Source organism: Rhyacophila brunnea, unplaced genomic scaffold (genome assembly GCF_057557595.1).
Source record: "Rhyacophila brunnea isolate RB1 unplaced genomic scaffold, BYU_Rbru_1.0 scaffold_18, whole genome shotgun sequence".
In the NCBI taxonomy this organism is placed as follows: Eukaryota; Metazoa; Arthropoda; class Insecta; order Trichoptera; family Rhyacophilidae; genus Rhyacophila; species Rhyacophila brunnea.
The window spans coordinates 8363330-8491632 of record NW_028232837.1 but is presented as its reverse complement, the minus strand read 5'-3'; the positions used below and the strand labels follow the sequence as shown (position 1 = coordinate 8491632).

Below are 128303 nucleotides of genomic sequence, written 5' to 3'. Positions count from 1 at the left end.
TTGGATCCATAAGACATAATATTGTGTCTAGAATGAAAAGTGTAGGTACGTCAGTGCATCGTATCTTCCAGGTACAATTGTACGTATTACATTTAGTTGCAGCACAGTTCACCGTGAGGTGTCATACCGGAAAGAAATGGTCATATAGAATTGAGATCAAAAAATGTCACGCTGCTTGTGGTTACAGTAATGTTTCAATTTTATCAGATTCGAGTCGATGCAGTGCGATACGTGTGAGGTGACCTCATTGTTGTTCTGGTGATTTCGGCAGATTTTGCTAACTGACAATGTTCGTTTAAAGGTTTAAAATGTGCTACGAGATGGGAGCATCAGTCTGATAACATTTTAAACACCAAGAAAAAACAACATTACACACTTTTCCCCGTAGCGGTAGCTTACTGTGACGTCACGTGATAGTACGCTACGTGCATCATAATGTAATTGAAAGATTACAAGCACCTACTTACTAATCTACTTTTGAATTATACAGAAGTTTAAATAAATATCTGCGATATGATTGCATTTCTAATTTACTTACCTACCTATTTTCTTCTGTCTTTCTCTTGTATTTTGGCGGTTTTTATTAGGTTTTTAAAAAAAAAATATTTAGACATGAATTTGATCTAAATACTATACGACCATCTATTTCCGATACAATATCTCACTGTGAACTGAGATACGGCCAACTGTAGACGTACAGATCTCCGGACACGTTTCTTCGTTACCCGAACACTAGATGTTTCTTGATATGACCTATTTCCAGTATCAACGATAATCGGGTTGGTAATAAAATGATTAATAAATTTAGCCAGCTGCCGGATGTGAAGTCATGACATACTGATTGATAAAGGTAATTATTTTGCATGATCTGATCTTGATCACTTCGGATTTTATCTTACAGAATTACAATGTAAAATTATGGAAAAGATCCTAATGATATTCATATAAATTATTCTTATGAGAGTAAAAAAGATAATATTAACAGAGAAAATATGTATTCTACTTAAAAGTACAGATAGCAAATTGATAATATTAAAATTAGGTGCTTTAGTACTTTTTTTTAATTTAAGTGTTTTCCTCGTAGTAAGTTCTATTCAAAGAAAATTTAATTTATTTATGTAGAAAATTCCATGCGCCGAGCTGAACGTACACTTCTTGTAATAGTGGAAATGTAAAGAAAATTGTATTACGTAATTGAAAACTCAGACGCTCTGTAAAAGACGGAACTTGCATTGTTGGAAAAGCAATTTAAAAATATAATAATATATTCAAGTCACATTAACAAAGTTTTATTTCTAGCGTTTCTAACATTTTTGTATAAGTAGATACTTATTTGTTAAACATACATAATTCTGAAAACACGCATGAGAAAATATAGCCAATAGAAATTTTTTCGAAAAAAGTAAGACATCCTTGGCACATAGGCAATATTATTTTTAATTTAACTTTCGTAAGTAAATCTGTATATTATTATGTTAAATATTATACAACTCAGAAGAAAATAATTACAAGATAAAAAGAACTTTTTGTATACAACGTTTTTAAATTCTGTTTAACCATATAAACTTGGCTTGACTAGCTTAAATGATCAAAAACAAATTGTACTTGACATGTCATATTAATTTCTATAGTAACGCACGTATATATTAATAATTTAGTTGCTCCCCTAGCAACCAATAATGGTGTCGAAATAACTTTTCATACAAAACAGAATGAACTGAAAATGAATTCAATTCTACTTAAAGATGGCTAAAAGTATTAAAAAATGCATTGGCATCGTGTTCTGATATATTCTAAAAGTTTAAAATGTCTAGCTAGTCGGAAAGTTAGTTAAAAGTCGATTGCAAGATTTGTACCGGACAAAGAACCACCGGAGAAATAAGCATACGAGCTAAGAAAAACGTTGTAATTAGTGCGATACTTATGCAATGCTTCGTCTTCAAATGAGTTTCAAGATGACCCTGTTGCCCCCCAAAACACTCAAATTGCTCTCCGGTGGGATGTACGCTTAAATATAAGCTTATAGGAAACCTCAAAAGGACTCCAGATAATGGAGCCATATTTAAGAATACTCCGTACTAACGACAATACCCATAATGCATTTCTGATAAGCTAAAATAAAATCCTAAAATAAAGGACTCCCAAGTCCCACGTCATGTATTAACTCACAGTAAGTTTACGTTATTAATTTTTATAAATGCAAAAAAATCCCAGACTAAAAAATATTAGGAATATCAAAAACGTATCTAATAGAAAAATCCTAGAAAAAAGGTTGGACTGATTAGGTTTCTAATTCCTATCTTTCACTAGTTGTGTGAGTGATATTATCTTTTAAGCTAGTACATATCCATTTACGAGCCATCTGAATTAATCCTAACAACTATGTAATTAAGGTAATGTAAGGTGTTTCAAATTACATTAACTCAGGCACTAAGGTAAGTATACAACGTTTATATCAGTTGTAATAAACGTAATATTTTTTTTTTTTGTTATTATATACGCCAACAAAATTAAATATATAAATATTATCCTGGCGATTATTTCGTTAGTCAAGCGTATAAGTTTTCACAATAGTACCTGAGTATTTTTTACAACATTTTTATAAGGTCGTATTATTGTTTGTCCGGTGGATGTTTGTCCAGTACAAATCTTGCAATCGATTTTTAACTAACTTCCCGACTAGCTAAACATTTGAAAATTTTAGAATATACGCCCACGATGGCCGCGTGGCTTAAACGCCGGCCTATAGAGTCGAGGGTTCCAGGTTCGAATCCTGGGTCTGGCAAGTATACATATTGTTTTTCAATTTGTGTATGAGTCAGAGTATGGACCTAATAGGTTAAGCAAGTGGCTGACATCCATTTTTCGTAAAAATAAAATCTGTTCTTGGTCGAAAAAAGAAGAATATATTATCAGAACACGATGCCAATGCATTATTTTAATATTTTTAGCCATTTTTAAGCAGAATTGGATTCATTTTCATTTAATTCTGTTTTGAATGGAAAGTAATTCCAGAAAAATCCGTAAAAAGTAAAAGACTATTATTGGTAGCTAAGGGGGTGGTCCTAGCAACTAAATTATTAATATATACGTGCGTTACTATGAAAATCAAAATGAAATGTCAAAATGACATTTCAGTATTCCATATTATTTGTCTGTTTGTTTGTTTTTTATTTACTTCATATCAAGTACAAATTTGAGCATAATAATTCAGAAAAACTCAGACGCTCTGTAAATGCGGAACTTGCATTGTTGGAAAAGCAATTTAAAAATATAATAATATATTCAAGTCACATTAACAAAGTTTTATTTCTAGCGTTTCTAACATTTATGTATAAGTAGATACTTATTTATTAAACATACATAATTCTGAAAACACGCATGAGAAAATATAGCCAATAGAAAAAATCTTTTTCGAAAAAAGTAAGACACCCTTGGCACATAGGCAATACTATTTTTAATTTAACTTTCGTAAGTAAATCTGTATATTATTATGTTAAATATTATACAACTCAGAAGAAAATAATTACAAGATAAAAAGAAGTTTGTTTGTTTTTTATTTACTTCATATAAAGTACAAATTTGAGCATATTGAGCATAATAATTCAACAGAAAATTTAAAAATGTTGTATATAAAAAGTTATTTTTATCTTGTAACTATTACCCTGTTTAGTTGGTATTATTGAAGACGGCTTCGTTCTATAAAAAAACATTGTAGCCTGGAGGATTCGGAAATGTCTCAAGTATTGAATTTAATCTGCATACTCTTTCAAATGAAATTCGACAATTACTCGAAACCTCTTAAACTGATTTAATTTAAATCGTTCGTGAGAGGTTTGAAAAGTACTTATGTTTTTTTTTTGTGACACATTTTGGTGTGTTAATAGTGTTAGAAATGGTTAAATCAATTATGCACACAATTTACTTTGGTATCTAATTTATTCGTTAACTACTTCACAAATTTAGCAAGTAGTTACATATTTGAATGTAGATAATGATGAAAGCGAGTCGGGACTTGAACTGTACGTATGAAGACAGCGAAAGAAGTGATTTAAGATGGCGGTACTGCGGAACGTTTTTTAATTTAATGCGTAGGCGTGTGACGGTTGCCATCGCTGCGGTGTTATGACTGACATATAAAGAATACTCCCGACTCGCTACATTTTAATATGATCAAATACGTTGAAGAAATCTTCGGTATTAACATATTATTTTATATAAAAGATTGATTTATAAGAAGAATGGTATGTGATCTGGGTTTTAATAATAAACGCAAAATTGTTCACCGTCACTACGATTATTAAAATAAAATGAGTTACGCCACTAAAACTGCCATTGACGAGACACTTATTATACAGAAAGCGGTAGATTTGACTATGATCGAAAGTTTAATCGTTATACTAACGGTCGTTAGATGTTCGTCCCTACCGTGGCGAACAAATCGTTATTCTTAGCTTTAAGCTTCCATAATGAAATTGTCGAGCTTTTATGTGAAACAGATAAGTAAATTGGATTTGTTCCATCAGGTTAGAGAAACTGAGTATAACGATATTACAGTTCGAGTTAAGTAAATATTATTACAGTATAACAATAATATAATATCGCGAATTGTAATATTATTGTACTACAGCAGTGGTACCCAAACTGTAAGCCACCGGTAGCTAGCGTACGATATAACATGATTGACACAATATCTCAGTTAATCATATTTATTATTATTTATTTAAGTTTAAAAAAATGTAGACATAAGAAACTGGTTCTAGTCATACAAGTTAAATTAAAATAAATACTCTTATTTAATTAATGTATGTATAGCACACATTACCTTAATAGGAGAGAAAAAACATAAACAATATTATACAATCAAATAAAAACTCAAACTAAAAATACAAAGCACATTTAAGCAAAAATAAAAGCACTTTAGGTCGTCAGGATTGGACCTACGAGATTCAAGAGAGTAAAAAGCGAGCATCCCTTGTAGAAAAGCAGATTGAAAAGCATATCGAAAGGAAAATAGTTAGATATCTCAAAATAAAGACATGGAAGAAATTTCTTCTAGACGCGCTCTAATACAGGGGGGGGGGGGGGGCAAACTTTTTGGATGGAGGGCCAAATTCAAGAATTCAAAATGAGCGGCGGGCCGCAAGTAAAATACCATTTTTAGATGATATACACTATTTATTACTACGAAAAATAAACATTACAAAAAAATAATGGTAAGAATGAAACTGTTGTACATTTTTTTTAAATTCAGGTGTTAATTTTGTAGTTGATATTCTCAAAACCGCTTGTAAATGGGCATCGGGGGGTATTTGATCGTAAAGAATTTTTATTGAGGTTCATGATCGAAAATGTTTGTTCACATATATAGGTTGATCCAAAAATAACGAACATTTTTCCTACATAATATTTAAGTTGGTCGAATTTCACGACGATGCAATTATTCTCTTAAATCAGTGCCACACTGCAGATCAATAATCTCAAGTTGTCGGTACACTATCAATATCTATTGAAAATGGATCGCGTACTATTGTTAAACTTGTCTCAATTTTTTGGAAGTCACCAAATCTTTGTGAAAAATCGTCATTCAGAGCGTTAATAATTGTACCATATTCTTCAAATTTATATTCTGGCATATTCAGCAACTTCAAAGTTGGAAAGTGGTCCACGTTGTTATTCGATATTTGTCGAAGTAATAACTTTGGTTTTAATTGAAATCCATTCAAACTTTTTACCATATCATGGGCATATTTTTTTTACTTGCAACGCAGAGTTAAAAATATTTAAATGTGTCACGATGTCGACGTAGAAAATAGTGGTTGCATAGTGTGAGACGAGACGCAAGGAAGACGTACTGAGATAATACATTTACGAAACAACAAATTCTTCAAATTTTAATCTATTGTTAATACTTTTTTAAAAATTATAAAAAGTTATCCGTAATCAGAAGTACAGTTAATGATGGCGGGCCGCAAAAAAATACTCGGCGGGCCGCAGTTTGCCCCTCTATGCTCTAATATAAGCTTGTTGGAAACTTCATAAGGATTCAAGATAATGTTATAGCTTTAGACAGTTGTAGTAAAGCGTCAAATTATTTTCGTTCATTCGTTTAAAATTTAGCCAACGTCACATTTTTCAATTTATTTTATTTTGTTAACTGTCAATATTTCATGGTGGAACTGCATTGTATTGTTGTTTTTAATTTAATAAAACGCAGTTTTTTTTGTAGTGCTTATTCTACTTTTAATCAATAGATGAGGTCCGGTTTCGTCCGCCTCAGAGGGATTGATTCAGTTGAAAATGTCCCTCTGAGAGGGACGAAACCGGTCCTAATCTATTGATTAAAAGTGGAATAAGTATTACAAAAAAATTGCGTTTTGTCACATTTCTCTTCGGTTTTAATTAATTTAATAATAATAAACCATAAAACTATAAAGAGGCCCATTTTTTGATTTATTAAATAGCGTTTAGCACCAATATTGGTTGGACATTAGAGAGTAATTGGACAAAACGCTGACATTATTAATAATTACACATTTTTATGTAAGTAAGTACGTATCCTTCATTTTAATAGTGTTATACTGTCATTGTTAACATAATATCTAATTTGGTGGAAAAACATCGTGATATTTAAAATAAAATACAATATTATGTATAAATTGTTTCTTCTCCTCTTCATATCTCTCTCCATATTAATTAGGTATGGTTGCAATATTGAAGCTCGATTTGATATAAATAAAAAAAATTTCAAGTTAAACACATTTATCTCTATATATATAAAAATCTCGTGTCACGATGTTTGTGGTCGCACTCCTCCGAAATGGCTTCACCGATTTTTATGATTTTTTTTATGTATATTTGTTAGATATGAGAATAGGTCAACAAGTATATTTCATACCGGTAGGTGATTAGGGTATCTCTATCCAGAAAAAATTTTCTTTTATTTTTTTGACAATTTTTTTTTGTATTTTTTTTTATTATTTGGCATCAAAAAATACCTATAACCCCAAATTTTCATCCTTCTATCCCCATCCTCCCATTTTTTATTCGCGATTTTATTATTTTTGTATGAACAAATTTAACCGTCGTTCGTATTTCAAACAGAACGAAATTATTTATGTTGTTGAATGACAGATGGCGCTATGTCCGAGAAGAATTCAAGAGAAGCGTCATTTTGACATTTCATTTGGCATATCACAACGCAGTGCGTGCAAAATTTTGTACGATTTATTTTAGTTATCTATTTTTGTGTGCGTGTATTACAGTGCACAATGCCAGCAAGACGCAAGGGAGGCCATTTGGGCCGTCGAACGAATAAAGCAACAAACATGCAAAATAGTAGAGCAAAAAGAACGACAATTGGAACGGAGCCAAGCGCGCCGGTTCGTAGTTAACACACGCAGAGAAAATGACCGACAACGCCAACAAGTACATCGAGCATTTACACCCGCTTTGTTCCTTCGTCTCGCATTTGAGTACGAGCCAGATATTTAATATTCCGCTCATCTGAAAGTGCTGATTGGTGCTATGGACAAAGAATGTCCCCATTGTCATGCGCTCAAATTCAAACATGAGTCAGCCGGGATGTGTTGCGCATCAGGAAAAGTGCAACTACCAGAAACCAGAACCATTGAACGGCTTGCTCATCGGCACGGTTCCAGATTCAAACCATGCTTCCAAATGACTTCGTTCGAAGCAACAGAAATAGTTCACAATACTGCGGCAATGGTCAACAATTCCATTCAACATTCAAAATCAAAAGCCAAGTGTACCACAAAGTAAGCTCATTGCTGCCAATGCCAAACGAACCACATAACTTTTTACAAATCTACTTCATGGGCGGTGAGGACATCAATCGTGTGGATGCACGTTGCGGCTACAAAGTGCATCGTCGGCAAACTGGACGCCCTATTGAATGAGCACAATGAATTATTGAAATTCTTCAAAGCACACATGCACGAATTGCAAAGTGACAATCACGCTATTGTCATCAATCCTGATAAAACACCAGTTGGAGAGCACGTGCGTCGATTCAATGCGCCTGTTGGTGATGACATTGCTGGAATCATAGTTGACGACCGCACATCGACGCGAGAAATCGTGATTCGAAGAAGAAACAATAATCAGGAGTTCATCGCTGACACACACCGTTCACACCACGCTCTCCAATATCCGCTAATTTTCTGGAAGGGACACGACGGATATTGCATAAACATTAAACAACGAGATCCTGTCACAGGTAATTCATTCATTATGAACATCATTACTCATTTTGAATTGAGAAAATGAATGGTTGGTGTTTTTTTGTTTTTATCGACGGTCATCGTCTACAGCGCTCCATTCCTCTTTCTGTCATAGATCCCATCCCCACACACTTACGATACATTCGTTATTTTTTATTTAACAACCAAAATATTCACTAGAAATAATTTATATGGCAGAACAACGTTTGCCGGGTCAGCTAGTATTTTTATAAAAATCGACGTTTTTTAAAATAAATATAAAAAATATTAAAACTATGAATTAGTCAAAATTCTCTCCATTAATAAATTAAATGGTAATCATACAGATGGCTATCAAATAATATACAACAATAAGATGGGATCCTTTAACAAATTCACATTTTATAGTATTTTTTTAAAATTGTAAATTTATCTTTGACTTTAAATAAAAAAATATTTTTCTTTTTAATGTTTTCAGATACATATTTATTAATTAATCATTTGAAATTGTAAATTATCCACAAATTATAAGTTTTGTATTTTTCCGCTAAGTAGCTCTGGTAGGTAAAGACATCGCCTTAATTTATTAAAGCCATCTCCAGAACGAGACTACTGTCAACATAAATCACTTAATTATCGTGGAATTATAAAAAAAACTTTGTTTTAAATGGAGTTTTATAAATGTAAATGCTGTTATAATTAATAATATAGTAGGTACTGTAATAGCTGTTTTACACGATTCAAAAAGAGTTGTAATGAAAATTAATGGTAGTTTTACTGCAGAAAACAACTCGAAACAAGAAAGAATAGATAAACAAAATTAGTGGACAGGTTGTTGCTGTTGAGGCCCCGTAAATTTGCGGCACCACAGGTAAATCCGAGCGAGACCCCTGACCAATCCACTTCGCTTAACATTCCCCCACGCGATGTCAAAGGTAAAATGGTCGATTAAATGACAGAGCGCGTGCGCACTCCTGCAAAACAGAATCTCCCAATATTATTTTCATATCCGTCACCCAATTTTACATTTATGAGTCGCAAGTCCGACCCCTGATTTAAAATTTCAGGCATGTTCAATAATAGAGACATTGCATATTTGAAAACGTGTTTTTATTAAATTCAAATTTGGAATTCCAGTAAAAGTTTAGTATGCCTAGTGTCCTGTTAAACTTAAAGGGGACATGCTCAGCTTAGCCACTGGGAAATGCCAATAGAAATGGCGTATTTCAAAAAAATACTACCTTATTCTTAGGTCAATATTTATTATAAAGCAAACATTGTTCGTAGAATGTTTATCACATTTAAATGGTCAAAAACATAGCTTATAATGAGTATCTTTAGAATTATCTTAAATGTGTAAATCTTGCCCATTTTTTGAATAATGAAATTCTTGTCAAATTTGGGATCACAGAGATTATCAATATAATTTTTTATCGTAAATATTTCACTATAATAATGTCGAGATAAATTTTACTAATGGTTTTATAAATGCTTTTAAAAATTAATAAATATAAAAAAATTTAACACCACTTCACATGGACGTACTGAAATATGACTATATTCTAAAACATTAGAGCAAGAGGTTTAAAAGAATACTATTTTATGTAATAAAAATACTTTATGTACCAAATGTTTAAAATAAATATAAAGGATAATAAGGCTTCAAAATTATGTAAATAAATTATCTACAACGTTTAAGGAATGTCCAGGATCATGCTTTGAAAATAGCATAAAAGCTCCATTTTGACGTACGCTGAGCATGTGGGCCGTTAACAGATTTGCCTACTACAGCGTTCTCACGTGGTGACCTTTATTGAATCATACTCATTTATGTCAATACAAGACTTTATAGGTCTTGGCCTCCATCAAAAAAATCCTCCATCCTGGACCATCCAACACCGACAGTCTCCACTTTCGTTGACCGAGCCTTTCGAGAATTTCGTCCATCTTCTCTTGCTATCAGGGGTTGCTTACATACCCCGCCTTGCTGGTATATCCTCCGAAATTCTATGCACGTGGCTGATCCAGCGAAGTCTCTGAATTTTTATATGTACAGCTCCTCATGATAGCTTGACCTCCAAATGCCACTATCTTGAACATCCCCAAAGATTGTTCTCAAAACTCTCCTCTCAAAGATATCCATATTTCTCTCTTCCTGTTTGCTGAGTGCCCAGCATTCTGATCCATATGTTAATATTGGGTGAAGGAGAGTTTTATATAAAAGGTTGTTTTGGTTTTTCTTGAAAGTGTATTGTTCTTCAGAAACATTTAGAGACCAAAATAGTACCTGTTGGCGAGGGTGATCCTGCGATTTATTTCATCACTTGTGTTATTAGTGTTTGTTTAATATATTATTTTTATTAAAACTACCACGGACCATGCGGCCCAATCAGAGGTCAAGGTATAATGAGGAGCTGTAGTGCCTAAAAGATAACGTGACATATGGAAATGCAGAGACTGCGCTGGATCAGCCACGTGCATATAATGTTGAAGTATATATCAGCAAGGAACGCAACTCCTGAAGGCAAGAGAAGACCTGGAGAGCTGAAATTGAAATGGCTGGACTGCGCCACAGGATATTTAAGAATGGTCGGTTAAACTAACTGGAGAGTGTCGGGGCTGCATCGTCCTGGACGGAGGAAGGATGCATGAATATATTTGTACATAAATATATATATTTTTTTTCAAATAGTAATATCTATTTCCTTCAATATGTTTTTGAATCAAGATCATTAATCTAGTTTTTCATATTGTGCCATCTCTATTAAGAGGTCGCCACCATCATGGTGATCTATACTATATACTATATAGTCCACTACCCTTAATAGTCCGATAAAGTTGCACTCGTAATAAGAGTATCGTTTACTTTTGCTACGTACATTGTTAATCTTTCTTTTGGATAACTAATCGAGGCAGTTATGGGTTCTCGGTCCTTTTAATTCATTTAAGGACAACACTAGTGGTTACCCTGACAGTCAAACAAGTTTTATATGTAATAAATTAGAAAAAAAAAAACTATTAGTTATGTTTACTTTTATACTAGGATGTATATATGATGTGGCACGAAGCGGAGATAGTAATTTACCTTTTTACTTACGCGCGTGTGTGTATTTGTACAAAATTAAACTAATTAACTATTTCTTTTATTCAAACGAATAATTCACAAGATTTAAGAATATATCATTCTGATTTATTGAACATTATATAATTTAGAAAAACACTATATTACTATACTACACTTAATAGCCAATAGCTTAAATATTGTCGTCATTAGTATGTCTTCCGTAGCATAATGGTTGAATGCGACGAGTTTGGGGCGTTTACCCGTTGGAAATGCCGGGTTCGATTCCCGACCGGTTGGCTTACTTTTTTCAAAAAAAAATTGGTTGTGATATACTCTCTCAGTTAGTGTTTTTCTAAATTATATAATGTTCAAAATTAAACTAGATAACCCAGAATAATTTTAAGTGAACATAGCCAAAGATTAATAAAATTTTCACTTATGATTAAAAGTAAAGCTGTTTTACAAATTGAAATTTAAAAATTTATACCCATGTGGGACGGGACTATGGGATTAACGAGTTTTTTGTACTCAGGGAAAACTTCAGGTATACAGTAATCAAAAAATAATATTACTCTACGTGCTTTGTGGTGAATCATTGAGAAAAATAGCTATTTAAATATATGTGAACTGTTTCAGTTTGCTTTTGAATAAATAATAGTGTACATACATCGTAATTTATTTGTTTGTTATTGGTTTTTTTTCTTTTAACCTTCAAATACACATATTTTCTAAATTAAACAATGATCATACGAATGTGAGTTAGGAATATTTTTTTTAATGTATTGTAAATTATATAAAAAACAAGATTGATTACGAGAAAAAATGATAATAAAAACAACCTAAGTTAGATTAAGTTTGTATAATCACAGTATTATCGATCACGATCGCCGAGCGGTTTATAATGTTGTGGGTCTCAGTTTCGAATCCTGGGTCTGGTAAATTTACATATTGTATTTCAAGTTGTGTTAGAAGTCAAAGTATGGACCTAATAAGGTTGTAAATTTCTCGTAAAAACAAAATCTCATATACAAAATATACAAACCTCCACTCTGTAGAGGCTCGTATGATCCTCTTAGGATCGGACATGGTCAAAAGAAAAAAAAAAGAATTATCATCCTCCATCACCAGTCACTGAAACACGTGACCTAGGTATCATTTTTGATCAGAAACTATATTAAAAATAATATATTTTTATTACTTCTTCCTAAGATAATGAATGCTTGGTTTTTATCATGTGGTGCTCTAGTGACTTTAATAACATATCGATGTTCATTGTAACATTGAAAACTCGTATCTGATATTCAATACTTTTGACAGGGGGGTAGTTAAAATGTAATACTGCAAAAATAATTTAGTTCATTTTTAATGTCAGATACGAGGTGTCAATGTTAGAACATCGATATTAAAAATAAATTATACTCTTATACACTTTTCTTGTGCACCCAATTTTTGAAAATATTTCTACAATATGGACCATATTGTAGAAATATAAATTCACATCCAAACTATTGAAAGTGTCAACGTAAATTTCTAAATTTTATTAATTTTCAACTTGATATTCCAGCGTAATCTATAGTAATAACTTGTTGGAAACAATTAATCTGTTCAAATTAAAATCAAGACAGCAAATAGCTGACCTTTTAGTTATGTTTAGAATCGTAAATTCAATTTTAGACTGCTACGAATTATTGAGTATGATCCAGTTTCATGTCCCTACCAGGGAGACAAAAAATTGCGTCCCTTTTCACAATATTTTTATAAAATCAAAATTCTCTGTTTATTCTTCAATATCAAGGATTCATTCTCTATCTAATAGTTTTCATATTGACATCAAGCATTGCAGTAAATGATTTTTTTCTTTTGTGACACAACCTCTTTTCATAATATAATATACTGCTTTTTTAATGTCAGTTTGTACCCAGGGTATGGACTTAAAGGTTGAGCAAGTGGCTAACATCCATTTCTCGTAACATCAAATATTTGTTAATAAAACCTTCACATTATGGATGCCTATATAATCATATTACATTTTAACATGGTAAAAAAGTTGTTATCTACGCGAACGTTGACATATTTTTTTTACTTCGAAGCGTTTCTTCTAATTCAATTTACGAGAAACTAGGCATGTAAACGATGTACGTAATTGACATAAAAACTTTACGAGAAAGGCCAATTATTGTGTGTAGTTATACTGAAAGAAGTCATCATGTCTAGCCACAGTTATCACGTTTAACGAGTTTTTTCAGTATTCTTCATAATTATTATTAATTTAAATAGTCAAACCTTACAAAAAAATGTCTATTTCTCTGTTCTAGGTAACAGTGGCAAAGGGTGGAGGTAGGCTATTAAGATTCAACATAAACACTGACAACTAAACATTGTCAGTCATACTTATTTGTTTTCATTGAACTAATAATACAATTTGAAGATGATGCTGGTTAGTTTTTAAAATTTAATTAAACCCTGCCTAAACCAAACCATAATACTTGAGGCATGCGATGGGTGATCTGACAAAAATAGTGCACACTTTTTCAGTAATACTTATTTGTTTATGTTGAATTAAAAATACATGCATTACAGATGTTTGGTGGTTACAGGTGGTTTTTTTTTAATAATTCATTATATTACTTCTATTTATAAAATATTTTTTGAATATTATCTATTATGGCTTGGATTAGGCAGGGTTTTATTGAATTTGAAAAACTAACAAACACTATCTACACATTATGGTCTCAGTTCAATGAAAACAAAATGTATGACTGACAAAAGTTTAGTATGCACTATTTATGTCGGATCTTAACAGCCTACCTCCACCTTTCGCCAATACTGGATAATTACGATAAAGGAAAGGATACAGTTGGATAACATTTGTCATCGTTAAGCCATGATTTATTCTGGATCGGAACCGTTTCCTCGTGTCAAGCCTATCAGGCACCATTAGCGAGGAGTGCAAGATTAGTAAATGCGCTCCCTAAAGACATAGACATTTTCAGTGATGCACTTTGCATTTTGTTTTTGAAACTTCATTTTTCTGTGTAAAATTGTATGTTTTTTGTTTCTAAAATTTTATTTTTCTGTATTTAATTGTACTTACGTATGTTTTGATTTAATTTGTTTTTCTGTTATTATTATATTCTGTATTATAATATTTGTTATAATGTAAATATCATGCTGTGTACGTCTTGAACTTAGATTTGTTATGTCCACAATGTTTTGTATTCTTAAATACACAAATAAATAAACGAACGTGGGAGAATTCTGACTCGCTGGAGTAACTAAGTGATAAATGCCCCGAACCTCTCTCTCCCATTGGTCTCAAAACTACCGAGTGTAAGAAAGAATGAAAGAGGATTATTGGAAGGGCTCAATTTAGGACGAGAATTATGATAGTGTCTAAGAAGAAAAATAAGAATTTAAAAGTAAAACTTATTTTGTAGCATAAAATCAGACGAATGAAAAAAATGTGAGATAAAAATTGGTCACGTAATATCAAAATGTATCAAGGTGGCATAATATACTAGGAGGTATTTGATTCAAGGGCAAACGAACATAAAAAGAATAAAGACAAATTTGAAATAAGTATAGAACATTCCAAACAAATGAAACGACTTTAACTGTCAAATTAATTGTGTAAATCTTTTTTGGGTACACAAAAAAACGATTTACTAAGGCAAACACATACTTACAAACATAATTTAAAAACACTTCAAATATTATATGTATACCTATTATAAAAAAATCAATTTGAAAAAATAATACGACCCAGCGGGACATGAACTCACATCCACTGGATTCGCACCAAGGTGCATTATAAATTGAACAATATGCGTTATATCTAATAACGATGAAATTAACTTGTAATTTTTACACTTCTGAAGCGCTTTACAAATTGCGTTAATTTTGGCAGTCGTATTACCATGGCCGAGCGTTTACGCGTCAAGCCTATAATGTCGTAGGTTCCTGCCTGTAATCCCAATTCTACTAATTTCGCATGTTGTTTTTTCAATGTATATTTGGATCCAGAGTAAGTAATAGGTTGAGCAAGTGGCTAACATCCATTTCTCGTAAAAAACAAAAATATGTTAATACAACTTCCGTTCTGTGGATGCCCATAGGATCATCTTAGGATCGGACATGGTTAAAAATATATATGTGAGGTGTTTTAAAATTATGTGTGTTGAATAACAAATGTTACATTCAAAAATCTTGTGAATTATTCGTAAAATAAAAAAATAATTATAATTTGGTTAATTTCTCTTTCATGAAAATTATTAAGTTTTACTTCAGCCGAGCGTGAAGGCCACGCACATTTTTTATTTACCATGATAGTTTTACTACAACCTTAAACCTCTTTTTTATGTTATTTTATACGTCGATTACACTGAATTAATATTTTGAGCTTTCATATTATACCACTCGATAAAATTAGAATTGAAAAATGTTACAGACATACACATCTCTATGACAACGATTTACACTTTGCTATGACGTGCTCGAAGTGAATGGAAAATACTATTTATAACATATATATAACACGCAAAAGTATCCAATAGTCCTTTCACCTTCACCAAAGTGTAAAGGTCATAGGAAAACTTTTTAAATATTTAACAGCGAATGATTCTGTATTGTTAAAGTTATATATCTTGTCATACACTTATTGGGGTGTAAAATAAAAAGGAATAGTTATTTATATTCTAAATTTAAAACTGTTCTTATTTTGATTTTTTGAATTTTTTTGGCGTAACGGTCGTAGAGGGAAGCTTGCGTAGGCAGGCCTCTACGGCACGCCTGCGCGGCGAAGCTTCTTCGCGAAGGCTTTCATTCTGGGCGCATGACGTCACGGCGCTGAATCGATAGCGCCGCCACTCTGTCGAAACTAGAAACAGGCTGGCCTCAAAAGCCTTTGCTTCGTCCGAGGTCCTGAATTTCAGCTTACATCACGTATTGTGATTTTTCGTAAATTTGGTAAACATCTACGCTTTTTCAGCGTGTAATAATACAAAACAAATAAAACTTACGACTAATCATTCAATAATACCAACATAAAAACACATAAAAGTGTTGTTTAAAATAACGTGTTTGACGTATCAATTATTTCATTCCGTACTATGGCTGATATTTGAAAATCAGGTCTGTGTTTTCATGAAAATAATGTTAATTTAACAATAACCATTAAATTAAAAAATATATATGTGGCAGATATTAAAGCTGTTAAATCAATGCATCTAATGACCTAAATTATCGACTGTGAAGTGGAAAAGTAAGGCGATTTGAATCAATGTATCAGAAGTAAGTATTGATATTACTTATAACACAATTTGTAGAGACGTTTTCGTGTTATGTAACTTCGTTTTGACGTATTCGTTAGCAATAAACACCAAATCTAAACAAAATAAGTAATATTTAAATTAACAAATGATTTTTTTCGTTGAAAAAAGATTAAGTTATATCAATGATCTATTATAATGTGAAATTTTAGCATGTTGTGTTTATATGTGATTATTGATGCAGATTTTTGATTGTAAATTTGCTTTCTCGATTTATATATGAGATAATTTTTTGCTAAAATGATTTAAAATGATAACATATAATTACTGTCCTTCGTATATAATTGGGGCAATAACAAGGTTACTAAAATATTTAAATATGGAAAATTTGATATTATATTATCTTTTTAATGAAGGAAATGGTTGATAATATAATATATTTTATGTGTACCAAGTCAAAATGATTAACATTAAGTTTTATTAAAAGTAGTAAAATTCCTGTATTCCTAACTGATTAATCTCAAAGTTAAAAACTGATTTAACAATTCGTATGTTATAATAATATATTATACAAGATAAAGACAATATGATTTACCAGGTTTTAAATTTACTAGTAATTACTTTTAAGGAGAATCTTTTTGTTTTAAAAAAGGTTCTACAATTAAGGTTGGTTGAAAAGTTCATATACGAGAAAGATGTCTAGCAATCAATGTCTAGATTTTGGGGAAGGTATTTAAAAGTATACGTTATGGTAAATTTGAATGCGTCAGTATGTAATATTGCTATCGACCAGCGGCGAAGGGTGGAGGTAGGCTGTTAAGATCCGACATAAATAAATAGTGCACACAAAATTTTGTCATTTGTTTTTATTTAACTAAGAAAACAAACGGCAGATGGTGTTGGTATGTTTTTTTTTAAATTCATTAAGCCCTGCCTAAATCAAACCACAATAGATACAAATTATTCTCCTATCTATAAAATGATGTATGATTTAATGGAATAGTTTTAGATATTTTATTGATATACGAATATTTTTTGACTATATGCAATAATAGCTTGGTTAACGCAGGGTTGAATTGAGTTTTAAAAACTAGCCAACACCTATCTAAGAATTATAGTCTTAGTTCAATGAAAACAAAATAAATATGTGTGAGTGACAAAATTTAGTGTGCACTATTTATGTCGGATCTTAACAGCCTACCTCCACCCTTCGCTACTGGTATCGACAGAGGGTTCTTGGTGGAATTTGAATTAAAATTCTATATTGATATATCTCATTAGTTGACATCATTAAATTTCCAATGCGCTGCCATTGTTTTCCCAGTATTGACAATTTTACATCTATTGTATATTATTATCTAATGATCTATTATTCTGCCCTTCTACGGAAGAAGGCAGTAACTCGCAAAATTTGTGAAATTGAGTTATGAATGCCATCCGTTAGGTAATTTTGAAAGCAATGTATTCTATTCACTTTAAAATCAGTATTATCACTAAAATACCGTTAAAATTCTTAGTGAAAAAATAGACATCTTCTAAAATAATACATTTTTTTTAGCAAAAATGCAGTAATTGCACCTATCCATTGCAGTTACTGCTTGTTTATTATTACTTTGTTTGTATTTCGACATCCTACAAATAAAAATTACCACCGTTTTTATTAATGCACAGTACTTAATTTTGAGAAAAACACATTATGTCATTTATCTCGAAAGTGTGTGAGAGTCAGTTACTGCCTTTTTCCTTAGAAGGGCAGTATTGGGGTTTTGACGATTTATAGCATATTGATTGTATTATTAGTGATGAGGTAAGTTTTTTTTTTAAATACTTTGACTATTCATGAACTTAATTTGTATTGTGATCCTTGATTTAATAGGTAGGTGATAAAGTTTTTACCTACCTCAGGACTCAAACTTGGGGCCGTTGCTGTTGACGATTTTTATCAACGACATAATAATAATAATAATGTAATAAAATGCTATGTTTTTGTTGTTCGTTGATGACTTGAAACTCTTTTTGGAAGTTGTCACCTTGGACGATTGTCGTCAGCTCTAACGTGATATAAATAATACTCGTATATTGGATTGGGGAAGGCATAACAAACTAAAATTCAATATTGATAAATCGTCACTGTTCTGGCAGAAGACACTAATTCGAAAAAATGACATATCGAGTTAGTTATACCAAAATGTTCCTTATTTCAAACTTTACCGTCTGGAAACCATCTTAATAAATAAACAGTCTTTATTTTAAAGTCATCATTTTTACGATTACTTAATAAACTTACATGATAGACCATTTTAAACATTTTAACAACTTCAAAGTCAAATTACTCAAAACTAGTATTCTCCAGTTAGTGTGTTCTGCCAGAACAGAGACGAAATGCAATCTTTTGTCATTTACCAGAGCTTCAAAAGTGTTGTTTTTCCAATACTCGATGCATGGCAGAGTTCTATCACGATAATCATATCTCATATGTAAGGGACCTTGCCATTACGTTTGAGAGTAAACTGACCTTTATTAGCCATATAGTTACCATTTGTAACAAGGTGATCAAGAGCGTACATAAGTGAAACGGCAAATAATTTTCAACAGTATGTGGAACGAAATTTGGGCCGCGTAGCCATTCGGAGAAGAATAGTCGACCTGTTCGCATGTCAATTTCTTTTGTGATGAAGTCGGATGTATATATTCTTAAATCGTGTAAAGATTACTTAAAAACGTTCTGCATGTACTTGAAAAAGAAAACATGCCAATGAATATACTATTATTATTACGAATATAATAATAAACATAACATAAAAAGGACGCATGTTGAATTTTTATGACAAATTATATTTCGTTCGGTTCGCGTCATTTGCACCCGTGACCCACAATCCGCGCATCGCCTAGTCACGATCTTTTTAGACCATGCCTCAGCTGAGGTATAGCCTTAAGATTTTGGGCTTCGTCATGCGTACGTCCCGGATCTTTTCGGATGTTACGGTATTAAAACTTTTATTTGATTCTTTAGTTCGAAGCAGGCTTGATACTGGGTTTATTGTTTGTGCACCGCATCAGTTGAAGTATGGCCTTATGGTCGAGAGGGTTTAGAAGAAATTCTTGAGACTCCTTTACTTGAGGTTGTATGGATACTATCCGTGGCTTTATCCAACTGATTTTCTCTTAGGTATGCTTACATACTGCAGTCTGCAATTTAGAAGAGATTTTTATTTAGCTACGTATTTTTTTCGACTTATACGAGATAGATGAGAACTCTGCCATTTTGTGCAGTGTTGACCTGTGTGTCCCTGATAACTATCTTAGTAATTAATAGGGAGCATCAGTTGTTTATTCTTCCAAGGTGCAGAACCAACCTACCACTGGTAATGCTAATTGGAAGTACGATAACAATTTTCAACCAAATTGCCTCGAGTGTTGATATATTCCACTTGCGTGAGGGTGAGTTTAAGTGGACGCTATTTTATAAATTCTTAAAATAGGGTCTTCTTAGCACACTCGGTGTACTTTTTTGAACTTATATATATTATGTTTAATTGTATTTTCACTGCTTTTGTATGTTCATATTATATTTCTCTTTTTATATTTTTATTTTTATCCCTATTATTACTTTTGTTTTCTGTCCTTCTTTATAATAATGTTTCATGTCATGTTGTGAACGTCTTAAAATTTTAATTTGTAAGGTCCACAATATGTAAAAATAAATTGAATTGAATTGAATTAATTTATTATCTACGTGAGAATTTACTGTATTCGTTGTCAATGTGTTACCTTTTGGTGAGTGTGCATAGTACCTGAAGATGCTGAAAGGCGAAACCCGGGTCGCAAAAAACGATTCAAATGTAATAGTATAAAACTTAAATCCATTAGATTTTGATAGCATTTTGTTATAAAGCATGTTTTGCATGTTCACAGAAAATTTCAAACTCCTAAACCTATAAAATATAAATGCGTTATCGTTCTTCACACAAAACACCCAACTACCTAGATGTGCCAAATTTCCAATATCCTAAATGGAACAATTCAGCTCTTTATATGAACTTTCTTTGTATATAAAAGGGAAGCTAAAATAGTGTATTAATTCATAGTATAGCTTATTTGTAAAAAAATTCAAGTGTGTTTTTGGAATTGTTAAATTCCGCTCGACAGTTAAATTATTATGTTATTTCTCCTTCCTGAACAATTTGCCCAAATGAAGTCGATGTTCCAACCACGTAAAGCATCTCCTAGTGATTACTTCATTCACCGAGGACTGCAGTATCAGCTCACGAGTGTTTAAAATGGAGTCGTACCTCTATACCCATACATATATCTACGCAAATGTAATTATATTCCTAATAATTCATGACAAACCGGATCTGCGCTCCGGCCTGCTCCGGTTCATTTTGAGCACTGTTAACTATGCTTCAGCTTTAAATCTTTACATGTAACTTGAAAGTAGCCCATATTGGCATAACAGAACCACACTGTAATAAAAAGCAAGTAAAGGGCTTAAAATAACTAAATATAGCCACATCTTGGCATTCATGATTATTATTCTTGAATTACAAACCCTTAGACACACCAATTGTTAATGCAGTCGTTGGAAATATTATTAATGTATTATTTTTTTTAAATTTATTCATTTTTTGTTGTTATTTTTATTTCATATTGTATCAGTTTGCATATCACATACAACCATAATAATTAAATCGATCCATGAACACTTTTAAGTTAGTAAGCTTTGAAAGCTCTACGAAAATATCCATATAACTATTAATTTGTGTTCAAAAAAAATATTTTTACATTCTTTTGGTTAATTCACTTCCTGTAACCGGTCATAAATATGAAATCAATGTTTTGTTGACCTCTATACGTGAGGTAGGTACTAAATTATAAAATTGTGACAAACAAACGAATATTATTTTTATCACATCCTATCGCAACTCAGTTTCTGATTTACCTTATGAAAAATATGTTTTTAAGTTGATTTTTTGGATATGACAAATGAATGTCGTTTATTGCCCATATTCGGTTTCGGTAACAAAATCTCATTGGCTGATAACCACGCCATACTAATTAGTCGATACCTCATTGGCTGCATATCGTTATATAATTACAAGATAAAAAGAACTTTTTATATACAACGTTTTTAAATTTTCTGTTGAATGCTCAATATGCAAAACTTGTACTTGATATGAAGTAAATAAAAAACAAACAAACAAAGAAATATAGAATACTGAAATGTAATTTTGACATTTCATTTTGATTTCCATAGTAACGCACGTATATATTAATAATTTAGTTGCTAGGACCACCCCCTTAGCAACCAATAATAGTGGATTGGATTACGGATTTCTTCCGAAATAACTTTTCATACAAAAGAGAATTAGCTGAAAATGAATTCAATTCTACTTAAAGATGGCTAAAAGTCTTAAAATAATGCATTGGCCTCGTGTTTTGATATATTCTAAAAGTTTCAAATGTCTAGCTAGTCGGGAAGTTATTTAAAAATCGATTGCAAGGTTTGTACTGGACAAACAACCACCGGAAAAACAAGAATACGAGCTAATAAAAACGTTATTAAATACCACTACGCCGACCAATGAATAGCTTCGTATGCGTTTTGAACTGATAGAAATTGTGTACGCATCAAATCTATGTGAATTAAAGGCCGATCCTAAATCAATGGCGTGGTGAGTACTGAGTCCGGATGAATATGAAGGAAGGAGAGGAGAGGAGAAATCGCCAGAGTGTAGGGGTGGACTATTTTATTAGATTAAAATACATTGACGAGCTTTTTGGAAATAGTTGCTTTTAGAAAATGGTGTATAAATATTATACTAAAAAATTCGAGCGAACTTATTGAAGTATATTTAAACCATTAAAATAACTGTAAATTGAGATAGCAGGTCTTTAACGAACATATTGTATTTTATAACGTATATTTTGTAATTGAAGGTTTATCTTAAGATTTAATACATGCTCAGCGTAGGTAAAAATGGAGCTTTTATGGTATTTTCAGAGCAGAACCCTGGACATTCCTTAAACGTTGTAGATAATCTATGTATAGATATAATTTTGAAGCCTTATTATCCTTTATATTTATTTTAAACATTTGATGACTGCATAAAGTATTTTTTATTACATAAAATAGTATTCTTATAAACCTCTTGCTCTAATATTTTAGAATATAGTTTATATGTATTATTATTAGGCGCTTAAATATGAAAGTAAATTAACATTTTAGAACGTAACTTATCAGTAAATAAGAGAATTGTATTAAAATTGCATTTTTTGTATTCTCTCGATATATGTCTCTAGTAGCACTACAATAACAGCACTGTAGTAGGCAGTATATTTTAAACCGGTGAGGGTTCAAACAGTGGCTGGTTTAGAGATTTGTAAGCCCGAAGCGCAGACTGATTTTGACAATAACAAATACAATAAAAATCATAAATTATAACTACTATGACACCTAGTAAAAATAATTCAAAATAGATTTCTCTCGTCGCTATCCAATTATTATTGAAGATGGCAGTGATGGTACATAATATTACTATTAGTAGTTTATATTTTATTTACATGTACGCAACTGTTCTTGTGGTTATGTTATAAGTTTTTTTTATGTTGGTTGCTGATTTGGTTATGCTTTGGTATACCTACTAAAATTTTGATAAAAATGCAACTTTTAAAAATTAAACATAATTTAATAATTGTATACTTGGTTCGAACTGTTTCCAGGCCCCCTTTTAAATCTTCTGACGAATTTATCTATGTATGGAAAAAGTATCATTTTAAAAACCTCACAAAGATACATATTATGAGAAAAAATTGGACTCAGTGGGACTCGAACGCAGATGTTTTAATTTCTAGATGAGTGATCTTGCATTTAAGCTATCGAAAGCGATCGGTTTAAACGTAGTTATTAGAAATAAGGCGTTGTTATAAGGTTTTTCAAAATTATGTGTTTTTTATTTTAAAGAGTCTAATTTTTATTCAGAATTGAATAATTAAATAAAAATGAAGTTATGTATATTAACATCTCAATATTATTTTAACAAAAACTGTAATTTTAATACCAATGTTTTTTTTTGTGTTACAGTTATTGCAGTGACATCTCTCGTACGGTATCCAAAGCCATAGGGGTGGAACATAAGCCTATGAATGTCTGGAATTCAGAACCCCCATGTGTGGGCTAGGATTTAGGACCAGGAACAGTCCGTCTCAAAAAACGTCACTCAGGTGGGGCGATTGCTGTATGTAAATCATCAACCGGAAGTCATACAAAAAGGAAAACGACTTCAAACCCAGATCAAGCCTGGCTCGATTACATTTGACATTGACGTAGAAAACTGGAAGTGAGAATAAGTGGTATTCTTTGAAAAATAATACAATAATAGTGTCACTGAAAATATATAAAAAAAATGACAATATATAATTAAAGATTCGAACGGCTATACATAAAATAATAATTATAATAAAAAGTATTCCTTATATATAAGAGGTGCTTACATTATAGACTTGATTTGTTTAAAAAAAAAGTCAATTCATCGTAAAATATATTATCGTGTGTTAATAAAATTAAAAAAAAAGTTTATTTTTAATAATAAAAAAATTAAAAAACTTTTTTTAATATTATCAAAAAATTTTATTGCCAAATTTGGTCGCGTAATTTTATTATACTTTGAAAGTACTGAATATTTAAAAAAAACATGATCAATTAAAAATTGGCGTCTTATTGACTATAAGATATATATTTTTTTGATTGTTAGATTTATATATTTAGAATTATCCACTGTTATAGTAAACGCAAATAATTATATGTGATAGAACATACATATCATCTTAAAAGTATATAATATTAAAACACTATTTAATATTTAATTATTAATAATAAAAAAGTTGTGAAAACTAACATATCATTGTTAATTAATTAAAAAAAAATATAGATTTAAAAAATAAATGTGGTATTTATAAATTGTTAAATTAAGTGTTGAAAGTAATTTTTAAAACGACTTGTTAATTTTAAATCAACCATGATTTAACAATAAGAAATAAATTTTATCGTGACAATTAAATTCGCCTGAAGGCAGAACGAGAGATCGTCACATTTTAAAGGGTTTGTATGAACATAGTTTTCTTTTTAGATAATAATTTTATAGTATCATTATTACCCAGGATTGACCTACTGCTGGATGGCGGCCTCCCCTAGCTCCCTCCACTCTGTTCAGTCCCTAGTTATTTTCTCCACCGAATTTTATGAGTTCATCTATCCAGCGGATTTTAGGGCGTCTCTTACCTCGAGTTGGTCATATCCGGAAATTTGTACGTAAACAGTTCACCGCAGGACACTTATTCGTGCGCCGCAGTACGTGAAACATGAGTTCGTGTAACATTTAATCAAATGGCGAGCTATTCGTTGAACATTTCACCGTGGAGTGTATTTGTACGCTACTACATGTGGCGCTAGTTTGCTGTTCCAATAAGATTCAATACGAATTTTATGAGATGTCTTTACTAGGTTAGGTTAGGTTGGGTTAGGTTAGGGTTAATCTAATTGGAACAGTACTGTTTGCAAACTATCGCTGCATTTTGTAAGATACGTACAAATGTATTCCACGATGCAATGTTCAACGAAGAACTCGTCATTTGATAAAATGTTATACGAACTCATGTTTCACGTACTGCGGCGCACGAATAAGTGTCCCACGATGAACTGCATACGTACAACTTACATGTAACCCTTGTTGGTCGTCTACATTCAATAGAAGATGGCACGAAATCAAGAATGTTCTAGACCACATAACACATAAGTAACTAGTTTTGTAGGCGCAACGAGGATGTGGTAAATCAATAATCTATATATATAAAAGAAAGTCGGGTTAGTTACACCATTTATAACTCGAGAACGGCTGGACCAATTTTTACGATCTTTAATTTGTTGGATTTGTCTAAGCCCCGAATAGCAGAATAACTATTAAAACATCGGAAAAATTCACGGAAAAGAAAATTATGAATAAAATAAATTTTCTCATACATTTTGACATTTTGAACAATGAATCTCGCGCATTCGAAAATAAAAGAAAATCACAAAAAAAATTAAATCCATATACAACGATACATGACAGAAAGAATAAACAAAAAACTCTCATTCGGTTGAACCAAGCCGAACTGCGATCGGAGGAGTATATTCATTTACGCGATGCAATCAGCACCGTAGGAGATGCAGCTAATGTTGGTCGATTGACTATTCTATCGGCGATGTACATTGGCAGCCCACGTCATATGCATGAATATGCGCAAGATGCAATGACATGTGTTCGTCATTACGGTCGTCCAGATCTATTCATCACCTTTACATGAAATCCGAAATGAATAGAAATTGTTCAATTGCTACTCCCCGGACAAACATCAAGTGATCGGCACGACAACACCGCACGTGTCTTCAAACAAAAAATCCTGTCGCTGATGAACTACATTGTTAAGCATCGCGTCTTTGAAGAAACTCGATGCTGGATGTATTCGATTGAATGACAAAAACGAAGCTTGCCGCATGCACACATTCTTATTTGGTTAGTCGAAAGAATTCGACCAGACCAAAAAGATGACATCATATGTGCCGAGATTCCTGATCCCGAAACCGATCCAGACCTGCATGATGTTGTAATTACTTACATGATTCATGGACAGTGTGGCGCCATCAACCCCCAATCACCGTGCATGGTCGACGGCAAGTGTTCCAAGCGTTATCCATGAAGTTTAACGGCGGAGACTATCACTGCATATGATAACGGTAGAAACGTCACAACGAAAATGAAGTAAAACGATATCGTGGTCGACAACACTTGGATTGTTCCGTATTCGCCACTTTTTTCCAAAACATTCAAGGGGCATTGCAACGTGGAGTTTTGCAATTCAGTGAAGTCCATCAAATACATCTGCAAATATGTCACCAAAGGCAGCGATATTGTAGGTTTTGGCGTTCAAACTCCCAATACCAACGATGAAATCACGCACTATCAAATTGGTCGATATGTGAGCTGCAATGAAGCAATTTGGCGTATTCTCTCATTCCCCATTCATGAACGTCATCCCACTGCTGTACATTTGGCGGTGCATCTGGAGAATGGTCAACAAGTTTATTTCAACGCATCGAATGTTGCTCAACGTGCTGTAATATCTCCAGCGCCAACATTGACCAGTTTCTTTTCGATTTGCCAAAGCGATCCGTTTGCACGAACGTTGTTCTACTCTAAGATGCCACGTTATTACACTTGGAACGCTTCATCGAAGAAATTTCAACGTCGAAAGCAAGGCGATGCGGTTCCTGATCATCTGAATGTGCATTCTACTGATGCTCTTGGTCGCATTTACACAGTTCATCCGAAGAATGGCGAATGATTCTACTTGCGGTTGTTGCTGGTAAATGTTCGTGGGCCGACATCATTTGAATCACTTCGAACTGTCAATGGTGTAGTGTGCCCAAAATTTCGTGCTGCATGTCAAAAGCTCAATTTGCTTGAAAATGATACTCATTGGGACATGACAATCGCTAAAGCATTTGTTTCTGCATCTCCAAGTCAGATACGCACATTTTTTGCTATCATTATTTCGACATGCTTCCCATCGAATCCACCTGAACTGTAGAACAACTACAAGGATGACATGTCAGAAGACATTTTACATCGAATTCGTGTCATTTCAGGGAATCCTGATCTCGAGGTGAATAAGGAGATATATAACCAGGTTTTCCTTTTGATCGAAGACATGTGTTAACTCATGTGCGGCAGTTTGTTAGTCAAGTTAGGAATGCCAATGCCACATCGTGGAGTGAATTACGCTTTCAATCTAGAATTGGAACGTGAACGTGAAAATGATCGAGATGCATTGAACTAATTAGTTCGAACGAATGTACCAATGTTGAACCCCCAACAGAAGGTAGTGCACGATACGTTAATGAAGGCAATTGGTGATGGAAATGGTGGCTTATTTTTCCTTGATGCGCTCAGTGGAACTGGGAAGACATTCCTCATGTCATTAATTTTGGCCACTGTTCGTGCAAGATCCGAAATTGCTGTAGCAGTTGCTTCTTCCGGGATAGCGGCCACGTTGCTAAAAGGATGCCGAACGGCTCATTCAGCGTTGAAATTGCCGTTAAACCTTCAAACGACTGAAAAACCGATATGCAATATTGCGAAACATTCAGCAATGGCCAAAGTTTTGGTAGCAAGTAAAATCTTCACCTGGGATGAATGTAGAATGGCCCACAAACGCGCATTGTGAGAGATGTTTTGGAGGCGCAATGATTCTACTATCTGGCGATTTCACTACCAGACCAAACACTACCAGTCATTTCAAGATCGACCGCTGCCGATGAAATAAATGCTTACCTCAAATCATTGACTCTGTGGTGCTATGTGAAGAACCTTCAGCTGACGACAAACATGCGAGTTACATTGCTAAACGATCCATCTGCCGAAGATTTCTCTAAGCAATTTCTCACTATCGGTAACGGCCGTGTTCCTGTCGACGAATCGAACGGATTGATTTCGTTTCCGCTGAATTTTTGCAATTTCGTGTCAACAATAAGTTGAGTGAACGAGCAATTCTTGCGGCAAAGAACAAAGATGTGGATCACTTAAACTTCACAACTCAAAATCAAATCGTTGGTCAACTGCATTCTTTCAAATCTATCGACTGTGTAAGTGCTCAGCCGTAGTAATTTGGCGGGCGTGGTGCGGCGGCGTCTTGCGAAACTCAAACGTATAGCCATGTGTATTATGCCCGAAAAAAGACACTGTCTACGAACATTTTACACACGGTTATACGTTTGAGATTCGCAAGATGCCGGCGCGCTACCCACGCGCGACCACTACGTTCGTACAAACGAAGACGAAGCAACCAACTAGCCAACTGAATTTTTAAACTCATTGGATCTTCCTGGCTTGCCACCGCACAATTTACAACTGAAGGTTGGCTCGGTAGTCATCATGCTTCGAAATCTGAACCAACCAAAACTATGTAATCCAATTCATTTTGGTTTGATTTTTGCAAATTTATTGAACTTAATTCATTTTAACTTAATAAAAAAATGAATTTAATTCAGCTAATAAGTTAACACAAGATTATTGATTCTGAGGCGGTACGAAGTTCGCCGGGTCAGCTAGTAATGTAATAATTATGACTATACTTCAGTGCCACCACTGAATCTTCTGATCTGTATTTCCACTTATATTAATAAAGCCTGAGCATAACTTTTTGCACAAGTAACGAGTGGTCCACTTTTCAGCAGTCAATCGTTTCAAATTGAATTATGAAAAATTCTCAAATCAAATATATTAACTATCAGTGTTATTTATAAATAATATACATTCCTGTTATTCATCAGCTGTCAAAGTCAGACTAGTCCTTCACACAAAACCAGTGATAATATCGATTTCCTAAAAATATCTAGCATTGATCTATGCATTACATTTGTAGAAAGTGTAAATCAAACCATTCCCTGTGCCAAGGCTTACTTTGATCGTTACTTCCAATTATTAATAACGCAGAACCACTAAATAAGATGAACTTCAAGGTCTCCAAGGTCTCCAAGATACGTTAAAACAATCTGAAAGAATACTCCAACAAGTGAACACGACAGACGCGTCAGTATGAGAACTCTATATATAGTGGCAGGCATTGACAGGTCATACATAGACAACGGGAGGGGCGAAAAGTAGGACCAGTCGTGTAATGTATCGGCTTCCTTCTTCAGTGGGCAATGTTATTTCATACTGAAAGGAATTGAGTATTATACAGTTGACTTCGTCTACTCACTGGCGTACAAAGATATTTTTCAGCTTCTAAATAATTTAAAATCAACAAGAAGATATATGTACTCCCCACGCGTAATGTTCACATTGTTCACGTAAGCAATGGGTCGGCATAAAAGACGCATTGTGTGGGGGGTGATATTTTTGTTGTTGTTGAAAATGTTAAAAGTGTTTATCACGCAAGATAATGGACGAACACGCATCTCATCCGTTGCTTTTCAGGTGTATTATACGATATATTATGTGAACAGAACACCTGTGTTATAAATGACACAAGGCATTAAAGCTCCGTCTGAATTGTGCCGAGTCGTGTAACGTGGCATTGCCGAGAATAGACCGGATGTTCGAGGGCCATATTACTATAGTGATACTTGAACCTTTTTTAATTTATTAAAGTGAAAATTGTAACGCAGGTATGCGAAAGCTTCCGCGACAATAAATCTCGCTGATCTGTGACAAGATACCGTCATGATTTACCAGATAAACGAAATAAATAACAAATGAAATAGATGGAATGTCCAACAGTGACAAAACAGAACAGCCAGGGGAAAAAATGAAACACTAATTTTTGTGGAATCTATTTAGGTTAAGTTAGGTTAGGTTAGGTTTGGTTAGATCATTATTTTGTTGTACCTAGTTACCCAATCATTTTGAACATATTATATTGAATAAGATGAGATATCCTAAGCTTGCCGGCAACACTATATATACTGTACGGCAACACTGTTTATAATTTGATTTATTATGGCGTATTGAAAATCTATGCTATTAAAAATCTATCAACATACTAGAGATAGGACAATTTCAATATTAAATTTATATTTTTCCTGAAAAGTCATAGTTATATTTATCGTTGTTCTGTTTTGTCACAGTTCTGTTTTGTCATGTAACCATAATTTTACTTTATCGATATAGAAGGAAACTATTATTATAGACGCGAATCAATTATTTATTAATTTTTAAAAGTATGTCTTTCTGTCAAAACCATCAGCAGACTGATTTTTTTATCTGTATGTATATAATGTTATTTTGGCCGAGCGGTAACATATCGGCATATAATGTCGCGGGTTCCGGGTTCAAATCAGGGGTCTGGCAAAAAAATACATATGGTTTTTCAATGTATGTTTGGATACAGAGTATGGACCTAATATGTTGAGCAAGTGACAAACATCCATTTATCGTATCAGTTAATACGATTTCCACTCCGTGGAGGTCCATATGACATTCTTTGGATGTAACATGGTAAAAAAAATATTATTCACTTACTCGCGTGCAACGATTTTACAGGTTTTTTTTAAAAACTAAATAATAAAGTCGGTGGTATACATATTATTGGCTGTTTATAAATTATTTAAAAAGAAAATTATCAAATCGATATCATACTTGAAGTATGAATGTATCGTAAAACCAACCTGCAATATAAATAATAAATATAAAATATAAAAAGGCTTTTTATTTCTTACACAAAAGTAAATGACAGTTAAATGATTATATCTAATGAATATATATATAACCTATGAATATATTTATTATGTATACATATCTTTCTATGGTTGTATTATCTACTTATTTCCTAGTTTATATAATATTAATTAATATATTTTTTTGTATAATACATATATATATTAAGATTTTTTATTTTTGTATATAATAATAAAACGAACCTGCAATAATAAGTCAATTAAAGCTAACCTAATAACTAGATTATCGCATCTATTCTATACAAAATACTGCTATCGGATGCTATCAGTAGCTATCAAGAGTAGTTTTTATATTTCTGTATCGAAGTATTAGTACTTATTGTAACAATTACAATAAGTTAGTTGTAATTGTTACAATAAGTGCTATGTTTTAACAGCACCTCTCATGGCTGTGCTAAATTTTAGAGCGAGATAGACAGTTTTGACTGTTTAGGCAGCTAACTTATTGTAACAATTATAATACTTCGAAGCAAACATATGAAAAACTACCTTAGTTAGCTGCCGATAACAGTGTTGTGTATAGAATAGATGCGTAGAAGTCCTTTTGTTAAGGCTCCATCCATATGAAAGAAGAATTACCTCAACATTTTGGTTGAGAAATGGTTGAGTTTAAAAGTCATGTATTCGTTTAAAGCCTCAATTGGAAATATGCTGGACACATAACTCGAAGACGGGATAATCGTTGGACAAATTTAGTCATCCAGTGGTATCCAAAAGGTACAAAACGTCCGCAAGGTAGACCTAGAGGCCGCTGGATCGATGAAATGATAAAGTTCTACGGAAGTACGTGGCAACGCAACGCACAGGACTGAGAGAAGTGGAATCAGTTTGGAGAGGCCTTCATCCAGCAGTGGATAGATTCAGACTGTTGATATACAATTATCTATATATTAATTATATAATAATTAGTGAGTAAAATGATTTTAAAATTTCATATTAAGCTAACCAAATTCACTAAAGAAAGTCTAACCAATATAATTTACGTTTATTTACCAATATTAACGAAACATGCAGTAACAAATTACAACATGTGCTCTGTAGAACACCTGGGGCGGTATAAATTCATAATACATAGACGTCCATATAGACGCCTGCCATTTTACCGCTACGAGCTGCGTAGCAACCTCTACGCCGTAGCACCTATGAAATAAAATATTGTTCAGTTGTATCGTTAGGGTTGGCGAATTATTATTTTCTCTATGTCCGCTTTCAGGCGAGATATATCGGTAACACACATTTATATTGAGCCATTTTTTAACAAAGATTGTCATATCGATATATTTCTGCGTTGGCAGGGTTGAATTAAGTATTGCGCCCTAGGCACGACGTCAAATTCGGCCCTACGGATACCGGAAATAATACGGATGCCGCTCGGCGTAATTCCGTCTCGTCATCATCATCATCAGCCTGAACTTATCCACTGCTGGATGAAGGCTTCTCTAAGCTGATTCCACTTCTCTCGGTCCTGTGAATTGCGTTGCCACGTACTTCCGCAGAGTGGCCTCTAGGTCAACTTGCGGACGTTTTGTACCTCTTGGATACCACTGGATGACTAAATTTGTCCAACGATTGTCTTTTCTTCGAGCTACGTGTGCAGCCCATTTCCATTTGAGGTTTTTATTAAACTCTATTACATCGCAAACCCTTGTCTGTTCCCTCATCCACTAATTCCTCTTTTTGTCCTTTCGCGTTATGTCCAGCATGAACCTCTCCATACCACGTTGTGCTACTCTAAGTTTCTGGATCTCTCTTTTACTTAGGGTCCATGTTTCACACATATATGTGATTACGGGAAGTACACACTGGTTGAACACTTTGCGGAAGACGGTTATCTACAATGATTTGTAGCATGCGGTACTGCGTCTTAATTGATTCTAGTAGGATGCATTTGGAATCAAGTATGACGTATTAAGAATATGTCACAGTACTACTCAACGATAATTGACAGCTCATGGTTAACCCGGTCCGTGTCCGGAAATTTGTATGTATGCAGTTCGCCGTATCACACTTCACCGTGAAATGTTGTATCGGAAATATATGGTCAATTACTAACCGAAGCCTGGCTCTCACCAAATATTTTAGTTATAACATCTGCTTGAACTTGCTAACAATTTTTAATAAATCATTATTTCTTTTATTCAACGAATAAGATTTTTAGCATGTTGAACAAACATAACTTTAGTTTAGGCGAGATACCAGTTCGGGTTCAAATTCCGTCGAGGATCGTATTTTTTTCAAATATGATTTTTTCTAGTGCGTATAGTATTTTATTTATTTATTTAGAAAAACAGTATTACGGCATTACAGCGATTGGCCAATGCGCCACAATACATAATAAATACAAAATTATGAAAATGTCCTAATCACAAATAACAACTAATATAACAAGAAAGTAGAAAAGACAGCATGTGTTTATGTAAATATTAAAGAAACATGATAATTATATACAATTATAAATTTAACCTATTTAACACGTCCACAAACATTACATAGTTAATAAAAAATAAATCAACCATTATATAAATATCTGAGTTGTTTTCAAGTTATGTTTGAAGAACTATATATTTTTTGAAAACAGAATGACGATGTATTAAATGAATTATGTCTTTTCTAATGTCTATTTTTTGAAATTTTCGGTTCGGTTTGGAAAAAAAATATTATGGTATTATGGTTTGGAAATAAAGTATTAAGTGGTGACCCTGGATTATTCATGTCAAAATATACTCGGTTTCTCCAGACAGAAAATAATTTATTAAAGTGTTTAAGAAAAGACGTACGTACAGATGTGGTTTCGTACATTATGTAAGCAAATAGTAGACAGAGCAAATGGGGTAATATTCTTAGATTGTGTCCGCGATTAGTCTCTCTTACTTTTGCCGAACTAGACTTACAAATTATCGCATATATTATGCTTTGTAATGGAAATTAGGTGATATTTCAGATGTAACATGATGTCATAAGTATTCTATTTCATAGGATTGCTTGTTTTAATAATATGATCTTTGATGTATAGTTCGAACATATTATAAATAATTTAGGAGTTAAATTAAATGTGGGAATTAACTCAAACCGAAATACTGCAAATATTGGAATTGAATAATTATTTTGGAACTATTATCCTTGTTTTAGAATTGTATGAGTCTTGAACTGGATCTCCGGAGGATAATAATTGGAGTTTTGTGAAGTCTTGAATCCTACCTATAATAATTAATTAAACAATTTTTGAGGTTGGTCGGGTTCGAGCTCCGCTTTGCTTGAATATAAAAACATAATGATTCTAATAAATATATCCTTTTGAGACTCCATTTTTCAAAATTAGAGGATTCTAGAAATCAAGAATATTTATTTTCCCGAGAATTCGAAGTACGAGTATTTTTTTAAATCTAGAGAATTCTAGACGTTTTTTAGCTCTTTTAATTTTCACCCGTAAGTTTAAGAGGTTCCATTCGGAATCGGAAGTCGTAAGATTTTGAAATGAGTTAAGCTATTTCTGAAAAAAAATACCTGGAAATTTAACAAATTCCGTTCACAATGAAAATCGAGGGATTTTTTTTGTTTTGTTTATTCTGCTCCAAAAGTTTTAAGCCAAAATTTCATTCAGAATCAGAAATCGACTGCTTTTTTTATTAAGAAACTTAGTTAAGAGAAAATTTCCTAATTTATTGAAGAATCTGATGATTTTTGGAGAAATGGAAATTTTCGAAATTTCAAAAAATTAATTTCTCGAGATTCGAGAGTGGTCTTTCCTGATTAATTCTCGAGAAATTTTGAGACGAATTTTTTCGATCACATCCATCTTGATCAACTAACTACTGCTCCAAATTATGTATTTTAAATATAATTTTTTTCTAAAAATTATAAAAATTTAAACAATTTTATAAAATGCGAGTAATTTGTCTTATGCATACGTGAAACACCTGTGCTTTGTGTATAAAGAAAATTACGTCTTATTAATACCAGTAAAGTTCAATTACTGCCGGCTAAGTGAAGTGAACCATCAATAATAAATAATAAATTCTTAAGAATAATGTATTTTTGGATTCAACATTCGAGTGCTAGTAATTCGTTTCTTTTTATATCCTACCCCAGGGGGTGAATAATAACAAATAATTTTCATGGCATTTCAAGATAAAATATACCTTTGCAAGAGAAACCATGAGAATAAATACACATACACCACCACGTTCGATCCCAAGAGGATCATATTTGCAGAATACTCCAACAGAATAGAGGTTGTATAAATATATTTTTGTTTTTACGAGCAATGGATTTTAGCCATTTTCTCAACCTTTATTAGATCCATATTTTGGGTCCACAAAAAAACCGTAAAAACACGTAAATTTGTCGGACCCCAAGATTCAAATTCCATTATCAGTCAACACGTTACCGTTCGTGTCCGATCGTCAATAGCTACAGTATATCGTTGAAGAAGTTGGCAAAAACAATACAATTTTCCTCAGTTGTAGAATTTTGATGAAATTGTATTTTGTGCTTTAAGTCCATTGAAAGCTTTCCAATTTTTGTAGGTACTCGAAACTGACTCAGGGGGGAGATGCTCTGCTGGAAATACACATTATCACAAATCGATGTCTATAATGTATCGTTCTAGAATTTGGGAAAGGTCATTGGACAATTTTCTGAAGTCGCTAAAGTTGCATTTTAGTGGAAATTCCTTCATGGAAACAAGTTTTCCATATTTTACAACGTTTTTATTAGATCGTACTCTTATTTGTCCGGTACAAATCTTGCAATCGATTTTTAACTAACTTCCCGACTATGTATACATTTGAAACTTTTAGAATGTATCAGAACACGAAGCCAATGCATTCTTTTAATACTTTTAGCCATCTTTAAGCAGAATTGGATTCATTTTCAGTTAATTATGTTTTGTATGAAAAGTTATTTTGGAAGAAATCCGTAATCCAATCCACCATTATTGGTTGCTAAGTGGGTGGTCTTAGCAACTGAATTATTAATATATACGTACGTTACCATGGAAATCAAAATGACAATTCAGTATTCTATATTTGTTTGTTTGTTTTTTATTTACTTCATATCAAGTACAAGTTTGAGCATATTGAGCATAAGGATTCAACAGACAATTTAAAAACGTTGTATATAAAAAGTTCTTTTTATCTTGTAATTATTTTAATTTACCAGCATATTATGCAAACTTGGTTATCAGAGATTCTCCATTTCATCATATTATCTCGAGTATGTCCTACAATACTTTGCAGTCTATTAATAGCCTTCCATAATCGCTGAGCCTCAAATCCTTGATTCACTTCTCAAGCAGACAGTTGGTCCGTTTCGGGTAAAACGATCAGAGAACGGTTGGTACCACAAAGCATTCATAGAGTTGAAAAAAGCTTTGGAGCCCATGCATGACGTGTCGTGGATAACTCTTTTTGGCAGTCTTCTCAGCATGGACTAAGGATCGTGTCCGGAAATTTGTATGTATGTAATCCGCCGTATCACACTTCATCGTGAAATGTTTTATCGGAAATATATGGACGTATAGACCGTCCAACCTATTTACTGAGATAAAATTCATATCGAAATGTATCACGGTTCTTGTCGGTTTACATGAAACCAGCGGCAAACAAATTCAGAAAATAGCCAATATCCTGGATTATTTGTTAGGTTAGATTAGGTTTTTTTTGGAATTATTAATTATCATGTCCTTGCTTATTCGTATAAGGTGGTTGTTAGTAATTTTGAACAATCACAAACACCCAGGCTTTGAGAAAAAAACATGAATATTGTGTCCTCACCGGGAATTGAATCATGAACTCTCAGGTAGAAGGCGAGCGCCTTACGCACTGCACCACGAGAGCTGCCCGGTTAGGTCAGGTTAGGCTTAAATTGAAACAATATTGTTTGCAATGCTCCACGAACAACGCGTATTTTTTTCATCTTGGTGCGTATACTATACGGTCATCTCTTTCCGATAAGAAAGCTCCCGGCAAACTGTGCTATGGTGGAATATGATTCGGAAAAATTAGATGTAACCCTAAAGATTGGCGTCGCGGAAAAGGTAATTCATGAAACCATAAGAACTATAATGAAATATGCATAGGGTCTAAGCACTCCGTCACAATCTGACAGATTTGATGAAGTGCAGTGTGCATATTGTGTATATTAGTAAACTCAGTTACTTACTATAAGCACTAGAATACCATAACTCTGTTCTGAACCGCATTGAGCCAAGGGGGAAATAAGGCTAACGATAATGACTCCCATTTAAGAGATGCCAAAAAATGTGGAAAATTTATTGTTATTTGAGTATTGGCTAAGGTAAAAACTCTTTACGTGAGCGGAAAACAAAAGACTAGCGATTTTCACTGTGAATTAATAATGAACTGGGATGCCCGGGTGAAAATAATTACTATCTTTTGCCCTGTACACATAACAGGGTGACCAGGTGAGGTATTAGGTTACGAGATGGTACTGCGGAATTTATAATAAATTCAGAAGCAAATATACATGTCGTAACTTTATAATCATAAGTTTATTATATAGAGAAATATGTGACATAATATTTATTTTTATTAGTGGTGAGAAAAATCTTATTTTATTTTGTAAAGCCGAATAAGCCGGACGATTTATCGCTAGATACTTGGCGTTACTGTAACCTACTTTGCCTTCTGAATGCACATTATTTTAGCTAATATTTCTGCAAATACATAAATAAATAACGTGTTGAAATAAGATTATATAATCAGATTTTATAAAATATATAATATAGTGTTAAATTAATCTTTTTTTTATTCAACGAGTATGTAATATGTAAGGGAATATATAGCATTAGTTATTGAAAATGTATAATTAAGAATACCTAAATCACCCACGATGGCCGGGCAGGCAGCTTAAGGATCGGCTTATAATGTCGTGGGTCCCAGGTTCAAACCTCGGGTCTGTCAAATACACATATTATTTTTCAATGTGGGCATGGAGTCAGAGTATGTACTTGATAGCTTGAGCAAGTGTCTAACAACTCTAACATCCATATCTCGTAAAAAAAAACTGTTATTACAACCCCCACTCTGTGGAGGCCTATATGATAATTATACTTAGGATCCGACATGGACATAAAAATAAATATAAAACAAAACGTTTTTTTGCTAATGGGCATACTTTTGAAATGTTCCAAATTACATAATATGTTCAGATAATTTTAAAAGAATCTGGACCAATTACGTTCGAATAGTTATTTTTGTAACTTGGTTTTAAAAAAATCATGAAAACCTAATATTTTTATTTTTTAATAAGTAATCCACTTTGACAAAAAAATGTGAGTTAAAGTTTTTTGTTTTATGAAGACAGCACTGTTTTAAATTACTTTACTAATTAGTCGTTTACTCCAGTCAACAGTCAATCTTCGACACTTTCCGTCAATGTCACTTAGACGTACTTACTATAATAATCAGGACATTTAATAATAAAAACTGACTGTCATTTGTAGCACTCTTCCAAACCACAAAAATCAAATATACATCACTCAAAAGTATGTAGATTTTCAGAAAATTAAAAAACCTTATATGCGTCAGGTTGGTGGTGTGGCGTGATACGCGTGAGGCTTAATGTGGCTCTGGTCCATATTGCCAGAATTTTCTAACTGACACCATTCGTTTTTGGTATAAAATGAGATACAGGGTGGGAGCATCAGTCTGATAACATTTAAATACCAGGTGACGTGATCGTAATGTGTTTGCGCCATAAGAATTCTCATAGCCGAAAATTCAACTGGAAACAATTCACTACGACAACAATAATTATTCATTGTCTACCTCAGTATACATATCAGCATGGCCCCCACATCCTGAAGTGGCCCCCCGGGCCAAGACGTATGGAGCCCTCTTACCTATCGCTAAGGTTAAGGGGGGATTTTCTAGAGTAGTGTTCCCCAATTGGTTTCCACGGAACCCCAAAGTTAAGGGTATTCTGTGTATTTTTAGCGATTTTTAAATAAATCAAGTTGATGTATTGAGTTGTCAGCACTCAGCATATCACGAGTATGAAGCACTGATCGCGACCTCGTTTTGTGGTATCAAACGAGAAAGGCCAATAATTGTGTGTAGTACCGAAAAAAGTCATCATGTCTAGCCACAGTTATCACGTTTAACGAGTTTTTTCAGTATTCTTCATAATTATTATTAATTTAAATAGTCAAACCCTACACAACAATGTATATTTCTCTGTTCTGGGTAACGTGGCAAGGGGTGGAGTTAGGCTATTAAGATTCAACATAAACACTGCACACTGAACATTGTCAGTCAAACTTATTTGTTTTCATTGAACTAATAATACAATTTGAAGATGGTGCTGGTTAGTTTTTAAAATTCAATTAAACCCTGCCTAAACCAAACCCACCCACGGTGGCCGCGGGGCTTAAGCGTTGGACTAATAGAACATGGTGTGTAAATTCCCACCTCCGCTTCCGTTATGTATATGCAGCCACGTCATACGCGGCCGGCTAACATAACCCTTACGTGTGCCAGATCAAAGAATTTAAGCCCTCATTTTGTCCCGAGCAGAGCCGCACGGGACTGGTGATGCAACCTTGCGCCGAAGTGCGAATGCATGATGTTAATTTATATGGCAACTATCAGTGACTTTAATTTGAAGAGTCGCAAGGGGAGTCGAGAGTGTCCCGCCCCCCGTACGCTCTGGCGAATTTAGTAAAGGCCGCAAAATTAAGCGTTGGACTATCGCGCCGTGGGTCTGGGTCTGGCAAGTACACATATTGTTTTTCAATTTGTGTGAGTCAGGGTATGGACCTAATGGGTTGAGCAAGTGGCTGACATCCATTTCTCGTAAAAAACAAAAAATCTGTTAATACAAAACCTCTACTCTGTGGAGGTCCATATGATCCTATTAGGATCGGACATGGTCGGAAAAAAATAACATGGAACCCTTCGCCATATTGGATAAAAATCCATTTTATCTAACTCAGGAAACATACTTAAAATAATTATAAAATAAAATTATATGCGTGAATTATCATTTAATTATATCAATCGTCATATCACGTCAAATTACATCGTACAGCCACATATTTTTAAATGTTAACAATCATCAAGGAAAATAGCGCCGCAGGCGACTATTTTACTATTACGGAAAATTTATGATGTGTGTTTTTCTCATTTAACTGGTCGACTTCCCATGCCGGGCCCCCAGGCTAGAACCCTGTCAGCCCCCTTCCCCTTGTGAAGGCCATGCATATTAGTATTATTTGAATTGGTTTGTTTCAAAATTCTAAACTTTTGCCAAAGTTGAGATACAATTTTTTTCATATATCTAAATACATCAAGTGTCTACTTTTTTGCTCTTCAAATCTAAGTATTATTTATATTGAGGCGGTGTTTGAGTGGTAAATTGTAGGGAGTAGATTGTCGGCAGTAGATGTTCCGTGTGCCCCAAAGAGATTAAAAGACCCAATCTCTTTGGTATGCCCAATATAATCTATCGTCCCACTGGCCTTGTAAAATGGTGGTTACCTTACAATACGGGATTCTAGCTAAGAGCTTATTTTTAGCGGAAATCACGCTTAAATATGTAGGCAGGTCGTGATCGATTTTGCAATCAGAAACAATTATTCAGGGAGGCTCTGCGGCCCATAATTACACCCCGCCTTCAGCAACCGCCACGCGAATATGACGTAGTTTCACGAGAGAAGTTTTAAGCTCACTAATCGCGTCATAAACTGTTATTAATAATATTCTATTTGCCACTATAGATCATAGACAATTTATGAGTAAAGGGATTATTTACGAACACAAAGTTTGGTAGAGTTTAACCAAAGAAGAAAATGTCTTGTCTATAGATTGAACGGAATGAGAGTTATTCAGTATGTGCGTCGAAGAGAAAACTTTGAAGTATACTGTGGAACTCGTAGTCTAATGCGTAAAGCAGTGGTTTCCAAACTTTATGTTACTACGCCACCCTTTGAAAAAATAATCTTGGCGCCTCTCTCCTTTTAAAAAATAAAACACAGACATTTTTAAATAGTAAAAAAATGTATTAATACAAAAAATGAAAAAAAAACAACTTAATTTACAGAATAATAACAAGGTTTTACTATACTTATATGATAATTATATTCATTTTTAAATAAATTGGATATTAGTATAACGTTTATATAAAAAAAATATATGATGTTACGAAAGGCAGCATTACTTATATTGCTTTGCTTGACAAATTATATTCTTCACTTATTTTCGGTTTAACTCTGAAATTTTTGTTTCAGTGAAGTATTGCACTATTCTTTTCTTTTCAATAGTAGTCAATTTAAATTCATCATCTTGACCGCGCCTCCTTTTGCAATGGTCTGTGGCTCCCCAGGGAGGGTTCTTGGTAGTATTGACTGGTGTATCCCTGATAATTACCTTAGAAATCGGGAGCATCGGTTGTTTGCTCTTATAAGGTGCGTAACTAACCTGCCATTAATAATACTAATTTGGAGGGCAATAACTGTGTTCAATCAAACCGCCTTCGATATAAGTATAATCAATCCACTTATGTGAGGGTGAGTTTAGGGTGCACGTTGCTTTATAATTTTTTAAGATATGGGTCACTCAGTAGTTATTTTTTACTCATATTAACTCGTATTTTTACTTAAATATGTCATGTTCATTAATTAATATATTATGTATACTAAATAAATTTGAAATTTTAATTAATGGTTTATGCAATTTTCACCAAGTTGAGGTTCCTTGGAAAAAAATACGAGATGGCAGTGCCACCTGTCAAAATTATTGTCGATGCGCTCAATAATACTATTTAGCTAACAATTACACTATTTTTATATCACAAGCAGAGGAATATAGGTTAGCAATATTTATAGCTAAAGAAGGCATCGATTTTAATACGAATTTAGATTTGTACGTATCTATTTCGATAAAGCCGGTGTATAATACGTGATTTGTGGGTACTATCTTAAAATATTATTTTTATTTATAGTAATATCGAAACTGTAATACAATACAGTGAATTGAATAGATACGCGAGAAAAGCGATTAAGTGGAGTTCGCAATTTGAGTGTTTTATTTTTGCAATCGCGCAACAAAGACGCAAACTCTTTCACATGAAAAAATTTACGTGCGTCAGTTTATGCGTTACAGACAGATAAATCAAGACAAATATATATAATACTATCAGTATGTAAATATATCAGGCGCACATAAAAATGAAAGAGGTATACGAAACTGAAAAAAAAATAACGAGAAATTTTAAATTTAGAATACTCGAAATAAAAGAAATTATTTTTTCTGTCAGATCAATGAATTGATATGGAATTGATTATGACAAGCTCATGTTTATTTGGTTTTACTTTTCCCGCGCGTGGAGGCCTCGGAGAATATATTTTTTTATTATTTACAAACGGCGAAATTAAGTTGTGCGTAAAAATAGCAACAAGGCATACTAAATTTCGGTATGATTTTAGTAGAAATTCGACACGTGTTGACCGTATAAATAAGTAGCGATCGTACAAAACAACGTTGGAAAACGTTTCCCGTAAAACCAATATTGCTTTGTAATTAACTATTTCAAATTTTGGCAAACAATACCTACTCCTTCATTCAACTATACCTTGATCTGATTACGTGAACTGTTTCATAAATTAAATTGGAAAATTGAATTAATGGTTACAATTCCTATTATATTTGAATTATTCGATCGAGCCGTTCATTGAAAGAAAGCAATAAATTTATCTACCAATACATTTATAAAATTAAAAAAAAACGTATCGAATTTGAAATAACAAAATGAATTAATAATTTTCAAATAGAAAGGTACGCGAAAATGTATTTAATCAGAAAATGGTATAGCCAATGTACAATATTATGGCAAATAGAATTATGTAAAGAAATAGAGCCGAATGCAAAGAATTACTAATTTAAATACGAATTTTAAATAAAACATAATGCATAACAAAAGAAAGGTGATGCCCTTTGCGGCAAAATTGAATCAAAGGGAATAGTTGACATACTTAGTAATCATAATATAATTACGTATTCAAAAAGAAAATTAGGTTGGTACTAGATGTTGTTTACTTATTTCGATAAAAGACATTATTTTTAGTACTGATTATCTACGCAAATACGAAAGTATTCTTCTTATATTTTTTCCCACTATAGCAGGCCTTGAGGCCCGATGACAATAGTGTATTTAGTAATAGAATAGAAACAATCATAGACACGCTTTGAGAAAATCACATAAATTTTATTGTAACCTCACCGAGGATCAAACTCGGTACCCCCGGATGGAAGGTCAGCGCCTTACACACTACTACACTGTGTGGTTATTGGCCTTCTCTAGCATCTGCCTCCATCCAGGTCTATCTGAACCCGCTTCCCTCCAGTTTAAGACGTCCAAGGTATTTTACTCGACATTATCCCTTCATTTCGTACGAGGTCGATCAGATCTTTGTCTGCCTTCTGGCTTCGCGAATGTTAGTTTCTTTATCATATAATGTGTGCCTAGCAGTATTAAAAAATATGATTATTAATTATTATTTGTTATTCAAACGATTGAAGCAATATTTACGTATTATCTTCTGCGTATGCATCAAATGACATTGTGTTGTAATACGTGATTAATACTTTGGACGCTGAAGACGCACCTGGTGCGTAATGACCATGCGGCCGATCGATGTAATTAACGTGCATTTTAAAGATTGTAATTAAAAAATCATTATCTAGTCAGCAGCGAATGAGTTAAAGAAGTTTTGTCCAAACACTAGAGATCCAAATACTATTGTATCTTTTTTTAATGCCAACCCTTCGCACACACTCGCTGAAAGCGACGTTGCCGTGTTACTAGCTCACTGTTTTGCTAAAATATCATCTAAAATGGGGTTCTAAAATAGTTAGTTTTCAATAATCTCGACATTATATTATGCATAGTGCCCTCAGTTATTAATAGCTAGAAATATGCATGTGGAATAAGAATGTTCAAATTGTGTGGAACAAGTAATAAAAATATCATGTTTTAATTTCATTATTATTTCTAGAGGTAAAAGGCTGAAAAATCCGTATATTTTGTAAGAAAGTTATTAATTGTATCATTATAATGCACTTTCTTTTCTTATCCTATGTATATTATTTTATAAGAAAATGTCTAAGTTCTAATGGAGACATATTTCGTTTGATATTTGCGTGTTTATAGACCCTTTTAAAATTATTGTTTTACTAACACGAGAATTATACAATTACTTGAACGTTTACCGAGCATTATACGATTGGTATAGTAACATATGTGAGATAAGTTTAAGCTTAGATGTAACCTTCTATTTGAATTTGAAGTTTGAGTCATATTTTTTGATAAATTGGAACATTATGTTTGCCATGATATCGATTTGTATGCAAGTGACATTATTTGCGACATTCATTTGTTTGTTTTTTAAAATCTCGTAAAAAATAAGTACCAATCAAAACAATTCGTTTTGAATTTGGAATGATTACATATAAATAAATAAACAATCATTCATACATAGTGTCTGATAATTAGATTGTTCTGTTTTACTCATATCTAAATTAATTCATCTTTTTGCAACCTGTAATGATCATGCAAAATATAAAGCAACCTCATTATCCCTACATCATCAATAGATATCTCAATAGCATAAACGGAAAAACATCTGTTACGAATTATTATCGCTGTAGTTTTTCTAAAACAACTATACCTATTATCCTAGAAGAAAATAATAAATAAAGTCCTGTCTATCCCGGGAAATACATAATTAATGGGAATTGAATTACCTAAAGGGTGTGGAGTAACAGGCAACCGATCCCGAGTGTGGAAGAATATGGGATAAACTTAAACACGTGTCAAAAATACGTCATTCTAAGCCTTTATTTCGTTCTGACAACTGCTCTCGGTTTATGCACTGACGCTCATTCAATATTAGTGTGTTTGAAGGTTGCAACACACACTATTGCACGTCTATAATGTGTGATTCATTTTTGTAGGACAGTCAACATATGCTTTAAAATGTAGTGTATAGCCTATCGTGATTCTATTTATTTTATTTTTTCTGTGGTCTATACACTGCTATCCAAAGAATCGAGTTGCTCAGGAATGGATGTGTCCAATCGGTGGCCATATTCACAGCATATATAGTTTTAACAAACTTTATTTAGCGACCTAAAATGGCGAATGGGCCCAAAATAGCATTTCATATAATATATTTTTTAAATACACGCATAATATGTATAATAATAATTTTAAATATAATTTAAGTAATGCAATAATTGGTGCATTCATTCAAATTCAACATCCTTCTATCTATTGAAAAAAATATATAGAATACGTGTTTTATAATATCACTTATTATTTAGTAGCATTACAAATTTTTGGTTTGCGTCTGGGCTAGAATTACTAATTCGGGGTAGACTCAGTACAAATTTATAAGACGGTTTTGTGTAGTTTTTTTGTGGTCAAAAATAATAGTTTAAACTAAAAGATTATATACATAAAAATTTAATGAAAATAACTGATAATACTGATTATTTATATCGGCCAATAGGTAGCCATATAAAGCACATTCTATCGGAAAACAAATATTATGTTGGTGTTATTGACCGTCTTAAATATTAAATTCACCTCTACCTAACTATGCCAGTGGTCTAAAGGCAAGATCTCTGTGAGCATGGTTGCCCACAGCTTCTAAAGTATATGTTGACAAAGATGATATAATTTCGTGTGATACATCCGCGTTGTGATTTTCGAGGTTGGTCTTACCAATAAGTTCAAAAAGTCTGTTGTCACTAGAATAGAGGAAGTTTTCACAGATTTTCTTTTCTTTTCAGGTGTGAAGTTAAACCACCGCCTTCAAGATGATCAACGTGGGCGGAGTGATCTCCATCATCATCTTCTACGTCCTGATCTTGGCCGTGGGAATATGGGCGGCAAAGAAAAAGCCAGCTGGCAATGATTCTGAGGAGGAGGTGATGCTGGCTGGAAGGAGCATTGGGCTCTTCGTGGGAATTTTCACCATGACCGGTAAGAACACTGTTAGCTATGTCTACTAAATAATGTTGGATTATCCAGTATAATGGAGAGAGCAAGTACTAACTAGTGTATTAGACATTAGATACGATCATGGGCCCCACATCCTGTAGCGGGCTCCAGGCTAGGATCCTTTGCGGGCCTCCCCACCTATCGCTAAGGATAAAAGCAGTGTGATGCTCTACAGTAGCGTTTTACAAATGGTGTATGCAGTAAAATTAATGTGTATATTTGGTGTTTTTTTGTATATTTTAATACATGCATTTGAATTATGAAGTTGTGTAGTATCGATACACAATTAAAAATTGTATTGTACAATCACATAATTAAATAACATTATTGAAGGAAAATAGCGCCTTTTTTTGCTATAGCAAATTTGTGATGTGAGTTTATCTCACTAATCTGGTCGACTCGCCACGCCTGGCTCCTCCTAGGCCCGGGCCCCTAGGCTAGAGCCCTGTCAGTCCCTCCTTGTGGGGGCCATGGATACAATACTTTATAGTGATTCCGGAATATTTTTAGTACTTACATAACTTGAAAAAGGGTCAAATAAGTGCTTTACTAATTAAGCTACTGACACAATTAACTGTTAATGTAATTTTCTATGGAAAATGTTAAATTCTTAATTCTCATTCGGTAAAACTATTGGTTGTACATTACAAACCAAACCCGGTATATCGGGCGTATAACAGGACCTAAGTCTCGGGTAACCGCATTTGAGACAGTCATAAAATATACTGATGCTTTACACCCAAAACGTAGAGCACCGTGATATGTCCGATTAAGATCGGGTGTATTGTGGGATGATTGTGGTTTGTTGGGACTATTTAATTTAATATACGTAGGTACTCGACAAAAAATACATTTACCCAGTAAGTTGTGTTTTCAATGAGAACTTTAAATATTCATTTGTTTCATTTATATCGTGAAGATCGATGGGAGATATTCGAAAGCTCTTTTGATTTATTACTTACCCCTATCTGTAGGGATGATTCCGTATAAAGACAGACGCCTACACACGCCTTACGCCTACGCTTACAAAATATTATCAATCATCCCCCTCGCAAAAGCGTGAGAGAGGATTCTTTCATCGAAGAAATCTTTGCCCAAAATAATTCTGTCTTTTACGCATTGATTTATTGCTAATACGAGTTGATAACAACGTCGTTGGATTTACGAAAATATGTTTTGACTCTCTGTTGCTGCCAGAAACGTAATTGGCAGAAATCTGCGAAGAAAAGTATAAATACTTAAAGTCCTCCTAAAAGTCTAAATATTGTGGGGTCGCTGCCAAAAGTTGGTAACTTTATAATTTAGGTAATTAGAGTTAATATAGGATTATGTGTCTATATATAAATCAGTGGCAAAGGGTGGAGGTAGGCTGTTAAGATCCGACATAAAAATAGTCCACACTAAACTTTGTCTGTCATACGTATTTGTTTTCATTGAAACAAGATTACAATTATTTACAGATGGTGTTGGTTAGTTTTTAAAATTCACTCATACCCTGCAAAAACCAAGTCATAATATATAATAGTAAAAAATAATCATCTATTTATAAAATAGATAAAATTATGCCATTAAACCATACATAATTTTGGATATTTTTTAAATACGAGGGTGGGTCAATAAGTCCTTAGAAAAGCCGACAGGTGGCGCGACTAGTACTGTAAGCGGTTTGTTTTCATGCAGCGGCACTACCGATTCAGTATGCTGCGAAGTTTCAATCAGATTGGTCAGGTTGTTGTGTGTTTCTCGTACATTTAAAAAAAAAATTTGCTTGTGGAAAATGGAAAAATGGAAAATGGAGAAAATTGAGTTTGGAGCTGTTATTAAACACTTTAATATAAAAGGGTTAACAGCAAAGGAAATAAAAAATGAGTTGGATTTAGTTCACGGCATATCTGCTCCTTCACTTGCAACTATTTATAACTGGTTAAATGAATTTAAACGTGGTCGTACATCAACAAAGGATGAACCACGCTCAGGACGTCCCGTAGAGGTGACTACACCAGAAATGATCAATAAAATCCACGATATGGTGTTAAGTGACCGAAGATTAAAGTTGAGTGAGATAATTGAGGTTACAGGGATCTCAAAAGGTAGCGTCATTTCTATTTTACATGACAAATTGGGCATGAAAAAAATTTCTGCAAGATGGGTGCCGCGTTTGCTCACAGTCGACAATAAACGCAATAGGGTGGTGGCCTCTAAAGCCCTGTTGTCGCTCATGCAACGCAATCCGGATGAATTTTTTCGTCGCTTTGTGACTGTAGATGAAACATGGATACACCACTATACTCCCGAGACGAAAGAACAGTCAAAGCAGTGGATTGCGAAAGGCGAACCATGTCCAAAGAAGGCGAAAACCGTAAAATCAGCTGGTAAGGTTATGGCTACTGTATTTTGGGATGCACGTGAAATTATTTTCGTTGACTATTTGGAAAAAGGAAAAACAATAACAGGGGATTATTATGCATCTTTATTGGACCAGCTAAAAAACAAAATTGAAGAAAAACGGCCTCATTTAAACAGGAAAAAAATCCTCTTTCATCAGGACAATGCCCGTGTTCACACATGTTTACGATCAATGGCTAAAATTGAAGAATTGAAGTTCGAATTGGTCGACCACCCACCGTATTCGCCAGATTTAGCCCCCAGTGACTTTTTCCTTTTCCCAAACTTAAAAAAATGGCTAAGTGGACAACGTTTTTTTTCAAATGAAGAAGTCATCAATCGGACAAATGCTTATTTTGAGGACCTTCCGAAAACTTATTTTTCTGACGGTTTAAAAAAAATTGAGAAACGTCTAACCAAGTGTATTGAGCTCCAAGGAGATTATGTTGAGAAATAAAAAAAAAATACAAAAATAAAAACTGTTTTAATGCTTTTTTCTAAGGAATTATTGACCCACCCTCGTAGCATAATATTTTTTATCTACTATGGTTTGGTTTAGCCAGATTTAATGAATTTTAACAACATATTGTGTAATTTGAATTTTTTATTCAACGAAAACAAATAAGTATGAATGAAAAAGTGTGTACTCTTTTGTTGAATCGTCCATAAAATATCAAAACTATTATGGTTTGGTTTAGGCAAGATTTAATTGAATTTTAAAAATTAACTAATACCATCTATAAATTGTAGTCTTAGTTCAATATAAACAATTACGAATGACTGGCAAAGTTAATGTGCATACATATTTATATCAGTGACGAAGGGTGGAGGTAGGCTGTTAAGATCCACCATAAATAGTGCACACTACACATTGTCAGTCATACGTATTTGTTTTCATTGAAACAAGATTACAATTTACAGATGGTGTTGGTTAGTTTTTAAAATTAAATTAAACCTTGTGAAAACCAAGCATTAAACACAGAACCCTTTTTCAAAATCTAGCGTATTAGGGTATAGCCCATCTGAATTCTATTTTTAATCTGTTCTATCGACTATATCATAACATACGTCAAATGCAAATCTTGCAAGGTAGATAATATACTTAATATGTCTATTTAGATTTGGTAAGAAAACTTTAAGTTGACAACGCTGTAAATATATGAAATATGTATATACTACATAAGTACATAATTTTATTGTGTTTTATTTTAATTTATAGACAATGTCGTTCCATTAAGGATTGACAGTTAGCACTATTAACTAGACTAGACTATAAAATGGTCGAATGAAAGAATAGTTTTGTTTATTTCTATCGTTACGAAATATTGCTTTCAGCTTAGATTCGCAAAAGTAATGATACAACATGCTCACGTATGGGCTTATGTACTAAACTGATCTCGTAAAAAAAAAAAACTAAAACGGGAAACGTTCAAAGCTTTGAAAAAACATATTTCATAAAATCCCTTTTTATTGTCGGATAAAATCATTTGTGTCACTATCTGGAGATAAAAATAGTGAAAGGTCAGCTGTTGTTTTAGAACTGTTCGCTATAAGGCTGTTGTGTTAGTTTATTTTGATGTTCTGTCAAAAATAGAAATGACGTCTTGACTTTTGGTATACTTGGTAAATAATAAATAATTGAGGTGCAGTAGAAGTGAAATATAATATATAATTTAAAAAATAGTTAGTAGTGGTTTTCACAAAACCAATATTATATTTGTGCTTGAAATAATAATATGTAATAAACTTTTTGAAGTTATACTTCTTTTGGGGCGTTGGTAGAGAGTGACATTGCGAGCTGCGTGCGTACACCGTTACGAAAGTTCCCGACAGTATGAAGTTAGCTGCGAATCAGTCAGCTGCATACAAACGCAAGTTTGATAGTAGAATTGTTCCGTAGCCTAGGCAACGAATTTATTATTGTCGGTCATTTGCAATTCCTTACGTAAACAAACGATTAAAAGTCAAAGTGACAGTTGTTACTTTAAAAATAAAAACAACGAGAAATAGTGATATAATTTAGTAATATAAGTTAAAATGTATAGAAATAAACCAACGGCGCTCCAATAAGCTGCCCTTTTTCTTGTGTGTATAATTTAACAAGATAATTAAGAGCTAGTCGAAGAATCTAAGAAAGTTTTGTTACGCCAAAGAAGTATAACTTTTAACGCGCGTACATAAGTATACACACCGATTTTTTATTTAACATTGCATAGTATATTTTGTATTGGATTATTAATTGTAACGCATGGAGGAAAATAAATAAAAAGTGTGTAAGTAAAAGAGAGCGAGACAGGAAAATGACATAATATTAAACATACATATTGTATAAACGCATATTCTAAATTTGAAAACTCGGAGGAATCGTTTATTTTAATCGGGTATTGAAAAGAACAAATGATAGTCAGTCTTATAATAGTTTGACAGATGCTTATAGTGCGATAATAAATAGAATATCGAGTGATTAGTGTATTATTCAAGAGAATTAAGGGTAATTAATTACAATAGGGATAGGGTGCTGTAACCTAATGTAACCTCAGGTAGCATATACAATCAATAAAAAATAGAAACATGGACGAGGAAGAAAAACCACAAGCTAAGCGTTGCTGCTTGACAAATGAACGCGTTCTGCGATGGTGTGCTCGGAAAAGTCAGAAGACTTTACAAAGTCTCCGAGGCTGCTCACAGATAATGAATTGTTTATTCTGAAACACCAGAATAAAGACAGTAAGACAGAACATACGCGTAAACGTATCGTGGAGACAGGGTATGAGAACATTGACTGGTTGTACTGCTACCTGGTAATATTTGCTAGTTATTAAGATGTAAGAATGTAACATTCTTTATTCACTATCATTCAATGTGCAACAGCCCGGAGTAGGCCTTTGTCTCTTCAAGCCATCATCCCCAACTCAGCACATCATTCGTAATCTTTTAAAAAAAACTTCATTCAGGCTTGCAGAACTTTGGCAAGACACGAGCTTTTTATATCTGTGTAAAATTGTGAAAAATTGTGAGATTGACTTGTAGCTAACTTAATCAGTAAACAAGTGATCCTTTTATACATTTAGGCTCACAGAACAGATTAATAAATACAATTCAGATATACTACATTTTGAAGCAGGGTTTTGAATGTGTGAGTGTCCTACGAAAACGAACCACACATTATATACGTACAATAGCGTGCGATGCAACTTTCAAATGCACAAATATTGATTGAGTGTCAGTGCATAAACCGAGATCAGTTCTCAGAACGAAGGACAAGCTTAGAATGACGTATTCTATATTCTTTCACACTCAAGATCGGTTGCCTGTTACTCCACACCCGTTAGGTATTTCAGTTCCCATCAATTATAATATGTTTTCTGTTTAAGCTACATCTCTATACCTTTGAATAATGAAGTATAAATCTTTGAGAAATTACCGCGAAATTAAAAGAATTCTTGTCTACCAGTGAAGATACTCAAAATGTTTAAAATACGATGTATAGAACAATAAAATATATGGTTTCTCTGTGTTCTTTTTGGGTAAACTAATGATTTTTTCTTCTTTTTTTTGCAGCAACTTGGGTTGGGGGAGGTTACATAAACGGGACGGCGGAGGCCATCTATACATCAGGCCTTGTTTGGTGTCAAGCGCCGTTTGGATACGCGTTGTCTCTTGTGTTCGGTAAGTAACAAATTATTTTTTAGTTAATATAAAAGTAGGTTTTAAAAAAAAATACTAGTTAAAGATACTGTCGAATAAAGAAGGAAGAAGGACACACGGTGGAAACCCAAAAATCTGCTACTATAAAAAACAACCGTGAAAGCCTCAAACATTATATATAAAAATAAAATGCATATACCCCATTATAATGGTTTTGAAACAAAGTTAGTTGTCTTAATTCTACTTTAATTGCGTTATATACGTTTTAAGCTGTTTCGGGCTATAAATCCAAGTGATAGTCGACCGTTTAATATACCAATAACAAGAAATCCACTAAAGACTTCACTTTAAGGGCCCACATGCGCCACGTATGTCAAAATGGGGATTCTATGTTATTTTCAGAGTATAAGCCTGGGCATTCCTTAATACTTTGGACGCTGAAGACGCACTTGCGCGTAATGATCAGGCGGCCGATCGATGTAATTAACGTGCATTTTAAAGGTGCTAATTAAAATCTCATTATATAGTCAGCAGCGAATGAGTTAAACGTTATAGATACTATATTTATATAATTTTGAAGCCTTATTATCCTTTATATTTACATAGCTTGAAAATAATATTTATAAATAACTACTATAATTGAGTCAGCTATTTTATATCGAGTTTGCAATATTTGGATATGATTGACTATATGGGAAAACGGATATTACCCAAATTATAACTGCAGTCAGCTATTTACTGAGCTTGCAATAATTGGAAACTACAGAAAATGGATACTAAGGAATTCTTAATTCTTAATATCGCTGTAATAATAATAACTAATATACTGACACGGCTTGAGTTTTTTATCCCACATACCAGTATGAAAAATAATATATAAGTTTCCACCTTGCTAAAAGTTATTTTGCAATGATTTTTTGACAGGTCGATACAATGGTCCAAAAAGTAATAAAGTAGCACGGAAGAGTTAATTATTAACAGGCGATTTCTTTGAATATATCTATTTCAACGAAAGTGTCAGGCAATCAACGAAATTGGTGTAGCTACGTGTATAATTGGCACGTTCCTAAAAATATTCTATTAGCGATTATAATTATTTATATGTACCTACAGTAAAGTATGGTCATTTTAGAAATTAAAATTAAATCAGATATAAGAACCAAATAATGTGCACGACACTATCACGTTGAATTATATACAAATATCGTATTTAGATGTGAATTTGTATTCAAAAGCAGTCGTGCCTTATCACATTTTGTATCGAGCGGAATCTCGTATACAGCAAAACGTCTGTCCATTCAACATTTTGATATGTACTTGGCTAGTTGTACTTCAAAGGGTATTTGACAGTGTCGTACCTTTGCTAGGGTCAGACGAACTTGTATTGGTGAGAGTAGGGCCATTTTATTGGTCAAGTAGGCACGGAGCATAGGGCATAAGGCCCCCGTGGCTCCGGATTCGATTTCCGGTGAGGTCACAATGTATTTATATGGTTTTCTCAAAGCCTGGGTGTTTATATTATGATTGTATTTTTTTGGTACTGCACTACATTTCTGTAATTGGATCTCATGTGCTGTCATAATGTTAAAAAGATTATTATATGTATATTTATTATATTTTTAAATTATTTAGAACGTTATTATATATGTAGATTTATGATGATTTTATCTCAATGATATATGGTCATCACTCACCCGTGTCCGACACAATAGCTTACGATGAACTGCATACGTACAATGTTCTCAATAAACGCAATTCTGTGCGTGAAATGAAAATTGAGCCGAATCGAAAGTTGTTACATTTCAGAAAAATCAAAAGATTTGTTAGTTAATTGAAAAGTTTGTTTGATAATTGATCTGCGGGTCTACTTTATACTTATCGACCGCTAAAGTGATAGATGTTATAAAACTTAGGGTAGGTTTTTATCAAAGTATTAGCACTTATTGTAACAATTACAATAAGTTGATTCTAATTGTTGCAATAAGTGCTATATTTTCAAAGCACCAAGAGAGGTGCTATCACTTTAGCGGTCGATAAGTATATAATAGACCCACTGATTCTTATTATGTGTGAAATTTACTAATTTAGACTATATAATAGTAAAGTTTTTTTAAGAATATTCATCTCGTTTTTCATACTAATCTCCTTCGCACATAAAATAATTATAATAACCCAGAATTGGTAGTAGAATCGTTGTGTGTAATAGATATTTATATGATATTGTGAGTTGATGTTACTTTTTTATATAATGTGGCCATTAATAATCAAACATTCTTATAATACATATCTATCATTATTTACCGCACCGTTTTTTATTTACTGCAGCCATAGGGCATTATTAAATTACTTATTTTATTAACGCCGCCGCCCCTTTATAAATTTTCACACGCCACTGATATTTAATTTGTCTCCTGCCTTTGAACAGAGGGGATAAAGTGATTCATTATGTGATTCAAGGGTAACTGCTGTACAGCAGATTAGTTAATTATATTAATGGGAATTGGGACGCTACTGGAGAAGCGGAAAATTCTGGGAAAATACAAACATAAGTAATTCGGTGTGATGACTGAAGATTTTGTCAGATTTTTAATTAAAATAATGAGTCGTTTTTATAATAACCTTGCTAAGTATAATTGCGGTCAAAGAGATTAAGTAAGTAGGCGAAATAATATGTAATATAGAAATGAGTTTCTCATCTCCAGATATTTTTTCATGAGTGAAACTGGATTCAAAGATATAACTGCTTTGTATGATAATTATAATATTACTAATATTTGAGTTTCGTTATTATAATTATCAAGAAATCTCAACACACTAATTTCTTGTTTAAATGCCACTCTGTTAATTTTTTAATATTTCCACTTCGATTTAAACACGCTTAAAATGTCTTTTTTTGAAATTTGAATCGAGTGAATTATAAAGATATTTAATATTTCCGGAGTTATATCATTAGTTTTAAAATCGTGTTTCCTATCAAACACCATTGTAGTTCCTTATATTATCTTAACCCGAGGTGGTTTTCTCGGGAGGTTATTGGGGACATTAAAGTCAAGCATAACTATCATACAGCATGGAAGGCTGGGCATGATCAGACTGACTATATCATGTTTAGCATCTATCGTTCGAAAGTGAGACAAGCTGTTCGACGTGCCTATCGAACATATATGGAAACGGTAGGAGATTGCATTCGCGAAAATCGTAAATTGTTTCGGAATTACGTAAAATCATTAAGAAGAGACGGTGGGTTTACCGATAGGATGAGTTGGAATGGCGAAGAGGTGACCGGACATGGAGTGGCGGAAGCATTTGCTGGTCATTTCAAGTCTGTCTACGCAAGTAGTATTCCAAATCTGGATGTTGCCTCAACGTCAGGAAAACCGTCATGTGGTGCCCAATCCGTCGATATTTTTTCAATTAATGAGGGCGATGTACTTAAGTTTATTACAAAACTGAAGAATTCTCACTCTTTGAGACCTGATTACGTTCCTACATTTTTTTTAAAGGGTTGTATTGACTTTGTCAAAGGTCCGCTTTCATATATATTTAATCTCTCAATGGAGACAGGTATCTTTCCGGAAACGTGGAAGATGTCGAAGGTTACTCCAATCCATAAGAGTGGTATAGAGTCGTCAGTGGAGAATAACAGGCCGGTAGTTGTTCTCTCTGCACCAGCAAAAGTTCTTGAGATGATCATGCACAACATGATTTCTCCAAATATCGAGTCATTTATAATAAATGAACAGCATGGATTTAGAGCAGGCCGATCAACGGAAACTAACCTGATGGTATTTACTGATTATGTGTCATCGGCACTGGATAGAGGCCACCAGGTTGACTGTTCTTACAATGACTTCTCGAAAGCATTTGACAAAGTCGATCATGACATCCTGATGGAAAAACTCCAACTTATTGGATTGTCGGATCGATTTTTGAAGCTATTCGGGAGTTATTTTAGGAACCGTCAACAATACGCTTCGTACGGCCTTTATCAGTCACAGACCTTTTACACATTTTTTGGTGTCTCCCAGGGCTCAAACTTAGGGCCGTTGCTGTTCACGATTTTTATAAATGACATAGCATTGGTAATAAAAAATGCTATGTTTTTGTTGTTCGCTGATGACTTGAAACTCTTTTTGGAAGTCACAAACTAGAATTCAATATTGATAAATGCAATCTTTTATCGTTTACCAGAGCCTCAAAAGTGTTGTTTTTCCAATACTCGATACATGGCAGAGTTCTGTCACGAATATCATCTGTAAGGGATCTTGGCATTACGTTTGAGAGTAAACTGACATTTATTAGCCATATAGTTACCATTTGTAACAAAGCGCTTAAAATGTTGGGCTTCGTCATGCGTGCTTCCCGGGTCATTTCAGATGTATTAAAACTTTTATTTAATTCTTTAGTTCGAATCAGACTTGAGAGTGGGTCTATTGTTTGGGCACCGCATCAGTTGAAGTATGGCCTTATGGTGGAGAGGGTACAGAAGAAATTCTTGAGACTCCTTTACTTGAGGTTGTATGGATACTATCCGTGGCTTTATCCAACTGACTTTCTCTTCGGCATGCTTACATACTGCAGTCTGCAATTTAGAAGAAATCTTTATTTAGCTACGTATTTTTTTCGACTTATACGAGGTATAAATGAAATCTGCCATTCTGGGCAATGTTGACCTGTGTGTCCCTGATAACTATGTTAGAAATAGAGAACATTAGCTGTTTATTCTCCCAAGGTGCAGAGCCAACCTGCCACTGGTAATGCCAATTGGGAGGGCGATAACTATGTTCAACGAAATTGCTTCGGGTGTTGATATATTCCACCTACGTGAGAATGAGTTTAGGTGGACGTTGTTTTATAAAATCTGCTTAACTCATCCGGTGTACTTTCTTGTACCTATCTAATTTATCTACTCATCTATCTCTTTTTTTATGTAATACTGTTATATTTATATATATTTGTTTCTAAATGTCATGTTGTGAATGTCTTAAACTTATAATTTGTAATGTCCACAATATGTTAAAAAAATAAATAAATTGAAAATTGAAAACCTTCCGGTCAATCTGACACAAACTAATAGTAATATCGTTAGTTTAATATTTTATATATACTATCATAACTATTTTCGCAAACAATTTAAAAATTAAATTATTACTACTTTACCATGTTCGATCCTGAGAGGATCATATGGGCCTCCACGTGGTGGACGTTGTGTTAACAGCTTTTGTTTTTACGAGAAATGGATGTTAGCTACTTGCTCAACCTATTAGGTCCATACTCTGACTCCCAAATACAAATTGAAAAACAATAAGTATGTGTATAATATGTCAGACCCAGGATTCGAATTCTTTGACCTACGACATTATACACCGACACTAACGCCGCTCGGCCATCGTGGGCGTTCATATATTCATATAGTGTATAAAATAGTGTTCATAGTAACACAATTTACATAATATATCATTTGAACTTTCGACCTAACGTATCCTCTTTCGTAATGTCGTGAGTTCCGGATACGAATCTGGGTTCTGGCGAAAAAAATCATACGTTGTTTTTCAATGAGTGTTTGGATCTAATAGGTTGATCAAGTGGCTAACATCCATTTCTCCTAAAAAAAAACAAAATTCTGTTAATACCATCTCCACAGGCCCATATGATCTTCTTAGGGTCAGACATGGTTAAAAAAATCGTCCAAATTTTTATTGATTATTTACAAACATAACTAAATTAATTACATAATGTTAAAAATAGTTATGTAGAGTTTATAATCGTATATTTAACTTTGAAGTCGATGTAATAAATGCACTTGTACTGGTCTAATTCCCAGCCTTGCAATTATCGTATCGTGATATCGTTGCCTTAAATATAATAAGAAGTAAAAAAAAAGATTTACAACCATAATATAATATATTGTCAATGATAAACTAGGGTCAGACTCGTCTGTAGAACGCAGCGAAAACCCAAAACTTTTAGAGATACCCTTTATGTGAAAAAACCTCGAAGATTTATTTCATTGTACTGCCCTCACTTGACATCTAGCGGTGAATATACAAAGTAGTGTCGTTTTGTAAATTCGTTCGACGCGGGTGGGGGTAGAGGGTGGGTTGGGGGGTGGGGTTAAGTCTGACGCGTGACGTCATGGGAGAGTCCAAAATTTATCGCTAGCACTTTGAAAGGCAATCGTTTTTCATTCGAAAATATGAAAATAAACTTTCGTGAAAAATGGCGCCGATTTAAATATTATTTTGATTCGAAAAGTTTGCGCTTATGAGATCGCTGTCATTTGGCAATTTAATCGGTCGCCTTCTTTTAAATGGAATATTCTGTAACCTTAATAAATAAAATATTGCATGTCGTGGTCATCATCATCGGAAGGGTCGATTCAATGCTTCCTCCATTCTTTTCGGTCCAGTTCTTCGCTGCCATGTAGGTACATCCACCGAACTTTATGAGTTCGTTTATCCAGTCTGTTTTAGAACATCCTTGTGGTCATTTAGTGGCTCTTGGGTACCATTATATGACGGCATATTTGTCCAGCGGTTGTCCAAAAGCCAAGCTTTATCTCTATCACATCGCATACTCTTGTCTGCCCTCTTATCCTCACTTTTGAAGATACTAGGTGCCCAAATGCGCTTCACGCCAGTTTGATTCTGACAGACATTTAGGTACCTATACATACTACCGTCAATTGACATTATTCTGAGATAAACTATGTCTACACTTGTGCATTATTTCGTTCACTAAAGTAACGCAACGCAGTGTATGCGTTACGTGCGCTTTGGCTCTGCCTCAAACTAATTTAAAATAAGTTGAAAAATATGTAATAGTAAATTATACTATAATCTAATTAGGGATGGCACAATAACAAGAAGAAAATGACCGAAGCTCTAAAAAAATCTAAACCACATTCGATATAACTTTTCATGATAAAAATGGCTAAAAAAATAATATTGCATATCGTTACCGTTTAATAAACTTTGATGTTGTACAATTTAATCTTGGGTTCAATTTTAATACTGATACTTCCGAGCCAAACGTACGGTCTAATACGCCTGAATAAGACCAAGTGTGGTGTGGGGCGGATGTAAATTGGAAGGGCCATTAACTTCAATGTAAGTTTATCTTTTCTATCTAAATTAAAAATATATTTATCTTTATAATGTTTTTCAATGCCTACCTCTGCAATGAATATTTTTTTTGGTGGAAAGACATTAGATTAATTAAAATAAAAGACAAAGTGTAGTAGGTACAGGATAAACATAATTAATTTTACAATAATTTGGCTTGTAATATAGTTTGTGTTTTATTTTAATAACACATTTCTTTCGACAAATTTGTTTCATATTAGATTACTTTTTTGATTGCTCCATTATTAAGAATGTAATTAAATATCAACGATGAATTGAATTCAGGTGTACCAACCATTATGGTTACTGACTATAGAAACAAATCTGCTTACTATATAATATAATATAAATATATTTTTTAGGAAACATTTATTATCAAGCTGAATTCTACCAACTGGTAACTGTGACAATTATTGTAACTTAAAAAATACTATTCACAGAAATAGGCATCCGACTGCCGTTAACTATTTATGGATGTGTAGATTTACACACATATTCCACACTAGAAAAAAATACCAAGTGGCAGCGTTACCTATCAACATTCTTGTTTTATATGACAAGCAAGCAATGTAGGGTAACAACATTCATAGAATACCAATATAGATTGGTATGTATCTATTTCGATAAAGCAGGTATATTTTACGTGAGCAAGTGTGTGCGCGAAATCCATATACGTGACGAAGCGATTAAGTGCGCATGAAAGGAATGAAACGTGGGTGTTATATTTATCCAATCGCGCAACGAAGACGCACACTCTTTCGCATGAAAATTTACGCGCGTTATAGAGAGGCAGACAGACAAATATATATGACGCGTCTTTTAATTTTGTTAATCATTTTAATCATACGAGTCTCCCAAACTGCCTTCGTGGCAAATGCAACCTTTTTTAAAAATTGACTAGAATATATAATGTAAAAAAATGTTACCTACGCGAAGTTTTTCTTTACATAACGTATTTACAGGTGAAAAAAATATTTTTCTCGGATATACTTAAACTTTCCGGAAAATTCAATAAATCAACTTCAGATATATACAATTTTATTTAATGTAAAGTTTGGTGCTGAAAAAAATGTGAATGATTTTTCTTTAGAACTTGTTAGAACTTTAAAGAAGACTTTCAAAGAAGGGTTTTTAGTGCTTTTTTACCCGATGTGAGTTACAGACATTTTCACAATACAAAAAAATCTAGCGAAAAGCACTTAATTTAAAAAGGGTTTTGGGCTATATTATAGTATTTTTTCAACGTCTTTAGTGTGGTTGAAATTTAATAGAGAACCACATAAAAAATAATATTATAGTCATCATATAGGTAGGTGGATGCGAGAGGAGAGGTGCATGTTAGGCATGGAGATGGAGATGGAGATGGGGTTGGAGGTGGAGGGTGGAGGAGATGGGGATGGAGATGGAGATGGAGGTTGAGTTGGAGATGGAGAGGTGCATGTTGGGCATCACGCGAAAGGACCGTAAGAGAAACGAATGGGTTAGGAAGCAGACAAGAGTACGCGATGTAATAGACGTTGCCAAACAGCTGAAATGGAGATGGGCGGGGCACATTGCTCGCCGGAAGGACGGCCGCTGGACAAATGCCGTCATCCAATGGTACCCAAGGGGTACGAAACGGCCACAGGGTCGCCCTAAAAGCCGCTAGATTGACGAACTGGTAAAGTTCGGCGGAAATACGTGGCAGCGAACGTCACAAGACCGAGAGAGTTGGAGAAAGCTTGGGAAGGCCTTCATCCAGCAGTGGATTGACCCCGGCTGATGATGATGATGATATAGGTAAGACGTTAAGCACTAAGGGGGAGGTTTTTTTTTAAATGTTATAATTTGTGGCGAATGGGATTAGGGGGTGGTATCCTGGGCCAGTACCTATCCCCGTCTAATCATCAGCGCCTTGGGCGTTGAGTCATTTACAGAGGTTGCGTTTCCAAGGGATTCTCCTTCTGCCGACGCCACTGATAACCTCTATCCTTCTCTGCATTACGAGATGGAGTAAATTATAATTATAATTGTCGAAAGTGTGTACACATTCTATCTAATTAATATTCCGACTGAGTGTCTGCATGTCTGGCTATTGTGTTAAAAAAATGCGGTGTCTTATTTGAACGAGAAGCTCTCTTCACATAGTTTTGTGTGTTTGTGATGTTTTAGATTGGTTTTTTGTACTATTTAATATAAATTATTTATTAATTATAATCATTTGTTTTTGTAAGTTCACTATGCTCCTCTACCATGGGCACTTTTATTAGGAAAGGATCTGTAAACTCAATCAAAGCACAATTAAGTACATGGCGAATTTAGTCTTGGGTATCTGCACCTGAGATATTTACAGACGTGTCAAATTGCTGTGCTTTACAACAATTGTAGAGCCTCGTGATAAGTTCAATTAAGATCGAGTGTGGTGGGGGGCGGGTTTGTTTAGAGGGGTCTCTGTTTGTTCAATTATCACTCCAAAACGACAGAACTAATATTGATGAAACGTGCATAGATTATAAGCTACATCGATAGCAGAGATTTTTGGACTTTTAATTGACTTTCATCTCAATTCTCGATATCTTAAAAGAAACTTTTTAGTATTAATGTGCTTCCAGCCGGGGTTGAGAACCACGCGCCTAGAAATCGAAAAAATCCTGTGTCATTAATTTATGACAATATAAGGCGCACGTAGAAAACCGTACAATTAAAAACATACAATTAGTTATTCCCGGGGAGGTTGGAGAGCATAGATCGCTCAAAAGATGACTGAATTTCAGGGTGGTCACGATCATCAGCCATGAGGAAACGACGAAGAGGAGAGAAGAAAAATAATACGAATCAGTCTATTTTGTATCGTGTATATCTGACGCCCACGATATCCGAGCGGATAACGTGTCAACCTATGTGGGGTATGAAAATAAAAAAATCACGTGTTGTTTTTAAATGTGTGTTTGGACTTAAAGTATGTACCTATGTAGATTGAGCAAGTGGTTAATATCCATTTCTCGTAAAAACAAAAATCTGCCTAATACATCCTCCATTCTGTGGATCCCCATTTATGATATTTTTAGGATCGGACATGGTTAAAAAAATTGTCTACTTTTTCTTTCAGTAAATCACGCGGGTCTGTTTATAATAAAATTGTCAAGGAAAAGTGGAAAATGAATACCTTCTCTGATGGCGTTAGTCTGATAAAACGTATATGTATATTATAATCTTTGTTTTATAAAGCAAAATCAATTATTTATGTTGCGTCAAACGTAACAATTGTTCAGTAAATTGTATACAATATTGCATGCTTCGTAATTCCGTCACTTAGATGACTTCAATACATACTGCGATTACAAACAATCCTTCTTAACCTCTCGTAAATCGATAAACCTCTTCCGTTGAACAAAACGTTAAGTTCTAGACCTTGGATGAAAGTTAAAGCAGAGATACACAACGTTTCTATAGTTAGAACAAATTTATTAAATAATTTATTATATTATTAGATCATTGGCAAGTCGAAATAGCAATTGGTGACCATCAAATAAATAACTTAAGATTCGCAGATGATACCACGCCAAGAGAACTCACAGAAGTAGAGAGACTACACCGGGTAGAGGAAGAGAGTTCCAAGTACGGCCTCCTTATTAATAGGAATAAGTCCAAGTGAATGGTTATCGATCGGGCTGATCTTCTAGCAGCAAGTGTACTCACAAATCTAGAAACATTGGACGAGTTTGTATATCTGGGATCGACCGTTATCGGAAAATGCGGATGTGAAGCAGAGATAGAAGGCGCAGTGTTGTAGGTTGTTGACATGTTTTATGGAAGGATCAGGGAATTTCAATTGCCACGAAAATGATGCTTGTGAAAATATTAGTGTTCTTCATATTTTTGTACCGTGTCGAGTGATGGATCCTAATGGAAAGGGAGCGGAAGGCAATAATTGATGCCTTCGAAATGTAATGTTAGCGGCGAATGCTTCGTATTTCTTGGACAGTGCACAAGACGAACCAGTCAATCTTGAGAGACTACAGATAAAGAAATAGCTCTTGACACTATGTTTGAGATGCATTCTGCAGTTTTTTGCATATATTGTTTGGCGTGGACCGAATAACATAGAGACTGGTGGTTTTGGGTAGCCTCCAGGGAAAATGAAGCAGAGGAAGAATGGGGTAGCCTTCACTCTGGCCTGAGAGAAGCAGATGTTTGAAAGGGATGGGAAACCTTGGTCAACCAGAAGATGATGGAATTTCAATTTAGTCACTATCCTCAGCCATAAGAAAACGACCAAGAAGGAGATCGATTTTACTTTTTGCGGGCCACACAACAAGTTCTCTCCCGAGTCTAGAAACGTTTATGTTTTAAATTAGATATCCACGAATTAGATACTGTGGTCACTCTGCATTACGTATATATTTACAAGATGGAACTTAGTGCCAGCGCTAGAATGATTGCAGATACTGCACGCTAGCAGTACGCGTCTTATTAATTATCAGATTCAATTTTAATTGTGGTTACAATACTCGGTAACTAAGACACTATTATTCAGGCGAAAAATTGTGTAATTTCTGAAAATCACCTTAATATTTTGATCTCAATTGGTCAGTGTTCAGTTGATCGATTATAATAATTGCAAAGATGGGCCTCATTGATGGATGCTGGGAAGGTTTTGGTAAATAAATATCTTGAAGAGAAATTTGACATGATTGTTATCACAAAATCTTCTATTGGAATATTAGTGATGTCTGTAACATACGTCTGATTAAAATCAATGTCACACGACACTAAGAAATACGGCTTTGCTGAGCGAACAGTAGGTATTACAAATTATTGTCTTTTACTTAAGAATTAAGTGAGATGTAATAATTTTAATCCTTGAAGAGAGCCGGAGAGGACCAAGTAACTGTACTTCTTTAACCATGCACATGTTAGAGATATTCGGAAAAGACGGGATTAATATGGAGAAAAACAAGAGAAGTTACTGTGTAGCTCCTGTTTATGTCGACTGCATCTAGAACGATGGGGTGAGGGAGTATTTTCGATTTCGAATAGAAAGATTACAGGCTGCATACCCAACGGGCTTAGCCACGCCGATGTATGCATTTTTGTCACGAAAACTTAAACTTTACTGATACCATTGTTTAATCTGGATAATACTGAAACTGTTCAGTGGCGATAAGCTGTAACTATTGGAAGTAATTATTGCTATACACTTCTAGGATTTTTCCACATATTATTTAATCATTGGATAATGGCATAGTGACCACGGGTTGTGCATTACTATTCTAGACCTTGAATGAAAGTTTAAAGTAATAATTATAACGTGCAAAAATCCAGGCCAACATGCTTGAGGCTTCTGATCCCTCTGGGATACGATCCAGCAAAGTTTAGACAGTGGATTAATCACATTATTATTTCATATTCTGCCAACTTGGAAGCCATCATGATACCTCTATTACCATAAAATTAGCACTAGAAAGGAGGCTTTGATGTACCTATTCCCTACCCTACACAATGTTGAATCTTTGCTAATATACTAGGGTTAGCTTATAACGACTGGCCACACATTTAATCTGGTATATTTAATGTGAAGAATTTTAGAGAAACAGCATTTGTGTATATAAATATTAGTTACATGTAAATTGTACGTATTAGATTTCACCGTAGCACAGTTCGCCGAGAGCTTTCTTATCGTAATGAAAATAATAAGCGTTGTTCTGTATTTCTAATTTAATTACATACCTATTTTCTACTGTCTTTCCCTTGTATTTCGGTAGTTTTTTTTCGGTGTTTTAGGAACAAGTCAGTTTACAGGAAGTCAGGCGGGAACCACGCCAATTTTCATAGCCAATTTTGACAAAATTTATGAATTCAAGAATGAAAACCTAACCTTCTCTTCTTCCACGGTGCTACATCCCAAGGTGGGACTTGGCCTCCTCCACAACCGCTCTCCACTTACTCCGGTCTCTCGCCACACTTATCCAGTTACCGGGTCTTCCTATATGAAGCCAGTCCACTTCTACGGCGTCAGACCATCTCCCTCTTGGACGGCCTCTGGGTCTCTTCCGTTGGGGTAGCCACTTCGTCATGATCCTTGGCGCTCTAACTTCAGGCATTCTCTCCACATGTCCCGCCCATCGTAGTCTTAGAAAACCTAACCTAACCTAACAAATAATCCAGTATATCAGATATTTTCACAAATTGTTTGTCGCTGGATTTCTGTAAACCGTCAAGAACCGTGTTTTATTTAGACATGAATTATATCTACTATACGACCCAAAGAGGTTGGACGATCTTTAATATACGACCATATATTTCCGATACAACATTTCACGGTGAAGTGTTATACGGCAAACAACATACGTAGAAATTTCCGGACACGATAAATATTATCAGAGTTGCCTAAATACGTTTTAAGAAAACCTTTTATACTAAACGGACTCTCGGATTTTTGAATGAGCTAGATATAAAAAGAATTTACTAAATATAACTAAATTGGTATACACAGTGTTGTTTATAGACTGTACGAGTTTAATAATATAGTCCAGTAGCTTTCAGGGAACAAACAGACAGGTAGACAGAAATAAATTCAGGAAAACTATACTTTGTATCGTGGAAATAGATGAAACTCAGATCAAAAGGCAAATAAATGTCGAAATCACAAAGACATTTCAATTTTATTCTACATACGTATAGGTATAATATGCATTAGGATTATTGTGTGATATTTAATATTTTTGTTTGTAAAGTTGGTGCCCATTTTATTAAAATGTCATGTATTTACTTGTCTTTATCTGAACATTCATAGGTAATATAAAACAAATCCTTAAGTTCTAAGATTCTGGCATGTTTAATCCTAGGATTACGAGATTTAATTCTTATTAGCAAAAATTAAGAAAAATCAACGTATTATTGACATATTATTTCTTTTTTTTGTTCCCAGGTGGAATCTTCTTCGCGAATCCAATGAGGAAGCAAGGCTATGTGACGATGCTGGACCCTCTCCAGGATCTCTTCGGAGAACGGATGGGCGGATTGCTCTTCCTTCCAGCTCTTTGTGGAGAAGTCTTCTGGGCAGCTGGGATTCTGGCAGCTTTGGGTTCGTATTCATATATTATTTCATTACTTGATTCGCGGGCCTCGTAGTCCAATACGGAAGGCGCCTTCTCAAACCAGTTGTTTCAGACTCGATTCACAAGTTCACAATATATGTGATTTCCTAAAAGGTGAATGTTTTTACTGTAATTGCTACCCTCGTGGCCTGTTGTGGTGTTGAGAATTAAATAAATTATTGTACCGGGCACGCATAGTATAAGTTAAGTCTTTTATGTGATAGAAAACGGTTTTAATGGTTTTTGTTTCTTCTTCGTCTTTCACCCTGTCACGCCCCAGCATTGGGGCATGGGGAAAGCACAGGTTCATGCCACTTCCTTCGGTCCATCGCACAACTCTTGCGCTTCCCGCTATTCTAGACCCGCAGTACGTAGATCACTCCTATAGCACCGTTGCAGGATACGAGAGGGCCGCTAACGGCGACGAAAACCTTGAGGCTGTGCCACAAGGGTACGAAGTGTCGCACTCTCTGTCGGTACGCGAAGCACATGTCCCATCGACGTGAGGCGTCTCTTCATGATTACTTCAATCACCGAGGGCTGCTGTGTCCGCTCACGAACTTGAGTGTTAGTAATGCGGTCATACTTATGTATCCCTAAGATTCGGCGGAGACATCGATTCTCAAAGCTCAAAAGCCGAGACCTTTGAAGTTTAGTAAGATGCTACGCCTTAGAGATGTTTGCTATAATATATAAAATGCAAATTAATATAAAATCTTGCCTTTTTCAGAACACCACAGTCTTAAAAGTTATTTTGACCGTTTAGTAATTGTTTCTCTTTGCTTTATCTAGGCGCAACCCTCACCGTGATCATTGACATCGATCACCGCACGTCGGTCATCTTCTCAGCCTGCGTCGCTGTTTTTTACACCCTCTTCGGCGGCCTCTACTCCGTGGCCTACACCGATGTCATCCAGCTCTTCTGCATCTTCATCGGGCTGTGGATGTGCATACCATTCGCGTGGACCAACGACCACGTCAAGTCCCTCAGCGACATGGAAGTGGACTGGATTGGGGAAGTGCATCCCAACGAGCACTGGTTTTACGTGGATTATGGACTTCTGCTGGTGTTTGGAGGGATTCCGTGGCAGGTGAGTCTTTATGAAATAATTTAATACAATTGACAATGCAAAGTCTCTCCACTAGAAGACGCACGAAATGATCAATAATCCACCGGATATGCAAATGTATGAGTGCAAAACGTTTGATTTTTTGTGTACTACGTTCAATTTGATCGCGGTTTCCTATCGTTAGATGCATGAGACGTCGCTGGTATGGTAACATCATTCGAAAAAAACTTTAATTAACGCTCTCGGTCGGTAATGCAGCATTCCTCAGAAAAGGCTTACTTAGATTACATCGTAATTTCAATTAATAAACACCCATCAAAAAACAGTTCTGTGTATTAATTAATTAATTCTGACTTCACATTTCAAAAACGTAAACATATTAACTAAACAGCTACAAATTGGTAACCCCTTAATTGTATAAACAGCTACACTGGAAAAGCTGTTTCTAAAATGGAAATAAGACATTATTTTTATGTATAAAATGAGGACATATTGTCCTCCTGTTGGATACCACCCGATAACCCTATGCACGGTAAAAGTTTCACAACTTAATCCGAAAGGTAATATATTTGTTTGTGCCCTCGGGTGTTTGTAAATATTTAATAATGTTACGTTTGCCGTTTGTAAATATTTTGAATTATTGATAAAAAATTTAGGTCAGCTTACGTTCGGGATTTGTCGTGAATATCAAAGCTGTCACAAGTTCACGTATTGAGTATTTCTCAAAAGAAATTTTCTTTTGTGTTGTGTTGTGAATATTTAATGTTCTTTATTTCTGAATTATGAATAAAATTTCTTTCCTTCACTCGTATAGCGACAAGTTGTCAATCGAGACGAGGTGCACAAAGTGAAATTCGATGGAAACGTTTTCAAATGTGGTTTTTATCCAAAGAATTTCAACTTGAAAAATAGAGGGTAGTTATATAATACCATGTTTGAACCTAATAAGATCATAATATGAATCCCCACAGAGTGGGGGTTGTATTACCTGATTTAAAAAAAGAGAAATGGATGATGGCCACCCCTAAGGTTTCCATTTAGCGCAGTCTATTAGGTCCATAGTCTGGGTCCAAACACACATTGAAAAACAACATTTAAATTTCGCCAGACCCGGGAGTCAAAGCCGGGACCCTCGACATTATAAGCTGACGCAGTAACCGCTCAGCCATCGTGGGCGCGGGGTTCTCATATTACAACCCTTATATTATTGTAGTGGTTCATTACGTTTTTTTTTCCACGATATTTACTGTATTGGTATCTGAAAGGCGACATCCCGTTGCTTAGATGTCATCGAGTTATTTTTTTTTTGGTTTTTTGATTCGTTGGGTTGGTAAATGATTATAATACCGCCATCTGGCGATGTAAACCTATAACTATGTAAGTAGCGATATTATCTTCAAGTACATATCTGAAGGCAGATGTCACCAGATATGTCTAATTATTTTTTATAATGGGCTATGCGATGGCGAACTGCTTTGATAATTTCCGCATAATATTATATATAATATCATTATCGTAAATTTTAAAGCAAGATTACATGTTCTTAATTATCTTTAAATAATTCCACATTATTATAAACATAATAAATTTCTCCGGTAGGTAACTGTACTATTACAATTTTAGACATACAAGTATTTATCAGGGCTCGAAATGGATCGAACGCAGTTCTGGTTCGTGAAATAGACGCGACTCTCGTTCAGTTGAAAAATTATAAATTAAATTCTAATTCGTAAATATTATTATTTTATATTGTTATTAAATTACTTTCCTTCACGTATTTTCAAGTTTATAACGCATTTAATATTTTTGGAAAATTTATCAAGCGGTTTGTAAAGGTTTCCATAATATTATGTGGCTAGTTATTGCATTCATTTGAATCATATAATATTCGTCACTGTATAGTCCAAGTAGCGTAACCCTCACTTTTCACCAAAGTGACATTTTGATAGTAATGGACTTATTGCATTTACTCTTACACGAACTGGCCAACTATCATAAATCCCAAAAAAATATTTGAAAACTATTTTATAAGGCATTTGTAACTTGACAAAAAATATTCCAGCCAAATGCTGTAACCCTCTCTAAACATAAGCCGCAGGGTGCGTACAGAGTAACCCACTCAATTTGTAATAAAATAATGTAAGTATTTATATAAAATAATTACAAGATAAAAATAACTTTTTATATACAACGTTTTTAAATTTTCTGTTGAATTATTATGCTCAATATGCTCAAACTTGTACTCGATATGAAGTAAATAAAAATAAACAAACACATATAGAATGCTGAAATGTCATTTTGACATTTCATTTTGATTTCCATAGTAACGCAAGAATATGCATATTAATAATTTAGTTGATAGGACCACCCCCTTAGCAACCAATAATAGTCTTTTACTTTTTACGGATTTTTCTGAAATAACTTTCCATACAAAACAGAATTAACTGAAAATGAATTCAATTCTGCCTAAAGATGGCTAAAAGTATTAAAAGTATTAAAAGAATGAATTGGCATCGTGTTCTGATAATAATTATATATTATAAAAGTTTCAAATATCTAGCTAGTCGGCAAGTTAGTTAAAAATGAATTGCAAGATTTGTAGTGGACAAACAAGAATACGAGCTAATAAAAACGTAGTTATATAAAATAATAAATAAATCCAATGCCCACAGTTTTTTTCACTTCCTGAACAATTTGATATTTGAGGGTTACGCTACTTGGCCTGCACAGTGACGAGTATTAACAAAATAACTAATTAACATGAGAAAGTTTGCACATTAAAAATGGCATACATGATAAATAGTAGTGTTTTGGATGGTTTTCTCCATTTCCCCTTATTTTTTTTATTTCACTAGATCTGACTATTTATATAATATATTAAAAATGTAATATAAAAGTATTATTTAAAAAAAAAACATTATTATACGTCTTATAGGTACTCTGAATTCATATTATATACCTTACATACTCACAAGAACAAAGAAAGTACATAAAATTATTTTTAATGTGTTTTTTCTACATACCCGTAAGAGCCCGAGGGATTTTAACAATTACAAAAGAATAATTTGATAATTCGTTAAAATAAGCCAAATATAACATACCTACGTAAATTATATTAATTTAAATATACACTTAAAAATATAAAATACAAAAAGAACGCGAAAAGAGTGATGGCAATTATTAAAATTGAGACGTCATATTATTTTAGACTAAGTTATTCAAGAGGAATTGTATTTTTTTCCCAAATTGGATGGGGAAATAATTTGACACTTGACACGCCGTGAAAAATTTAATACAACACTCGGCTATTCGTAGAATTTGTTTAGTGTAAAATAATATTTTGAATTTATCATAATATTATTATGAGGGCTGATAATTGAAGGAATACACCGATGGATAAACGGTGTTAGTGCAGGAGCGTGGAACGTATGTCATGAAGCGGTTAGAGTAATATAAAATTATTATTGGAAATACTGCCGCTGAAAACGGTTAAGAGATTTAGTGTAAAATGTAACAAAAGTATTGTGAGAAATCACAACCTCGTCAATAAAATAGAATATTACCATACGATTCTCCATGAATAACGGCACAGCTCAGTCCTAGAGTAAATACAGTTACGGTATGACATCATAGAGACTTTAACGTGGAAACCTTCTACGACTATATCTTGTAACTGTCTACAAATAATTCTACCGCTTCATGACAGCAGACTTCCCAAACCAATCGGCCAAAGATCTTTGCAATTACGATCTGGCCATATTGCCCATAAAGCCTCCTTAGTCCACATTTCCCCTCCTACAGTAGGAGACAAAAAATAGGGCATTTAGTTCTCTCTATCTCCATAGATACCAAAATTTCAGTCAAGGAGAACCACTGAATAACCGCTATGTTTCCCTGTAATTTTTTTTTCTTTCTTCCGTTTGACCCACGACGAAGGGCTATTAGCTCTTTGTTAATATAAATGCGAGTAGGTACTACAGAATATGACGAAGATAAAAGGCAGTCTGGTCTTGGTGCCTCTTATTAAACCTAAATATAATAGGATAGTAGGAATGTATGGCAGCATGCATTACGCGGAAAAAACCCGCTTCAGTGTAATATTGTGAAAGCTGCTGGCCATTAGTTCAGGCTATGAAACGGGTTGGTGAAAAATTAAACGCGGATTTTCATCGCAGCGATAGTATTTGCTGCATATAAAACGGGAGAAAATCGCATTTAATGTTAAATATAACGGACATTTGGTAAAATGAGTCAAAACAAATGACGAAAGATTTATTATGTATGAAGCTAAAGACGTTTTTTTGGTCTGGCAAATTCACATCTTATTTTTTAATGTGTGTTGGGATACAGTGTGAATCTAATAGGTTGAGAAAGTGGTTAACATCCTTTTTCCATAAAAAAAATCTGCTAATACAACGTCCACTTTGTGTAAACCAATATGATCTTCTTAGGATCGAATGTGATGAAGTTGTAGTCTTATCCAACATTTTCTCATTTTATTTATTAATTCTTTTTTGTCATAATATATTATTTAACTTAATTTATTTTATTGTGTTAACTGTCAATTCATGGTGGGAATGCATTGTATGTTTAAATAAAATGTATATTTTATCGTACTGATTCCACTTTTATTAAATATAACTATAGGTATCGGTTTCATCCGCATCAGAAGAACATTCTCAACAAATAAAAGTGGAATCAGTACGATAAAATTTGAAAGATTTTTTATACAGTTGGTTATTGATGAGGGGTTAAAGTCCAGGGGTGTTAAGGGGGAATTGTTCTGTTTCCATCTAGGGAATATAATCCATTGATATTACTTACTTGAATTCTGTTTCAGAATTTAATATCTATGCGATAATTTGAAAACTTCACAAACATTTAATCATAAGAATCTTATTTGTCGAAATGTTTTAGGTTCTGTCCTATATAAATTACTTGGCAACTGAAGATCGTTTGATTTAATTTAGTAATGCTAGGTTCTTTAATTGTACCAATGAGAAATCTCAGGTAAAATCAAAGCTATGACGAAATAAATTTCCTCAGGTTTCCTTGGAGAGAGTCAAGGAAAGAAAAGCACTAAGGGTCATTAGGCTCAGGTAAATACCTACTAAAAGCAATGTAGGTACCAACGTAATTGTTCCGGTTACCTGTGTTGTGAGAAAGGGTTCGTATTTCCTTCCCTGTCCCGTCGTATCTTATTTGCTAATAATTCTAAATGTCTCCTTAGCAGTGGGATGGAAACATACAGATAATAATAATATGTACTAATTAAACTATAGCAAAAGTATTTATTTCACATGTATATTATATAATGACGAAGGAACCTTTCTTAATATAGACGGAGTTTTATTATGTGGCTATGTATTTAGAAATGAAAACAGTGTTATGTTATGACATATAAATGATTGGTCATTACGACATAATAAACTGTACAGAGTATGCAATAATAATGAAGATATAACATAACAATAAATATAAATTTGACCTATTTGACACATTCACAAAACATAAATGTAGATGTATATGCTTTTCTTGTTTTTTAGTCCTATTATATATCGTGGAGGAGTGACCACTCCCACTGAAAATAATCTTAAAAATGTGGGCGTTGAGGTGATGCATGCTCTGCATCAGTTGGTCAAAGACAAAGTTACGAATGACAATGTGATATCGTGAACGGGGTAGGCCCTACTCCTCTCGGCATCATATTAAATTCAAGACTTGTGCCCACTGGAAGACACATGGAACTCATAAATCGGTGCAACTATTACGAGCCCAATTTTTGAAATGAGCAGTATCATAAACGATCAAAACTTGCTTGAAAATGTGAAACAGCTTGAAAAGTAAGCATCGTGCTTTAATAAAAGGTGTTCGAAATTGTCACGTAGATATTGGGCGTACATTTACGATCGTATAAAAGTTTGCATTATATTTTAGTCTATGGACTCCATGATAGCTGAAGTTAACATGTAAACAAGAAAATAACCTAAAATATGGTAATGACATTATAATATTTTATTGGTAACCATTTTAAATCGACTTATTCTTAAAGTATGTACCTAATTTATCTTTAAAGAAGCTACTTACGTCAATTATATACCTTATACCAAATATTGATATTACAATGGCAAATACGAGAATGTAAACAGAATATTAATTAAATATGTATGTACTTACCTATATTACACAATATCAATAAATACTTTAATAAAAATTCATGTAAATACAAAATAATACTTCCAATGATAACATTTACAAGACAGAAACAATAAATAACTGAGCCTTACGACGTTAAGCTGCGACATTCAATCTGTTTTCGATCCGTCAAAATTAAAATGGATCACCTCCAGCGAAGACAACCTAGCACCTCTATCGGGAAAGCGTGTGAAACTCATAAGCCTCCGCGACTTTTAGATGCAGTGTTGTATAAATCGAAACAGAAATAAAAATTTTCATACAAAATCGAAGCAATGAAGCAAAAATGGCTTAGATACTGTTTGTTTCACAATTGGGCTCTTTTGGGTCTGTTTTAACAATCTTATGTGACATGCCTAAAAGACAAGACAATGCGGACGACACAAACATACGCTAAACGAATCTGATAATAATTATTATGAGCGTGAAGACACGAGCATTTGATAACCATACGTGGATGCATATATCGTTGGAGAGTACATGTAATTAAAGCTTGGTGTTCATCGCTTGTAACAAATTGCGGAGTGTTGGGAATATACACGGAAAAGTACAGGGGTTCGCAGTTGAAGCTATGAGAAGCTAGGCGGGGTAAACGTGGAAGTCAGTAATGCTTGCTAGATTTTATTAAGTCGGCCTCCACCCATCGCGTTAAAAATGAATAAAATCCCATCCCTATAAGATCCCTATCCACTACATTTTGACACAAGGGTTTGAATATGTGTCCTATGAAAATGAAGTACACATTATAGACGTGCAATAGTGTGTGTTGCAACCTTAAAATATACCAATATTGAATGAGCATCAGTAGAGTATATACCGAGAGCAGTTGTCAGAACGAAGTACAAGCATATTCTTGACATATGTTTAAGTTTATACTATATTTTTCTCACTAAAGATCGGTTGCCTGTTACTCCACACCCCTTAAGTTTTTCAGTTCCCATTATCTCTGAGTTAGAGAATAATATACGTATAGATTGCGGAGACTTTCATCCAGCAGCGAATTGATATAGGTTTCCGATGATGGTTTAATTATATTTTCAACGATCGTAAAGAATATGAGGACTGATAAATTCCGGAAATACCTTCGTTTTTGTCATTTTTTAAATAATTTAAATAGCCCCTAATCGAAATGGTTTAAGAATTTTTTTCTTCTCTCACGACGTTGAGTAATACGTACCGAGAGGAAGATTGACATCGTTTTCTTTTGAAAAGCTCCGTGAGTTATTATATTCTCACCAGAATTCACCCAAATTTAAGAATAAGGAGGCATAAAACGATTCTTTATATTTATTATTTGTATTACTTTATTAGACAAACTTTTTTATTACCCATTTCTGGTTATATAACCTAACCTCTAATCTATAATAAAATGTCAGATCACTTAAACCTCTGGTTACATGTAAATAATTGTACGTATTACATGTCATCGTACCACAGTTTAGCGTATGATGTCATACCATAAAGAGATAGCCGTATAGAATTGAGATAAAAAAGACGCGTTTGTTTGTGGTGAATTGCAAACAGTGACATTCCAATTTTATTGGATTCTACAAGAATATTGATTGTTATCAAATATGTGATAATAACGCTGTCACTATTATTGGGGATTGCAATTCAGAATGAAAAAACCAATACCGGTATTTCGGATTTTCTATTTAATACCGGTATTTGTAAAATAATTTAAAAAAAACAGAAGTATCCATCAATAAATATAATATAATATGTAAAAATCTCTTTAAAATATTAATATTTTAAAGAGTGTGTCATTGCTGGTCACCAAAGACGATGAAGAGCCACGGAAGTAAACTAGACATCGAGTAACCTGACAAAAAATACAGCATATTAACCTTTTTATGTTAATTGATACATTTTCTTTCCACTGTAAATACCGAATATATCGGTATTGTCTGATTTTTAAAACCGGTATTTCAGTATCGAAAAATACTGGGATACCGGTTTTGAAAAACCGGTATTGCAATCCCTAATAATTATTATCATATATTTGATAGATACGACTTCATACTTATGAGCACCTACTTATGAACCTAATTTTACATCATTCAGAATCTTATATAAGCATTATATGGTATTATGGTCAACGAGTAATTTATTATATTTGTAAATGTAACATATTTCATATTGAACATATTTGTATTGAAAATACCTTAGATATTATATATTTACCTACGAGAATACCTACGAGATCTTAGAAAAACCCACGTCGTATTTTTTTTAGTGATTCACTGTATTTATTTCGACGGTTCTATCTCTATCTCAGCATGATAGTACGTGACAGCACGTGCCGTGATGGTAATGTGTTCGGGCCATTAGAATCTTCTAGTGCTTTCTAAAGCTCATATCACATTGGCGGATTCTCAGCCCGACCGTCTGTCGCGATTGTCCCCAATCGTGAAAAGTCACTTTTGGGTCGTTCCCTGGAGTCGTGACCAAATTGGAACACTTACTATTTTTGGACGCAATTCGCCCGACGATCGTATTGAAGATTACCGATAACGTGCAAAAATATTCAAATTAACACTGAGCTTCCGAGTGTGTTCGCACGCGGCGTTTCCTACCTTGCGTTTGGTATAACAGCACAAATTTGACGTTTATATAATGCCTGACTTTATTCATTATTTAACAGATAGTAGTAATACAAAACTGATGAATAGCGAATATAATAGGGAAGGCTGTGTAGTGTTGCCACCAAGCTGACCGATAGATATTTTTTGGTTTACTTATTATTATCAACACTAGCAACTGAGCGTATATTATGAACGAATCAAATCAAGTGTTAACATGATCGAATCGGTAGATGAATCGTTCCGTGTAATCGCTCTTTAAAGTTGACGATTGCTCACGAAGATAGTCGAATCTGATTGGGCTGCGAGTATGCTGGTGTAATTAGGCATAAAGTCAAATGCCCTCACTTTGTGAATCGCTGGTGTGGAGCATCCCTGAATTTAAACGAACTGTTATTGATTTTCCAGGTAAATATTTGGAAACCAATATACAAAGATGGATATAAAATAAACATTATTTAATGATATTGACCTCAATAATAGGCCTTTCGTTTTTTTATACTCCGCCCCGAAAAAACTTTTATTGTGCTCAGAATGACATAAAAATGCTTGAAAAGTCCACACAATAGTAATACGGTTTTCATATTAATGAAAAAAAATCGTGAAGGCAAAAAGTAGACAATAGTAATATGCCAGGGGTTTAGTTTTCGAACCGTTAATACTAGTGAAAATATTATAACGTTTAAACTTACAGTCTAAATTTAGTAAGAAGTAATTTATTTATTGTATTTGTTGAATATCTTATTAAAGATGCTCATCGATGTTTAAATTTAAAATATCTATACTAAAAGTTGGCTATGGTCCAAACGTAATAATACTAGTAAATATTATCAGTGAATGAAACGAAAAAAGACTAGTAAGAGTGTAATGCAGAGGTATACTTAGTTTAATATACTTAGATTTATTTTGTATAGTACCGTTATAGTATAATATATTTCTTGCGTAAAAGTATTCGGCAACGTAGTGTAATATACAATAAAGTAGTGTACGCGACTGGTAATTGTTAGGAACAAGAATCAAATTGGCGTTTCTATCACTTTTTTTTAAAAATTTCGTTTGTGAAATAGATTTGAACGTAAACGTAACACCTTGTGGTTGTGATCGAGAATTCTCAAGAAATAATCAGAAGGAGTCAATATCGAAGTCAATGAGAAACTTGAGAAATTTAGAAATTGTTACTAGGCTAAGCTGACAGAGAAACGATAGAAAAAAAGCTATCGACTTTAATTTTCAACGACATTTGGCATATTTCTCGAGAATATTAAAAATTCTAGAGAAATAAAAAAAAAAACATTTTTAAATTCTCGAAAAAAACAAAATTTTTTGATTTCGAAAATTTTCAAATCTAGAGAAATAAAATAGTTGATAAATCACAAGCTCTAGGAACACCGTTACGTCATGTAAGTCCTCCGAATAAACAAGTTATGTTACGTTAAAATCAGTTGTAATGACCCCTGTTACTAGATTAATATAATGTTTTTTCTTTTGTCACTCAGGTGTATTTCCAACGGGTGCTGTCCAGCAAAACTGCAGGTCGAGCCCAGCTTCTGTCATACGTCGCAGCCTTCGGATGCATTCTGATGGCCATCCCACCAGTGCTGATTGGAGCTATTGCCAAAGCCACACGTAAGTTTAATTTTTAAAAGTTAACACACAAAATGCATTGTGCAGTCTATAGGGCAGCAAAATGCAGTTAGCTCGTAGTTTGACTTTGTTTAGTTGGTTGAATAGCACATACCTGGAGAGTGAAAGATATTTCATTTGGTAAGGTCTTCTTATCTGACGGATATACTTAAATGGTTGTTTTCCTATAATTTGAAGCATAACGAAATATAATGCCTGAAGATAAAAAATCGTACACTGAATGTTTCACTAAAATTATAAGTTATAGCAGGCATAACTTCAAAAAGAGACCCATAGATGGCGCGGCCTATTGACTAGACATCGCAAGCGCTATGAAGATAGATTAGAATTTAACTCTATATACAGCGGCGTAATTTCTAAAAGAGACCCATAAATGGTGCTGTCTGTTGAATGGACGTCGCAAGCACTATGTAGACGGATTAAGATTTAACTCTATGTTGACCAGTGTTGCCATATTTTTCTATGTTGATTATAGTACAAAGGCGTAAAAATTATAGAATTTTTGATAAAAATATAGTACATGAACATTTTTCGTCTTGAATCCCTTAAAATTATAGTATTTTGGCATATTTGACGTAAAATTATAGTATTTTACATTTTTCGACGAATCAAAATTATAGTATTGTACTATAATTATAGTACGGTTGGCAACACTGATGTTGACTCCGAAATTTATATCACTCGCAGATCTCTCATAGCCTGTCAGTTTGGTCTGATTAGCTCTGACCCTTTTGATCATACAAGTTCTCTATTTTGAGACTAAATACCTTACACTATTGAGATTCGTTTCTAGTGATAAGTGTGGTATCTAGTTTTCAAATGTGATACCTACCTGAACTGAAACTAATCCTTTGGCAAGTTCGTCTAGTTATTTGGTCGAGCGAGTCATCTTATCTTCTTAGTATATTTTTGTATACCGTTTGAAGTATTCTCTGTTATTGTTGATTAATCTCTGTGAACTTGGAATAAATACTAAAACCGGAAGTGTTTCTATTTTATAACTAAAACATGCTATAACTGGCGTCCAACGTGGGCCCAAAGTATTTCTAAGTTATAAATAAATAAAAACCATCCTATAAATTTTCATAAAGATTTTCTCAGTTGAATGTAATGTACAACGTAATATTCCTCCTTTCCATAAAATCAAAAGCGATTTTATAATTAGAATTAATAATTGAAAATGCAGCATTAATAATTTTCAAACGGATGTAGCATTGAGTAAAATAAAATAAAAATAATGTATTTTAATTACGATTTATGGAATTCCGCTCCTTTGAGATTAAGAAAAATGTAAATTTTCAAAGCGAACGTTTTAAAGATTTCCTATGTCACTGAATTACTTAAAAGTAATGCACAAGACGTGGGTAAAAAATATCTCGTACATTTTCTAAAAATAAAAGAAAATGGCTGTATCAGAACAGTCTTCTAAATTTTCCTTTTCTCCTAAGAAGCCATTTGTGTGAATGTTTTTTTTGATCGTATTCATAAAATGTTATGAAACGGTTTTACCTGCTCGGAAAGGTTTTTGGTTTGAAAAGGCAGAAAATCTACGTACTGAAATATAAAAACACACTTTTTCAAAGTGTTCGATTACTAGATGATTATGTTTGAGATTTCGATTTTTTAAACACAGGCTTTACGATTCGATATGGTATTTGAATGCATCCTGAACGGGTTTAGTGATAGATTTTAATGATCGTTACCCATTCATTCACACACAAAATGTAAAGCAACATTCAAAGCATTCTTATCAAATTTCGTTAATGCTGGCTATTGGTTTTTATATTACTAGGTATATCAAGGTATAAATAATTAAGTGCTCTGTTTACTAACTGACCCACGGATCACTCAAAATTTTAGTTGTAACGTACTTGCGCTTGCTAATATTTTAAATTAACTATTTATTTTATTCTACGGCACATGGCGTGAATCCAGTGGTACAGGTTGGGAATGGGACAACTGGACGCCAACAAACGTAGACGATAACAGAACGAACGAACGTAAACAGAACGTAGACGATGAATTTTAATCAGTTTCTATCTACTACTTAGTAGTTTTAATTCATTTTACTCTTAACATAATGTTTTTTTTATTGCGGATTGAGAATTACCATGCCTAAGGCTTTATATGAAAATAAAAACTCTTTTGTCGTTGAAACTTAAACATATGCACGATTAAATCATTATTTACGTGTGCATATTTAAATTCTCACCTACTATTTATTCATAATATTATAATATTATAATAATTTAAATATAAATAATAATAATAATATTAAACATTTTTTTTAAAGTACGTATAAGTACCTAACGTATATTTATTTTCGAATTTCGCGGCGTCCAGTTGTCCCGGCGCCAAATCGTCCTAGACCCTACAGGTTCAAGTTCCGTCGGGCGTTTTTTCTAGTGTGTTTCGTAGTAATGTAGGTATTTCCAAACTATTAGGCATTTAAAAAAAATCGTTTAAATAACACATTATCACGTTCGTAATAATAATATGATTGTTTGTTGTGTATTTATAGAATTAAGTAACACGGTAGGTTTAATTAGTGCCACAATCATAATTGTTGCCATAAAAAAATGATAATATGATGACATTGTTGATGATCTACATTCTACAATATAGTTGGTTATTTTCCACAGCCTGGAACGAAACCGAATATAAGGGACCTTACCCACTGACCCAAGAAGAGACTTCTATGATTCTGCCGATGGTACTCCAGTACCTGACTCCAGACTTCGTATCATTCTTTGGTCTGGGGGCCGTGTCTGCAGCTGTCATGTCATCGGCTGATTCCAGCGTGCTTAGTGCATCATCGATGTTTGCCAGGTAATAATTTACACAACTATGTTAATACATTGTTCCTCGATCTCTAATTAGGTACAAGAGCAGATTCAGTGGCATGCTAGTCAAGGTGAGCAATCGTCAAATGATCCAGCTATCAATTCGATCGTGTTTATTCTTGGTTTGATTTATTCATAACAAACGTTGTTATTAGTGTTAAAACTATCTTTTGGTCAGCTGACTGAATAATTTTTCCTACATTTTTTCTGTCTTCGATTGTCATTGCAAAACTATTGGAGATTCTTATTTTTAAATAGCATCCTGGCTCAAGTCAGTTCATGGTAGACACCAGCATTGTCATAATCACAGCCACAAGTTCTACCGCATTGCAACGGGAATGTTCATTAATTACAAAATTATTTTTTCCATGGGACGGAGTGATAATTTAACCGATTTCACGAACAGGAACGGCGCTCCAGTGCGCTCCGGTCCATTTCAAGCCCTGTATATATGATTTATAAATAATGAAAATGAAGTTTACAATAATATTATACAGGGATTCTAATTAAAGTTATCTAGAATAATAATTAATTATACCCATCTGCTGGCGTAACTTAGGCAAAGAGTAGATTATAATAATATAATATAAAGCAATCTATGTTATTTACTTTAATTAAGCGTCACAGATAATTATTTGTCTGTAAATTGTATTTAATTTCATGTTTTCTATTCCCGTTACTAGATGTCTCTAATACCTATTACACTTCCCTTAAATTATGTTGTAATCGTACAAATCCCTAAGGATTAATCTTTACATTACAATTTACATGGTTATGTTGATTTTAATTTCTTATTCATGTTTATATAATTTATTCTTCTTCACAGAAACGTGTACAAGTTAATCTTCCGCCAGCGGGCTTCTGAGATGGAAATTATCTGGGTGATGAGGGTCGCCATCTTGGTCGTCGGAGTTCTGTCAACTGTCATGGCGCTCACCATTCCTTCAATCTATGGTCTATGGTAAGTTACATATATTTTTTAAATTATCATAACGTATAACGATTAAATTTTAAGTAATTATACTATCGAAACTGTGGTAAATATGCGTATTTCTGGTGTATAACAATTTTTCATAAAACTGTATTAAATTTGACAAATATTATGTAACTCGCGCAGTGTTGCCAATATACAATCAGTGATGTAGTAGGGTCAGATAACTCCGACACGACAGTTTTTAATTGAAAATTAAATAATGTCGCTATTATTTTTAACTTAAAAACAGTCGAGAATCAGAAACTGGTCGTAAAATGTGAGGGGAGATATTAGTCAGTTCAATTCCTAAGTGCTTATATTTAGCATCTCGTCGTTTTGACATTTTTGTCTATTGATAATTATTGTTGTCATTGGTGTTACGAAATTTTTAATACGGATCTATCGAAATATTAAATTGGAGATGAGATATGGGGGGGGGGGGGGGTACGATCTCTGAAACATGCTACCCGCACTACTTTATTTAGGATTACATCACTGTTAATAACAATGGTATGATCACAGTACCTATAATATACTACTGTCTGATAGTTATTATACTGCTGCCTGGTAATGAAAAGAGAGATTGCGAGCGCCACACAGGTGTCCCGTGTGAAACGGGTCTACTCATCAGCAACATCTCCTTGGATACGTGTTAAAACTGTGAACTAACATGCTCCGCCCATTTTTAACCGCACTTCCATTATAAACGAACAAGCTCCTCCCATTTAGTAGACAACAGCGCCTAGAAGCGTAGCCAAGAAGATGTTGCAGAAGAGTAATATTCAATATATTTTTAGGGTGTTTTTAAAACTTCCTAGTGCAAGACGTTGAAAACTATATTTTGAGAATTGCGTGTTTTCTGTTATCACCAGGTCCATGTGCTCCGACCTTGTCTACGTCATTCTGTTTCCGCAACTCCTGATGGTTGTCCACTTCAAGCACCACTGCAATACTTATGGATCCCTCGCCGCCTACATCGTCGCCCTGGTCGTGCGCCTCTCTGGCGGGGAAGCTCTCCTGGGACTGCCTGCGTTAATTAAGTATCCGGGATACGACGAGGAAGGGCAGAGGCAGCTGTTTCCGTTCAGGACTATGGCTATGACGATGTCTCTCTTCACATTAGTGAGCGTCTCCTGGCTATCCACGTGAGTGAACATTTCCTTTTAATATTTTTAATTTGATTGGATTTCGACAATTTTATTATTAGTAGGTATTTATTTTAAAAGTCATACGCGATAAAGCATCAAAAAACTTCTAACAAAAACACATCTATGTACATAGGAACATTGAATTAAATAAAAGCTCTTATTATCACGTTTAAATAATTTGCACTTTTATTTAAATCGAGCTTCATTAATTACATAATATTATATATTTGACCACGTCTCATCCTAAGAAAATTATATGGGCCTCCACATGTGGAGATTTGTATTAACAGATTTTATTTTTACGAGGAATGGTTGTTAGCCACTTGCTCAACCTATTAGGTCCATACTCTTGACTCCAAACACACATTGGAAAAATAAATAAAAAAAAAAAACCTGGGAGCCACGATATTATGAGCCGACGTGTTAGCCGCTCAGCTTGTTGAACACTTGATAATGTAAATTATCAATAAGTTGTCTCAAATTACAAGATTCATTTTTTTAAGTGTCTGGTAGAGCACACTTGTCAGATATACTTACGGTAGGTAAGATAATAATACGATATCACTACTAATATATAGGTACCTACATACAACGACACACTAATTCGATGATATTTTAATAGCTCACTGACGACATAAAATTGAGCGATGAGTTTAAATGACGTATTTTCTTAAACATAATACATTTTAAAAATCATTAAATAAAATTAATTTTTATTTTTAAAAACAATTTATATTTATATACTTATAATTATGTGATTAAATTCCATAGATATATATTTTTTCAATTATCTAATTATTAATTAGGTATTTTGGACAAAACTGCAGTCATAATGCGCAAAGGTTTTAGGCTTCGCGATCGGAGACTATTATATTGCATACAATGCGATAGACAGACTGAGGTCACGAGACATAAAGTTCATACAAAAAACATCATTCCTCGACGAATGATCCGATAAATATGTTGAAGACACAGGGCGCGCCTTGCCTTATTGTTTTAAATCTTTGGTATACTGTTCTGTAATCTATATTATTTATAATATATTCCTACATATATGACAGGTGTCGTTGGCAAATTAAATTGAAGATCTTGGCATAAAAACATCAAATGTCCACTTTTTTCCATTTTCATTTTATTGCATTTCTATATTCCCTGTGTATGATTACATACAACTGTGCAAAGATATATTTTTAAAAAAAATCATAAGTCCCTCAAATCTGCTCTCAAAAATATGCCACTTTTCTAAAAACCGCAATAGTCCAGAGGTCCAGTAGTTCTACACTTTTATCACCAGGCGGCGTTAGTAATGTTAGTATACATTCCATACAATTTAGTGTCTGAGCTGTCAAAGTATCCTTGATTCGTTTAATTATTGCTTTTTATAACGTTTTCTTATGATTGTTTTTATATTTTATCATGGATATTGACAACATAATATGGTGGATTAGTTCCATTGAAAGGAGCTAAATAAAAAAATATTTAAAAATTAGCTAAATATTTACAAAACCCAATAATGTATCGTTTAATTTGCTGATAGTTGAAGGTGTCAGACGAGGCTTATCGGTTTTCTTTTTTCGTGTTAACTATCAATTCATGGTGGAAATCCATTGTGTTAAGGATTTTATTTAATAAAATATATTTTTTTAGTACTTATTCCACTTTTAATAAATAAATATGGATAGGTTTCGTCCGCCTTAGAGGGACATTTTCAACTGTTGAAAACAGTTGGCAGAAAAACAGAGGCGGACGAAACCGGTCCAGATTTATTTATTAAAAGTGGAATAAGTAGATACTAAAAAATGTGTTTTATTAAATTAAATTAAATCTATAATAATAATATGAAGCTAATCAGTATTAACCCGCACATGATTAAAACATTTTTTCAAATATTTAATTCTTGATTTTTTAGAAACATTTAAGTCGTTTGTTAATAGGTAAATAATATGTCCAAACCTTATTATTAGAAAATGTATTATGATTTAAAAATAACAAAAATATATATTCTTTATTTTATTTCTTAAAATTATAGTTTTAATCATACTATTTACATTTCGATCTTTTCAATTTTGCAATAAAAACAACAAATGTCCAAAAATTGTGTAAAAACAGCAAATGTCACACTCATTCTTTTTTAAATATCTATTTAACCGAAATAAATTTAATATTTTTTTTACATTCATATAGTGCATATACGGTTTCTCAATAATTTCTCATTGTCAAATTAATAAAAAAAAATTTGACAACCAAGATATTATGTTTTTACCCTCTCCTGAAAAAAAAGTGTTTTGTGACATTTGCTGTTCTTATGCCAAGATCTTCAATTATGTTTATAGAATATAAAATATTCAAGTGATTATATAAATACGTTAATATGCAATTAAAATTATTTTTCTTAAGAAAGTAGGCTTTGGAAAATCGCGTAGTATGGAGTCTTCGCCACTGATATATTATATAATATACACCATGTTATAGATATACTAGCATAAATCGTTAGGTTTTCGAATTTAGAACTAGGCTCATCACGGTATAAACAGTATTGAATTATATCTCAAATGTTAGCATGTGGCGCCCCCACTCAGCGGAAAACTTATACTGGTGGATCTATATTCTATAGTAATGTAATTTTCCTGATTAAAATTACAAATTTTAAATTTTGAAAAAAAAAATTGAAACTCACCAGATTGTGAAGTTATTAGAAATGATTCACATGAGTCGATAGCCTAATTGAGAAAAGCAAGCAGATGGAGTTTGAATGATATAAGTTCGAGTGTCACTCGATCAAAAGTTTTTTTTTTCTATTTTTCCTAATACGTGTATTTCTGAAGTTACAGAATAATTGTTGTATTTTGAGTAGGTGCTCTGTTTTATCTCAAATATATTTTGATTACGCCTTATTAAGTCATTTATAATTTTGAATAATTATAGTTTAGTTATAGTATTTTAATGCATTCCTTAATAATGCAGCAGCCATAATGTAGCAAAAACCCTGGAATTTAATAATTATAAGACAACGAACTTAGTTTTTCGTATACGATTCAACAGCCCAGATGTATTTAGGTCTGGTTAAAAATACTTTTAATCTCTCTGGTTTTATTTACTAATCATCTATAATTAAGACCCTCAGGGTTTTCATCTGAGATGTAGGTAATATATTTTAAATAGATCTACACATCATCCAATTAGAGCAATATTATGTCTTATTATAAGCCTTGTCGTGTTACAAAATATACATTACAGAATTAAATCTGACAGGCAAACCGTCATTCCGTCAATATTGATCACGCACAGTGGAGTGCTCAGTTGGACGGTTGGGAGGTTTTATAGAAAAGCATTGCATGGATGCACCTTTGCCGCAGAATTAAGAGGCGACAAAATGCACAGAAAATACATTTTATCATACCTAATATTCATTATTAGAAATATAAAATATTCAATTAAATTACGTAAACTAATGCTGAAAAATATGAAGAACCTATGTGTTTTGTACTACCAAAGGATATTACTTATGAAAGAGTCGCAAATCGAAGTATTAAAGCATGAAATCGACTGCGGCGCAATTTTCGTTAATATTATTAAACATCGTAGTAAAAAATGACACCTTAATTTGTCATAATAAAAATATTTTGATGAGAATTAAATAATGATTTCAACTATTTCCATTTATAAAATATTATTACATGGGGGGGGAGGGGAGAGATTTGGGTTGACACTCGGGCGGCAACATGCCTTGGCGCGGGGCTAGGTATGGTATATTTCAGGCATATGCAACACGTAGATCGCGTAATGGTTTTTGGCAAATGGAAAAGCGTGTACATTCAGTTGTAAGAAATAATATGATTTCATTGAAGTTTGAAAGGGATGCATTAACCATTCTCATTGCTATATCCTTAAGGCGAATTCTTTGCCTCAATTTACGATCAAATGTGACTTCAACGCCATCTAAAGGCATATACAGGCATCTACCATGAATTTCTAAAAATGTGTTACTAAAAACTTTAGTCGATCGCAACCAGATGGCAATAAAATATAAAATAAAATATTGTGTGTCGCCACATATTAAAAATCATAAGCTTGATAAAAATGCATTTAAATTTATTATATATTTACTTACCTATGTAAAAATATTTACAATTAATATTTACCCCATAAAATATTTACAATTCTTTTGATTTGATTTAAAGTGTTTATGATTTTTACATTTTGTTTACCGTAGTTTTTTTTTACAGTGGCAATAAAAGGGTATCCTGTCCAGTTAATGAACCAGATTTTTTTACGTTGTCAATACGAATTAATATAAATATTTTTCTACAGTAAAATTCATAGTTAGTAGTAAATGAACATTTAAGTACAAATGTTTATAAGATTGAGTTTAATCTTGTACAATTGACAATTACATCGAATTTCTACCAGAGGTGGAATAAAAGAATGATATTAAATGAATAGCAAAACAAATGCCATTCGAATTATTATTAAACAAACTAAGGAATATACAGTTGTACTTGGTTATTACTAGGAAGGTTGGACCGGCTGAATTTGCTCGTTATAAGCGGTACTCGTTATATCAGAGAATAGGTATTTTTATTGTCGGCGAAAACAACAATTAGACACTTAACTAGTGTCATAAACGTAATCTGTCCCCGGCGGCATCCTGTCCGATCGGATTTTATTGCTTAGGGTCGAAATGTCTTTAAACGATCAACACATTACCAGTATTTTAGCTCGGTATATCCGATAAGTATCTCGTTATAACAGTGAATAAAAATGTATGGAGAAAATCATATCCCAAATGTCAACGATTGTTTACGATCAACACATTACCAGTATTTTAGCTCGGTATATCCGATAAGTATCTCGTTATAACAGTGAATAAAAATGTTTTGAGAAAATCATATACCGAATGTCAACGATTGTTTCCTCATTACATCCGAGATCTCGGTATGTCCGAGATTGTAATAACCGAGTTCGACTGTAGTTATAATTATGACAATATAGTCGATATTATATAGACATCCCAATTCATTTCGTTTCAACCATGTCCGATCCTAATGGGTTCATATGGGCCTCCACAGAGTGGACGGTTTGTATTAACTAACTAACTATATCTGAGATAAGAATAAAGTAAGACACGCAACGAATTGAATAAAAAAGAAGTTGGAGGTAAGAAAAAACGTAAATAAACATGCGAACAAATCTTGATAAGCAAACCCAAGGACAAAATAAGTGACAAATTAAAAAAAAAAATTGTAAAACGTAAGAAAAAAATTTAGAATTTGAAGTAAGTGCACCACTGATTACATAATATTCTAAGAAAAAGACAGAACGTTATTTCTTTGAAAAAATCTAATGTCGATTTTAAAGAACAGTGCAAGATAAAATAAAAGATAGTTTTATTTATTTTACCTATAAATGTGTAAGTGAAATGGATTTGGAGATATAAAAAGAAACCTTATTGGCCCAGTGGTTTCTAGGTGTGGACTTTTGTAATTCCCTGAAGATCTCGAATAAATAATTAAAAATTATCAACACCTATACCATATTCCTAGGCATCTACTATGATTGAAAAGTAGATCTTAATTTTTTGTATTTATGATTGCTTCATAAAAAAAACAATATTTACGACTTTATGATGTAGCAGATAAATGAGCAACTAAATAGTGATCCAAATATTATGAAAAGTTCAACTATCAAAGCATCACGGCATAAAATTAGTAATACCACGGTTATACACAATTTATTGTACCTACCTATTGTTATAATTTTCTTAGTTCATTTAATCGTTTTTAATTTAATTTATTTTCAAATTCACCTCTTATGTGTTCATTCACTGAATTTTTTACCCTATATTTTACGGAGACCAATAATAACTTCTATTTTCTACATACTAAATTATCAACCTCCACTTTTTGACAGGACGGCATACAGTTATATAGGCACGTAGATAATAATTTTAAGGCCGTAGACAGGAATGAACGTTTGATGGCCCAAGTATAGTACAATAGTATGTATGTAATTAAAGTTAGGGTACAAGTCGGTTATCCTGGATACAGCGGCAAACACATTTTGAAAATAGCCTATATACTAGGAGTTTGTCGAGGCTGTTTTGATCGGGTTAATTTGTCTTTGATTAATATTGTGACTAGAAATTTTAACAATTCTTATTATTTTTAACATTGTATATTGTTCATAATTTTTGCGACTACCACGTGAATAGACGAATTTTATTTACTTATAACATTTTAAACACTTAACATAAATATGGAGAAATTGTACAGTCACTAGACAAAGATTAAATTTGATGTGTGTCATAAGTATGCTTTCTTTATATTATTATGAAACTATATTTATTTTAAAATCGCTTTATAAAAGGTAGGTACGTCAAAACAGTAATAAATATCTGAAATAATTTCACAACACTATTTCAAAAAGTGGAGGTTGATATATGATCGTCCATTGTGACATATGCTCCAATATCGCAAACCGAAAATGTTATTATGGACAGAGCAAAATTAACAGAGTGCTTGTCTTCATACCTGGCGATATGCTGGCGACCCTTTATTTTCAATGTATGTGTGTGTATTTTTTAATCTATGCGAGTATTGTTTCAAAAATGGTACGATTTATTTCCGCTTTAGCAGCACATGTCGATAAAAGTCTTGTCATATATTAATTTTATTTACTATCGATTAGTTAATATACAAAAATACAAGATTAAATTTAAATAACTACCCTAAAAATTAATAAATAATATTTTTATAGAAACGCTAACCGTTTTTTCTCAGTTATTGCGTACAAACCGAGTTTTTTCGATTTTAATTACATGCTTTCTAACCTCAAAATCGATGTTTTTTAAATTTGAAAAAAAAGATATAAGGATATAATAAATTCCAATTTCCGTTTAGCGTTTTCCTAGGTAATATATTTACGTATATTTTTATCGTAATTTTGATAATTAAACTTATGTCATTCATTCTTGCCACCCGATACAAATGTACCGAATTTGACACGTATTTTTGGAATATGGAACTCCATGATGACTTTAAATTTTTTATTTTATTTTTCTCATTACTTTTGAATATATATTTACCGATTAATAAACTTTTCTAGCTAATTTTCGATAACAACTTTACATAGAGACATCACCTTAAGGGGGGACATGCTCAGCGTAGGTAAAAATGGAGCTTTTGTTCTATTTTCAAAGCATGATCCTGGACATACCTTAAACGTTGTAGATAATCTATTTATATAATTTTGAAGCCTTATTATCCTTTATAATTATTTTAAACATTTTATGACTGCATAAAGTATTTTTATTACAAATAATAGTACCTATTCTTTTAAACCTCTCGCTCTAATGTTTTAGAATATAGTCATATTTCAGTACATAAATGTGCAGTGGTGTTAAGATTTTTTACATTTAATAATTTTAAACGCATTTATAAAACCATCAGTATAATTTATATCGACATTGTTGTAGTGAAATATTTACGATAAAAAATTATATTGATAATCTCTGTGATCCCAAATTTGACAAGAATTGGGCATTTTATTATTCAAAAAATGGGCAAGATTAACACATTTGAAGATAATTCTAAAGATACTCATTATAAGCTATGTCGTTAACCATTCAAGTGTGATAAACATCCTACGAATAATGATTGCTTTATAACAATTATTGACCTATGAATAAGGTAGTGTTTTTTTGAAATACGCCATTTCTTTTGGCATTCAAGAAGAAGGACATAATGTCGATATAAATTATACTGATGGTTTTATAAATGCGTTTAAAAATTAATAAATGCAAAAAATCTTAACACCACTGCACATTTATGTACTGAAATATGACTATATTCTAAAACATTAGAGCGAGAGGTTTAAAAGAATACTATTTTATATAATAAAAATACTTTATGCAGTCATCAAATGTTTAAAATAAATATAACGGATAATAAGGCTTCAAAATTATATAAATAGATTATCTACAACGTTTAAGGTATATCCAAGACCATGCTTTGAAAATAGAAAAAAAGCTCCATTTTGACACACGCTGAGCACGTCCGCCCTTATTCGAGTAAGAGGAAGAGAAGATGTGAGTCTGGCGTAGATTCTCCTTATAGCTGTGCCGTAGGCTCACTCCATAGTAGTATAACAGTTTGACGATTAGTGCAATGGAGCTCAATACTTTCACAACGAATAGGAAATTGAGTATTTCTTTAACAAATGTTGTTTAATTAAACGTAACGCCAATGTGTCCTCAGCCAAGTAAATTACTGCCAGTTTTAATACTGGATAGTACATCGCATCCTACTTGAAGACATGACATCGGTCATGTAATTCAAGTTTATAACATGGGTACCTAATGCTGAGATTTTGACGTTCTTTCTCATTTTATCATAATAACCCATAATTATTATAATTATAGAGACTTTATAAGGACTTTCTCTTCATTTTGACATCTCTTGTACCGTCTTATGAACTTTGACGTCTGACCGTGGAGATAATGGAAAAATTCTGTTCAGCTTGATACATTTTGTATCTTTTTAATACGAGTACGTAAGGTGTTTGAATAAAGTAAGGCAGCCAAATGCTGCGTTTTCATGTTATAATAAATACTCCGTATCTTCAACAATATTAAAAATGTGTGCCTACTATCTTGGCAAAAGGGTATCTTTATTCTGTCCCTTTCGAGTTGTGCCGGGGTGGAGAATTATTTAAATCATATTAATTCGCACGCCCTTGGTAGCTTATCATTAGCAGTACGACAATTCAATAATTAATTTCGGATTAATAGTTTTTACACCAAACAGCACTTACACAGATTTAAATCAGGCTGACCCCTTATATATCACGTCACTGGTCGGTGGCCTTGTTTGAAGTCAAGGTCGAAGCGTTTAAATCATCTTTTTTTACACAGGTATCTATTGCAATAGAGCCGGGTAATAATTGATTTAATATTCTCACAGTATCAATAAAACTGAAGTCAGCCATTAATTATTATGTCATCACCTAAAAATTTGCTTTGTAGACCATGATTAATGCCATATTATTACAAACGAACATAAAATATCTACATACAAGAGAATTAGTTATTTTTTACAAGTTAAGTTGTGATTAAGTATTATTTTCACATCGTTATTTATAATATAGGCAGGGCCGTATTACTACTTGGTATGCCCCAGGGCAAAAGGTCTTTTTGGCCCGCTTCATTGATTTGATTTTATAATCTTTATGGGGTCTAGGATCATTCGACGCCGCCGACTGGATGCGGGGATATTTGGACAATAAATATCTTTTTCGCTGCACATATAAATAAAATAAGATCACGATTTAACCACCAAGTAAAAAAGAAAATCTAAATTAGTCTAACTCAGTGGTTTCCAAACTTTATATCACTACGACCCCATCCTAAAAAATCTAATCTTGGCGCCTCCCCCCTCTTTATTTCATTAAATAATACAGACACCCTTTTAAATAGTCTACAATGTTCTAATACAAAAATGAAAAATAAATATAAAAGGTTTTACTACTTACATTCTATTATTTTTTAATTAATTTGTTTTTCATGCGATGAATGTGCTTGTTTATTAGCACAATTAATTTCAATAGTAGTCAATCCAAATTAATAATCGTTCATTGACAAATGGATTCTATCATGTGCCCCACATCCTGAAGCGGGCCCCCAGGGCAGGATCTTTGGCGGGCCCACCTACCTATCGCTGAGGTTAGAGCAGTGTGGTGCTCTAATGTAGTGTTTCCTAAATTGTACACGGGAGTTATCATTTAAGTATATTAATCATCATAAAGGCATCACATCAAATTGCAACGCACAACCACATATTTAAAATATTTAATAGGCCTGTAATAAAGCAGCGCAGGTGACTTTTTTTTAACTTTTAATAAAATAATGTGAAAAGTGCATAAGAAAACTAACCGAGAACTCAGTAAATAGATTTTTGTTTGCTTCAATATATCTGGCGCAGAAATCATAAGTGGAAACATTCCGAACTTATTTTTTTTGTAATTTTGATTTCCAAAGCTCCATTTTTTTATGAATGCCTTCACTTTATCTTTTTAAATCGTGAATGCATTAGTGGTCCTTGATTTATTCACTATTTTTTTTTAAATTTCAACTTCAACCAAATAGACGAGTTTAACAACAAAATTATTGTTCCTAAACAAATTTGCCTGAAATTTCAACATTATGATTTGATTTTTATTTTATTTTTTCACGAGATATCCAGCGCGCTTCAGGATAGTATAAAAGTGAGGTATTATAAAATGACCCTCCATATTTTCAGACATGTTTGCAAACAACCTTTTATATGAGATTTTTTTTTGTAGTTTATAGCTATTGGCTGTATTATAAACTATGCATTTGCAAACTGCAAACCTGTGCAACTCCATTTGCAACACTCCGCGCCTCCCAGTTTGGAAGTCGCTGGTCTAACTTATGATTGTTGGCAATGTTGCACTAAATTGCAGCAGTATTATACAATAATATTTACAAATTGTTTAATATTCCTGTGTTTTCTGACAAACTTTCTATTAATATAATACATTGCACAGACCTTCAATATAATGAACAGGAAACACAAAAATAATGGATTGTGTGTTATTTCTAGGTATAGTTGTAAGAAAGTACGATTCGTGAGTGTAGATACATAATATAGGATACGCTTAAGCACGTATTAAAAATATGTAATTTTCAATATTTACGTCAGTCTCATTAGGCGGGTCATCAACCACTGCCCAATATTAGAAAATTACCTATATACTTTCGGAGATCTGTGTGATCATGAAATTCACCTTCAGACACCACACGAAATGCTAAACAACACAATATCTAAGTAATTTTGAATTAAAGAAATAAATAGAGAAACATAACTCACCAGAGACTTCACCTGAAACTCTACCCGAACAAATTTTAGTATCTTAACCACAGGTGCGAATATGTAAATAACTCAATGTAATTATCTCTTTTAACCACCTTGTATGAAAAAGCAAGAGCATGGGCCATAATAAATTAATTACATATTATATATTTGATCACGTCTCATCATAAGAAAATTATATGTGCCTCCACATGGTGGAGGTTTGTTTTTACAGATTATTGTTTTTAAGAGAAATGGATGTTAGCCACTTACTCAATCTATATGGTCCATTCTCTGACTAGAAACACACATTGAAAAACAATAATATGTGTATTTGCCAGGCCCAGAATTCGAACCTGGGACGTACGACATTAAAAGTCGACGCGTAAGCCGCTCGGCCATTGTGTGCGTTATTCACATTTTTTCCCACTTATCCATACATTAGAGTAATCCGGCTTCAGGTATTTATTGTACAGTGCCGGATTTCTGAGATTATGAAATAAATCATATTAATCATTCAATTCAGAAAAAAAACAATTATTATACAATTTATATTTTTATGTTACAGTGATCGATCATAAAAATGTTCACCATATTATTTAACACGTAGAGATAAAAAGTATTAATTGAAACAACAGCTGACAAATAAAGCGGGGTGGAGGTTGGTAGTAAAACATTTTTATTTTTAAGAGAAATGGATCTTAGCCACTTGCTCAATCTATTAGGCACATGCTTCATGTGAATTTATCCGTCCCGGGATTGGAACCGACACCCATAAATTTATATGCCCATACGTTACCACGAAACACAGTGACGTCCCGTGAGGGTAAGCAGATTGAGCGTCGCTTGGGGGCGGCAGTTACTCGAAGGGCGGCAAATCGAGAAGAATCATTAGGTATACTTAAGTATATAGAAATAGGTACCTAAACTTCTATCTTTCAATTAAAAAGTTCAGCTGGAAACAAAATGTATTAATTTACATAAAAAAATAACAGGATTGTATTTTTTGTCGGGGTCGCGATGTCTAGTTTACTTCCGTTGTACTTGGACGTCACGCCATTGATGACCAGTAATGACACGTGCAGATTTGCGAATTATAAGTAGGTACATACTTACCCAATTAATTTATCCAAATATTATTACTAGTCATTTGCGAGTTTTAGAAGTTGTCAGGTGTATTTTTAAATGTATCCGAAACCGTGGACTCGCAATATTGTCTATTGAAGTAGAGATGGCATTTCAAATAGATTTAATGGTAGGTATATATTTTGTTAGTGATACCTATTGTCACCAGACGAAAAAACCCCTGGTCCGCAGTATCAAATCACACATCCACAACCTAATCAAACGCCTTCGAATTAGGGTTCACCACCCCTGATTTACGAAATAACATCGTCACGGCACATTTCAACAGCGGCAAAAAGGGCGAGTACCTAAGCCCAGCTTCTAGGAAATGGTAACTTGCCGAGAGACAAACAAAAATTTACCGTAATTTTTGTTTCATCCCTTTGCCCCTCCCTCCTGTCTCATCACCCATAGATCCGTCGTAGATAATTGCTGGCAGTGCAAATTCCCCGGCGAAAGTAGAAGGTACCTCGTGTCACGCTTCGGCGTGTCCACGCAACCTTCCTCAACACAAAAGTGCAAGCCGCGCTTGTTCATAGTTCTTTTTATCAATTCAGTGAGCCCCTTTTACCATTATTACGTTAATAGTGATCCATTTAACTACCCTTGAAACGAATCACGCGTCCGAAAAAGTGCTTTGGCGTCAACACCGCCGGTGTGAATAAACGCGTCCCCAAATATAACGCCAGTGTCGTGTTTAATTTAAGATCTCTGCCGTAACTGATATTGTTAAATTACCATTGTTTACCCATGTGTAAGTCTAAATAAATTGCCTTCCTGCGCAGGATTATAAATCAAGAATCCGTGTTAAAATTTACCCTGTCAGTCCTGATGTCCACACAACCCTCAATCAAGGTGATGCTCGTGAAGAACGCTGCCAGCATACATGTGAGTTCTCCACCCTATTCTTCTCGGTATCACTATCCATACTACACATTTATTAGATATTGGAGTCATGTAAGGATGATAAAAAATACTGAATAAAAAAATGCGGCAGCATTTTGGCGCTGCCTAGAGGCGGCATTTTGTCTAGGGACGTCACTGACGAAACCTACTATCAAAAATTATTTTTTTGCCACTGCTTCTAAGCATGGCCTGCTTGCCATATGCTTAACATCTTCGGTGAATGGACTGTGAAGAAAGATCCAAGAAGCTAGCAGTAGTCAGAAATGAGTAGATACGTTTCTTGGGCGGGCCAAAGCCTACCCTGGGTTGATGTTAATGGTGACATAAATATACATATTGATGGTTTGATCGTAATACTAAATATTAACGATGATTAAAAGAAAACACTTTTGAAAAATAAGAGTTCCCAGAATAGATAAAAAAATAAATAAAAAATTGCACCTTTGTTAGGATTATTATCTTTTATCTCTTCACGGGGAACGATATTTCTAAATAACAACCCATTTGTTTTCAAAAATACAAAAATATTTGCGCAAATATTGCTCGTAAAAATGATGTACCTACATTTAAAAAAAATTTTACAGCTGGAAAAATATGAAGATGTATCTATTTATGGCGATAAATTTTGTTGGACTGTAGGGAAAACACAATTAATGTAATGCTACGTATTTTTAACACTACAACAAAGGCACAATATTATTGTTTCAGTATCCAGTGAAACACTTCACAGAAACATCCATATTTACGAAAAAACATGGATGTATTGTGATATCATCAGAAATGGAACCTCCGGTATGAAAATCTAGTGCTTTATGCGTTGTAAAAGGACAATTCTTGTACCTAATTAATCTATAAAATGGGTTTCGTGCGAATAAAAATATCTGAATTTACAAAACTTAGTTGACACTGATGCAATGAAAATGCCCTCATCTATGACGATGACAAATTCATTATTTCAGATGTAAAATGTACTTTAATCTTTATAACGAGGTAACTGCATTTATCCACCGAATCAGTATAGTATACAGTATGCAAAATACCATTGCATAGAATTTTATTGATTTCTTAGTCGCCAATTTATAAAGTAGGCTTTTATTTTTGAATAATAATCTAATTCATCATGAAATTTACACTATTAATAAAATTTAACTGTTTCTCTGTGATTTCGAAATATTTGTCTTTTGATTAGCGTATTGACTACCTACCTATTTTTATGATATCACAAGAAATAGTTTATTAGTTAACTAACTTTTAACTAGAACTACAAGACAAATGTTGATAAAACTTACACAACTAAGATGAAAATATTGCACTTTCAAAAAATCATGTCGTCTAGAGAGACGCGCGCCTAGATCCAACCGTTGTCTCATACATCGCATTGATATAAAACAGTATATTTCTTAATTCTGTATACCTACCCATCTCTCAACCTTTTGTTATCATATTTCATGAAGACGATATCGCGTGCCATTGCATTAAAATGTGTGATTATTGCAACTTTTAACTTTGCAACAAAATTACGAGGCCATATATATTCAGGCCGTGGCAATGAATTGCGAATTATGATGGTGGTGCTGGTCATTGATTATATTCGAATGCAATGAGGTAACTCTTGCATATTTCGTTCAAATTATTACAATTTATTTCAAAATTATGCAACAAGAGATGTCACGGAGACTTGAAGCTTTCGAGATGTGGCTGTATAGACGCATCCTCAAAATTCCTTGGACTGACCGGGTGACATATCGTCGCTGTAGGATTGGTTTCCCGAATAGACCAAATGTTCAGTAGACGAAAAACAAATTTCATAATCCTATATTTAAATACATGGAGATATTTAAATTGTTATTTTTACAACATATGAATGATGTATTCATTACCATTACAAAGTAATTTAAAGAAAGGGATGGTTCTACTCCAATTAGATACAAAAAAACTTTCTGTATTAAAAGGTCGACTTCGACAAAAACGGATATTCGGGAAACCAATCCTATAGCGACGATATGTTGAAGTTCTCAATCGAATGGGGAAGGACCGAGAAGTTATACGTAGTATCAAAACCAGGAAACTACAGTACCTCGGCCACATTATGAGAGGACAAAAATACAGCATTCCCCAACTTGTCATTCAAGGAAAGATCAATGGGAAGCGTAGCAGAGGACGGCGCCGCATTTCGTGGCTTAAGAACCTCCGTGATTGGTACAAGTGCAGCTCCACCGAACTGTTCCGGGTAGCAGACGACAAAGATAAGATCGCCTTGATGGTGGCCGACCTCCGCTAGGGGATGGCACAATAAGAAGAAGAATGCAACAATAATTTATTATTTTCAATAAACAGATTACCATATTGCATTCGAAGACGTATGAATGCTTACTAGTACTACCATCGAAGTTTACAGTTTCGTATCACAGCCTGACTATTATAGTGTGTCTTATTATATTTAGTACATCAAACTAGCAATCGATGTATTTTACGAAAATTATAATATATAATACGCGTCCACGTATAGGTACCTACTAACCTACGTACCTACATGCAATTTGTACTATTATAAGAACCTTTGAATCTAAAATTATATTTAAATACTGTTATTACATATAGATTATAGACATGAAGTTACATGATATTAAGTGTATTACATTTTGTGGCTTAGTTGTTGTGAATATTATTATATAATTATTGTAATTATATAATTATAATATTCAGTAATCGTGAACGATTTCAAGGAATTTAACACTTTCGTTCATGGATAATATTTCACATTACTGAGTAATGTCAGTGGTCTTCTTATGCAGGCATACGAACCGGGTGAACACTAGTTTTTACGTCCCGTATAGTGGTTCCCAATCTTTTACGAGTCATGGCCTGCTATTCAAATGGGAATAATATATTCACATACATAACCTCGTTTTTACGTGCCCGGTATTCACGTTTTCCCGGCAATTGCGTGTAATTTTTTCGGTCCCGATGTATTTCAGTACATTTAATACCCGCATTTACGTTTTTCTTTCCCGTTATTTACCTCGGAAATATTCAAAATATGCAAGTTACGCGCGCTTCTGAAGAACTGTCTGATGAAGACGAGGTTGATATTCCAACAAAAGAAGAAGCAATGAGGTTCACCGAGGGTTTAAAAACCTACTTTACAAACTTTGCTGATATCCAAGATGACACTTTTAAATGTTTATATAGTCTTGAAAGAGAATTACATAACAAAAAAACAAAAATGCAACAAACTAATATACATATGTACATGATTTTTTCAATAAAAATTTAAATTGAATGTTGTTTTTTAATAAAACGTTATTTTTTTAGAAACATAAAATTTTAATGATCTTTTTTTCAATACCCCCCTTTTACATTTTCCTTCCAATTAGGTTTTTTTTCCAGTCCCTTAAAAAACGTAAAATAGGGGTTATACTGTAGTTATATTGACAGTTTTCACACAGTGCCGACAATAATTAAAAATATGAAATTCACATCGGAAATGGGTGGTTCCACAAATGATCGACAACTTTTAAATGGTAGATTTAAATTCACGTCGCCAAAAATTAACAAAGGTCTTTAATTCTTGGATGACCGTCGTATATTACCCGTCTATACGTATTCATTTTTAGTGTTATAGGAATCTATTGACAAGTGAGAATTATTTCTTTCCATATGTAGTGAAAATCTACCATTTAAAAGTGGTCGATCATTTGTGAAACCACCCATTTCCGATGTGAATTTCATATTTTTCATTATGGTCGGCACTGTGTGAAAACTGTCAATATAATTATGTGAATATATTATTCCCATTTGAATAGCATGCCATCCATGACTCGTAAAAGATTGGGAACCACTATACGGGACGTAAAAACTAGTGTATAAAATATAATATAAAATTTCAACCTTTTCGTTACTTTAATCAAAGTTTATGTCATGTCTTCATATCTTGCGTGTAAAGGATAATATACCTAATGCCGGGTTCACACTGGCAACATGTCGCGCGACAACCTCGTTAAATTTTATGATAAGTATGATAATTATCGTAAAATTTAACGAGGTTGTCGCGCGACATGTTGCCAGTGTGGACCCGGTATAATACTCAATTGCCCCGAACCCGTGATATTATTAAAAGTAAAAATAACTCACTCATTGTCAGTATTTAGTCCAAGTGAAGGGAATAATAATATATATATTATATTATTTGAATTATTAATAACTATGTCCTTGTTTTTTCGTATATGGTGGTTGTTGGTGATTTTGAACAATCATAAAAACCCAGGCTTTGAGAAAAACACATTAATACTGTGTCCTCCCTGAGAATCGAACCCAGAACTCTCGGGTGGAAGGCCAGCGCCTTACGCAATGTACCACGAGAACCGCCTAATAATATAATGTTAGTAAAAATTCTAATATTGAGATTTAAATATTAATTGTTTGAAATCGTGTCATGTTAGGCAACCCAATGCATTTTACTGCATCTGTTGCAATTGCATTTGAATAATGATGATACTGCGATGAAATCATTTTTTGACACGAATATGGATAACCAGGTTAATTGATTCTTAGCCGTTGGTAGGTGACATTTTATTTGAACATGTCCAACTAATCAATCATGATTTACTTTGAAGGAAAATAATAAGTAACACTTTGTATTCTGGAGTGAAAGATGCGCACGAACATTGTACGTATTGATGCACAGCGATCGTCAGCCAGGCCTGTTCAACGCTTCTGATTGAAATTTTAATTATAACATTTATTTGGTGGCACTTCAAATTGAGGTGAACGAAGGTTTAGCCAGTGGCGAAGCGTGGAGGAAGGCTGTTAAGATCCGACATAAATAGTGCACACAAAACTTTGTCTGTTATACGTATTTGTTTTCATTGAACTAAGACTACAATTTGCAGATGATGTTGGTGAGTTTTTAAAATTAAATTAAACCCTGCGAAAACCGAGCCATAATAGATAATAGTCAAAAAATACTCGTATAGATATCTATAAAATATCAAAAATTATGCCATTCAATCATTTTGGATATTTTATAGATAGAATAATATTTTTAATCTATTATAGTTTGGTTTAGACAGGGCTAGGACCCACTCTGGGTTTTTAAGCCACAGTGCTGATGGTGATAATTATAAGTTTCATTCAGACTCGCCCCAAAGAACACGTTCGTCTTTGTGGGTACCTAATCCCAAATTGGCAATAATCTGGTACCACCAGCTTTTAGAAATATTTTTTTTAGACAAATATGTATTGACCGCGGTAGGCCTTATGTCTCCGGTGTGACAAGGATGGGTTATTATGGCAAAAAAATATGACACGACGAGGCTTCAGACCGCACGTGTCATTTATACACATAACATTTTAGTTAGTTTGAAACCAGATAAATACCCATTGTTCAGGGGGGCACACTTGAATCTTTATCCGATGAGAGTATGTATGCAAGATTCTATTCGACATGTGGTCGTATTATTTTCCATCGCATCATATCGTCTGTAGACTTAAATGTTGGAATAGATTTTAAATAAATTTAATACGTACCTTTGTAATAATGTTTATACATACTGAAAGATGTTCTTCAAGCCAACCTGATTACGGCCTCCTGGAAGGCAGCTCAATACTATCTATAGAGTGTATACGGCGGAGCTACGAAATGCTGGTATGACCAGTGGGTCTATTCTATACTTATCGACCGCTAAAGTGATAAAATGATAGATATTATCAAACTTAGGGTAGGTTTGTATCAAAGTGTTAGCACTTATTTTAACAAATACAATAAGTTGGTTGTATTGTTGCAATAAGTGCTATATTTTAACAGCAACAAGAGAGGCGCTGTTAAAATGTAACGCTTATTGTAACATTTACAACCAACGTATTGTAATTGTTACAATAAGTGCTAATACTTTGATACAAACCTACCCTAAGTTTGATAATATCTATCACTTTATCACTTTAGCGGTCGATAAGTACAGAATAGACCCACTAATGACTGGCGAACGACAGGGATTCTTGGAGGCGTCGTGTGGTGTCCATATGCTCCAGGTAAGGGGCGAACATGGTCAAGGAAGAAAAAAGATCAAATAAAATTTTAACTCAAAACCTGAAAAAAAGCACACATTGTTCAGGGGCGGTACATTCATGTAATATTTAACACGACGTGACGTTATATTTTTCCATCGCACCACTTCGTTTGTATACGTAAATGTGCTACGCTAATATATATTTTAAATTAATTTATTACCTCTGCAATGAGAACATTTACTATGTTATAGCAAGCGTCATTCCTTTTGTTGCACATTTTTCGCGTTCCTTTTATGGAGTGCAGTATGCAAGCAATAAAGTGATGCGCCTGGTACATGCCTATTGCAGTTTTGAGATGCGGCGAGCGAATGCAAAGTGCCAGATAGTGAACCGGGAAATGACTGACAAAGATTTTAAATAAATTAAATTAAAACAACCATGGAAAAACTATCAGCTACATTTTGCTACGGAGAATTTAAAATAGTCTTAACGTAGCTTTTATGTTGGTTTTGGCAGTACAACTTATGCCTACATTCTAGTTTATTTACCTATTTTTTTCGACTTATACGTGGTGTAAATGAGAAATCTGCCATTCGTGGTAGTATTGACTTGTGTGTCCCTGATAACTATCTTAGAAATCGGGAGCATCAGTTATTTGTTCTCCCGAGGAGCAGAACTGACCTGCCATTGGTGATGCCAATTGGTATCACATCACATCTTAATACATAAATAATTGTCAAGTTTATATGATTCAACAGAAAATTAAAAAACGTGGTATATAAAAAGTTCTTTTTATCTTGTAATTATTATTAAATTACGTCTTTCATTCTCAGTCTAAGCTCACTCGATAGCTTGAGAAGACTTGGGTATCTGCTCTTCAGACATTCCCAGGCGTAAAAAACTGATGATGCTACATATCCAAACGTAGGGCCTCATGACACGCTCGGTTAAGACAGAGTATGGTGGGGGGCGGGTTGGTTTAGTTTAGAGGGTCCATATTCGTGTTGTCGCACACGCGTGGCGGGTTTCTTTAGTTCTCGGTATTTCTAAAAAAATATATATTACTTTCAGTCGTTTGATGGTTGAAATATACCTAATTACACAAGACTGCAACTTGCCAAAGTAAACCACGCTCGCTATTATTTCCCAGAATGAGAGTGATTAGTTTTATAGTCAAATACAAACGCATTATTTCCACATGATTGATGGACAAGTGTTATTAAAATATTGCACGACATAGTTTTAGTAACATATTAAGTTGAGAAACATTGATATTTACGTCTATGTACTGCACTGAGATCTTTGTCAAGATTTTACTAAGTTACCATAAATTCAATTTCTAGAAAAACGTCTAGTCGAAGTATTTTTGTAATGGCAATACTATGTACGTAAATTATAAGTATATTAATAATGGGTACATACGGTATTCAGACTATAATTTAGTGTATAATACCTTAATATATTAAAATCCTAATGTAAAGGTTTCATTTCTCATTATAGAATAATGTATTCTAACGTAAAATAGCGTCTCACGTTTCATGAATCATGCAGTCACTTAAAATCCTCTATCATATATATTTATATATATGAAAATTATGCAATTGCTCATATGATTATAGACATAGTTGCTAAATTAATAAAATAATAAATAATAAAACATATTAGTTCGTTGAAAGGTAGTCGTATTTGACAAGAATGTTGAATTATATAGAATAATCTACGCAATTTGGAACAGCCTTAGAATCATATCAATCCAATTAATTTTGATAATGGGTAGGTATACGATATTAAGAATAAACAATTTCTTCTATTCAATGAATTATTCACAAGATTTGAGAATGTAACGTTATATATATTTTAATAGACTATTTTTTATTCAACGAATAATAAGTAATTAAGGAATTAATAGATACCTACCTTAATTTAATATACTAAAACCGATAGCCAACATTATAACGCGATTCGATAAGCATTTCATATAACAACTACTAGTTAAAATTGTTGTAATTAACTAAGATGCCGTTGTTTAATTGGAAAAATATACTGGCGCAAATCCAGCAGATACAGGTTCAAATCCCATCGGGTGTCGTATTTTTTTCTTCAAACTAGTGTGTGTAGTGCGTGAGATGTTTTCAAATTATGAATATTCAATTCTATATATTATTTAATATACATAACTTTTAAACACTTCAAATATATACTTACAAGAAAAAATCTTTTAAAAAAAAAATACGACGTCAGATCGGACTGTAACCACTGGATTTGCGCCAGTGTGCTTTAACAATTAAGGTACAGGGATCCTACTTAAGGCTATACCTCAGTTGAGGCATGGTCTAAAAAGATCGTGGCTACTCGATGCGCGGATTGCGGGTTGCGGGTGCAAATGACGCATGCCGAACGATATATAATTTGTTATATAAATTCAAAATGCGTCCATTTAATGTTCTGTTTATTGTTCTATTAGTAACAAAATTTCTTTCTTAACTTTCTTCTTTAAGCACTACGGTGCATGGTAGCAGCATCAGTCCCGTGCGGATCCCCCTCGGGACGGAATGAGCACTTAAAATCACTTCTTTCAGACACGTTTAAAGCGTCATAGAAAGCGGCCGTGCATATCCACGGCTGTGCATATATGACGGGTGGTGGTGGGCACTTTAACGTATGTTCTATTAGTAACAATAATAATATATTCATTGACATGTTTTCTTTTTCAAGTAAATGGGTAATTTTTTAGTCAACTTTACACGATTTAAGAATTAATACCCCCGTCGCCATCACGAAACAAATTGACGTATTCACACCTCGACCTTCGCTTTTCGCTTTTCTTTAGCGAGTCCAAAATTTCGTCGCGCCTATAGTTGAAAATTATTTGCCGTTTCACTGATCTGACTGTATCGTCTTAACAACGACGAATTTAATTGTTAATATCTAGCAATAATGCAACTGTTTGTAGAAAATTATGATTGTTGTATATTTAAATACATGGTGGATATTTGAGCGAAATGAAAATCTTCATTTATTGCGGACAGATTACCGTATTGCATTCGAAGATAATCAATAACTAACACTACCATCGTAATTTGTCATTCACTGCAATAATAGGTTGACTAATAGTCGACCTTGGAATGTTAGAACAATAACTATAAGTCATTATTTGAACACATATATAATTTTCCTTCGATATTGATTCTTCAAACGACTATATTCTGACTATATAATAGGTTGAGCAAATGCCTGATATCCATTTCTCGTAAAAACAAAATCTTTTGATACAAACCTTCACTCCATGGAGGCCCATATGATCTTGTTCGGATTGGACATGGTAGAAAAAAATATATTTATTCAAAGCATGCTCGCTTTTACTCATGTTTAAACCTCACGAGTGGTGGTTTCCAACCCTGGATTAAAAATATATATACTAGCTGATCCGGCAAACGTTGTTCTGCCATATAAATTATTTCTAGTGAATATTTTGGTTGTTAAATAAAAAATAACGAATGTATCGTAAGTGTGTGGGGATGGGATCTATGATAGAAAGAGGAATAGAGCGCTGTAGACGATGACCGCCGATAAAAACAATAAAAAACATCAACCATTCATTTTCTCAATTCAAAATGAGTAATGATGTTCATAATGAATGAATTACCTGTGACAGGATCTCGTTGTTTAATGTTTATGCGATATCCGTCATGTCCCTTCCAGAAAATTAGCGGATATTGGAGAGCGTCGTATGAACGGTGTGTGCCAGCGATGAACTCCAGATTATTGTTTCTTCTTCGAATCACGATTTCTCGCGTCGATGTGCGGTCGCCAACCATGATTCCAAAATGTCGTCAACAACAGGCGCATTGAATCGACGCACGTGCTCTCCAGCTGGTGTTTTATCAGGATTGATGACAATAGCGTGATTGTCACTTTGCAATTCGTGCATGTGTGCTTTGAAGAATTTCAATAATTCATTGTGCTCATTTAACAGGGCGTCCAGTTCGCCGACGATGTGCCTGGCATTAGGCAAATTGAGGTTATTGTAGCCGCAACGTGCATCCACATAATTGATGTCCTCACCGCCCATGAAGTAGATTTGTAAAAATTTATGTGGTTCGTTTGGCATTGGCAGCAATGAGCCTACTTTGTGGTATACTTGGCCTTTGATTTTGAACGTAGAATGGAATTGTTGACCATTTGCCGCAGTATTGTGAACTATTTCTGTTGTTCAAATAGTTCACGAACGAAGTCATTTGGAAGCATGAATTGAATGTGAGAATGGACTTCAGGAACAGGTTTGAATCTGGAACCGTGCCGATGAGCAAGCCTTTCAATGGTTCTAGTGGTATCTCAATTTCTGATAGTTGCACTTTTCCTGATGCGCAACACATCCTGGCTGACTCATGTTTGAATTTGAGCGCATGACAATGGGGCCATTCTTTGTCCATAGCACCAATCAGCACTTTCGGATGAGCAGTATATTCAATATCTGGCTCGTTCTCGAATGCGAGACGAAGGAACGAAGCGGATGTAAATGTTCGATGTATTTGTTGGCGTTGTCGGTCATTTGCTCTGCGTGTGTTAACTACGAACCGGCGCGCTTGGCTCCATTCCAATTGTCGTTGTTGATTTCGTTCAGCTCGTGCCTCTTGTGATTGAGATGCACGCAATTGCGACATGCTTACACGCATGTTTTTGTTATCTTGTTGGATTTGTTCGTCTGTTCTTTCTGCTCTACTATTTTGCATGTGTGTTGCTTTATTCGTTCGACGGCCCAAATGGCCCCCCTTGCGTCTTGCTAGCATTGTGCACTGTAATACACGCACATAAAAATAGATAAATTAAAATAAATCGTACAAAGTTTTGCACGCACTGCGTTGTGATATGCCGGATGAAATGTCAAAATGACGCGACGCTTCTCTTGAATTCTTCTCGGACGTAGCGCCATCTGTCATTTAACAACATAAATAATTTCGTTCTGTTTGAAATACGAACGACGGTTAAATTTGTTCATACAAAAATAATAAAATCGCGATTAAAAAATGGGAGGGTAGGGGTAGGAAAGTGAAAATTTGGGCTTATAAGTATTTTTTTATGCCAAATAATAAAAAAAATACAAAAAAAAAATTGTCAAAAAAATAAAAGAAAATTTTTCTGGATAGAGATACCCTAATCACCTAGCGGTATGAAATATACTTGTTGACCTATTCTAATATCTAACAAATATACATTAAAAAAATCATAAAAATCGGTCGAGCCATTTCGGAGGAGTTCGACCACAAACATCGTGACACGAGATTTTTATATATATAGAGATTTACCTCTCCATTACCTACATATTTGGTGAGGTAAAACTGTTTATTCGTGAAAGGTTTATCAGTCATCAATAGCGAAAGCTTTGAGACTAGTCAATGTACTCCCTGGAAACATAGATATTTACAATGACGTACGTCACATTTTTTTTTATTATTTAACGATAGTTAATAAAAGTTTTCTCACCTTTGAGATTAATTTTTGCTTTAAATATTATAATTAGTTTTATTATGGTGAGTATCTTTTAAATTGTAATGTAATGTTAACGTCGTCAATTAATAATTTGTTATGAACATAATGTTTTTTTTAAATATATAAATAATCATGGCCGTGTTCATTCGCTTGATTGTAGTAAGTATATATATTTTTTGCATTCATCTTGGTGCCCAAGTTTTTGATTCATGCCATATAGATTCAATGATTTTTACATAATTTAAAAATAACATATGATGTACAAAATGATTTAGGTACGTAGTGTACCGAACAGTAAAATATTCATTTTATATTATTCGTAAAATATTTTGTATTCTAGAGAGAGTATACAAAAAAAACACACACTGATAACAATACATTGGGTACGTTAACTTAAAGTTAGTGGGTAGGGTGTTTAATATTAATTTATAATATGTGAATTCGGAGCGTAACTAATAAGGGATGTTAAAAATACATTTCCATTTTCATAAATGAGCACGGAACCCACGAAAGTATACATAAAATAACATTCTATATGGAAAGTATTACATAATATATACTAAAGTGGAGAATAGAGAATTATTATTCTATATTTAAACATTCAAAATCCGAAATTGCTACCAAATGGTATTTCCGAAAAGTAAGTATTATTTTCCTTGTTATAATAATTCAGTAGTTTGGTTATTGGATAGATATAGATCAGCATTTTCTTATTTGAGTAGGTCCAGTGTCCAGCGTTACTACCTTAGGTTTCAATCAAGCTTGAGAAAATTGCATTGTTGTATCGCAACCAGCTTATTTGTTTTATAAAAAATGCTGGAATTTATTTACTTAATCCATTGGAAACAATCGATGCCAGGACATGGTGAAAATTAAACAATTTTAATCATATATATTTTTTAATTGAAATTAATTAATAATAGACGTAGCTCTTATATTATGATGTTAGTTATATAGAGTCCGATATATTTTTGAAGTATTGTAAAATCTTTTTTTATTTAAATTTGTAAAAATAATGATCATTTTGTGGGTATGAGGTGTTTGAGAGAGTAAAAAACATATAATGGCCCTCCATCTTCTAAATATTTTGAGGAGTATTATATTTATTTTCAGTTTTAGCATAATATTCTTTTTATCATTGACTTCTATCATGAACATTTCATATATGTCATTTTGTATATAAATGGCTAAAAAAACATAAAAATCTACACTTCGACATGTTTTCTTGATTAACAGATTTTTGTTTTACGAAAAATGGATGTCAGCCACTTGCTCAACCTATTAGGTCCATACTCTGACTCATATACAAATTAAAAAAAACAATATGTGTATTTTCCAGACCTAGGATTCGAACCTAGAACACACGACACTATAGGCCGACGCTTAAGCCGCGCGGCTATCGTGGGGCAAAATATACAATAGAAGAATTGGGTATCTAAAATATTTAAAAAAAATTAGTTGAATTAAATGAATAATAAACGAGTTATATCAACTTAATCAGTGTGCCTTTTTAAGTGATCATGAAAAATTCACTCCGTCTCCAATGGATCAAATAACTTTATCAGCAATTCGTTTTAGGCATGACTTAAAAAAAAGTATTTTTTTTTGGTCGATGCTCGATGAAAAAATAACCTTTTGATCTACTGTTCGTTCATAGTATGAAAGCGGAAACCGGATCGCTACAATATGTCGAGTAAAAAATATAGCCAGTGTTGTCATTATTGTTAGGGAAAAAATCCTAATTAAATCAGTTTTTAAGTAATAATTTATTTATTATCAGTCATTAGTGATAGGGATTATTGATTGAATTCAAGGAACAATACAAATTATTAGGTTTTATCTACTACAGATTATAGATTAAGGTTTGAAAGGAAATACATCGTTAAAACTACATTATACATGTAAGTTGGAACAAGTCTATTAAATGAGAGATGTTAAATACTAGTAGTTATAGTAAATAAGTATATATTCTAATAAAAAAGTAAAATCATTAGATAGCCTAAATATTATAATAACACTGAAATATGTTTTCACTGTAAATTTTTCTCAGCAGAGTTTTTATAAACTTCCACATATTATCTTAAAAATATTTTTTTTGATTGCATTTAGAGACACTTATTGGAAAAAAATATTTAAATAAAAGTTGGATCGAGTGGGATTTGAATTCACATCATTCACTTTTCGGGCGAGTGCTCTGCCCTTTCAGCTATTGGTCTATCTATGATTCATGCAAATTAATAACTAATAAGGGATCATATGGATTACTTAAAATTCTGCCAAATCGAATGCTATAGGTGTCGTAATAAATACATCTGACACTAGCCAAATTTTTAATGTTGACGTTCTTGTGATTATGAATAATGAAATTATTACTTTTTATTCAGTATTGAATATACACAATACAATGTCAGAATATTACACAATTTTGGTAGCCCTTAAAGTTCTATATGTACATTTATTTTAGAAAACATGTTGGTTTTATGTCAAAACATTATTCGAAATTCAAAAAACTTGGCAACCTTTTGCAATATAATAATGATATGTAAATATGACAATTTGCTTGTCTTATTGCGGTATGATGCCGCACAGGGGCATGAACCAATTAACCTGTGGTTTCTGAGACCGCAGACGAGACGCAGAGCCTCGCACGTGATGCGCAGAATAGTTGCCAAATCGACTAAGCATGCCATCTGCATTATTAAATTGAATCGGGCCTGTTTTTTTATTATAAAAAACGACTACGTGAGTCGCTTAGAGTCATAACTCACATATTCTAAAAATCAAGTTTTGAGATACCTAATCGTAAAAAACCACCTGAGCACTATTTTTTTGTCATTAGAAGACTTGTAATTTGAAGAATTCAAGATAAGTGTTAAAATTGCGCAATTGTTACTGTTTGTATTTGCCAACGGGATTTCAGCGTTCGGGATTTCGGTATTCGGGATTTCGGCCTTCGGGATTTCGGCTTTCGGGATTTAGGCTTTCGGGATTTTGGCCATTCGGGATTTCAGCATTCGAGATTTCGGACTTCGGGATTTCGACACAAATCCCTCCCTGATTGCTAAGAAAGGCGTTGGCGACAAAACTCACACTATTCTTTGAAATATGTGAGTTAAGACACCAACAGTGAACTTTTTCAACGATTTTTAAATGGTTTGAAGTGACTTTTGATACCCAAATACTTATATATGACTCCAAGCGACTCGTACATATAGAAAATATTTCATGTCATTAGTCAAATAATCAAAATACACTGCTGTTTTTTTTATATGAAAGACGTTGAAGACAATCTCTTGTACATAGATGGCAATAACGAAGAGTAGAAGTAGGCTGTGGGAAACAGACATAAATAGTGCGGACTAAAATTTGTCAGTCATACTTATTTATTTTCATTGAACTCAGCATAAAAATTGCAGTTGGTGCTGTGGGTTTCTAAAATTCAATTAAGCCCTGCCTCAACCAAACCATCATAGTGAAAGTAGTCTGTGGTGATCCGAAAAAAGTAGTTTACACTTTGCTGGTCATAATTAATTGTTTTCATTTAATTGCAGATGGTGTTAGATAGTTTTTTTAATTCGTTAAGCCCTGCCTATACCAATAAGAAATATTCTTTTATATATGAAATATTTTTTGACTATTATCGATTATGGCTTGGTTAGGCAGGGTTTGATTGATTTTTTTAAAACTAATCTGCACGATTTGCAATTTGTATTCTTACTTCAATGAAAACAAATAAGTATGACTGACAGAGTTTAATGTGCATTATTTATGTCGGTGCTATTGCAATACCGGTATTTCAAAACCGGTATGTCAGTATTTTTCGATACCGAAATACAAGTTTTAAAAATCAGACAATTCCGATATATTCGGGATTGAAAGTGGAAATAAAATGTATTAACTAACATAATATTATGTTTAACAGAACTATAAATTTTTTGTCGGGTTACGCGATGTCTGATTTACTTCCATTGCCATTCAAAGTATAAGTGTAAAAGTGCAAGAAACTAATAAAACATTAGGTGAAATTATCAGTGGGGCACATACACATCTAAGATCACTTCATAATATAAATTTATTGAAAAATCATTCGAAGAAGAAATTGCCAATCATTCAACTACTAAGTATTTGTAAACATCAAAATGTCTACCATATCTTACCGTTACCTATTTTAAAGGTTTAAATACCTATAATATGAACGTATTTAGATATTTTGATACTGTTCGGTTAGAATTATTAATAACCATGTCCTTGCTTTTTCGTACAAGGTGGTTGTTAGTAATTTTGAACAATCACAGACACCCAGGCTTTGAGAAAAACACATAAATGTTTTTGTCATGACCGGGAATCGAACCCAGAACTCTCGGGTGGAAGGCCAGCGCCTTACCCACTGCACCACGAGAGCCGCCTGGAAAACACATTTTAAAAATACCCGATATACTGGATTATTTGTTAGTTTCGGTTAGCTTAGGTTAGGTTAGGTTGGGTTAGGTTGGGTTAGGTTGGGTTAGGTTAGGTTAACCTAACAAATAATCCAGTATATCGGCTACTTTAAAAAAAATTCCGCTGTGTTCCTCATAACCGAACAGTACAGATATTTTCGCTATGAAATATTAATGTTTTATAGAGATTTTTATATCTATATTTATTGGTATATATTTATATTTGTTCCATATATTTCACGAATACCTACTGATATTAATACCGGTATTCAAAAGGAAATACCGAAATACCGGTAGGTATATTTCAATCCCTAGTCGGAGCCTACCGCCACTGGTAGTTATATATTTATATAAAAGTGGCTATATAAATTTCATCGCGGAATATCGTTTGTATGCGTAACGTGTTTGTTACCTGACGTCCGATTTAAGATACGAACAAGATTAAATTGTTATTTACGTTTAACGAAGGGCCGACAATTTGTATGAAGGTGACCTCGTAAAATATATTACTTAACCCCAACGTCTGGGTAAAAATTTAAGTGATTGTTTATTTTGGACTTGTTTGTTTTGTGACTATTTTAAGCACAGGGAGGATCAATATGTTTGTACTTTGGATCAAATGAAATTCGTCACCATAATAATGAAACTACGTAACTACGATTTTGACATTGTTCAGAAAATTAATTTAACGTAGGTCAAAAATAATAAAAAAGTTTTTAATACTTAGTTGAATTTTAATTATAGTGTTACTTATTATTATTCCACTTAGTTATGCTCAAGAGTCTAGAGCAGGTCTGGGCAAACTACGGCCCGCCAAGCATTTCTGTGGGGTCCGCGAGCTTTAATCGTATTTTTGAAAAAAAAATACTTTTTTCTACATTTTTTACGGCTAATAAAAAATAAAACTTGAATATACATGAATTACACCGTCGAGAAGAAAATAAATCTGAAAATTTTACAACACTCTTAATTCGGACAATTTCGAACAATTATAGATAGAATTAGATCAACCTACATATTATTGAACAAACATTTTCAATTATGAATATCATTAAAAGCGTTTTAAGAATTTTAAGAATCTCAATTACAAAATTAACATCTGAAATTTAAAAAAAAAATTGAGAAATGTAAAACAGTTTCATTCTTCTCATTGAATTATTGGCTATTAGAATATAATCATTTAATAAATAAATCCTTTTACATGTTAATTATGTATGTCTAAAAATAGAATTTTATTTGCGGCCCGCCGTTCATTTTATATTCCTAATGTGGCCCTTCATTAAAAAAGTTTGCCCATGCCTGCTCTAGAATCTAGACGCCAGAGTCTTCATATCACAATGTAAGAAACAACTAAATATCTCAAAATATTAGTATTGTAACCCAGCTGAAGAAATAGATCACTTTGAAACGATTATTGTATGCCAGAAGCCCTTGAACGGGCATTTATTTCCGTAAAGTCAGCTGCTGCAAAGATGGGACTCCGGATAAACGAAAGTAAAACATAATACATGGCAGTTCTTCACAATGTAACAAATGATAATAATAACCTTATCATTGGCGGCGATGCTTTTGAAACTGTGGATTCATTTGTTTATCTAGGCTCCCTCATCACAAAAACTAATAACACAAGCGACGGAATAAATCGCCGGATCACCATCGCATTTAAAGATTATAAGGTATATGTAAACGATTAAAAAGAGTTGTAGTGGCACACATGATGAGGAACTCTTGATACGCATTTAACAATCTATCAGACCCCTACCTGGTTGATACATAATATAAAAGGCCTGGGGTGGTAAATTAGGAAAAGTATATATTTATATTTAGTGGTAGACACACAACCCAAGCGATATATTCCTTACTATTTTTAGTCTTAAATTTTATATTAATTATCAACTAACTTTTATGGGTGACCATCTTAAATGGATACATAAAAAAACTTAAACATCTGATGTATATATAGTCAATTAAGGCCGCAGGCGAAGTATTTATCATCTACACGCAATAAACTATCAAAAATTGTATTGTTCGCATTTCTTATGCAGTTTTCCCGCGTGGCGATTTTTGTTGTTCAACTAAAAATCGAAAGCAATGTTCCCACGTATCGATTAATGTTGAACTTATTGCCGTAATCAAGATGGCGTCAAGTGAAACAAACAAGTCTAACGTGCCGATGTGAGTTGTTATCACCTTGGTTACTCTAGGCCTGGCATATCTAATGCGACGATCGTAATGTTAAAATACTACACAGAATTTCACGGTCCTTTCCCATAATATTGAGAACGTCAACGTTAATTATTATTGTCACCCGGGCAGTCCAAGGAATTTTGAGGATACGTCTATACTGCCACATTTTGAAAGAGTCAACCCTCGTGACATCTCTTGGTTTAGCGTTCATACACCCATACAATAGAACAGAGAACCATACGCAGTCTCAGAACTAGGTTAATGTCTCGATTTTTAAGGAGGCGTCTCATTTTGACAAGGCGATCTCAATTCTAGTTTTTATTTCCCGAGACTGGTCCCATTTCTTATTGACACATGTTCATAAACATTTATAGAGGGTCAAACGTTTAATCGGCTTGCTGTCAATAACAAACCTTGTGTTGGTATTTACTGTGGCTATTTTAAATACAGTTATTTTGTTTTTGAAGTTATACTTCTTTTGGCGCATTTGGAAAATCAGATCAGAGTGTATTTTTGGCGTGTGACACGTAACACTTCATTTATTTTTTCACACGAAAAAAAACGCACTCGATTGGATTTGAACCTCCGATTGTTCGGTTATCAGCCGAACGCACTACCTTTATGCCACAGTATGATACTGCAATCGTGACGATTATACAGTGTTATATTATAGTTTATAATTGTTCTGTTGCTTAGGCAGCGAATTTATTATTCGCGGCCATTTTCAATTCCTTACGTAAACAAACTATTAAACGTCAGAGTGACAGTTGTTACTTTAAAAATAAATGCAACTAGAAACCATTATATAATTTAGTAATATAAGTTAAAGTGTATAGAAATAAACCAACGGCGTTCCTCTTTCTTGAGTGTGTAATTTAACAAGATAATTAAGAACTAGTCAAAGAATCTAGTTTATCACAAGTTTTGTTTTTGTTTTGTTACGCCAAAGAAGTATAACTTATAACGCGCGTATATAAGTACACACACCGATTTTTTTGAGGTCTATCTTTAAACCATAAGAGGCCGATTCGGGGCACTTACATATTTTAGTCACATGAAAAGTCTCTTTGTGATGACATCTATCACGTGTTTGTGACGCGATCTTAGCAATGCACTCCCAACACAGGGCGGAGACACCAATTTAAAAAAAAAAATAAAAAGGTCCACAAACCCCACTACACCACTGGTAAAAAGGTTTTGTCTTGAATAATAAATTATTCTTCAGTAATTGGTTAGAGATAAGATAAGGGCTAAACTTGTACCCACGTCAAACAATTGCCATTAGGAAAGTTTTCTCGGATTTAGCTTTCGTTAAAGCCGTACCTATTATTTCTGGCCAATTTCACTTCAGAGGATTATCCTTTCTACCCCGACGGGTGGTGGTTATTTTGTCTGCGACGGAGTCTTGAAATGGGTCGTATGTGATACATTTATCACAACATTAGAAAAATACTGACTTAGAGAGATATTTGATCAGTTGAAAATGTCACTCATTGGACGAAGCTGGTCTGGATTCATATCGAATTATGTTAACTTAATACTTGATATGCTCAAGTCGCGAAAGATGTAAGTAAGTTGATCCGATATAAATAGTGTACATTAAACTTTGTCAGTCAACTGTATTTGTTTACATTGAACTAAGACTATAAGTTTAAAAAAAATCGATTAAACCCTGCCTAATTCAAGCCATAGTAGATAATAGTAAAAAATAATTCGTTAATCTATCAAATTACACCATTAAACCATAATTTTAGATATGTTATAGATATAAGAATATTTTATATTGATTATAGTTTCTGATTATAGTTAGTACCTATAGGTCCTGATTCTAGTGCAGTGTCTGTCAAACTGTGTGTCGCGAGGGATTCCAAGCGTGCCACGAAAGAAGAAGTGTCTGTGAATTTACCCGTATTGTGTATAACAATGTAGAGCTATGGACCAAAAAGATTAAAACACAGCTTGATTGCTTCCCATGCATAGACGCTGTCTCAAATAAAATTTAATTATTGTCAGAAGTAGGGAATCCAATAACGAGCCAAAATTTCGATCCCGGGATTTCGGAATTACAATTTGATAATCTCGGGATTGGCATTTTTTTTCATAGTTAATATAAAATTTGTATAAATATAAAATAACATTGATAAAATCGGTCAAAAATAAATCTAGTATAATTTATACTAGGTACATATTTAAGACATTTATTGTTAAATATTGTGTACGTTCAATCTTGGAAATACATAGGTTTAATTGAGTAAATAATATTTTAATGTAAAAAATAATGTGAAAGTAAAACAGTTTTAATTATTAATGAAAAGATAACAAATGAAATACAATTTCAATTAAAATAAAAAATAACATATTGCGTTGAATAAATTTAAAGATTTAAGAAATTAAAACATTATTTTGAATAATATGCCAGAAGTAATCTCCAGAATAGCATTTTATGGTATTGCCCAATGGTCTTTGCGCAAACTCAGTTTATTTCTAATGTAGTTATTTGTTATTAAAAGTATTTTTTCTGTTATATTTTCGTATTTATTTTATTTTCCATAAAAATTGATAAAAATTTATCCCGAATGTTTCGGAATTATGTTTACCAATCCCGGGATTCATGGGTATCGAAAATAGTTCGGGGTCCCGGGATTGGAATCCCTAGTCAGATGTGAAAAAGACAACAAAAAATATTTCTGCATTATTTTCTCAATATTTTTCGTCACTTGTCTTCAAATGTACGAGTGGATCATCAATCCTTTTGCAAGATACGGTGGTACACAACTGAATGGGTAACACTGTATGAAAATTTAAAATACTTGAAACACAACCCCGTGCACAAAGCTTCATTTTCTGACCTAGATTTGTCAGCATTTTTGATTTCGGTTTAAATCTTAGATTCGATTTATATTTAAGATGCCACGAATCAAATTCCTCTTTCCAAGTGTGTCGTCAGGTAAAAAAGTTTGGCAGACTCTAGGGACTACAATTTAAACTTTATTACAAAATATATACGTTTTTCCAAGAAGATTTTAAAGAGAATGCATTTTTTTTGTTATAGTTGTTTTATTGGGTAAAGTAAAATCAGATTACCATTATTTTTGCACTTGGGTGGAGTATAAATTTAGAAAAAAGAGATGTGTATATTTCTTACGTTGAGTGATTGATAGCTATTCCCAGTCTTTTTTTTGGTTCAAACACAATATATATAAAAAAATGCCTTGTTGTTGTCTTAATTGCAAATAAAGTTTTTTAGCTGGAAAAACTCATTGATTAGTAGGTAAGATATACAAAAATGCAAGGTCCATAAGAGGTGTGAAATTATTGTTTTTGGAAGGTGTTTTAATCCTAAACATGCCCGGTTAATTATTGTAAATTTATAATTTAGCGTAGTTCGCACCAATCGACTGAAAAGTGCATATGGGCCTAGAGAGATGGCGTTACAGCCCTTCATTAACTAGCCCGCTTAACTAGCTATCTGATTCAATTAGAATAAAAAATTAAACTACGTTATCTCATTGATTGGAGGCTAAGAGATATTCAGCCACACTCCTACCTCCCTTCAGCATGTATTAATGTATACATAACTGTGACATCAATGTCATACATTTATATTTCGCTTTAAAGCACTGTTTATCTTGTGGAAAGTAACCCCAAGTCGAAACGTTACAGTCTGTACTAGTATCTGGTGTTGTTTGACGTATGTGTCTCAGTTCCCCACTGACAACATCATAATGACACAATCATCGCATAGTGATTTTTAAACATTGCACATGATAGTTGTATGATGCCTGACTGGCGGGTGCTTCCATCCCTTGTGATGAAGGAACTTAGATTTAAAAAATAGTTTAAATATTTATATAATAACTTATTAAGTAAAATAACTATGTCTAATTTACCTGTGTAATATTTGTGCAAATATAAAGTCTCTCTCTAAAGATATGATTCTGTTAGGAATAGGGATTACAATACCGAATAAAAATACTAATACCGGTATTTCAGTATTTCCTATTGAATTCTTGAAATATATGGAAGAAACAGAAGTATCTACTAATATATATATTATATAGGTCTTTAATTTGATTTCCAAGGGCGTTGAAGGGCAACGGAAGTAAACCAGACAAAAATACAGTCATATTATAACTTTCATGTTAATTATTGATAGATACATTATGTTCCCACTTTCGATACCAAATATATCGGTATCATCTGATTTTTGAAACCTGTATTTTGGTATCGAACAATACTGGGATACCGGTTTCGAAATACCGGTAATGCAATCCCTAATTGGGAGTGTGTCAGTATTTAGAGCTTTTGGAAAAAGTTATTTAAAATAAGGATTTTATTGTATCTACGGATTATTATTTATAGAGAGATATGATATACGTTGTATTGACTTCGATCGATATCATATATTATTATATGTATCCGGGTCCACTAAATACCACTTTGGTGCGTCTTTACATTGTGTTGTTTAATTTACGACGTTGTGCGATTTGAGATTACTGGTTTTAGCTCTAAAGTAAGGGTAATAAATAATATCTACATGCTTGTTTGATTCAAGATGTCTTCCCACGTGGATTCTATTTTATTGCCTTTAATGTATGGAATATAGTTTTATAATCACGATTCTGTGTTACCATTTAAAATTTAAAATACTAGACCACGTTTTGTACCGTCGTAAACTGATGTTACTTGTCTATTGTATTGATTTCGAAATGACCATATCAAATGAGGCGTCTATTTAAAAAGACAATAAGTCCACATATAAATAGCAAAGAATGCATTAGTTTTCTATATTATGTAATATCACACAATATAATGTTATTTAATAATATTAAAAAATCCCTATCAAAGGCCCACGAGTAAACTGTTAACCGTACAGAAATCGATTAAATGAGATTAATATAATACATTCAGTGATGTCTTTTACTTATTATGATCATATTTATTGCAAAATGTAATACAGAGTTTACTGCAGTGGAGAAGACTTCATACTAGCAGATTATTTAATACATTGGACGCTAAAGACGCGCAGGTGGTCATTTGATATAATTAGCATGCTATTTAAATGTGGTAATTAAAAATTAATTTTCTAGTCAGTAGTCAATGTGTTAAAGCCTTTTAAATTCAATTACCTCTTAATGTATTTAAATAATAATTTAATTATTTTCTTTACTAAAAAATAATATAATTTGTCAACGACATCTGTCTGTAGGTTTATATAATAAATTGATTGTCGGCTTGCTCAGCCGGATGCGACCAACTATAACACTACTATTATAATGGAAGAAAGACTGTGACGAATTTGGATCAATTCATGCATACAACACAAACATGCGATTATTACACAATTATTATTAGTATCATAAAAAACACAACCACAATGTCAGAACCAGTGTCATACTATTGCGTGCCCTGAGGCTGTAAGTATTTTAGCCTAGGTAACGTATTTACTATAAATATTGGACTATGTGTGCTAAAAGAAATGTATAAGATCTTCAAATCAATGTTACGTATACGGTTTTCTCTTTATGAAAAATTCTAGTTCGAATCGCGGTTGGACATTAGCTTTTTTATATCTATTTTAATGCCTGTTGTCTTTTTTTCGTAAATAATATTTTTTGTAGGTACAGCAAAATACTGAAGATGAATGAAATTCATATTCAAGTCCTGTAAATATGGCTATTCTAGAAATTATTATCAGTTACCTACCACAGCACACATACTTTCAACAATCACCCTTTGCTACTGGTTTATTGGTAGTTAAAATGAGGTAATTACTTATTATTGGTACCTTGATTCAAAACACATAAGCCGATTGTTAATATTAACGTAATTCTAGAAGCACTTAAGTTCTATGAATACTAGCTAATTTCGTCGTAATTATGTAGGACGCAGGTGACTCAATTCATAAAGAACATTGGTCAGAATCCGATGGATGCGGTTTCGAGTACCACCCGGCGTTGTATTTTTTTACCACGTTTTTATTAGCTCGTATTCTTGTTTGTCCAGTACAATTTTTTTCTTGTTTGTCCAATACAAATCTTGCAATCGATTTTTAACTAACTTCCCGACTAGCTAGAGATTTCAAACTTTTATAATATATCAGAACACGATGACAATGCATTCTTTTAATACTTTTAGCCATCTTTAAGCAGAATTGAATTCATTTTCAGTTAATTCTGTTTTGTATGAAAAGTTATTTCGATACCATTATTGGTTGCTAGGGGGTCCTAGCAACTAAATTATGAAATAATATATACGTGCGTTGCTATGGAAATCAATATGAAATGACATTTCATTATTCAGTATTTCTATCAAGTATAAATTTTTTTGATCGTTTAAGCTAGTCAAGTCAAGTTTATAATATGATTCAACAGAAAATTTAAAAACGTTGTAAATAAAAATTTCTTTTTATCTTGTAATTATTTATAGTTTTTTTCCAGTACGTATATTTCTGAAGTGTTTTCAAATTATGTATGTACATTATTCCATGTTGAAAATACAATACAATGGAAAAGATACTAATGTTAAAATCAACTATGTACGCTGGAAATAAAAATATATTATTTAATGAACAGTGAGTGGACTTAATCGGTTTTTGAAAATAGGTTGGTTCCTCAATTTATTGTTCATTTAGGAATTGGATCAAGATTATTAATTCAAGTAATAAATTATAGATTTTTTTAAACGTTATTATTTATCGTAGTCGTCTTCAAAACGTTCATCGTGACGATAATCTTAATTCAATGCGCTGATGTACGGTCGCAATGATAGATCCGAGATTTTTTTCTGACGTATTACAATTTGTTTTTGAATAGCACCTATCACTTCGCATCTATTCTATATACAAGACTACGATCAGCCGCTGTATTGAAGTATTATAATTGTTACAATAAGTTAGCCGTCTAAACAGTCAAACTGCTCGCTTGCTCTACAATTTAGCACACCCAAGAGAGGTGCTGTTAAAACATAGCACTTATTGTAACAATTACAACTATCTTACTGTAATTGTTGCAGTAAGTGCTAATACTTCGATACAAAAATATGAAAAACAACCCTCGATTGCTGCCGATAGCGGGCGATAGCAGACTTTTGTATATAATAGATGCGCAGAATGCGTGATTATATTCCTCAGATATCTATTTCAATATTTGTAGGTATATTATTGTGTAGTTATTAATGTGTAGTTATTAATGTGGTATTTCTCTTTTTATTCACCAGGTGGCTCTTCACAACCGGCCGCCTAGCCCCTGGATACGACTGGTTCCACTGCGTCGTGAACATCCCTGAAGACATCCAGCGCGTCGGAGACAATTCTGAAGACGGTGAGCAAATGGCCGTCATGACAACGGGAGCTGTCGGCAGGATGTACGGAGCAGCCACGAACCTGGTAGGCGGAGACGAGATGAACGGGCGGGTCAACCCAGCACTCGAAGCCGACGATGATCTGCCGGCTGAAGAGTGCAGGGAGATCTCGGCCATGGCCAGGGGCGGAGGCGGAATGGGAGCCAGGGGGGCGCCTGTGTCAGTAGGTGACTCGGCGCGGTCTTTCCAAGGACATTCGGCATTTTAAGTTTGATGATTTAATGTCTTTTAATTTTTAGAGGCAAGCTGAACGATACATAGATATGATTGGATATCATTTGTCATTTGGTGGTAATAAATATTTTTTAGATTCTATCCCATAAACATATAAATATATATATATAACTATATCTTTTATTCAACAAATAATTCACAAGATTTAAGAATGTACCATTCAAATAATTGAACATACATAATTCTGAAAAGACTCATGAGAAAATATAGCCAATAGAAAAAAGCTTTTTCGAAAAATGTAAGACACTCGGCAGGATCGAACCTACGTCTCTTACGTTTCGCGCCCTGTGCATTACCATTATGCTACGATCTCCATGCTTAATTACGACAAATTACGGTAGGCGATTGATTTTTGTATTCTAAATTAAAGTATTTATTACCTTTAATTACTAACCGACATCACGGATCACTCCAATATTTTCCGTTGTAACTTACTTGAACTTGCCAATTATTTTAAATAACTTTTTCTTTTATTCAACGAATAATTCACAAGATTTAAGAATGTAACATTCTAATTATTGAAAATACAAAGGCGTGAAACCCAAGAGACGCAGGTTCGATTCCTGCCGAGTGTCTTACTTTTTTAGAAAAAGATTTTTTTTATTGGCTGTATTTTCGCACGAGTGTTTTCAGAATTATGTAAATAAATATAGATTTCAAAGCTAGTTCCGAGTATATATTACCTTTATTTAAATATATATTTTAGAAGTTTCACTATGTATATATTTTTTTATAATTAATTTACATACTCATCGATTTTATATGGGTTTTAATACATTTTGTAATATGTTATTCCGACATTCACATCTTAATAAGGAGTTTCAATATCTCTTATTAAAGCAGATTTTTACCTGTGCCCCTGTGTGGCATATTGTCGTTCCCAATAAAGTTTTGGGACCCAATGTTGAAAAAACCTTGATCTTCACGCCTTCATGATGTATTTGACTTACCGATTACCTAGTATTTGTTTATAAAATAATGATGATCCTTACTAAATGGTTAATTACTTTATGTCAGTCGATCAGCCAATAGTCTGTTAACACAAAAAAAATATTTATGGTGGAAACAAATAATTTATAAAATATATTATAATTATAAAGTTTTTGACGTTGAATATTGACAGCGACTGTTCAAAACTGGTGATCTATAAATACTTAGAGCGGTTAATCCAAAACTTATAGTCAGAGCCGTAGTGGTGTGGTAGGCAACTATTTAGGGCGCTAAATAAATTGGGGTGTCAGTTTTGTTTTTTACACTAATTTGAGTGTTCATTAAATTTGACATTAATAAAAAAGGATATGTACTAAATGAGGAATACAATAATATTTTGTTGAATATATTATTTTACTTAAAGAGGATTTTCAAATTATGTATAATTTAGTGTTTTGTATGCTCCCTGTTGGAAATTCAACAGCATATCTCAGCTTTAACAATACTAAACATAATATGAAGCATTATTAACGAGATACATTACACCAAGAATGACCTAATATTTTTAAAAAATCGATGGAAAGCCATACCATATTAAACAGCAATATCATAATAATAATGATAAATTAGTTGTATTATATTTATCTTTGTTAAGATATAATAAAATAATAATATTTGAAAATATTATTATCCGAATTTTAAATAAACTTGCTCGTGGAGTATACTGGGCCGCCAAAATCCTCACTATGGCTCTGCTCAACATTATTATCGTATTCTATTAACCAGTTCAATATAATAATATATCAAAATGATATTCACATTGTTTTTGGGTTATTTATCACGAAATAATGACAATTATTTATTATCCACTGATGACAAATGAATGATTGGATTGATTCTAGTCTGAAATATTTTTATCATTTACACGTTAATGACTTAAATATCGATCATGGCTACGAATTTGTAAACTACCTGTTAAATGTCCTGATCTTAAATGCTGTTAAAATTAATATGTAATTAAGTATACCCCAGCTTTATACAACTAAAACCTAATATAACCTCGACATCTCCAACTGATATATCGACGCTTTTACAGAATTTGTATATATAGGGTGGGTAGATTGTAACGTCCAAATAATTAGGAAGATTTCACGTATGCCTGTCTTTAAATCAGAGTTTAACTTTAATAATGTTTCTGTGGTTCACTAGCGAAGTGAACTGTGGAGAGAGTTTATAAACGTAGAACTAAAGAAATATTTTTTTGAATTGTTTTGTTTATTGAATGAATGAATGATTTAAAGAGTACGTATGTGCGTAAAATGTCCGTTGGAACACAGTTATCGATACTTTTTTGCGTACCGTGAAGGTTTGATTAGTTTAAACTAAATTAATCATTGGTGGACATTGTGGTATAATTTTGATTTCGGTATCTCTTTATAATACGTTGTCCCTTTTTGGAGAATGATTACCAAACAATTGGCGTTATTAGGATATCTAATTCCAATCAATTTTGCAATCACGAAAACATGAGATTTCAAATATTTTAATCTAGTATTTCTGGATTATACCTACATGGTATTTGACAAAAAAATCTCCTCGTCAATGCAAAATATATAAAAGATTGGTTACTTGATAAATAAAAATATTCAGAAATCTCAAATTTTTTAAAAATCGTATTACAATATCGTGCATAATATAATATCTTGTACTTATAGTTTTTTGTATTCATTAATAATATTATTATGTCAATACCAAACAGTAAAAATGTTATTAAGTATAAAAAAATAATAGTTTTTTTCTATTCCAAAGTTTCGCGGATTCACAAAAGTCTAATCTCATAATACCGTAATTAAATTTTTTTTTTGGGATTGCGATATTTATTAATTAGTTGATGGATCATTTTTGCTGATTTTATAATAAGTACATGAAAGAGAGCGATGGACTCTCAGGACTCTGTGTAGACAGCATAATCATGAAATTGACCTCCAAAAGCCTCACGAAGTACTAAGCAATAGAACAACACAAGAACACTACACAAAATATTTAATCCTGGCCATAAAGAGAATTAAAGATATACATGGAGGAACATAATTAGCTACACATTAATGCAACTACCCCTCCCAACCACCTTGTACGAAAAAGCAAGGGCGTGGTTATTTATATTAAAAAAAAAATAAGTACATGAATTGTATTATAATTTTTGTAATTGTACAAGTAAAAAATATTTCAACCAAACATTAAGATTATATCTACAAATAAAAAAAATGACGAATGGAAGAATGTTAAGGTGTATTTTAACTGGGCGTGCAATAAAAAAATAACTTAGAAACAACAAGTGAAAATGCAGCTTAATAAAATACTTTTCGCCAAAGAAGTTTTTTAAAACCTTTAATGATCATTATAAAGTATATATTGTTTCATTTAATACTCTAATATGTCATTGAAAATAATGAAATAATACAATCATGTAATAGAAGCATTTATTATGTGGATGAGTGAAACGAGTGAATTTTGTTCTGGTTCTCATAGGTACCAACGTAAGTTTCAAATTCTAAAAGAAAATATTATTATAAAATATTCTGCTATAATTATAGCTTGGCTAAGGCCTAATATTTAAAGTGATGTCATTGGATGTATTCCTAATAATTAAGGTTGAACTCTGACGTAAAATCGGCGTCCTATGCGTTTTGAAAACAATTCAATTGTAATGTTATCTAATATAGGATAATCAAGTTATATCGCTGTTGTAAAAAAACACATGTCATTTTCATGGTGTTCGAAATCAATTTTCTTTTCAACACTATATTATAATACATCTTCATACATTAAAATAAGAGCATTGAGTGTATTATAATAATGTTAAAAAAACATATCTGTGTATAACTACATGAAACGAATACATATCAAGAAAAACTAAATAAAAATATTAATGTATACATTAAAAATATAGGTATATTATTAGAAATTGATGAATAGAGATGAAAAAAAATGTGAAAAAAATAGAGTTTGTAAATGGGCTTTTTGTTAGATTATTTATTTTGAATATTATATTATTATAATATTATTTATGTTGATGTTCTTAAAAGCAAGCCAAATAGTATACCACACTTATTTATATATCTATATTTATATTATAAATATATGCTTGATTTTATATGTATTATATATTTATTGTCTGTTTTATGAATTTGTTTATGTTGTGCAAAGTGTTGTAATAATAAAATGTTGCCATTTTATATATTTAAAATACGTACAGTGTAATGGGAGCAATTGTTATAATTTTGGAGCACATATTGTGAGATACGGTTTAAAAACATATAAATCTATAAATATACTCATTGAATCTAATAAAAATTCTTAATACGTATCTGTATATGATAGTCAGTGTATTTTATGTAAAAAATAACACTTTTGATAAATATCATCTTGTGATTTTAGGAATATCAGTTTTACGTTATGAATACAATTGATACAAAAAGTGAATTTGTTATGAAAGGCGTTACTGTAAGTAAAAAACTGTACTTACTTTATTGTATGCAAAATCATCCATCTGGTATACAGATTTTTTCGGTCATTAATCGACTTAAAGCTTGCCAATTTTCGGAATGTCAAGTTTCTGTTATTAATATATTGAAAAGGTAAGTTGGTCATGAATGAAATGATAATTTAGGCACAAAGTCTATACTAAAATTACAATCACACTAGTTCAGCGTACAAATCAACTGAGTATAATGAATATAAAAAGTGAAATGTAGCTGTTACATACATATAGCGTTGCTGAGCTTTCAGGCGTTTATTGCTAATCAAATTACGAGCTTTCGAGTGGATGTAATTTTGTTTTCACAGAGTGCTATGTGCATCGAATAATTGTTTATCCTCGCTCCAATAACTCATTGGTTTACGAATAAATTTTGTAGTTTACAAAGGTAATTTGTCAGGAAAACATCACATCAGTATTTCGTACATAAAATTTATTGTTCTGCTCTATATTAATATATATATATATATATATATATTAGGCTTCGTCAATGGAAGAATAATTTTCTTGCAAGAAAGAAACAATACGGTATATCGCTGAAATAAGTTGCAAGGTAGATTTAAAATCAAATGTAACAAGGAGGAAAGTCATGTTGAACTGCATTTATAGATATTTATATTGATAGATCATAGCCTACTTACTTACTTGAAATTGGACAATACGGCTATATATTGACGTATGCTTGATGGAGTGTTTATGGTTCCTCGAATAATGTTTTCAAAAGAGATCGCACACTGTGCCATAAACTTAGAGGAGTACAGCATGGAATGGAGAAGTGTATGTTAGGCATAACGTGAAAGAGCATAAAACCGAGAACAAATAAGGATATACAAAGTATTTTCTCTGATTAATACTCAATGTACATTGATTTGTGTTACCCTATCTCCACCCGTCATGTGTATGCACATGATTTATGCACAGCCGCCTTCCATGACGATATGTATTAATGAAAAGGATTAAGTGGCACACTTCCTTGTTTAGAGACTAAACTGAAATGGATTAATGCACCAACGGTGCTTAAATCAAGAGTTTAAAAAAATAAAAGAAACATTCTTGACTTGTCTTATGTATCCGTATACTGAGACTCTGCCGAAGTAGAGAAATCAGGAGTTGGAAGTTATGAATGTAAGGAGGGATATAAATTGTTCCGTCCTCCATATGACGCAAAAAACTTTTTAAATGCCTTAAGATTGGCCTTAAAGTCGGCGTGACCAATTGGTCTCGTATGTGGTCGGACTTTGGCAAAAAGCTCCACTCGGTTGGATCCCATCAGCAAACAGTTTCAGAGGACATGTTCAGCGTTTTGACGGTCGTCCACTCATGTGTATTCTGGCCCATATTTTATAAAACGAAAACCGTGTAACTTGGCCGCCAAATCACCATGGCCGGTATACAATCTTTATATTGTCATTCTGTTAAAATAAATACTGTAATATTTCTTATTTCGTATTGACTATGGCCATCATTTTATGATTACAGTAACGTAATTTTTTATGCCTTTAACAAAAAGCAAAATAGTTATTTTTAAATTTAACACATTTTTATGAAATATTTCGTTTGCAAACTGGCATTGAGACAGGATAAAATCTACACTATTCAAGTTTCATTGCCCTTCTGACTACTCGTTGTGAATTTTTATGACTTACGTGTAGCAAATTCAAATTCATACATTGAATTATTTACCTGCTTTGGTTTATATTATATTGAAGATTCGTGTCCGTTGTACACAGAGAAGATAGTCCTCATTTTTGCTCAGAATCCTTTTGATGCTTCGGGTCAAGGAAAAATGTACCAAGAGTATAAAAACAGACGTGTTATTTGATATAATACTTGATTTTTTGGAATAATCCAAAGATAACATCATATTGTGAAGGAGTTTGACAGCATAAGACGTTTCAAATTCAGTTATTTACCTTCAAAATTTTTTTCACATTCAATAAAAATTGATACTTGTATTAATCCAGTTATCTTATGATCGTTATGAAGATTGGTTTATCGCCCAAAATATATATCATTATAAATAATTGAAATATCCGAGAATTAACATATCTAAAAAAGTCTTGGTTGGTTTTATATTTGTGAATGTATAATGCCGCCAAACTGATACATGCTTCATTGGTTTTAGTTGTTTAACATAATGATATAACCTTATGCCGTGTTTTCACATGACGATTTTTGTTGCTCAATTGAATGTTGAAGAAGAAATCGAATGCAATGTTTCAAAACAAGGATAACGGCCGATGCGAGTTGTTATTGCATTGATTACTATACGTACCGACACTATTGGCAAATACCACAACGTTTAATTCAACTAACAAGTTGATCATATTTATTGAAATCTGGCTCTCATTAATTATCAATTGACTTTTAACTGTCATTCGAAATAGTTGAACGATAAAAATCGCAACGAAAGAATGCAGCATTAGGCAACTACATAAGACAAGGCTGCACGCTTTGAATTTGTATTTCTATAGCGCAAAACAAGGTACTTTGACTTATATAATCAACCATCATTACTTATTGAACATACGGACAGTATAACAAAACGTCAAAATAAGCTTTGTTATGCTGGCATTTTTATATTGTTGTAACTATTATGGTTTCTATGGCAACCGATTTATCACACTAAAAAAAAAACACACTGCGATCTCAGTCAAGTGTTGTAATAT

General features: G+C 33.2%; 1 protein-coding gene across 1 annotated transcript; it reads left to right on the top strand.

Annotated features, from left to right (window-relative positions):
• The first annotated feature begins 24518 nt into the window (after positions 1 to 24518).
• Positions 24519 to 121140, top strand: ChT (choline transporter). The gene is made up of 10 exons (XM_085945615.1): positions 24519 to 24654; positions 45645 to 45837; positions 51802 to 51909; positions 65923 to 66078; positions 66884 to 67182; positions 77435 to 77564; positions 80225 to 80411; positions 81252 to 81386; positions 82271 to 82543; positions 120789 to 121140. Exons 2-10 carry the CDS (start codon positions 45672 to 45674, stop codon positions 121138 to 121140), a joined length of 1806 nt encoding a protein of 601 aa, XP_085801741.1. The 5' UTR covers positions 24519 to 24654; positions 45645 to 45671.
• The last annotated feature ends 7163 nt before the right edge of the window (positions 121141 to 128303 follow it).

What these genes read in the sequence shown, in the direction of transcription:
- ChT (XM_085945615.1), top strand. Translation starts at nt 45,672, where the DNA reads ATGATCAACGTGGGCGGAGTGATCTCCATCATCATCTTCTACGTCCTG. An exon ending in AGCTATTGCCAAAGCCACAC is followed by an intron (nt 77,565 to 80,224) that starts GTAAGTTTAATT and finishes TATTTTCCACAG; the next exon opens with CCTGGAACGAAACCGAATAT. An exon ending in GCATCATCGATGTTTGCCAG is followed by an intron (nt 80,412 to 81,251) that starts GTAATAATTTAC and finishes TCTTCTTCACAG; the next exon opens with AAACGTGTACAAGTTAATCT.